The 144,179-nt window shown below is 42.7% G+C and overlaps 1 long non-coding RNA gene across 2 annotated transcripts; it reads right to left on the minus strand.

Moving 5' to 3' along the window:
• Positions 1 to 20,552: 20,552 nt before the first annotated feature.
• LOC137451383 (uncharacterized) lies at positions 20,553 to 82,354 on the minus strand. 2 transcript variants are annotated; one of them, XR_010989807.1, is made up of 4 exons: positions 82,258 to 82,354; positions 81,241 to 81,323; positions 80,456 to 80,672; positions 20,553 to 20,763 (listed from the first exon to the last, which is right to left on the minus strand). It is a non-coding gene; the product is annotated as an uncharacterized lncRNA (long non-coding RNA). The 2 variants fall into 2 exon arrangements; XR_010989806.1 differs by lacking the exon at positions 82,258 to 82,354 and having other exon boundaries at positions 81,241 to 81,631.
• Positions 82,355 to 144,179: the final 61,825 nt, after the last annotated feature.

A 144,179-nucleotide genomic window follows, 5' to 3' on the forward strand; every position in this document is an offset into this window, starting at 1 on the left:
GCCCAGTTAAAAAGTGCTGGCAATTTGGGTTGGAGCTTTAAGACAAGCTACCCTCTGTTTCTGGTTACTAGCTCTTTCAACTGGCAATGACCATGTGAGTGCTCCTAGATTATTTGCCCAGTAAAACAGACCAATTAAATCACCTTTTATAGAACCATGTAATCCAATTCTTACCTCTCTGAACACCTCAGACCAGATTGCAAGAACCCGTCTGACTCCATCCACACTGCCTGGTAGCCAGCACATTGCTTCAACTCTTCCTGCCTCATATTACCTGGTTTTACAATCCATCAGCTGAGACTCATCTGCTTCACTAGGGGATGAGGAAGAATTGTATGATTCTGTATCCTTGATAAAATGTTGTTCTTTAGCTACAGACACTGGCCATAGCATGGAATTTTCACAGCCGCTTCCATCCCCTGTGATTTGAAAACTGCAGGTTGAATATTGCTCTCAGCTATGCCCAGGCAATTCCAACCAATTTCAATTGCAAGCAGAATAAAAACCTGCATATGCAGGGCTCAGTCTAACATAACCACAATTTGTGTATGTATGTACGTGGAGGACATGGGGGTGGTACACAGCAACCACTCTCTGACAGCACTGGTACCTACCCAGTGGGGTGCAGGGGGGAGAAATGAAGAATCATTTTCCCAGCTGAAACTAGAGGGAGAATTTTAAACAGACAGAATGTAATTACCTGAAATGGAATCGTGCATTATACCCATCATACCATTCCACATAAAAATTTAAAGCATGATTTGCAACTGAGGAAGCTGAGGTGAATTTCTGAGTTTCATTAATTTGGCTCCTCCTCTGTAGCAGAGTGTTGACAATGAAAGGCAGATTCTCCTGCAGGGAGATGCAGCACCACATTCTCCATTCCAGTTTGGAGGGAGAATGTGGAAGGCATATTGTGCCTGTTTCTGAGAGGACTCCAGCGAGTGATCTTCCATCATATGCTATTATTTTCACCCAACACAGCAACATCATCCATAAATTCCTTAATGCACATATGCTGCTAAATCACAGCCCCTAGTTCCTCCTGGATGCTAAAAATCCTTAAGGCTCATCATTCCAATTAATCCCACCTGAGACACAGTCAACACTGTTAACCGAGGCTCAGAAAAACAGTAGGATTCATCTCACTTTTTAGAAGTCTGAAATGTAGATGACTGCACTTAACCCAGGAAACTAGGCCTTTCCTTAAGCAAGTCATTAGGCAACAAGAGGTGCTTATAATGTTGAAATGTCTTGTCTGGTTTAGGAGGGAAGTGATCATTCTGAGGAAGTGCCTGTTTTCCCTCTTTGGATATAAAGGAAGATTAAATAATTACCCTGCTATTTAGACCAATGCAGTCTAAACAGAAAGCCATAATAGAACTGGGGATTGAAAGCTCATGACCTAATTCATGCACAGATTTCTTTGATAGAGAGCCATGGCCTATTCCTAAAACAATTATAATTACCAAAACAAACAAACAAACAAAACCCAAAACTATTCAAAAATGTAGTCCTCCTATGAAAATTGTCTTCAGGCCCTCATGTGTCCCATAAGTGAATGGGTAATTCTTTGTCAGTTCCCACCACGTTGTCAAGAAAACGATGGGCCATGCAGTGCATTGCTGAGGCAGAGAAGTGCTGCCTTCAATGCTTCACTAGACAAAGAGTGATTGCCCATTGGAATGGGCTGCCCAAGGAGGTGGAGGAGACACCATCATTGGAGGTGTTCAGGAGGAGACTTGATGGGGTACTTGGTGCCATGGGTTAGTTGTTTGGGTGGGTTGGATTGGTTGATGTGTTGGACGCGATGATCTTGAAGGTCTCTTCCAAACTGGTTTGGTTTATTCTAAATAAAGGTTTATTCTATTAGAAAGATAAGCCTGAATCACAGGCTTAATGAATAGAATAGAATAGAATAGAATAGAATAGAATAGAATAGAATAGAATAGAATAGAATAGAATAGAATAGAGAATGAAAAATGGAAAATGGAAAATGGAAAATGGAAAAGACCTTTGAGATCATTGAGTCCAACCTATCACGCAACACTAATCTAATCAACTTAACCATGGCACAAAGTGCCTCATCCAGTCACTTCTTAAACACCGCCAGTGATGGTGACTCCACCACCTCCCTGGGCAGCCCATTGCAATGGCCAATCTCTCTTTCTGGGAAGAACTTCTTCCTAACATCCAGCCTAAACCTCCCCTGGCGCAGCTTGAGGCTGTGTCCTCTTGTTCTGGTGGTGGCTGCCTGGGAGAAGAGACCAACCCCCACCTGGCTACAACCTCCCTTCAGGTAGTTGTAGAGAGCAATAAGGTCTACCCTGAGCCTCCTCTTCTCCAGGCTGAGCAACCCCAGCTCCCTCAGCCTCTCCTCATAGGGCTTGTGCTCCAAACCCCTCCCCAGCTTTGTTACAGTATCACAGTATCACAGTATCACTTAGGTTGGAAAGGACCTCGAGGATCATCGAGTCCAACCTGACACCGCAGACCCCACGACTAGACCATGGCACCAAGTGCCACGTCCAATCTCCCCTTGAACGCCTCCAGGGTCGATGACTCAACCACCTCCCTGGGCAACCCATTCCAATGCCGAATGACTCGCTCAGTGAAGAACTTCCTCCTCACCTCGAGTCTGAACCTCCCCTGGCGCAGCTTGAGACTGTGTCCCCTTGTTCTGGTGCTGGTTGCCTGGGAGAAGAGGCCAACTCCCTCCTGGCTACAACCACCCTTCAGGTAGTTGTAGAGGGCAATGAGGTCACCCCTGAGCCTCCTCTTCTCCAGGCTAAACAATCCCAGCTCCCTCAGCCTCTCCTCATAGGGCTTGTGTTCAAGGCCTCTCACCAGCCTTGTTGCCCTTCTCTGGACACGCTCAAGTGTCTCAATGTCCTTCTTAAACTGAGGAGCCCAGAACTGGACACAGTACTCAAGGTGTGGCCTAACCAGAGCAGAGTACAGGGGCACTATGACCTCCCTGCTCCTGCTGGCCACACTATTCCTGATGCAGGCCAGAATGCTATTGGCCCTCCTGGCCACCTGAGCACACTGCTGGCTCATATTCAGGTGGCTGTCGATCAGCACACCCAGGTCCCTCTCTGTCTGGGAGCTCTCCAGCCACTCCGACCCCAGCCTATAGCTCTGCATGGGATTGCCGTAGCCAAAGTGCAGCACTCGGCACTTGGACTTGTTGAAAGCCATCCCATTGGACTCTGCCCATCTTTCCAGTCGGTCGAGGTCCCTCTGCAGAGCCTTTCTACCCTCTAATTGACTAACATCTGCCCCTAACTTTGTGTCATCTGCAAACTTGCTGATGACTGACTCTACCCCTTCATCCAGATCATCAACGAATATGTTGAAGAGGACAGGGCCCAGCACTGATCCCTGGGGGACACTACTGGTGACTGGCCTCCAGCTGGATGCGGCACCGTTCACGACCACTCTCTGGGCCCGGCCCTCCAGCCAGTTCCTAACCCAGCACAGAGTGTAGTGGTCCAATCCACAGGCTGACAGCTTAGTCAGCAGTTTGCTGTGGGGGACGGTGTCAAAGGCCTTGCTGAAGTCTAGGTAGACCACATCCACAGGCCTCCCCACATCCACCAGGCGGGTCACCTGATCATAGAAAGAGATCAGGTTGGAGAGGCAGGATCTGCCCTTCCTGAATCCATGTTGGCTGGACCTGAGCCCTTGGCCATCCTTCAGGTGCGCAGTTATTGCTGCCAGGATAATCTGCTCCATCACTTTCCCTGGCACTGAGGTCAGGCTGACTGGCCTGGAGTTTCCAGGTTCCTCCATCCGACCCTTCTTGTGGATGGGGACCACGTTGGCCAGTTTCCAGTCATCTGGGACCTCACCAGTGAGCCAGGACTGGAGGAAAATGATGGAGAGTGGCCTAGCTAGCACATCCGCCAGCTCTCTCAGCACCCTAGGATGTCTCTGGACATGTTCCAGGAACTCAACATCTTTCCTAAACTGAGGGGCCCAGAACTGGACACAGTACTCAAGGCATGGCCTAACCAGTGCTGAGTACAGGGGCATAATGACTTCCCTGTTCCTGCTGGCCACACTATTCCTCATACAGGCCAGGAATGAATGCTTATAGAATTGTGGGCCACTCTACTGGTGCTTATGATCACAAGATAGATGAGAGAGGAATTTACTTTACTTACAACATGTATCTAATTACTAAATAAGCAATCACAACAACAATAATCAAAACTTTTTTATTAGTTGATTGGTGCACCAATGACTAAAGAAGATAAATTGCCCACACACAACTTCAGAATGCAGAATTAAATGCTTAAGGGGGATGAGGCCTTGATCAATCTGGTCTAGGGGAGGGTGTCCCTGCCCATGGCAGTGGAGTTGGAACTAAGGTCCCTTCCATCCCAAACCACTCTGTGAACCTATGAATCTAAACTTCTAATATCTACAATAAATTACTCAAGAAGATAGTGCTGGGCTCTTACTGAGAAGCAGGATGACACAACAAATGGAAAAAAAAAGGTCATAAACTGAATATGAAGATGTTCAGGCTGTATTATAGGAGGAAACATTCTCACAATGAGGACAGTGAAGTGCTGGAATGGTCTTCATCTTTAGAATTTTTCAAGACCTGACTAGATAAAGGTGTGATCAACTTCACAGCAGACCCTGTTTCAAACAGGAGATTGGCCTAGAGACCTCTCAAGTTCCCTTCCAAATGAAATTACTCTGTGATTGTATGATAAAGACATTGATTCTGGACCACCCTCTAAAAAGGTGGACCACCTCTCTAACAGAGAGTAAATAAACCTTGTCCTTATTGTGGCTTCATGTGGAATAAAAGGACATCTACCAGCCATTCTCAGTCTTCTGTGTGATGTGTGCAACAACAGCAGCAGAGAGCAGAAATTCAACATTGTTTTGCAATCTTTAAGCAGCCTACAAGTCTGAGTAGCCAAAGTAATGAAAGTTATCTTTAGAAACCTTTGCAGAACACAGGAGACCAAAGAGGTGGCTAGTGTGGTGACAAAATTAATGCTGGTGACTTCTGCCCATGATGCCTCAAGCTGCAGATAGCACAGTTTGCATCAAAGGGATCTGGTGTTCACTTTCCACAGAGAAAGCTATCAGCCAGAATATCTGTGTTCTCTCAGACAGCTTAAACAACTTTATGAATTGCTTTCAAGAAAAGAACTTTACTTTCTCTGTATGGAACAGTGCCATACCTTGTAGTATAGCCTAAAATAAAAATAAGATAGATAAGTATATAAATAAATCAGTAGTGAATTCCTTGAATATCCAGAATTCTAATCCTTTTGGACCTACCTAGATATTGTATGCTCCAGAAAACACTTAAGTTTTCTTTTGGGTGTTTCTAACCCATAGTCATTCATAATAAGAAGGAATTAATCTATTTTTCTTTTGTGCGTCGCTTCATTTTCATTGGAAATTATGGGAGTCACTTGGCTGAAATAGTGAAACAAGCTTATGCCAGCATTTGATACAGACCTGGATTACACAACCATGGTGTCACTGAACCTGAGTCCTTGGAGTTTTTGACTCTTGCCAGGTCCAATTAAGCAGAGACATACCTCTTTTGTACCTGGAAAACAGCTGCCATATGTATTGAATCCATTGTGCTTTAGAGATGGCTCTGCATTCCTACTCCCTCCTATTTCATGAAGGTGTTTTACATTGAGGCTTAAATTACTTCGCTGCACAGCAGGAATTCTGCAGGAAATGCAGAAGGCATGCTCACACCTAGTGTTGTGGTGTGGTTTTTTTAACCTGGTTTAATTGGAATGAAAGATCTACATTGTACTCTTTCAAGCTGTCCTTCTCAGCTTGAGAGAGGAGGAAAACTTTAGCAGAGGAAGCTGCAAAGCTGAAGGACGAGCCATAAAGTCATTGAAATGGAAAATTAGAAAGCAGTATAAATAGCCTGTTTGGAGCAAAATACTTCTTCCCTGCTATAGTGAGCATGAATAAACAATAAAAATTCGTGTCAATAAGGAAAACACTTGCGAGAGAAGGTCTTTCCTTTTCAGTTGCGCAGCTTTCATTGGGAGGCGGTGGTGAACAGACAGAAAATTAACCTTGCTAGGCACTTTGAATGTGTTTAGTTCCTGTGGGATTTATCTCCCACATTTTTTTTTTCCTCTCTCTAAAGATATGGATATGATATCTTGCCTAATGATGAATGTTTGATCCTGACACATGCAGCAGTAGGGAAGGTGGGTTTTTTTTACTTTTTCAAGACCACACAAAGAGACTTTGAAAAGCTGGAGCTCTGTCGTGTTAACTTCTGCTGAAGATGCAGGGTGTCAACCAAGTTTGAAAACATGTCAGGCTCTTCTAAACTATGTTTCTTAGGAGCATCTTGAAATCTTAAATTATTGTACTTCATATCCGCCCATCTTAGGAAAAAAAATTGAGCGTTCCTAGTTAAGAAATGCACAGCTGAAGCAGATCAGCACAACAAAAGTTCAATCCCAGAAACATTGCTTCAGATTCCCAAATGGCACAAACAAGAATTATTGTGAAGTTATTTTGGTTGCATGTTAAATGACTGGAGTCTTCAGCTTTTGGGGAAGAAAAATGAAACATAGATATTAATTTTTTCCTCCCTTTTTTGTTATCAATGTTTATTTATTTATTTTAGGAAAAAAAATGCATGGAGAAACAGTTGTTGAAAAAAGAGAACTTGACGTGTTTTAAAAGATGTTGAATATTTTCAACACAATTTACAATTGCCAAGTTGGGTTTTTTTATTCAAATTACTATATAATTTTTATTTCAGTCTGGAATAAATGATTGATACCATCCACCACAGCAAACTCCTGGCCAAGCTGTCAGCCTGTGGCTTGGACAGCAGCACTCTGTGCTGGGTTAGGAACTGGCTGGAGAGCTGAGCCCAGAGACTGATGGTGAATGGTGCCACATCCAGCTGGCAGCCAGGCACTAGTGGTGTGCCCCAGGGATCAGGGCTGGGCCCCATCCTGTTCATATCTTTATCGATGATCCGGACAAGGGGATTGTGACCATCATCAGTAAATTTGCAGGTGACACCAAGTTGGAGGCAGGTGTTGATGTGTTAGAGGGTAGGAGAGAATTGCAGAGGGACCTTGACAGGCTGGGCAGATGGGCAGAGTCCAGGGGCATGAGATTTAACACATCTAAGTGCCGGGTTCTACACATTGGTCACAACAACCCCATGCAGTGCTACAGGCTGGGGTCAGAGTGGCTGGAGAGCAGCCAGGAAGAAAGGGACCTGGGGGTACTGGTTGATAGTAGGCTGAACATAGGCCAGCAGTGTGCCCAGGTGGCCAAGAAGGCCAATGGCATCCTGGCCTGCATCAGGAATAGTGTGGCCAGCAGGAGCAGGGAAGTCATTCTGCCCCTGTACTCAGCACTGTTTGGGCCACACCTTGAGTCCTGTGTCCTGTTCTGGGCCCATTAGTTTAGGAAATATGTTGAGTTGCTGGAACATGTCCAGAGAAGGGCAACAAAGCTGTGGAGAGGTTTGGAGCACAAGCCCTATGAGGAGAGGCTGAGGGAACTGGGGTTGCTTAGCCTGGAGAAGAGGAGGCTCAGGGGAGACCTTATTGCTTTGTACAACTACCTGAAGGGAGGTTGTAGCCAGGAAGGGGTTGGTCTCTTCTCCCAGGCAACCAGCACCAGAACAAGGGGACACAGTATCAAGCTGTGCCAGGGGAGGTTTAGGCTGGATGTTAGGAAGAAGTTCTTCACAGAGAGAGTTGTTACCCATTGGAATGTGCTGCCCAGGGAGGTGGTGGAGTCACCATCACTCTAGTTGTTTGGGAAGAGACTGGATGAGGTGCTTGGTGCCATGGTTTAGTTGATTAGATGGTGTTGGATGATAGGTTGGACTTGATGATCTATGAGGCCTTTTCCAACCTGGTTAATTCTATTCTATTCTATTCTATTCTAGAAATATCTTCAAAGTTAAATAAAAAATAGGACTAGCTAACATTTCAGGTAAAACCAGGCTAAGTTGTCAAGAAACCTGTCTCTTTTGAGGCAAGACTAAGAAGAAAAAATGAAGAAAAGATTCAAGAAAGCCTGTGAATAATAATAAGGTGAGGCAGTAATAAAGTTCCATATAAAATCTTAATTTTTAATTGATTTTTTAAAAAATCTCTTTTTAAACAGTCAAATGCACAGCAGTATGCCCACAAATGGAGGCTGTACAGAGGCTGTACAGGCACAGGAAAATGAACAAACCAAAACCCTATCCTGGAAAACAGTGGATTATAAATAAGCCTCCAGGCTATGACTGATAAGCTCCCAAATTATCACGTGGTAGTGAAGCCTAATGGGTAGCATTGTTTATATCTCTGTTATTAAAGTAAAAAGATGGGGAAAAAAAGACTTTTCTAAAAATCAAATGTATTTTTTTATTTTCAGGCTCATTTTGTTGCATATTTCTGGACACTTATCATGCTGGATTTCCTTAGCTGGTGATGGCATTATGTTGTCATTTTAAGATTTTAGCTGTATCAATGAGTTTCATTCTTCTAGTGAAGTCTAACAATGTACTCAGGGCTGATTCTACTTTACTTTCTCAAGGAGACTTAAATACTTTTGCTACTTTTCCCCATCAGCTTCTACTTCCTCAGTAAATAGTAAGAGAATCAGATACAATGCTCTTGCCAAGTTTAGCAAGAAACAATTGTTGCTGGTTAATGATAAAAGATTGACATTTTCTCTATATGCCATCTGTAAACTATGTTGGCATAGACTCCGGCTTGCAATATCTATCCATAAAGCTTATTCCCTTGGGTTTTTTTTCTAAATGAAAGAAATCTGGAGTTCATGTATATGACAGCTTCACTTTAGCAGTTTACTCATTCTGAAATACCATCAGCTGAGGGTGAAAAGTGTTAATTGACTACAAACTCTGTGAGAGAGATGCTTTCAGGTTCTGAGAAGTATTGAGTAGAGGAACAACAGTCACAGGTTAGCTCCCATAAAACAGGGCTCCTCATCAATGATTTGCCTTCATTGTCTGAATTTCTTCAATAGGAGGGGAAAAAAAAGGCATATGGAATATAAGATATTTCAGAAGATAGTAATGAAAAATACAGCTTGTGAGTCAGAGCATGAGGTCAAGCTTAAGGCTGTAATGAAAAGAGCCAATTTTCTCTGCTTATTACATTTCTTTTCATGAAAGGTGCTTTATCCTTCATTCCCATTTTTGTATTTTTTCCCTCTCCACTTAGAATGACTGTTAGTATGGAAGACGAAAATGCAAGACTTAATAATCCACAACATTTTTTGGATCAGTGCAATGGCCTTTGACACTGATTTTTTTGCAGGAAAGAAATAATTTGACTACTCTGCTGGCTATTAACTTTCCTCCCCCACCTGTAAAGTCTTACTGGTATCTCATATCTGCACACACTGTTTTTAGAGTGAAAACTTCACTATGAAAATTTACTCTCTTACTATCCTGCCTCATCTGCCTTCTAACATTTCAAGAGGTCATCTCAGTAATAAGCAAAACTTAAGTGCAATGTCATTGAGTAAAGTTGTAACCACACTACAGCTGGAAGAGATATGGCTGCTCGCATGCAATTATAGAGCTGGGTTTAACTGAGACAGACTGATTTACAGTTACAGAAAGAATAGGAAAAAGATGACAGATTTTCCTTTCCACCCCATGATCACTGTCTGAACTAGCTGGAATACTTGACTGACTGGGAAAAGAAGAACATGGGATTTTATGTAGCTGTAGATCTAACAAAGCTGTTGGAGAGGACACAGTCTCAAGATGTGCCAGGGGAACTTTAGGCTTGAGGTGAAGAGCAAGTTCTTCACAGAGTGAGTTGTTAGCCATTGGAAGGTGCTTCCTAGGGAGGTGGTGGAGTCACCCTCCCTGGAGGTGTTCAAGAGGGGATTGGACATGGCACTTGGTGCCATGGTTTAGTAGTCATGAGGTGTTGGGTGACAGGTTGGACTTGATGATCTTTGAGGTCATTTCCAACCTTATTGATTCTATGATTCTATGACACACACGAATCCTGGAGCAACAGTGACTCAGGTTGATCAGAAAAGTCACCATAAAAAAATGTTCTTTCCTAAACTCTACCAGAAGTCCCATATTTGGATTATTTCAATGATATAGTAGTCTTATCCTGTCACACTTTGAAGAACTGAATTACTAATGAGCTGGATGTTGCCTTCTAACACAAGTCATGGAACTTTTGTTTACATTAGAAGCTGTAGGACACAGGCTCAACTCACTATGTAGGAAGAACATAACTTTGGGGTAAACTTTAGAACTTTGGAATCTTTTCTCCCACTCTGTCTGTGATGAGATATGAGAGCTTGTTCACATTTAAGTGCTACTAAGTTTGGCAACTTGGACAATAAATGACATTGCAAAGACCTTGATAAGAACAGCAAATTAACAGTCCTCCTTCTGCACTAAGTTTGATAGGACAGCACTGATCCTGTAATATACTTAAGCACTAAGGAAAATGATGATAAGGCAGAAATAAATCCTGATACATGTGGTTCCTAACTAATATCAGGTATTACAGAACATTTATACATCAGTGGAGGAAAACATGTACGTTTATTAAGACAACACAGAAGTTTCTCTCTGTTTTAGGTATTGATTCTTAACTATTAGTTTATCACTAAGGAGTTTTCTATGCAGTAAGAAGATGTTTCAGATGCTGCTTCCAGTTGCACTAATGTCACTTGTAATGAGTTAAAGCAAACCAGCAGGTTAACCAGTCTTCATCTCCCAACACAGATGTGAGGGAAAAACAACTCACAAAAAAACCCTTCAGGTTGAGATAAAAGGACTAAGATAAAAGTGTACTGAGCAAATCAGATAATCATAAATGCACATTTACCTTAGCCTTCTTGCAGAAAAAGCACAGCAGAAAGCAGAAGAAAGCAGAAACAAGGGAGCTAAAAACTCAAGCCAGAGAGCTACTCCCCCATCCCTCTCTGTCCTGTTGCCATGTCAGGGGAGAAGAATAGAATAGAATAGAATAGAATAGAATAGAATAGAATAGAATAGAATAGAATAGAATAGAATAGAATAGAGTAGAGTAGAGTAGAGTAGAGTAGAGTAGAATAGAATAGAATAGAATAGAATAGAATAGAATAGAATAGAATAGAATAGAATAGAATAGAATAGAATAGAATAGAATAGAATAGAATTAACCAGGTTGGAAAAGACCTCATAGATCATCAAGTCCAACCTATCATCCAACACCATCTAATCAACTAAACCATGGCACCAAGCACCCCATCCAGTCTCTTCCCAAACAACTAGAGTGATGGTGACTCCACCACCTCCCTGGGCAGCACATTCCAATGGGTAACAACTCTCTCTGTGAAGAACTTCTTCCTAACATCCAGCCTAAAACTTCCCTAGGCACAGCTTGAGACTGTGTCCTCTTGTTCTGCTGCTGGTTGCCTGGGAGAAGAGACCAACCCCTTCCTGGCTACAACCTCCTTTCAGGTAGTTGTAGACAGCAAGAAGGTCTCCCCTGAGCCTCCTCTTCTCCAGGCTAATCAACCCCAGCTCCTTCAGCCTTTCCTCATAGGGCTTGTGCTCCAAACCCCTCAGCAGCTTTGTTGCCCTTCTCTGAACACTTTCCAGTAAGTCAACATCAGCAAACCCAAAAGCCAGAACCCAGAAGCAGCCAAAGGAACATGAAGCCTCCCATGTTATAATCTGAACTTCAAGGCCCATAATACTTTGCTTCCACCAGCACTTTCATTTTGAAACTAGCATGAGGTAGGATGACTTTCAATAAAAGCAGCAGATTAAAACTCAACCTATGAGATCACTTTACAAATGTACATCTCTCTAACACACCTCAGGATGTAGCCCATCATCTGAATTCAAAGAAATACAAAGAGTTGTAGATGTTGAAGTTGGTAAGTAGTCCAGGCATTCCTTGAGGAATTTAATCTAAGTTTTATGCATTGTATAACTGAGATGGGAAGCAGATGCCTAATAATAGATCTGTATTCTAATACCATCTGCTCATACTGAGTCCTCATAAAGAACTTGTCTGCCTGCATGTCATGCATTTCTGCAGTTTCAGCCTTTCTGAGTCTCCATCTCCAGGTTGAAAGAATAAATCCCTGTCATGTTCACCCAAAGCAAAGTATTAGGCCATCAGCCATCTGTTGTTTATTTGTGAGATTATCTTATCTCTGCTGAGCCTGAGTATCCTGGCACACCATGTAACTCAACCACATAACTGCTCCTCTCTCTATTCTCATCACAAGACATTAAAGATGTCCTGTTAAATCAAATCAGCCCCAATATCTAAAAGAAGGTGGTGAATCTCAAATGTGCTTTTACAATAGAGACTCAACAAAACATTTTATTTCACTCAGACTAGAACAATTGATTCCCTTTAAAATATTTTTACTTGGATTTAATGACTGTGAAAGGAATTACCCTCTCAGTTTTCAGACAGGAGACAGGCTCTTTTGTTTCCTGCACAAAAACACAGTACTGCAAACTGTTTATAAGTGCTTTTACTTCCACCTTCAAATGAATCTCTATTTCTGACAGCGGGTTTGATCACAGCACTTAGCCCTTACAGTGTTGGAGAGGGTAAACAGATCAAGGGGTTATCAAGGTCTGCAGGTATTCCTAATGTACATTGGAGAGTAAATGCTATTGACAGCAAGGGTAAGAGAGTCCTAGCACTAGAGTTGGCAGGGCTCATTAGGAGGGCTTTAAACTAGGTCAGAAGGGGGTGGATGAGGAAATCGGTCCCTCTGCAGAGGAAAGACTAGGGCACAAATTAGGGGCAATTGAGAAGTCGGGAGCCCAGCTGAAGTGCATGTACACCAATGCACGCAGCATGGGCAATAAGCAAGAGGAGCTGGAAGTCCTGGTCCGCCAGGGTGACTACGATGTAGTCGCCATCTCAGAAACATGGTGGGATAACACGCACGATTGAAGTTCTGCACTGGGGGGGTTACAAGCTCTTTAGGAGAGACAGGCGAGGGAGAAGAGGAGGAGGGGTGGGTTTAGGAAAGATGTTGAGTTTCTGGAACATGTCCAAAGAAGGGCAACAAAGCTGGGGAGAGGTTTAGAACACAAGCCTTATGAGGAAAGGCTGAAGGAGCTGGGGTTGTTTAGCCTGGAGAAGAGGAGGCTCAGGGGAGACCTTCTCACTGTCTACAACTACCTGAAGGGAGGTTGCAGCCAGGAGGGGCCTGTTCTCTTCTCCCAGGCAATCAGCACCAGAACAAGGGGACACAGTCTTAAGCTGCACCAGGGGAGGTTTAGGCTTGAGGTGAGGAGAAAGTTCTTCACAGAGAGAGTTGCTAGCCATTGGAATGTGTTGCCTAGGGAGGTGGTGGAGTCACCGTGCCTGGAGGTGTTCAAAAAGGGGTTGGATATGGCACTTGAAGCCATGGTTTAGCTAGTCATGTGGTGTTGGTTGGCAGGTTGGACTTGATGATCGTTGAGGTCTTTTCCAATCTTGTTGATTCTATGATTCTATTTTTATATCATCAGCAAATGTATCCAGTCCTGAGAAGTGGTGCTCTGATTCTATGATTCTATGATTCTGTGAAAATCAAAGGTCAATTCTGTAGAAGAATGAGGACTAATATATTCATTTTGCAGGGAAAGTTGATTTCAGGAGTTAAATCAGAGTAGACTGAAAATAATATACCCAAAATAATTCTTATTTTAATTTTATGTTCAACTGACCAAATATTTTTTGTTTGTTTTTTGTTATGTTTTATTCAAGAACGGTTAAGAGCAAAGCTATTAGCAGAAGTGTCTGGAGAGATTTGGTAAGTCAAGCAGCAATAAATAAAAGTATTTGTTATGACCTAATGTTATTGTTTCACATGCAAGGAAGACCAAAGCTGAGAAAATACCAGAAGCCAAAAGAGTGAAACCAGGAAATAAACTCTATACTGAATTCATTTGCACTGTGTGAAACACAAAGGTTTTCTAGTTCACAATTATCACACCATTTTCTTTTGTAACTTCGAGGGGGGGCAGGGTTTGTTGCTGTTTCTTTTGTTTGTTTGGTTGGAGTTTCTCTCTGGTTTTGTTTCTGGGGTGGGGTTTTTTGTTTGTTTTTTTGGTGGGGTGTTTTTGGTTGATTATTTTTTTAAGAAAACGGTCTGGCTTCTTAATGATTATCATAGAATCATAGAATCAATAAGGTTGGAAAAGACCTCAAATATCATCAAGTCCAACCTGTCACCCAACACCTCATGATAACTAAACCATGGCTTCAAGTGCCATGTCCAATCCTTTTTTGAATACCTCCAGGGACGGTGACTCCACCACCTCCCTGGGCAGCACATTCCAATGGCCAACAACTCTCTCTGTGAAGAACTTTCTCCTCACCTTGAGCCTAAACTTCCCCTGGTACAGCTTGAGACTGTGTCCTCTGGTGCTGGTGCTGGTTGCCTGGGAGAAGAGACCAACCCCTACCTGTCTGCAACTTCCTTTCAGGTAGTTGTGTAGAATAATAAGGTTGTCCCTGAGCCTCCTCTTCTCCAGGCTAAGCAACCTTCAGTTTAACACAATCTCTAGTAACTTTTCTGTCACCTCTTAGTGACTAATTATTGGGTCCTCACATAGGGAGAGAGGTTTCCTCTCTCAGTATGATGCTGGATTTGAGTAGCACAACAGAAATGCACCTATGTTCTTTGCAAATTTAGCTGAATATGTCATTGTTGAAGCTATGCCACTTCCCAATTTATGTTTTTAAAAGTAAGCCATGTATATAATACACACAAAGAAGAGAATTGTGCTATATATTGAATACACATCCTAACTAAGTGGTTTTCAGACCTCTCAACCCTACTGCCTCCTTAGTTATCCATATGCAGACCAGATTTTTAGAGCTTTTTTAGCTTTTCAGGAATGTTGGGCTACACACCAATAATTATAGCAGTACTTGCATAAATTAGACTACAAATCTTTGATGTTAAAGTGCTGGTTAACTTATTAGACATTTTCATCATGATTAAATCAAACTGATATGAAACACTAGTTGGTTTTGTAGGCTTCAATTCTCTGAAATTCAGAAACAGGTTAGCAATAATTTATATTAAGGTACCAATCCAGACCAGCCTGGCAGCAGTCAGGAGAGCAATTTGATATTTTCATCACGTTAAATAGGGTTTTAAAATGGGATATCATCTGAATTAAAAATTAAGGCAACTTTTCATCCTTGCTCTGACTCTAGGTGAAAAAGACAAGATATACCATGAGGTAAGAAAATAATTTAGGATATAAGTGGGAATTTGAGGGGAACGGTAAAAAAAAAAAGATAGCAAACTTCATTGTTCTGGTTCGAGCAACCAGTTCAGGACAGAACGTAAAATTTACCCTAATGGAGTAAATAAAAACACTCTCACAGAATTTAAAGTTAAATAAAAATGATATTTGCAAAAATAAAAAAAGTACAAAAGGTATTAAGGGAAAAGGAGATATACAACCAGAATGAGCAATGGCCTATACAAAAGTTATTAAGGGAAAAGGAGATATACAACCAGAATGAGCACCCCCATGCCCCCCAACTTGCCCCCGACGCAGGCATTGCTACACAGCAAAAGGAGCTTCCCTCTGCCAGCAAGGCCTCCCTCCCACACAGCAAGCAGAAGCAAATGCTAAGAGCACAGAGCTGGAAGCCAAGAGAGAGCTGACTGGAAGGTCTGTTCCTTATATAGGGATGATATTCCTATATATCCTGTTCAATATCTCTATTGATGATCTGGATGAGGGCATTGAGTCAGTCATCAGTAAGTTTAAAGATGACAGCAAGCTGGGAGCAAGTGTTGATCTGTTAGAGGGTAGAAGGGCTCTGCAGAGGGACCTTGATAGGCTGCACAGATGGGCAGAATCCAATACGAGGGCATCCAACAAGTCCAAATACCAGGTGCTGCACTTTGGTCACAAGCCCCCATGCAGTGCTACAGGCTGGGGTCAGAGTGGCTGGAGAGCAGCCAGGCAGAAAGGGACTTCAGGGTACTGGTTGACAGCTGGCTGAACATGAGCCAGCAGTGTGCCCACCAATGTGGCCAAGCAGGCCAATGGCATCCTGGCCTGCATCAGAAATAGTGTGGCCAGCAGGAGCAGGGAAATCATTGTGCCCCTGGACTCAGCACTGCTTAGGCCACACCTTGAGTCCTGTGTCCGGTTCTGGTCCCCTCAATTTAAAAAGGACATTGAGACTTTTGAATATGCCCAGAGAAAGACAACGAGGCTTGGGAGAGGCCTCGAGCACAAGCCCTATGAGGAGAGTCTGAGGGAGCTGAGATTGTTTAGCCTGGAGAAGAGGCAGCTCAGAAGAGGCCTTATTGCTTTGTACAACTACCTGAAAGGAGGTTGCAGCCAGGAGGGGGTTGGTCTCTTCTCCCAGGCAACCAGCACTAGAACAAGAGGGCACAGTCTCAAGCTGCACCAGAGGAAGTTTAGGCTTGAGGTGAGAAGAAAGTTCTTCACAGAAAGAGTTGTTGGCCATTGGAATGGGCTGCCCAGGGAGGTGGTGGAGTCACTGTGCCTGGAGGTGTTCAAAAAGGGGTTGGATTTGTTATTTGGAGCCATGGTTTAGTAGTCATGAGGTGCTGGGTGACAGGTTGGACTTGATCATCTCTGGGGTCTTTTCCAACCTTATTGATTCTATGATTCTAATACAGGAAGAGGAATGGCATAACATATTACGATATCCGATGTCTCCCTCTGGGGACTTTCCACCCCTCTGGCGGAGTTCCATCTGTATGGTATAACAGTTAATCCTTAACCTACAACTTTAGTCATGAGGCATGGCCAACTTACATAATAGACTCTCCTTTACATTTAATACTTCAGAGCTGTCAGTCACCACAGATATTTTAGAAACACTTGTGAATGCAGTTGAAACACTCTGCCATTCTTTGAGGAAGACAGACCTCACCATAAACTGTCATTTGCGTTAATAATAATGCTAATAAATCTGAACAGCTTCTTTAATTCTTAAGACCTTTGATCTTATCAAATGCATAAACCTTGTAAACTGCCTAGGCCTCCTGTGGATAAATTAATGAAATCCTATATTCTGCAGCCCAAAGCCAAAGGGCTGCATCTAAGTGAACCATTCTGCCATCATTCAATTTAACACAATCTCTAGTACTTTTTCTATCACCTCTTAGTGACTAATTATTGGGTACTCACATAGGGACAGAGGTTTCCTCTCTCAGTATTGTGTCATTTGAAAATGTTTGTGTCCTGGGCAGTTTTTAGTCTTCCAGCTCAGAGAATTTCAGGGGAAACATCACACCTCTCAAGAGTAATGATAAGATTAAACATGAACCCAAAGTTCTAATTCTTGCTGATGTACTGAAACAGATCAACTCAACACAAAAATGCCTGGTTTGAGCAGTTGTGCTCCAGGCTGAGTTTTGGCATATAGAAGTCTGAGCTTAGGGAAACAATGATGCTACCCACTCTTTGAAAAACAACAAGGATTGGCATTTCCTATTCTAGCTGAGTAGCAAACAACGTTACATTTCGTAAGTTCTGACTGGTTTGTAAGGCTTTTTGTTGTTTATTTGTGGGGGTTTCTTTTAGATTTGATATTTATTAAAAGTGTGAATGCATTTGGTTAAAAAAAATACAGCCATATAAAAAAGCAGTATACCGTATAACTGACTTCTGAGGAAAACTCCCCCTGCCCTCAATTACATTTAGTATCACTGTCTGGAGTCTGGATGAGGCTGTCCAGTCAGGGACAAATCACAGCAGTGAAACCAGGGGAAAAAATTCATTATGTTTGGTTTCAGGGATTAAGTGGGCTTTATGGACTACTTAGACCTTGCACCTGGACTCTCTGCAGAATTCCACTCTACAGAGGAAATAAGGGAAAATAAGACAGAGAGCATAAAATATGCCTATAGGTAAATTAAAACTTTAAAAATCATCAGCAAGAGTAATTTTTGGGGATAAAGGGATGACGTTCAGGGGTTGATGTGAATTCAAATGTAGTTAAGTCTATAATTAACTGAAGAAAAATTATTATAACACTGAGGAATGGGAGATAGGCGTCTCTCATAGAAAAGGATGATGGCAACGATTTTGACTTAACTTACATGATACTGCACTAAATACAGAAATATAGAAGACAATCAGTGGACTAAAGATAAGGAGTAAGAGATTATGACAATGTACCTTTGCAAGAAAAAAAAAAAGGCTGCTGTAAACCTTACCCTGTGTTTCCATGCAAGAAAAACCACATCGACTGCCTTTCCTAGTATCAGAAAGTGGCAACACATCAACCACATTCACTTTGCCAATGTTCTCATTTCTCTAATGAGCTCTGAAAGGGGGAGGAAAAAAAATAGATAAAATCATTCTGAACACTTCAGTTGGAAAAGAAAAGATGCAATTTAACCTCAGAAAATGGCACCACACATGTAACTACTAACCACAAGAGTGCTGATCACTGGCATTAGAATTCATGTTGCTCTTTTTCTAAATAGGCATTTACAAGCACTCTGCTAGCAGCTGAAGGGCAATCATTAGCAGCTCCTGCAACATGAGTCATAGTCTTTAAAGTTTCTCTTTTCTGCATTTTTTTCTTTTTGCAGTCTGCTGCTAACCATGTGAATGTCAGAGCCAGCAGACTGAAAACTACAAATATTTAGGTCTTGGTCCACCTTCCTCACAGCCTGACACAAAGCCCTGCAAGTGATGCCAGGGCCCTGTCATCATTCTTACTGAAATTAGGTGACACAGCCCAAAGTAAAAGAATACTTTCCACTTCAGGTCACCCTGGTTCCACACTGTCATAGGTTAAGTTGAATATTTGCTGCTGTTATTCATACCATGCTGCCATCATGCCAGCTTCAAAATGAAGGTGTTGGCTGGAGCAAAGTATTCGCTTAAAGTTCAAATTGCAACAAGAGAGGCTTCCTGTCTGGGTTGCTGCTTTTATGTTCCAGGTTTTGGGTGTTGGCTCTGGTCCACAAGAATGATGGTTATATAGTGGGACTTGGGTATGTGACAGTTTAGGCTGTACCTTTAAGAAAGGATAGCTGCAGAATTCTCTAGCTGAATGTTTGGGTGTAAAAAGGAAAGCAAAAGGAAGATAATTCTAAACTAATTTCACTGGTAGATGAGTGGGATGTAGTTTTATGATTTTACATTCTGGTCTCAGTATGTCTTCTGTTTCTTGGCCAGACTGAATGCATGTTGACCCTGAACTGAAACTGATAAGATAAGCAGCTGACTTTCTTAACAACTGCTTTGAGCTTAACTGGAATTCTCTTAACATTCTTTTTCTACTGTTCTCTCTTTTTATTTTTTTTTTTCTGTGTTGTGTTCTTTCCTGTAAATTCTTGTATGATATTGTAAATACTGTATATTTTATATATATTCATTGCATTTCATTATTGCTTGTAAAATACAGCTTCATTCACTTCTCTGACTGTGCCTAGCCGAGTTTTTGTTGGTGCGGGTGCATTAAACCATCACACCACTACAGGGTAGCGCACTGGTTTTCTTTTATGCTTTATGTTTTTCTTGCATTTTGCTGTGCTTTTTCTGCAAATAGGCTAAGATAAGATAATTGTGCATTGTATTATTAGCTAAGGTAATTATGCACTTAAAGAATCCCATTTATATTAAACTTTTATCTCACTCTGGAAGTTTTTGTGTGTGATACTTTTCAATCTCTTCTGTTTTGGAGGAAAACAGACAGGTTAACTGGTTCTCAAGGTTTAACCTGTTATAGAATCATAGAATCAACAAGGTTGGAAAAGACCTCAAAGATCATGAAGTCCAACCTGTCACCCAACACCTCATGGCTACTAAACAATGGCACCGAGTGCTAAGTCCAATCCCTTTTTGAACGCCCCTAGGGATGGTGACTCCACCACCTCCCTGGGCAGCAAATTCCAATGGCTAACAACTCTCTCTGTGAAGAATTTCCTCCTCACCTCAAGCCTAAACTTCCTCTGTTACACACACCAACCTATGGCATTTTTCAGCCATCAGCAAATCCTTGAAGACTAACAACTTGAATATCTGGAGTAATAAGATTCAGTCACTCAGTGTAAATGGTGAACAAAATTAACAACTCTAAGTCTTTCTACCTCTTCTCCTTCCTGCCCGCCTTTTGGGAGAAGGTAGTCCAAATTCACATATGCACAGAGGAAGGAAAGAAAAAGCAAAAAATAAAAAAAAAAAAATAATAATAATAATAATAATAATAATAATAATAATAATAATAATAATAATAATAATAACAATAACAATAATAATAACAATAATAATAATAATAAATAAAAAAACCCAGAAGATTCAGCCCTAATAGATTCTTTTGTTCCCATTTCCCCTACCTCTCACTTTCTAGAGCCAAACTCACAGCTCAGCAGTTGTTCATAGTATTATTAAGGTCATTACACTGCTGCCAGTTAAATATATTTAAGCACTTCTGGAAATTAACAAATACTTCCAGGAAATTTGCTTAAGGGTCTTATTTCCCTAGTGGTAAAATAGATGTTCAGCTAGAAGAGATTGTTATTAGATAGTAACTTTATTTCAAAGAAATGTAGATGAACAGGAAGGGCCTTTATTCACGCAGACAGGAATGAGAGTGAAGATAAATCCTTTCAATCCCAGATCCCTTGGGACGTGATTTAGGAGAGGAAGGGTCACGTTGCTAGAAGTGAAGAGCCCAATCCTGTTTCTTCTCTGGCCACTTCCCAGGAGTGTGAAGCTTTCCTCAGTGCTGTTTGTTGCTTCAGAGGTCCTACCTATGGGAACATTAACAGGGTAGTGCTGACAAATGCCTGAGATCAGGAGACAGCTGCTGCTCAGATGGACCTCTCAAGCTCTGCTGGTATTCCTGACTAATACAGCTCAAATATTCAAGTTCATAATTTTCCAGTTGGTTCTGGATTTAACCAAAAGCCCAAGAGACACACTGGAACAGTTTCTTGAAAATAAATCAATAAAGCATTTGGTAGCATTTTAATCTGTTTTCTCTCCTAATACTTTGTCTGCTTCTGCGTATTGCTTGGTGTAAGTAGCTCCAAGTATCAACATCAGGACACTTTTGACAACTGAAATAAACTTGGTTATCATAATGCTATCTGAACTGACTTTCCTCCTTGGACTTAAGGAAGTGGGCAATTCACATATATATAATATTGGAGTATCCTTTTTACATCCCCATTTACCATCATTGTCAAAACCAACTAAAACAAAACCACAAAGAAATAAGCAATACCTCACACACAAATAAAACAAACAACCCAACAATGCTTTTACTGAAACATCTGCATCAGGAATAGTGTGGGCAGCAGGAGCAGGGAAGTCATTCTGCCCCTGTACTCAGCACTAGTTAGGCCACACCTTGAGTCCTGTGTCCTGTTCTGGGCCCCTCAGTTTAAGAAGGACATTGAGACTCTTGAACATGTCCAGAGAAGGGCAGAGAGGCTGGGGAGAGGACTTGAGCGCAATCACTATGAGGAGAGGTTGAGGGAGCTGGGCTTGCTTAGCCTGGAGAAGAGTAAGTTCAGGGGAGACCTTCTTGCTGTCTACAACTACCTGAAGGGAGGATGTAGCCAGGAGGGGGTTGGTCTCTTCTCCCAGGCAACCAGCACCAGAACAAGGGGACACAGTCTCAAGCTGTGCCAGGAGAAGTTTAGGCTTGAGGTGAGGAGAAAGTTTGTCACAGAGAGAGTTGTTAGCCCTTGGAATGTGCTGCCCAGGGAGGTGGTGGAGTCACCATCCCTGGAGGTGTTCAAGAGGGGATTGGACGTAGCACTTGGCGCCATGAGGTGTGGGGTGACAGGTTGGACTTGATGATCCTCGAGGTCTCTTCCAACCTTATTGATTCTATGATTCTATCTAAGCTGTAGATTAATGTCATAGTCTGCTTTCTGTCAACCTCTAGGAAAGTCAAGCCAGAAATAATAAAGACTATGAAATCGCCAGAGAACATCATATCATCACAGTACAGCATCACACATTTTGACAATATATCTAACATTGGGTTTTATTTGGTCAACAAGTCTCCTATTACTAAATTTTTGGAATCTAACAGGACTTTCCCCCAAGTAATTTATTGTTCAGAAACTTTCATGACTTTCAACTTTAATGAGGGTCAGCTGCAATGATGCCACTGTTAAGGTACAATTATATCACATTCAAAGATTATTACTCTGAATTATTTATTACACAGTAACATCCAAAAGAATTGCTTAGTGAGACAAAACAAAGGAATAAGTAAACTGCAGTCATGGCTAGAAAGAAGGATGCTGGGGAGCAGGAGCCTCCTGATGATGGACCAGACAGTGGTGCATCTTCTTTGTGTAAGACTTGTCATTTGAGATACATGGGTATAGGCTAATAAAACATGCAAAATGCAGCATAAAGGGCTGCAAAGGCTCCGTTCCTGCAGAATATACCTCTTGAATAGAAGGTGGGGCTAGATAAGACAAGTTCTGTAGTTTTCCATCAAGTTCATCTTCATGCTATTGGACACAAACAGTGAAGCTCTCTAGAAAACAGCAGGAGGTGGTGGGGTCACGGTCCCTGGAGGTGTTCAAGAAGGGATTGGATGTGGCACTTGGTGCCATGGTTTAGTAGCCATGAGGTCTTGGGTGACAGGTTGGACTGCACTGATTAGAGAAAATTATGAAATTTCTATCAAAGTCTAGGAATATTAAGTGATTAAACACATTAATATATAAGAATAAGGTATTTTTCCACAAACCTTCCCCCCCCCTCGATAAATCAGAAAAAAAAAATGTGTCACAGCTTCAAATATTCAGAGCAGGTCCCTTATTTAGGCACAAGCATGGCACCACTTGGCATTTCTGATGCAGTTTGCAGTGTAGTTCTCTAGGTGGCACACCTGTCAATTTGATTTTTGTGGTTAAGGAATGGGTTGAGATTCTTAGAAACAACTGACCTTTCTCATACTTAATGCTGCTACTTATTGGGTGATAGGTTGGACTTGATAATCTCATAGTTCTTTTTCAACCTGGTTAATTGCATTGCATTGCATTGCATTGCATTGCATTGCATCCATTCCATTCCATTCCATTCCATTCCATTCCATTCCATTCCATTCCATTCCATTCCATTCCATTCTCCATTATCTAAATTGAAAGCTCAAAATGCTCCTAGATTCACTAGCTGCTCACCATAATCAATTAGTCCTCTACCAAGCTGTCAACCACATGAAACAACCTGTGACCCAGGAGAGCATCCACAGACAGGCTACAATTCTCCTATAGTTTTAACGATTTCTTTTCTGTGGTTTGCCCATAAACAGGAGTGGAAACTGGCTGAAGTGGCTTTTTTAGTACAGAGAGCCAAGATTCCTCATTTCCTTCTCTGCACAGAGGAATACATGGCCTACAACAAATCACAGGCATCACTTTTTTTTTTCCCTTGAATTTTTTGCTAGGTCTAGACACTGACCTTGACCGAGGTGTTCAGGAGGAGACTTGACAGGGTGCTTGGTTGCATGGTTTAGTTGGATGGGTGGTGTTGGATGATAGGTTGGAAGCGGTGATCTTGAAGGTCTCTTCCAACCTGGTCTATTCTATTCTATTCTATTCTATTCTATTCTATTCTATTCTATTCTATTCTATTCTATAACTGGAGCATTGAAGTTTTCAAAGACGCTGAAATTTTTCAGCTCTTGCTGAAATCAGTGAGAGCACAGGTTTCTTTTAACTCAAAAGCATATGCCCTTTGTATCTTACTTGATTACCCAAAAACCATTACTGAAATTCTTTGTTTATATATGTATATATACCTGTGCACACACACTTATATACACTTATGCTTTTAGGGCATCACAGCCTTACTTGCCTCCTGAGCAAAAAATCAGTGAAGTCTTCCTTCCTTACCACACAACCTGGTGTGTCTGAGCTGACTTACATGCCAGAATCAGAGCAGAGGAGGGAGACACTAGAGGTCATGCAAGACTTTATCACCAACTTGCTTTCTTTCCCAAGAGCCAAGGGTCCATGCATAGACTTGCTTCTTCTGGCACCATTCTATCCCTGCTGTCTGGATCCAGTGAGAAGCTGCTGAAAGCCTCTCTGAAAAGTGAGAAAGCTGGTTTTATGCTGACACTGGATTAGTGAGCGATGAACCACTGAGTACAACACAGCAGATGATAAAGCTCTTACATGTACAACTGTAGATTAGCCCTGATAGGACAGTACAAACCAGGGAAAGGGAAAGAACATGCAACAGAAAAGGTGCATCTAGAGTTCCCTGCTTCCTGTAGAACTCCTGTAGCCAAATGCCAGGGTAGGTGACACGGCAAATGCTGTCCACATGAGGGAATATGCTGGATGAAAGTATGTTTTGTGTGTATATTGAGCAATAAAACTAACAACAATAAGGTATTTAAAAAAAAAAAATCACAACTTGTTGTTCAGAAAAAAACAAAACCCAACACATTTAGTAGGTGACTCTATCCAAACTTCAGTAACTTTATAGGTGATACATAAAGAAAGATGACAGGATCCTTTCTCCAGCCCTGAACATTAATGCAGCAATGAATTTTCTGTCTGAATATCTGCTTAGAGACTGAATGACATCTGTTGCTGAGTCCCTTTTACCATTCTTTCTGATCTTAGTGATTCCCACAACTCAGTTTATTTACCTGTGATTAATGCAATCATTCCAAGCCCACGCTAGCAAATCCTTACTATCCGATCTGTAGCTTAGAGACGACCTTGATTCACAAGGTCAGCACAGATTTATGGGATTATAGCAACCTAGCCTGATCTTTACGAGTTGAGTTCCTATAGGAAAAAAATATTCTCTACTTAAAGGAAGAGTCTCCGCTGACTTGAAGTCTGAATTGCTCAGGGGTCCTTCATATATCACAGTGTCTGCAAATGCAAGCATCTGTTTCACATGCAGAGTCCTGTTGTAATGCTGTATAGTGCTGGAATGTGAAGGACCCTTGAAAAATAATGGAATCAGAAAAAAAAAATGGAAGTGAAAAGTCAATAATTCTATGTTTTGATGGCACACTGACAGCTATCTTAAGGTGAAACCCCATTATTCTGCTGTTAGGGCTCTGCAACCAAGTAGCATTCTACCTCCTGCTCTCAAAAATTGTATTTATACCAATTGTTACAGAATCAAGTTTCCAAACTGGATATTTAATACAGAATAGAATAGAAGAGAAATAACCAGGTTGGAAAAGACCTTTGAGATCATCGAGTCCAACCTATCATCCAACACTATCTAATCAACTAAACCATGGCACCAAGCACCTCATCAATTCTCTTCCTAAACGCCTCCAGTGATGGTGACTCCTCCTGATGACATTCCTCTTCTCTCACTGGTGTACCATCAGGGTTGGAGTCATAAACCATCACTGATTCTTAATGTCCTGTTTCTTTGACTTATTTCAAATCTTCAACTTGTTCCCCTCCTCCCCTTTTTTTCCTTTAGCTCCTCCAATGTACCTTTAGAGATATAAACTAACAAACAAAATAACAGCAACCTGTTGGCATCATGTGAGTGTTTTCATTGTTGGCTTCCATCTGTTCTGTACAGCTAGAACAGAAGCAGTTGCCATATCTGTTAAAAAATGTGTGGAAAAATGATGCATGCATTCCAGCACGTGTAGAGGTTGGGGTGAACATCATAACAAAAGGTGACTAGTAGCTTAGAAGGCATTTGGGACTAGTATCTAGCCATACAGCACAAGCCCTATGAGGAGAGGTTGAAGGAACTGGGGTTGCTTAGCCTGGAGAAGAGGAGGCTCAGGGGAGACCTTATTGCTGTCTACAACTACCTGAAGGGAGGTTGTAGCCAGGAGGGGGTTGGTCTCTTCTCCCAGGCAACCAGCACCAGAACAAGGGGACACAGTCTCAAGCTGTGCCAGGAGAAGTTTAGGCTTGAGGTGAGGAGAAAGTTTGTCACAGAGAGAGCTGTTAGCCCTTGGAATGTGCTGCCCAGGGAGGTGGTGGAGTCACCATCCCTGGAGGTGTTCAAGAGGGGATTGGACGTGGCACTTGGCACCATGTTTTTTTTATTGAATTTTATTTCCTGTTAGTGTAGCTTCATAATTACTGTAGCTTCATAATTTATGCTAGTTATAATTGTTTAGAAACTCTACATTTATCAATTTTCTGATGAATTTACAGAAAATTTACCATTCATACTGACTGTGAAAGTTGTGTGTTTATTTCCCTGCATTGTCACAAGGAAATAAAACCAGAGCATCTCAGAGAAGAATCATGTCCAGAGCTTATGTACCAGTGTATCCAAAACACAGCTGCATTGTATAAACAGCAATCCATTCACACCCCTGGGAAAAATCAGACCACAAATAAAACTGTCATAACAGACCAAAATCTACATCTGAATGACACACATTGCAGTGAAACAAACATTAACAATCATTATCTCCAGTATTATTAATCGGTATTGCCTGGCAAATTCTTTGCAAACTGAGTCAAACATTTCTCTGTTAGCCCACTCCTTCTGCAAATGGTCCCAGTGAAATCCCCTTGACAATTCTAATCTGCATAAGATGGAAGATAATGAGATATGAGCCCCTGCATGCTGGACCAGCTGTCTGGAAAAAGTATCTTGGGGACACTAACAATTTGAAATGCACTGTGAGATCCTCTATCATAAATTGCCTGCCTGCAGGATCATTCCACATGTCACACAAGGACATAAAAGTGAAGAACAGGGATGGGCAACAGAATGGACAGTAGCTGAACCAAAGAGGGAACAACAAATCCTTGAGTCCGATTGCAGGGATCAGTGGTGATAAAGTGACAGGCCGGTTCTTTGTGGTTCTGATGCTTTTCTGATCAAGGGTAAAGAAGGTGAACAGTTTTACTTTGGTACAGCAGACTTTTTCTTCATGAAGGTGTTGCAAACTTTAAACTTCATTTGAGACCACTGAGGAGGAAAACAGGGCAGCAACATTAAATTTGAGTCAAATACAAACCATGAATATAGTGAAGGCAAAAGGCATAGCAAATCACCATGTTTGGCATAACGCATGGTTAGTGGCCAGGGTTTGGCAGCAGGAGAATCCAAGGAAATTACAGTTTTAAAATTGAAGTGGAAACAAGATCAAAAATCAAGAAGCACTGCATTTCCTGCAAAAGTGAGGGGAACAAATTTGAGGGGCCTGAGCAAGGCCAATGCACGATCACACAGAATCACAGAATGACCAAGGTTGGAAGAGACCTCAAAGACCATCAAGTCCAATCTGTCACCACAGACCTCAGGACTAAACCATGGCACCAAGTGCCACATCCAATCCCCTCTTGAACACCTCTAGGGATGGTGACTCCACCACCTCCCTGGGCAGCACATTCCAATGGCTAACAACTCTCTCAGTGAAAAATACTGCATCAGAATTCAGAGGTGCAAAAAAAGTGATAGAGACTTTAATGAAACAAAACACAAATACCAAAAAAAGGCAAATCAAACCAACCAACCAAACAAACCAAAACAAATCACATCAAATAAAGTCATCAATCATAGAATAGAATCAAAGATCATCAATCCCAACCTGTCACCCAACACCTCATGACTACTAAAACATGCCATCAAGCGCCCCGTCCAATCCCCTCTTGAACACCTCCAGGGAAGGTGACTCCACCACCTCCCTGGGCAGTCCATTCCAATGGCTAATAACTCTCCCCTTTCCTCAAACCTAAACTTCCCCTAGTACAGCTTGAGACTGTGTCTTCTTGTTCTGGTGCTGATTGCCTGGGAGAAGAGACCAACACCCTCCTGGCTACAACCTCCCTTCTGGTAGTTGTACACAGCAAGAAGGTCTCTCCTGAGCCTCCTCTTCTCCAAGCTAAACAATCCCAGCTCCCTCAGCCTCTCCTCCTAGGGCTTGTGCTCGGGGCCTCTCACCAGCCTTGTTACCCTTCTCTGGACATGTTCAAGATTCTCAATATTTTTGTTAAATTTAAGGGCCCAGAACTGGACACAGGACTCAAGGTGCGGCCTAACCAGTGCTAAGTACAGAGGCACAATGACTTCCCTGCTCCTGCTGGCCACACTGTTCCTGATGCAGGCCAGGAATGAACAGCACATCTGAGTCCTGAATCCAGATTCAAAATCTCTGGAAGTCACTGAGTGCTTCATTCTGTGCCCCTAATTTATAGACATCTCTACATTTAAGAGGAATTGCTTGGCACTGATCTTACTCAGGAAACCATTGCATAACTTGTTCTGAATGCTTTGAACATTACCTTTTAGCATTTAAAACACTACTGTAAATGTATTTCAAGGCAGAAGAGACAGGCTCTGCACACAGATTCCTAAACACTGATGACAACAACATTATAAGAGTATAAAAACAGTCTAGTGTGTCATGAACTTCTACCTGTGGCCAGAGAAATGCAGCTTTCATTTCTGTCAGCACCTCCAGTAAAACTGGTTTTGTCACTGAACTATGTAAAACCACAGAACCAAGAGAAGCAGAAATCTCATGGGTTAGACATCTGGATTTATATGTTGCAGCTGTGTGCTAATTTCAAGTAATGCTTAACCTGCTTTGTTTTTAAAACAAATGCTTCAGCCTCTCATAATGACTTGGTCTTTAGCTGTTTATCTCAGCTGTCATGGTGAAAAATGCTGGAAAGAAGGTGCATGGATATTAGGCTACAAGAGGAGAATGACCTTGGTCAATGCTCATGACATGCTACTTAACTCCTAAATGGTGATTTTAATTTTTTTCCATTCCATCCTTGCCAAAAGAAGGAAACCCCCTATAATCTTTTTCATTCAAAGAAGAAAGGGAAATAGAGTCTTCAATGAACAAGTTCCTCCATAAGCTTTCAGGCAGTAAAAGTCTTCCTTGCAACCTGCATTCACCACCTCACTCCTTTTCCCTTTGATATAAGTGATGATCTATAGCATGTCTACAAGAAGGACTGCCAGTTGGAAGATAGAATAGAATAGAATAGAATAGAATAGAATAGAATAGAATAGAATAGAATAGAATAGAATAGAATAGAATAGAATAGACCAGACCAGACCAGATCAGACCAGGTTGGAAAAGACTTTCGAGGTCATTGAGTCCAACCTATCACCCAACACCATCTAATCAATTAAACCATGGCATCAAGTGCCCCATCTAGTCTCCTCCTAAACATCTCCAGTGATGGTGACTCCACCACCTCCCTGGGCAGCACATTCCAATGGCCAATCACTCTTTCTGTGAAGAACTTCTTCCTAACATCCAGCCTAAATATCTCCTGGTGCAGCTTGAGACTGTGTCCTCCTGTTCTGGTGCTGGTTGCCTGGGAGAAAAGACTAACCCCATCCCGGATACAACCTCCCTTCAGGTAGTTGTAGACAGCAAGAAGGTCTCCCCTGAGCCTTCTTCTCTCCAGGCTAAGCACCTCCAGTTCCCTCAGCCTCTCTTCATAGGGTTTGTGTTCCAAACCCCTCCCCAGCTTTGTTGCCCTTCTCTGGACATCTTCCAGCAACTCAACATCTTTCTAAACTGAGACCCCCCAGAACTGGACACAGTACTCAAGGTATGACCTAACCAGTGCTGAGCACAGGGGCAGATGAGTCCTACAGAGCGTGTTAAGAGCTCAGAGCAGTTTTGCAACATGAACAACCTAAGAATCTCCAAAGAGACGCAGAGGAAGAATCCTGAACATTAGTGTTTGCGTTTCTGATTAATGTTTTCAGCTGAAATTGTGCACGTTAACTTTTTGAGGTCAAAGGATTTTATACTTTTCAAAAAGAGAAAACTCAAACTTTTTGTTTTGTTTTGTTCCTGACAAGATCACATAATTACCTTTCACTTGCTCAGGGAAAACTGAAACCCAGGAAACCCAGGCAAGTGTAATGCTGTGCCTATTGGCACGTTCTGATTCACTGCCAGGGTAGAAAGGGAGCTGCTCATTTGCCTGACTGCCAGTGAAGTGAGGTAATAAAAGCCCAAATGCAGATACAGTCTGAATAACATAAAGTGATTTATGGATGTGTAACTTTTTTCTCCTGCTGATCTACAGGAAGCTATACTGATGGAAGCACTTTTGCATTGGCAATAACTGTATTTATGCTATACCAGTTTAATGACACATACAGAGTTAAAAAGCAAATCTTCTTAGTGTTGACAAGACCTAATCCACATGTATGAAGTAACCACATTTTCAACAGAATCTGGGGAATGGGAAAAAAAATAAAATCTATTTTGCTGAAAACCCCCAGGAGTTGATATGAATAGCTCACTCCTCTTTGTTTCATTTCCCTTAATTTTCTTACCTGTATACAATTGTTTCAAAGAAAGTATCACCAATTTTTCACTTAAAATACTGAAATTAAATCTAACATTACAGCATGTATGGTTTTAAGAGAATAATAGTATTTAGGATAGGATAAGACAGGATAGGATAGGATAGGATAGGATAGGATAGGATAGGATAGTTTCATAGTTTCATAGTTTCATTCAGGGTTGGAAGGGACCACAAGGATCATCTAGTTCCAACCCCCTGCCATGGGCAGGGACACCCCACACTAGATCAGGCTGGACAGAGCCTCATCCAGCCTGCTCTTAAACACCCCCAGGGACGGGGCCTCGACCACCTCCCTGGACAACCCATTCCAGGGTTTCACCACTCTCATGGTGAAGAATAGGATAGGATAGGATAGGATAGGATAGGATAGGATAGGATAGGATAGGATAGGATAGGATAGGATAGGATAGGATAGCATAGCATAGCATAGCATAGCATAGCATAGCATAGAATAGAATAGAATAGAATAGAATAGAATAGAAGTAACCAGGTTGAAAAAGACCTCATAGATCATCGAGTCCAACCTATCACCCAAGACCATCTGATCAACTAAACCATGGTACCAAGTGCCTCATCCGGTCTCTTCTTAAACACCTCCAGTGATGGTGATTCCACCACCTCCCTGGGCAGCACATTCCAATAGCCAATCTCTTTCGGGGAAGAACTTCTTCCTAACATCCAGCCTAAACCTCCTCTGATGCAGCTTGAAAGTGTGGCCTTTTGTTCTGGTGCTGGTTGCTTGGGAGAAGAAACCAACCCCCACCTGGCTATAATCTCCCTTCAGGTAGTTGTAGACCACAATAAGGTCTCCCCTGAGCCTCCTCTTCTCCAGGCTAAACAATCCCAGCTCCCTCAAACTCTCCTTGCAGAGTTTGTGCCCGAGGCCTCTCCCCAGCCTCATTGCCCTTCTCTGGACACGTTCAAGTGTCTCAATGTCCTTCTTAAACTGAGGAGTCCAGAACTGGACATAGTACTCAAGGTGAGGTCTAACCAGTGCTGAGTACAGGGACCATGACTCATTCCCCACAATGTGTACGTTCTCAAATTTACCAAGCCTTTTATAAGGCTATGTCTTTCTCTTATTCAGGAGGACATTGCACCCATAAGAATTGGGTGTCATGAAATACAGAGGAGACACTGGTTTACAGTGGAACATCAGAATAACTGTCAAATTCTGAGTGCTGAATGGCAGCTGCTCTATGGAGGTACAGCACCACTGGCAGCATTATGCTTTAGATGCAATGGTAATTCAAAATGCGTAGTGTCTGCTCTTGTGGAATCTAATGGTCCCATGGCAATATTGTATAACTACGGTGCCTTGGCCAATATCCCCCTTACCAGTGAAACACTTTTATACATCCCCAGCTGCGTATGAACCACAGTAGAGTACATCAGAGCAGTTGCTTTTGCCTGCACTATCCCTGCAGGATTCCTCTTTCTTCTGCTCTCCTTCAAAGCAAAGGCAGTTTCAGGGAAGCTGATAGGGATACATTAGAGAAAATCCTATTGTAAGCTGCAAGGAGGTGAGCCTTCATCCTGTTCTGCCCTGGGATGGAACCTGCTGATTTAAAAAGGGCTTTTAGGAATCCTTTCTGCAAGAAGAATGTGGTATAAAAATCTAATAGATTGTTTACTGTAAATTGGCCTATTGAATTATCTTTCTTTCAAATGCCAAGGTCATTCTTCATGAAACATGTACAATTTTTAACCATATTTAAGTTATAAAGGAGTAAGACTTAAAAAATCCCTATCATCTTAGGCTCAAACAGTTCAGGTTCAAAATCTCAGGTGATGCATGAACGATAAAGCCACTTTTGTGGTGCTTATTAGCTCCTGTAGATGAAGAACTAGGGCTACCACTTTCAAGCTTTTCCTTTTACCCACATTTGTTGCCCTCAAGTAAGATTTCTCAACTAGACTTCCAGTACAGGATTCTTTCTATACAGTGCTACATTCAACTGGCACACTTACTGCAGCACTAGAAATAAAATCAGGTTGCTTAAGAGCAGCACAAACCTGGATTTGGACATTTGGCAGGACAAGTGCAAACACAGTAGACAGCAAGAGGGAAAACAAAACATTGGTTTAAAACTAGGAAGCCAGCTGAATGCTGCAGTGAAGCCAAATAATTCATATTTCTAAAGGCTCCCAGAGCCCTTCCCTCCTTTTGGCTGGCTATATTTACTGGCCTCTGTTGTGTAGTTTAGGTTCAAGAAACATCCTACGAAGGTTTGTCCTAGATGACAAATCTCCTTGAGAGAAGCCAAATATCTTTCATCAAGTAATTTAAGATACATTACCAGGCTTATTCACTGCTAATGCAGGACTCTGAGCTTGGTTTAGGGTCATTTTCCTTCATTCTCTGCAGCAATGAGCTTTTTGTATAGCTTGGACACAGAGATTTCCCTCCATATAATTTTCATTAGAGGATATCATGCATCCAGTTCATATCAGAACTCACTTTTCAAGAGAAATTCATCATACTGCAGATGTGAACCACCAGAAGTAGAAAAATACTTGGGTACTGTTTTCAAGAACAAATATTTTCAATCTGTTCGTCATATTATAGAGGTGGAAGCCTTGGATAATGCTTGGAAGACCCTTCCAGATGGAGTTATAAACAAACCAGGCTTCTAAATTTGAGGCTTACTAACAGCCAATCTCTTCCCTCTCTCCTGGAAACATCCACTCATTGTCCTTGCAGACAGTCTACCCGTCAAGTGGTCTGTAATAAACACCTCCACTATCATTCCTGCTTTTACCACAGTAATCAAGGTCCCACTCTACAGTACATTGTGTAAAGGATCACACCAGCAGTGCTCCTATTGTTAGGCAAATGTTGATCTGCTCTCACAGATAAATCCTCCTAGGAGTTACATTGCTAGCTCAGCAGCCAGCCCCTCAAAATTGTGTGTAAAAGTTTGCTGGAGGCAGGGAACCTGGAAAAAGACAGCATCAAGACTGCAATACTAGGCAACCCTAGAGCTGATCTAATTCAGCTCTAACACAATTCAACAAATTATTAAAAAGAATAATAATTCTAGAAACTACATTAATGAGTAGTTATAGGGATAGAAAATTACAAAACAGGCGAGACCACAGTCTCAAGCTGCACCAGGGGAAGTTTAGACTGGAGGTGAGGAGAAAGTTTGTCACAGAGAGAGTTGTTAGCCCTTGGAATGTGCTGCCCAGGGAGGTGGTGGAGTCACCATCCCTGGAGGTGTTCAAGAGGGGATTGGACATGGCACTTGGTGCCATGGTTTAGTAGTCATGAGGTGTTGGGTGGCAGATTGGACTTGATGATCTTTGAGGTCTTTTCCAACTGTATTGATTCTATGATTCTATGATTCTAATTCTAAGGCAGTGGACCCATAGTACACTTAATACCAGCTCTCATGCTCATTCTCTCTTTGCAGTATAGACATATTTAAAGTGCTTGGCACCAGTCCTTGAGCAGAAGAGACTAGATGAGGATTTTGTAGACATGCAGGAAAGTGTTTGTTAAATCCACAGTACTTGCCTTGTTACTGTCAAAGAAATTCTCAAAGGTGATTTAATTTGGACATTTGAAAGAAAGACATGCTGGGTTTTTTTAAAGCTGAGTAGTTTCCCCAGTATTATAAATGTACCTGTGGTGGGACAATTCATGTGATGAAAGGTTTAATCACAGAGGCCAGGCATTCACAGTTGGATTTCAATTAAAGTGTGTGTTATTTATACCTTTTAATTCCTTGCCTTCAGCCATATGCACTGACTACTTGATCATCGATGTAATAAAAGAAAGTGCACATGCAAAGGGATATGGGTGAGAACAAGCTAGTTATTAACCATGGGATTATTCATTGCAGAGTGTGTCGCAGTAGCTTTCCTTGACTCAAGGTCACTCCTCCCTTCTCATCCAGATCCTTACCCTTCATTTCTGCAGGTAATTGACAACTTGTTAACACCTCATCTGTAAACAGTGACAACTATATGGCATTAAGACTCAACTCTGGCCAAGAAACACCTGTCTTGTGGCTGCTGCTGTTTGCAAGAAGTTGGTGCCTGGAGACAAAGCCCTGGTTGATGATGGAGACAATGAGTGGGCTGAACATGAGCCAGGACTGTGCCCAGGTGGCCAAGAAGGCCAATGGCATCCTGGTCTGTATAAGGAAGAGTGTGGCCAGCAGGAGCAGGGACATCATTCTGCCCCTGTACTCAGCACTGGTTAGGCCACAACCTGAGTCCTGTGTCAAGTTCTGGGCCTCTCAGTTTAGGAAAGATATTGAGTTGCTGGAAGGTGTCCAGAGAAGGGCAACAATGCTGGGGAGGGGTTTGGAGCACAAGCCCTATGAGGAGAGGCTGAGGGAGCAAGAAGGAGATGACAAAAATAGCATTCCATCTTCACCTGATTTTAGGTTATCACAGCTTGTATCCTATGCCTTCTCAGCTCCTGATCTTCATTGATATATTAATGTTTTCCAGCTTCAAAGAGGATTTGAGTGGTTGAAGGATAAGGTAACATCTTTAGAGATCAGAAGAGAACTGTACTCTGGATCTATGTTCCCTGGTCCACTACGATCCTGATGCCCTCACTGAGATACAGAACTGTCACCACACTTAGGTTTGGAGAAGCTGATCTCAGTTCAAAGTGGTGATACAATGCTGTGTCCAGTTCTGGGCCCCTCAGTTTAAGAAGGACATCGAGACACTTGAGTGTGTCCAAAGAAGGGCAACAAGGGTGGTGAGAGGCCTTGAGCACAAGCCCTATGAGGAGAGGCTGAGGGAGCTGGGGTTGTTTAGCCTGGAGAAGAGAAGGCTCAGGGGAGACCTTATTGCCCTCTACAACTACCTAAAGGGTGGTAGTAGCCAGGAAGGGGTTGGTCTCTTCTCCCAGGCAACCAACACCAGAACAAGGGGATACAGTATCAAGCTGTGCCAGGTGAGGTTTAGGCTCGAGGTGAGGAGAAAGTTCTTCACCAAGAGAGTCATTAGTCATTAGAATGGGCTGCCTGGGGAGGTGGTGGAGTCACCATCCCTCGAGGTGTTCAAGAGGAGATTGGACATGGCATTTGGTGCCATGGTCTAGTCATGGGTCTGTGGTGACAGGTTGGACCCGATGATCCTCGAGGTCTCTTCCAACCTTGGCGATACTGTAATACTGATACTGTGACTATAATTGTAATGAAGGGACCCCTGAATTTTTACTCATAAAAAAAAACTCACAAGCTACTATGGAATTTTATTTCAGGAAGCCTAAAATAAGATCTTTCCAATTCAGAAGTTTTAATGTAAAAAAAAAAGAAAAAAAAAAATTAAAACTGAGCAAAAAAAACCCAGAAAATTCAAAACTGATATAATGCAAGGTGCTTCATTATTTGCTTTCTGATTGTTGAGCTGTGGGGAAAAGGTTCAAATCCTTAAGCTTCTACTCACAACTCCAAGTGATTGATTGATTTATTTATTTATTTATTTATTTATTTATTTATTTATTTATTTATTTAAATGATAGTAGAGATTCAATCATAGCTTATTGTCTCCTGGGCCTGGGGGAAGAACAGTGGGACATAGCACAGAAAGAGTTCAGTCATTAAGTGGAAGTATGTCAGCAAATAGGTTGACCAGATAACACTAAAACTTAAAAGCTGATGATTATGGTGGGGTTCAATCCATCTGCTTTTCATAGAATCATAGAAGGTTGGAAAAGACCTCAAAGATCATGAAGTCCAACCTGTCACCCAACACCTCATGCCTACTAAACCATGGCACCAGGTGCCACATCCAATCCCCTCTTGAATATCTTCAGGGACAGCGACTCTGCCACCTCCCTGGGAAGCACCTTCCAATGGCTAACAACTCTCTCTGTGAAGAACTTTCTCCTCACCACGAGCATAATCTTCCCCTGGTGCAGCTTGGTCTTTGTCTTCTTTTTCTACTGCTGGTTGCATGGGAGAAGAGATCAACCCCCTCCTGGCTACAACCTCCCTTCAGGTACTTGCAGACAGCAATAAGGTCTCCCCTGAGCCTCCTTTTCTCCAGGCTAAGCATTTATAAGTAATACAATATGTATGTACAAAGCAGTGTGTATTAAAAGGATGAAACAGCAACAAGGTGACAATAATAAGTTGATAATCATAGTTTTGGAAGCAGCAATGAAGACACTGCTCCTCCTTTCACAGAATCACTGAATCACCGATCATCAAGTCCAACCTGTCACCATATACCTTGATGTAACAAACCTTGAGATGTAGTGGGTGTAGCCAGGACAAGACACTGTCCAGAGAAACAGTATCTTAAACAGATTTCCTAGTAACTTCTATGATTTTTCAGCTAAACCCATGTCTACTTAACTGCAAAGCATGTATGAGTATTCTTGAGGAAACATGGATGTAAATCATCTCTCTCTCTTCATTGGCCCCTCACTACATGTTTTACTATGGGTGAAATTGCTTTCCTTCACACATCAGAGAGTGAAATGATCCTTGACCTTGAACTGGGTTTGCGCATCCCTGGAAGTAAGATAGTGATCCACAGTTTAAATACAACTTGGGATTTGCAATTCAAGTCCGCTCCCACGTAGGAGCAGAAGGACACAAATTCCTGTCTGACAGTTTTCTGAACTGACACACACTGAAGTTTCAGGTTCTGATTTTCCTTTGCTTAACACCACCAGCGCAAATTAATGCAAGAAGGCTGTTGCCAAATCAAAATGAGAGCATCTTAAATTCTGTTCTGAAGGTTGCTGAATGATAAAAAGTAATTTTTTTTTAAGGGGAGGCTCAGGGGAGAGGCTCAGGGGAGACTTTATTGCTGTCTACAACTACCTGGCTCTCGTTGCTTTCTGGATGAGAACAAGGCAAGTTGCCTGCCTTCTCCTCTGGTTTAAATACTGTCCCAAGAAAATTAATGCCCTTTGGGAATACAGAAACCTGATAACTTGACCTATAGGATGGGGCATATCCAAATGTGGCCAGGGGCACAGACAGTTCATAGCTATGTCACAAAGTTATTTACACACGGTGCAGGTTTATCTGGACCAGGAAGTGTCCAGGTTTGCACACTCCTGGGTACTTAGCCCACTGTCTGGGCTAGGGCCTGTTTTGGGGTTTGACCCTTCAGGATGCCTGTTTCAAGACTTCTGCTTGAGATAGCACATCATACATATTCTTTCCTAACATGCCTGACTGTGCTCTGGTTGAGCTTGCTCTTGACCACAAACCTTGAAAACCCAAGTCAACAGATGCTTCTCAAAATTAAATCTGCAAGCCTTTGGAGATTCTCCAAACTGAAACTCTAACAACAGCAAATTTTAACAAACCAGCTACCAGCACATAAATCCCATATCTGTTTCCAGAACCAAAGCCAAAACAAATGCTTGAAGAAGCTTCAGGATTCTTAGACTAAGTTTTACAATAGACTTGTCAATAGCCCACAAGTGTCGTTTTGAGAAGAACAGCAAGTAAAGCAGCATTCTTGGCTGGAATATGCCTCAATATACATACTGCAATGATAAAAAGGGAGAAGAGGGCAACAGAAGTTTGGACATAATACTGTTTGTTCCTTGTTTTCCTTTTGCTTGTCTTCAGGAATCTGATTACACAAGGACTGGAGTAAACATTTGCCCACTGAGAAAATGGTAAAGGATAGTACAACCTCAAATAGACTCACAGCTGCCTGTGGAGCCACTGTATTGTTGCAGGTATAGAATATAATGCTATTTTGATTATAGTAATATCTAGAGTAATATCAAGCTGTTTGGAAAGCATTGTGTTGGTTTGGCTTCTCAGTGTCATTTGTTGTGTTGAAGTGCACAAAATTCATGCAGATTTTTAGTGGTGGTGGTGGTTTTGTGGGTTTTTTTAGCAGCAGTATGCCATTTTTGATGGACTTCATCTTTAATATGTGTAAAATAAAACACCCCAGTGAGAGACAGAGGAAAAGGCCATGTCAAGCTGTCATAGGGTCAGATGGTCTACTACATGCTTATTTCAGAGTACATCCTTTATTTATCAGGATACAAATCTGGGAGTAGGGAGTCTAGAAGAGTGTTTTGCATCAGCTTCGCCATACAGGACAACAATTTCCCTTAACTGGTATCACGGATAGAATTGAACCTGCTGCTGTTATTCATGCCATGCCACACTCATGTCAGCTTCAAAAAGTGAAAGTGCTAACTGGAGCAAAGTATTATGGGCCTTGAAGTTCAGGTTGCAACATGGGAGGCTTCCTGTTCCTGTCTCTGGGTTTGGGATTCTTTGGGTGTTGCATTTTCCACGGGGATGGCAGCAGGACAAGGAGGGATGGGGGAATATCTTTCTAGCTTGGGCTTTTGGCTCACTTAATTCTGTTTGCTACTGCTTTGTGCCATGCTTTTTCTGCAAGTAGGCTAAGGTACTTATGTATTATAGAATAGAATAGAATAGAATAGAATAGAATAGAATAGAATAGAATAGACATTAACCAGGTTGGAAAAGATCTCTGAGATCATCGAGTCCAACTTATCACCCAACACCATCTAATCAACTAAACCATGGCACCAAGTGCCCCCTCCGGTCTCTTCCTAAATGCCTCTGGTGATGGTGACTACACCACCTTCCTGGGCAGCACATTCCAATGGCAAATCACTCTTTCTGGGAAGAACTTCTTCCTAACATCCAGCCTAAACTGCCCCTGATGCAGCTTGAGACTGTGTCCTCTTGTTCTGGTGCTGGTTGCCTGGGAGAAGAGACCAATCCCCAGCTGGCTACAACCTCCTTTCAGGTAGTTGTAGACAGCAATAACGTCTCCTCTGAGCATCCTTTTCTCCAGGCTGAGCAACCCCAGTTCCCATGTTTGTCTGATTTTTTGACCAGTAAACTCTATTCTCTCAATTTTTTGTTATGTTTTGTTTTTTGTTCTCAATCCTGAATTTTGTGTGCTACTTTTCCCTCACTTCTGTCTTGGGAAAATAGTCAGGTTAACCCACTGGTTCGGTTCGACCTCTTTTGTTTTGATTCAAGCCTTCACAACTGGTTATTTCTGTCTAGGATAGATCAGGCAAGTATGGTAACATGCTAAGACCTACTTTGCCTAAGAGTAGTGATAGTCTAAACAGATTTCCCTCTCTACCTCTGGCTTTCAGGAGCATGCCCATGGAGGTTTAGGCTCTAAGTGAGGAGAAAGTTCTTCACAGATTGAGTTGTTAGCCATTGGAATGTGCTGCCCAGGGAGGTGGTGGAGTCACCATCCCTGGAGGTGTTCAAGGAGGGATTGGATGTGGCACTTGGTGCCATGGTTTAGTAGTCATGAGGTGTTGGGTGACAGGTTGGACTTGATGATCTTTAAGGTCTTTTCCAACCTTATTGATTCTGTGATTCTATGAAGGTACAGGGAATTTTAAATTGGACTTCTCTGTATCATACTCCTAGGGTTTTACTCTGAGTAGCTTCCAAGAAGAAAAATTCATGCGGAATGTTTCCTAAGGGTATTAGGACTCCTGTTTTTTTCTCATGCAGTAAAAGCCAGCTGATCATTTCTCCTCCCCATTATGGCCATTTCCCACATATTTATGGTTATGCATTTGCCAGAGGGAAGGAGGATCTAAAACTTCTCTTACTTAAATTGTATTTTCCTGTCATGGCATCATGTTGAACATAATCCTGCGCTTAAGGGACTATCTTCTAATGAAATTCCTGATTTTTATATACCTAAAGCTGATGAGAGGACTAGCTGAGGTGAGGAAAAATAACATTTCTGTGCCCTGCTTTTCTCTCACATAGAGACATCTCTCCTCAAAGAAAAAAAAAATCATCCATATTTTTTCCTTATTAAACAAATGAGCTCATTACCAACCAAGCCAGACTGATTATGGGAACACTTGGAGGTAAGGGGATGCCACATGCACCATATGGTGCATGTCTTGTTACAGCAGCTTCCAAACGTACAGTACAGATTGTACAATCATCTTAATAGAGCTGAGCCAGAAGAGTGTATTTCTTTTTATTTAATAGCAAATGCAATTGCTGCTAGAAGAAACTGCTTCCTTGGCTTTGGAAACTAAAAACATTCCTGAAGTCATTATGAGGTGAGATGAAAACAGAATTAAGGGAAAATAAGTGACACATACTTGACAGGAGGAATTTCCAATTAAAATTTATACCAAATGCCCTGGGAGAAAGGAGACATCTGGGGACAGAAATCATGTCCTCCCTTTTTAAAGCTTGCCTTAAGTGTTGATTTAAAGACTTGTCTGAGCAGAAGCTGTGTAAAGCTGGTTGGATCTGTAAAGGTGGAATAGTCAGATAGATCCAAACATCAGAAGGAAAAGTACATGGATTTATGGATCTGTTGAAAAACAGCTACAAGAGAACAGCCCTGTGCAAGTACAGGCTTTGTTGCTCACTGAACAGCATTCAATTAATCACAGAATCATAGAATCACAGAATGATAGGGATTGGAAGGGACCTCAAAAGATCATCTAGTCCACCTCCCACCCCCTGATCCCCCCCACCCCCCACTAGAGCAGGATCACCTATATCAGGTCACACAGGAATGCATCCATGTGGGTTTTGAATATCTTCAGAGAGAGAGACTCCACAGCTGCCCTGAGCAGCCTGTTCCAGTGTTCCATCACATTCACGGTGAAAAAATTTTCCCTCACATTTACACGGAACTTCCCATGCCTCAGCTTCCACACATTGCCCCTTGTCCTGTCATTGGGCATCACTGAGAAGAGCCTGGCTCCACCCTCTTGGTATTCATCCTTTACATATTTACAAACATTAATGTTGCACTCCTTTAGTCATTTTTGCAGCTCTGTGCTGGACTCTTTCAAGCAGTTCCCTGTCCTTCTTAAACTGAGTGGCCCAGAACTGGACACAACATTCAGGATGCATCCTCACTAAGGCAGAGTAGAAGGGGAGGTGAACCTACCTGAACCTACTAACCACAGCCCTTCTAATACAGCCCAGAATGGTATTGGCCTTCTTGGCCATGAGAAGGGAAGAGAATTACAATCATCCCTCACTATTTTATTAGAATATTTATGCATTGCACAACTAATATGTTTGATACCTATCTCTCCTAAATAACTGAAGTCCTTTTTCATCATCAGAGCCCAAAGGTGTATGTGTCTTTATTTGAGCATGATGGAACACTGGAACAGGCTGTGCAGAGAGGCTGTGGAGTCTCCTTCCCTGGAGACTCAAAACCTGCCTGGATGAATTTGTGTACAGCCTGTTCTAGGTGATACTGCTTTGACAAGGGGGTTGGACTCAATCTCTAGAGGTCCCTTCTGACCCCTAACATTCTATGAATCTCTGATGGGGTTACTTGCACTACTATCACATTTCTCTTTCAAAACACTTCAAAGGTTATGTTGAACTGAGATTTCCAAGACTTTTTTCAAGGTACAAAATTCTTCAGGACACCAGCACCTTCTATTTCCACTGACAGCAGCTCTAATTACCCCAAACCTGGTGAAACTACACATTATGCTTCCTCTTCCTATGAGGAGAGGCTGAGTGAGCTGGGATTGTTTAGCCTGGAGGAGAGAAGGCTCAGGGGAGACCTTATTGCTGTCTACAACTACCTGAAGGGAGGTTGTATCTGGGACGGGGTTGGTCTCTTCTCCCAGGCAATCAGCACCAGAACAAGAGGACACAGTCTCAAATTGCACCAGGGGAGGTTTAGGCTGGAGGTGAGGAGAAAGTTCTTCACAGAGAGAGTTGTTAGACATTGGAATGTGCTGCCCAGGGAGGTGGTGGAGTCACCATCCCTGGAGTTGTTCAAGAGGGGATTGGACATGGCACTTGGTGCCATGGTTTAGTAGTCATGAGGTGTTGGGTGACAGGTTGGACTTGATGATCTTTGAGGTCTTTTCCAACCTTATTGATTCTATGATTCCTAAAAGCAGAGTGTGATGGTTACACCACCCTGGGTGGGGGGAGAGTTGTGAGAGCCCTGCTTCCCCCAGGGGACAAAAGAAACCTGATCCAGCTGGACGTGGTTTCTCCCTCTTGGGAGGAGAGGTCCCCCGAGTCTGAGTTGGTCTGTACTGCTCCCCATCAATGCTGCTGGCCCCTGGTTCTGCCATGTGGTCGGGCCTGATCTCCCTGCTGCATCCACACTTCCCTAAAGGACTGAAATCCACATACATCAAGGCATATGCAACGCCATCCAAATTTGGTTTTGTATATTATCCTACCCATCCTTATTCCTTACCCTTGCAAATGCTCCCCTGTTATTGATATATATATATATATATATATATATATATTTAATTTACTTCTCCTACTTCCAAACTGACTCCAGATTGTTTTTTTGTAGATTAAACTCCAGCTAAGGTTTAAACCACCCCACAGAGTTAAAAACTAAAACCAAAACCAAACCAAACAAAACAAATCAACAAAGTTGATCTCACTTGCAGATTGACCAAAGCATCAGGTCTTCATCAAGTGCTCCAACACTCAAGCTAAGAGACTTCTGCTAGTAATATACAACTTCATATCCTCATGAAATATTCAGTGACTCATAGCTGAATTTTCAAGCTGAGATGCAAACAGGTGTCCTCTCCTTCCCTGAATGAGCCCATGTTTCGCTTTTATTCTCCTTCTGCTACTGACTCATATCTCACCACTTCAGAAAAAACAACCATAATCTGTAGTGGAGGGCTGGATCTTAGATAATAGACCAAAACCACACACACAAAAAAAGGAAGACATCATATTTCTGACGAGTGAGAATAAAGTACCTCAATAAGAGATTAGTCAGTTATTAAGCCTCTCTCACTTGATGTCAGTCTAAATATCCTGGGTTAACACTTTGCAAAAAACCCTAAGAATTTCATAGCTGCTAATAAGTCAGCACAAGTGCTGTTTTTACATGAAATTGGGAATGATCAGGATTTTCAGAATTCAAGTTACAGTTGTATTGTTTTTCTCTCTTATTTTTAGTATGTCCTTGTCTCTACATTTAGCCAATATCCAGGGCTAAACTATAGCAGTTGCTCTGTCATGCAATGACCCTCTCCAGCAGAGAAGGGTGATCAGAAAAGGAGGAGAATATTTGCAGGTTGAAATGAAAACAGATTTAATGAAACAGTCAAAATAATACTAATGCTAATATAAACTATACAAACTTGTACTGAGCCCAGCAGCGGTATAGCATCGCACTAAACAGGAAGGCACTTCTCAGGACTGCAAGAAGGAAGAGAAGGAGAAAGGTCATAAGGAACCCAAGAGGATTCCCCTCTGTCCTCAGCAAACTTCCCCTCTTTGTACTTGGTATTCATGGTATGGGATACATCTGTGAGTCCACCTGGATCAGCTGCCTTGTCTGTCTCAAAACTCTTAATAACCTGCAGATCATAGCTGGCCTAGGATTCTGTCCTGGCAAAACCAGGGCATCCTGCTCTGACCTTCCTCTTCCCTCAGACTGACTATTTTTTTGTTTATAAAAGATAATTACATAATGGTTTTAACCAGATCATAGTCATCTCAGAAAACAACAAGAAGGAAGATAATTAAATGATAAAGCTCCAATTTCTGTAACTTTCAATTACTGAAACAAGATTATGTGAATGCCACAGGGAAAATGCAATACAATGTTTGAGAAGTACTGTGCAGAACATCTGAGCATCTCTGCAAAACACATCAATTTTCTCTGCATATTCATCTGCATAATCATAGAATCAGTAAGGTTGGAAAAGACTTCAAAGATTGTCATGTCAAACCTGTTACCCAGCACCTCAGACCAACACCCTCCTGGCTACAGCCTCCCTTCAGGTAGTTGTAGACAGCAAGAAGGTTTTCCCTGAGCCTCCTCTTTTCCAGGCTAAACAATCCCAGCTCCCTCAACCTCTCCTTGTAGAGCTTGTGCTCAAGGCCTCTCCCCAGCCTCGTTGCCCTTCTCTGGACACATTCAAGAGTCTCAATATCCTTCTTAAATTGAGGGGCCCAGAAGTGGATACAGGACTCACAGTGTGGCCTAACCAGTGCTGAGTCCAGGGACACCATGACCTCCCTGCTCCTGCTGGCCACACTATTCCTGATGCAGACCAGGATGCCATTGGCCTTCTTGGCCACCTGGGCTCACTGCTGACTGAATTCTAGAGTCCTGACACTCTTACCTTAACAACTTCAGTGAGCACTCTTATGTTTACTTCAGAGGATGCTTTCCCAGGAAACAGGAAGCAGATTTCATGGGATACTTCGGATTTCAGCAAAGTTTAAAGTTAGAAACACTAAAGTGATAATGAGACATGGAGAATCAGTTAGGAAGGAAGATTTGGTTTCAAGAATTTCTGACCTGATGGGAAGTATAGAAAGTAGTTACCAAACCAGGGAAGTGCTAAGTGTTACCCCAGCGCAGGTGAGATGTGCATTGCAAATGTTAGGAGGATGGAGATAAGATAGCAGTTGGGATTGCGATTCAGGACTGGGGTACATTAGACTTGTATTCAGACATATCCTCAAGAGACCAAGAAAGGGACTAGAAAGGTAACAGCAAAAATGGACAAGAGTTACTCTCTGACCAGTTTGCACGTACAGCCCAGTCACATATTCCTGTTGGGCATCTTAGAGCTTTTTCCATCAGACATTTGTATTCTAGAAAGCCTAGAAAGGAGAAAACAAATCAAGGGGCCTGCTAACATCTTCCACTAACAGCAATGATATTTTATGATGTGAGAACTTCAGCAGACAACTCTGGAGGGGTTTCTTGAAGGTGATCTGAAATGCTGTGTGGAGCATGGTGAAAATTGCTTCTCTTTCTATTGGTGTAAGTCAACTGCTCTGCCTTTCAGAGAGATTGTTCTCATATAACAAGACGAATCAACACTGCTCTTTTGATGATAGTTTCTCTAAAAGCCTTTATACACAATTTAATACTGGAAACTTCCCCAGCTTCTGGTCCTCAGACTGCTGCACCATCATCTCCTGGACTGCTGCAGCTCCCACTCCACAGAACTTTTTAGAGAATTTCAGTGCCTCAGAACCACATGTTGGCCATGAATATCAGCCCACAAACACATGCAGGCACATCTCTAATAGCCCCTTCTTAGCAGTGGCTAAGCTATTCCAGCTCCTAACAGCAGCTGCCCCATGCACACATAAGCAGACTCTCAGGAACTTCTCTTAGCTTGAGTCTTAAGGGCTCCATTGAGGAAACTAATTTGCACCAATCTATTAATTAAGAATAAGTTTTAAAAAACAACAACAACAACCCCCCACAAACAAGCTCACTACCACCAAAAAACAAACAAAAACCCCTAAACCAACCAACCAAACCCAACAACAACCATGCAAAACAAAACCACTCCACTCCACTAAAAATAGAATTAATTCCCTTCACTGCAACAGACACTCTTGATTCTTTGAAAAAAAAGAGTCTCAGGAACCATACCCTGGAAACTAAGGAAGTTACTGATAGTAAGGACAGATAAATAATACAGTAAGTGTCCTGACTGAACTCCAAGTGGCCATGACAATATCACTGTTCTGTATTGTTATTGAATGAAGATTAAAAAAAGATTTTTTAAGGGAGAATGAAACATTAATTCATCTAGCTATCATTAATCCTGCTAAAAAACTTTGTACTCACACTTTGATATAGCCTCCCTTCAAAAGAGTAGTTGTCAGTTGCCACTGGGCAGGATGACCGAACAAAGAGAACACCTCAATTGAAAAAAATAAAAGAAAAGAAAACAAAAAGAAAAAAGAAAGATAAAAAAGAAAGAGAAGAAAAACAAGAAGAAAAAGAAGAAAAAAAGAGAAAAATATAAGAAAAAATAGAAAGAAAAAGAAAAAGAAGAAAAGGAAGATGAAAAAGAAGAGAAAAAGAAAAAGGAAAAGAAAAAGGAAAAGAAAAAGAAAAGAAAAAGAAAAAGAAAAAGAAAAAGAAAAAGAAAAAGAAAAAGAAAAAGAAAAAGAAAAAGAAAAAGAAAAAGAAAAAGAAAAAGAAAAAGAAAAAGAAAAAGAAAAAGAAAAAGAAAAAGAAAAAGAAAAAGAGAAAAAGAAAAAAAAAAGAAGAAAAAGAAAAAGAAAAAGAAAAGGAAAAAGAAAAAGAAAAAGAAAAAGAAAAAAAAAAGAAAAAGAAAAAGAAAAAGAAAAAGAAAAAGAAAAAGAAAAAGAAAAAGAAAAAGAAAAAGAAAAAGAAAAAGAAAAAGAAAAAGAAAAAGAAAAAGAAAAAGAAAAAGAAAAAGAAAAAGAAAAAAGAGGGAAAAGGAAAATAAGAAATGAAAAGGAAAATAATAAATGAAAAAGGAAAAGAGGAAATGAAAAAGAAAAAGCCTCCCTCTATTTGAAGGGGGACAAGAGCTGAGATGACAGAATCACAGAAGAGTTGAAGCTAGAAGCGACCTCCAGAGGTCACCTTGTCCAACTACCCTGTTCAAGCAGTGCTATTTGGAGCCAGTTGCCCAAGACAACGTGCAGATGGCTTTTGAGCACCTTCAAGGATGGAGACACCACAGCCTGTTCCTGTGCTTGGTTACCCCCACAGTTAAAAAAGTGTATCTTGATGGTGAGATGGAATCTCTTCTGTTTCAGTTTGTGCCTGTTACCTCTTGTCCTGTCCTTAGGTACCACTGAAAAGAGCCTGGCATTGCTATTTTGAAGCATGATTGATGGTCAGTAAACAGAGGTATGTGGTCTTGCCCTGTGCGGCTTTCTATTTTCATGCATTTTCAGTCAGGAAGGTTCTAGCCACTGATGCAGTACTTAGCAGGATGGGAGCATGCCATGGTTTAGTTGATTAGATGGTGATGAGCGTTAGGTTTGACTTGATGATCTTGAAGGTCTTTTCCAACCTGGTTAATTCTATTCTATTCTATTCTATTCTATTCTATTCTATTCTATTCTATTCTATTCTATTCTATTCTATTCTATTCTATTCTATTCAGGAGTTTCAATGTTTAATGAAAAGAAAAACTGTACAATTGTAAATAGGATCCTTGTAACTAAAGCTTCATATTGTTTATGGGCTTCTAAGTTGAACTCAGGAGTGAAATATGAGCTAGTAAATGTATTGTTCCTGTTCATTTACATTCCCAGAAGAAAACTAACTCCAGTAATGTTTGTGATGATGAAGGAGCTACATACATCTATGTATGCATGTACACAGCAGCAGCAACTGTGAAACATGTCAGCATGTTATTGGGCCTTGACTATTTGTAATTTACACAGGGTTGTTTTTTTTCCAGCAATGGAAAAATCAAAAAAACATATTGCCAACAAAAATCACGGAAGGAAGTAGAGGATGATAAGACAAATAAACAAAGCTTAGACACTGGAAATCCTTTCAAAGGAACACCCTAAATAGACACAATTAATATTGGATGCCACATAGATGCTTCAGAGTCTAAGAAGAGTCATTTTATCTCTGACACTCATAATGGGCTGTCAGGAAAAATGACAGCCTACCAGGCTTGGTGAAAGACTTCACGATGTAGCCCCCTTCTTGTCTAGAACTTAGCTCAGCCCACTCCTTTATAACAAATGCTAATAATCATGCACTGTAGAGCTCATTTCAGATATGCTAAAGGCACTTGAAAGTGAAAGACTGCTTAGCCAAAGAAATCCACATGAAGGTGTTTTGAAGAGATTCCCCACAAAAAAACACCACAGCAGAGCTATCAGCCAGAGGTATGGCAGGACACGATGTTAACATACACTGTAATGAGGTGGAAAGCTGCCCACTTAAATCCAGCCTCAGCACCAAGAGCTCAGACTGCATGTGTGTGGCACGCAGCCAGGCTGACCCAAGAGCTGGTTTGCTCAGCAGCTGTGGCTGTGCATTGCCTGCATGCTAATGTGATGAAAAGGACTGCTGGGGATCCATGCCACTTTGGCAGCAGACAAGAGAACTGCCACCATCATGTGTGTCTATTATAGCACTCTGCTGAGTTTCACAGCATTAAATACCCAAACCTGGCCAAATTTGTCCCGAGGTTTCCATGAGACTGGCCCTCCCTCTGATCCATCCAGTACTGCTTGGACATTGTGAAACAGCTGCTCTACTCCAGGCTGGAAGGGCTCCCTTGCCACACTAAAATCCATCTGTGCAGCTCTTTGGGTCCTGCCTGGTGTAATTTCTCCTTTCACGCTGCTCAGGTGCGCTGTGCTCATGCATTCATATCACAGAGGCAGCTGTGTCTTATTTTTTCATTCACATTTAACATAGTGTTAAGTCATCCCTTGTTCTCTTTGGATTGAAAAGCTTCAGCATGCACAATGGGTAGAAGTATGTGCAAAATATGTCTTCCCCACATGTTGTGAAGTTTCTCCTGTACTGCAGCTCAGAGAGAGCACAGAAGGACAAAAGGTGAGATAGAGGAAGGTAAAGACTGTGTTAGACCCCAGATGTTACAGATACATAGAAATGTGAGTGCTTTCACAGGGGCTCAGTGCTGCATGAGGGGAAAAAAGAACTCATCTTTCTGCAAGTGGATATGGGAAAGAAAAATATTTTCTCCAGTGACCCACAACACTCAGAAACTGCATAGCTATCTAAGTAGGGTAGGAGAATTCAGATACATAGTAACAGATGAAGCTAACCCAAGGCTTTTGAGGAATTCAGGAAGACTTTCACTTCCTCAGGGATGAAAACTTAAGCCTCTAATAAGGATATATAACTCCAGATATGGAAAGAAACAAGGTAAAGATAAGGGATAGAAGGAGAGGAGAGATCCAGAGGGTCAAATTTGATGTTTGCCAGGGAGATGGAGCATGGCTATTCTTCTGCAGCAGCAATTGCTGCCTCGTTTTCCATAAGCTCTCTCTAAGGCTTCACTTTCTGGGTTCCTAAACACAGGCAACATAGCATGGAGACTCACAAGCTGCTTTGTTATTACCTGGTTGTCTGCTTTGCTGACAAGCATTCAGTTTGCCTATGCTTAAAGCTAGTCCTGAGAATTCTGCTGGCTAACACAGCAAAAGCCATAGCACAAAATATAACCCATGAGCGTAAATAGGTGTCACACTTTGAAGCAAAGGAACCACATCCACAAATCTGGGGCTGGTCCCAGTTCTTGGCAAAAAAAAAACCCAACACCCTAGCTTCTTGCTAAGCAGGTGTGAGTAGGACTCATTCATGACAGCAGGCTGGCACTCAGCCATTGTATAGCCTCACACTCCTTGTCCCTAGGAGGATTCTAGGAGCAAGGAGCTCTTGTCATTCTAGAATGCTAACCATAGAAAGTAGCAAGCTTGCAGGACTCAGAAAGCAAAGCTTTGCTTCAGATGATCCATAAAATATATGCTAACTCCAGCTGTAATGTTAATGTTTGTAAGCCTATTCCTGCTGACAGGTAGTCCACAATTGAACTATGTTGACATATTTGCTAGCTTCCTTGTGCTGAGCCAGAAATTACACAATGCATATAATCAAGGCAAAACAGGACTGTTAAAAACAAGCACATACACATCTGTCAAATAACAAGGTGGAAGTTTGTGTAGAATCTGCTTTACTTAATAGCAAAATGATCTGCCAACAGAAGAGAAGAGCAAGATACAGTTCTTGGGGGTGGGGCATGGGTTTTGGTTGGTTGGTTTAATTGGTGGGTTTTTTTGGGTTTCTTGGGTTTTTTCTTCTTCTTCTTTCCCTCCCTTCCCCTGCAGAGGCTCTAGGCAGCCAAAATTGTTTACCCCAAATATGACACCTTAATTTCTGCAAGCATACATCTTCCATCTAATTAGGGCTGTCCCAGTTTGAAGGCAGCTCCTCCTTTGCTTCCCACCAGGGCAGAAAAATGAGACTCAGACAAACAGATTGCACAAGTGATGGAAAGTTTAAATGGAAAAGCAGTGAGTGTTTTACAGAGAACCACAAGCACAGTGACAAAAGAAGATCCCAAAGCATACCCAGAAGCCTCTCAGCATTTCCCTTCTACCCACCTGAGGGTACAGTCATAACCCCCAGGGCTCTTTCTTCCCCCCCTCCACTGTTAGGCTAACCTCAGCTGGCCAGAGATCTGAGATTTTCCTTCCCCCTTCTCCTCCTGGCATTAGGCCTAGCCAGGCCTAAGAGGCCTTGAGATAACTCCACTTCCATTACCAGATAGGGAGCATGTCCCACGGGAACAGCAAGGGAAGAAAGAGGAAGTGTGAGACCTTGCAGATGAATTTATAGGGAGCAGGACATTATGGGAATGAAATATGCAGCTTCCTGTGTCCACCCACTGGGCTGGACACCTGGGGCACCAAAGGTGTATCTTGTGTGGTAGCAGCAGAAGGCACCCAGTCTAAACTACCACAAGGGTAAAGTTTTGTTTGTAGCTTTTGGGAGAAAACCAAAATCTAACCTATTTCCCCATTTGTTTCCCTCTGCTCATCAAGCAGGAGAGGTGAGCACAGGATTTCAAATTGTCTATTGGTTGGTTAACAAAACCAGAGAAGCCTGGAAAATATTTTTAATATTAAAGAAACAGGACCCAAGAATGTGGCTTCAAAATGAATCAATACCACATATGGTTAAAAAAAAAGAAAAAGGCATACTGCACAAAAAATTCTTGTTTGCTACCAGCAGTATCACACCACAGCAAAAATCCACACTGATGTGGTTATAACTCCCAGCAAAATATTGCTAAATATTTCTCTTAAGTAAGGACATATAATTTCAGCTTTAACCGGTATGTCTCTTCTGCAAAAGAACTTTAGAGTCCAAATTTGTCAAATATGAAAATTCTGATATCATTAATTTCATTTGTAGCTATGGGGAGAAGAAAAGGTTGACTGTTGCTATAGGGGTATGAAAATTACAATCAAACCTCTACAGTGTGATTGCATATTTACAGCCGAGTAGATAACAGGTGTAGTGAATGGTGCTTATGGCCAGGATTGTGCCCCAAATATTTCCAGAACATGCTTTTGTGTGTGTGTCTCAAACCCCCTTTGTTCCCCTCCCTTCTGGAGGCATCAGGGGGGGATCCTGGTGCCACTGAGTCCAAGTAAACAGCCTGCCTGGGCGTGGTCTCACCCCTATGGTAAACAAGGGCCAGGCTATATGTTTGTTTCCCTGTTTATGGCATATGCTTATGCCATGTTTGGTAAACATCAGTTTATTGGTTAATCTTTGTGTTAGCAACAGATGCTCATTGGACCAGTATTCATTGCGGCAAATGGTAAATAGGGGTTGTTTGGTAAACAAGTGCCCCATGCTCCCCTTCTAGCCTATGCCTGTATGCATGTAAGTGCTGCTGTGGTCCACCTTGCCCGGGACTCGAACCAGCGCTCCAGGAGGCCTCGCGGTACTTTGCCACCATCACCCAGCTGTGTGCAGTGCCATAGACAGTACCCCGTAGGATCAACCGCTGCGTGATCCATTGCCACAGGAGAAAACTGTGGTAGCCCATGCGCACCACCGTTCCTGAACTGCTACATTCACCCCACACCCCTCCCCCCCCCCCCCGGAGCGAGCAACCTTTGTACTCTGGGAGAAGCAGCAGCCACACAGCACAGCCAGGCAGTCGGCACCATTTTCTATTTCGTTATTATGGCATATGCACGCCATGTTCTCTGGACTAGAAACATACTATCAAGGAAAGACTTCACGAAGTTCTCAGCTTGTGAGTAAGCCAAGCCTTTCTTTACAGAATTTCAGTTAGGATAGTGCTCAAGTCATTCCGGGTGGAGGGTAGCCAGTCACTGACAAACCCCTCCCCCGCCGCTTTCCGAATCAGTTTCGATTCTAAATTCTATGACTCATTTGGTTTGTTTGAAGTGCCCATGCATAAACCTTCTGTAAAGTTAGTTCCACCAACCGAATATCGATACCTGTGAAGGGTGACTGTAAATACCCCATTGCAGAGTTTGTATATATAAATAAACCACTAACATATATATATTCACTGATATCTTTGCCGATCATTTCTGAGGGTACATTCACAACAACAGGTTCCTGGGTTGGATATTTTAATTTCCCTTCTGTTATTTTGTGTAATTTTTTTTATATATGTTTTTTTATATGTTGTGGAGCTTTTTTCCTCCAAAATATTTCTGGTCGAGAATGATATTTTTGAAGCTGAAAGAGTGTTTGGCATGAAGGGGTTATTAAAACCAAAACAAAAGTAGAGGAGGTAATCCTGAATATTTCATCAAATCCAAAATTATGATTTTTTTGTCCTAATTTCTGGGTTCATTTAAATCTCTTTTCAAATTTGTTTGTTTGTTTGTTTCTTTTCAAAGTGACGGGTACTAAAACTTTCCCATCACATATGGGACAGCTTTCAACTGCTTATGCCACCCAGATGAGCTAAATTCTTTCTCAATAGTTGGACCTGATGAGGGTCTGGGTAGAAAGATTGTTTCTTCTTTAGGAAGAGGTTAGTCATAAAACAGAGCACTTACTCTGCTCAAAACCACTGAGGGAAGAAAGCTAGAGTCTTTTGGTTACCTGCTAGTTCAAACTGTCATTTACCCAAGGGATCAGACCCAATCTCTAATCTTCCTGACTCAAGACAAAGTATTAGAAAATAAGTTCCTGCTAGTGTGTGACAGTTTAGGCTGTGCCTTTAAGAAAGCATAGCTGCAGAATTCTCTAGCTGAATGTTTGGGTGTAAAAAGGAAAACAAAGATTAATTCTAAACGAATTTCATTGGTCAGATGTGAGATGTACCATAGCAAATATCTCTCATATTCTTTTCTCTCACTCACTCTGGCACTATGTCTCTTGCTGCTCGCATGGCGCTGTTCTGGACAGAGAGGGAGACCTCTTATCTGCAAACTGATAAGATAAGCAGCTAACTTCTTAACAACTGCTTTGAACTAACTGGAATTTCCCTAATATTTTTATTCTTTTATCTTTTCTTCTAACTAACTAGAGGGGAAGAGGAGAAGGAGAGGTTGGGGGGAACCCAGGGTGGGATCCTTCTCCTCCTCGGATTTCTTTGTTTGTTTTCTTCTCTGTGAATTCATGTATAATACTGTAGATACTGTATATTTTGCATATAATCATTGCATTTCATTATTGCTTGTAAAATACAACTTTCATTTGCTTCTCCAGCTGTGCCTGGCCAAGTTTTTTTTTGGGTGCGTGTGGTTTAAACCACCACATCACTACACTGGTGGTACTTAATCCCTTGTCTCATTGGCCTGGACATCTATGCATTTTTAATGATGCATGCACAGCAGTATGAACCAAAACCAACCTTTAGAGCAGCCAGGAGATTATAGTGTCTAGCCAGAAAGTGGGAAAGAGAAGTCTATGTTCCTGGGCTACACTGTAAGTAACAGGGTTTTGAATGTGAACTGTGACATCTCAGCTGAACACCCAAGCCTAGTTAATCCCACTTTTCCTTGCAGAAACAACAGGAAGATGTCTGCAACCACACACTTGGTCTGCAGATTAAAACAGTTTCTAGCCCACTAATTGGACGGATGCCTTTTGCCCTGGCCCTGAAAGCCTTTCTGAAAGTTAATTAGATTTCTTCTTTCTGACAGAAGGCAATCTCTGACCTGCAGCAATATCACACTGTAGAATTTTATCTCACAGAAATGTCTTTTTCCCTGGACTCTTACTTGCTTCTGTAATCAGTATATTTTAGTCCAAATTATCTGCTCTGGTGAGATTCAGGAATTACTGTCAGCAAGTAGGACAACTGCTGGGACTCTGGGAAAGGAAATAACTCATTCAACCATTGTTGTGCCATAATTGAAGATTTAGGTTTGGCTTGGAAGAAGTTGAAGAGGAGAGTCAGGACATTTGATCAGACCTCTGAGCCTGTGCTCCTTGTTCCTTGTGAAAACAAAACCAATCTGTTGCATGACTTACTAAGCCAAACAAAGCAAAGCAAAGCAAAACAAAGCAAAATAAAGCAAAACAAAGCAAACCAAACCAAACAATCAAACAAACAAAAACACAAACAAAAAAAACCCCACCACAATATAGCATTAGCAATTAAAGAGAAAATTAATTACCTCCCTCAAAACAGGAACTGGGGGAATCTCCATTATTAAACCTGCCAGAACAGTGGTACATGCATACTAAGGAAAGGTTTTCTGTACTTACAGTAACACTTCTCCAATATTGTTGATAATGAAGAAGCATAATGCACTAAGACTAAGTCTACTCTAAAAGAGTGTTTATTGAATTGCATTAAGTAGTTTCAGAAAAAAAGGTTTGCTGATTAAAAATTTCAGACATAGACCTAATTCCAACCTAAAAATCCTTCACTGCACTCCTTCATTTCTCAAAACCAACCAAACAAACAAAAAAGATTTTAAAATAGATTTTTTAAAAAAGAAAGAAACCAAGTGCACTTTAGTGCAAATCTCTTTGTCATTTAGCATCCATTCCTGCAATCAAATGAAGGTCTTTGTTTAAAGACAAGGATTGTAAAAGGATAATATAGCATTATTGTAATAACACTGGCTTTTTTTCCATGGTCCTCAGCACAAAACATGAATGCAGATGGCAAAAGCAGACACTGAATATATCTATTTGTCACAATCAATTCTGGCTACAAGTAATGCAACTCCAAACACTGTACAAACCTTTGGTAGTGTATCACACAGAATCCCATCTCATTCACAAGAATAGAACAGGCAACACCTCTTCTGTCTGTCTTGTGTTTGTCATGGAGTCAGATTTACTTTGTTTATCTTGGTATTTTCAGAGTAGCATGAGACAATGTGAAAGGGGACTTGTTACAGAAAACAAAAGCATCTGTTGGATTGCAATGTGGCAGGGAAGGTTCAACTAACAATGAATTGAAAATCAGAAAAAGAACAGGACACCACTGTAAGCTAGGTCAGACAAAAGGCAATAGAATATTGCATTAGTGACTGCATCTCCCCAGGCCTCCTCTTCTTTTTGAGTCAGCAGTGATGATGGCTATCTATGTTCATCTTCCCATTGAGAAGCAGAATGAGGGAGAAAGTCTGGCTGTGTGCCTACCTTGCTTCACTTCTCTCCTGTGGTGGTAGAGACAGATCTCCCGCAGTGTGAAAGCTCTTGTTTTGCTGACTTTGTCTTGGGAGAGCTCCCAGTTCCCTGGGTTTGCAGCAGGTAACTTAAATTCTGTATTTGCCTGCAACATGGTCTGAATCTGCATACTTTCCCCAGACTCAGTTGAGACTGTTGAACATATCTGTGTCTCAATTGTGTCTCAATTGAGTTTCAAAGTCTTAGTAACTTTCTGTGCCAAGACTGTAAATAAACTGCAGTTACCTATTCATCAGGCTTTGTAGTATCATAACATAGCCTTGAGAGTTCTAGATTCAGGCCACCTTGTCCATTTTGGGAAGTGAAAAGCAGAGAGAGTCAAGAGTCTGAGAAAGAAAGTTTCATATTTCTAACTTTTCATGCCACATTGAAGCAAAACAGCAACAAAACAACCCCAACAGGTCTGATACCTTTCAGTTTTTAAAACTGCCTTGTATGGCTACAGAAGAACCTCTTGCCACACTATCTCCCTTTTGGGTCCGTCTACAAACATTTAATGGAAGAGGTGAAGAATTACTCTTTCACGTTTCCAGTAGGAACAGAAACAGATTTTTAACTCTCAAAATAGCTTGTTGGTCAAGTATTCAACGTTCCAACTTGACTGAGGAAAACTCCATCTATTACAAGTGGTTGGCTGATAAAGAATCTTTATCCATTTCTCCAAATGGTATAGCCACAGATGGACTTCCTGCTTCCTTGTCTTGCTAATCTTATTGAACTGAATGAGATGTGCTTCTAATCACGGTAAAAATGCTGCTGCTGTTTTTGACCTGAAGGACCCGCACAGTGTCTCTGCGCTCGGCAGGAATCGGCTTTCACCACACATCTGTCCCAGAGGAGGGGTAAGATCAGAGTGTACGAGAATGGCCTATCCCTCAAAGGGAAAAAGATTCAAGGAAGGGAATTGGCAGGTCTCATAGACAGGGCTTTAAACTAGTTTCGAAGGGGGAAGGGGTTGAAACCAGTCCCCCCAGGCTGGGGTCTGGGGGTGATAAGCCAGAGCCAGAGGTGAAACCAGCAGCCCGACTGAAGTGCATGTCCACTAATGCACGAAGCATGGGCAACAAACAAGAGGAGCTGGAAGCCTTGCTGCAGCAGGAAAGTTATGATGTAGTTGCCATCACAGAGACGTGGTGGGACGACTCACATGACTGGAGTGCTGCAATTGATGGCTACAGGCTCTTCAGGAGAGACAGGCAAGGAAGAAGGGGTGGAGGGGTGGCCCTGTATGTCAGGGAGGCACTAGATGCCATTGAGACTGAGATTAGGGATGATCGGGTTGAGTGCCTGTGGGTAAGAATTAGAGGGAAGGCCAACAGGGCTGACATCCTGGTTGGAATCTGTTATAGACCACCCAACCAGGAGAAGGATGTTGATGAGTCATTCTATAGGCAGCTTAAGGCTGTCTCAAGATCGCCTGACCTTGTTCTCATGGGTGACTTCAACTTGCCTGATATCTGCTGGGATCTTAACATAGCAGAGAAGTGGCAATCTAGGAGGTTCTTAGAATGCATGGAGGACAGCTTCTTATCCCAGGTGCTGTGAGAGCCTACCAGGGGCAAGGCTATGCTTGACCTCCTCTTCACCAATAGGGAAGGGTTGGTGGGTGATGTGGTGGTCGGAGGGTGCTTAGGGGCCAGTGACCACGAGATAATTGAATTCTCATTATTTGGTCAAGCTAAGAAGGGTAGCAAGAAAACCTCCACTCTGGATTTCCGGAGGGCGGACTTCAGGCTACTCAAGGAACTAATTCAGAGGGTTCCTTGGGATAAAGCCCTTAAAAACAAAGGGGTCCAGGAGAGCTGGTCCTACTTCAAGGTAGAACTGTTGAAGGCTCAGGGACAGGCTGTGCCAATGTGCCGGAAGATGAGCCGCCGGGGCAGACGGCCAGCCTGGATGGTTAAAGAACTTTTAATGGAACTAAGGGAAAAAAAGAGGGTGTATCACCTTTGGAAGAGAGGGGAGGCAACCCGTGAAAAATTTAAGGATGTTGCTAGGTCTTGCAGGAAGAAAATTAGGGAGGCAAAAGCGCATTTGGAGCTTAGTCTGGCCTCTGCTGTGAAGGACAACAAAAAGTCCTTCTATAAATACATTAATAGTAAGAGGAAGGGCAGAGACAACCTCCACTCCTTGGTGGACACGGAGGGGAACGTTGTGATAAGGGATGAGGAAAAGGCAGAGATACTTAACACCTTCTTTGCCTCAATTTTTACTAGCAGGACAGAATGTCTTCCAGACAGCTGGCCTGCAGAGCTGGCAGAAGGAGCCAGGGAGCAGCACAGTTTTCCTCTGTTCCAAAATGGGGTAGTTGGTGATCTGCTCAGCCGCCTGGATCCCCACAAGTCCATGGGACCAGATGGGATCCATCCTAGGGTGCTGAGGAAGCTGTCAGAGGAGCTGGCCAAGCCGCTCTCCATCATTTTTCAGCAGTCCTGGCTCACTGGAGATGTCCCAGAGGACTGGAAGCTGGCCAACGTGGTGCCCATCCATAAGAAGGGCCGGTTGGATGAGCCAGGGAATTACAGGCCTGTCAGCCTGACCTCAGTGCCAGGCAAGATCATGGAACAGGTCATCCTGAGTGCAATAACACAACACTTACAGGATGGCCAAAGGATCAGGCTCAGCCAGCATGGATTTAGGAAGGGCAGGTCCTGCCTGACCAACCTGATCTCCTTCTATGATCAGGTGACCCTCCTGGTGGATGTGAGGAGGCCTGTGGATGTAGTTTACCTGGACCTCAGCAAGGCCTTTGACACCGTCCCCCATAGCAAACTCCTGGCCAAGCTGTCAGCCCATGGCTTGTACAGCAGCACTCTGAGCTGGGTTAGGAACTGGCTGGATGGCCGAACCCAGAGAGTGGTGGTGAATGGTGTCACATCCAGCTGGCGGCCAGTCAGTAGCGGAGTCCCCCAGCGATCAGTGCTGGGCCCCATGCTCTTTAACATCTTTATTGATGATCTGGATGAGGGCATTGAGTCTATCATCAGTAAATTTGCTGATGACACCAAGCTGGGGACAGGAGTTGATCTGCTAGAGGGTATAGAGGCTTTGCAGAGAGACCTCGACAGGCTGGACAGATGGGCAGAGTCCAACGGCATGAGATTTAACGCATCCAAGTGCCGGGTTCTGCACATTGGCCACAACAACCCCATGCAGTGCTACAGGCTGGGGTCAGAGTGGCTGGAGAGCAGCCCGGCAGAGAGGGACCTGGGGGTGCTGGTTGATGGTAGGATGAACATGAGCCTGCAGTGTGCCCAGGCAGCCAAGAAGGCCAATGGCATCCTGGCCTGCATTAAGAACAGTGTGGCCAGCAGGAGCAGGGAGGTCATTCTGCCCCTGTACACTGCACTGGTTAGGCCACACCTCGAGTACTGTGTCCAGTTCTGGGCCCCTCAGTTTAGGAAGGATGTTGACTTGCTGGAACGAGTCCAGAGAAGGGCAACGAAGTTAGTGAGGGGCTTGGAACACAAGCCCTATGACGAGAGACTGAGGGAGCTGGGGCTGCTTAGCCTGGAGAGGAGGAGACTCAGGGGTGACCTTATTGCTCTCTACAACTACCTGAAGGGGGGTTGTAAACAGGCAGAGGTTGGTCTCTTCTCCCAGGCAGCCAGCACCAGAACAAGAGGACAGAGTCTCAGGCTGCGCCAGGGGAAGTTCAGGCTGGAGGTCAGGAGGAAGTTTTACACGGAGAGAGTGATTGCCCATTGGAATGGGCTGCCTGGGGAGGTGGTGGAGTCGCCGTCACTGGAGGTGTTCAGGAGGAGACTTGACAGGGTGCTTGGTTACATGGGTTAGTTGATTAGGTGGTGTTGGGTGATAGGTTGGACGTGATGATCTTGAAGGTCTCTTCCAACCTGGTTTATTCTATTCTATTCTATATAGAGGTAGAAAATTTGGTACATTGCAATTATTGTCACAACAAAAAAAGTTTACAAAAATACCACTAAAATACTATCAGATTACAGAACTTCTTTCAGAAACAATAAATCAGGACTCATAAGTGAAAGTGATTACATTTGCAGTACAGATTGGAAGATGGTCTAGTACCATAACCTGAGGGTTTTTACTGCTAGTTTGGTTTACTGCTTGGCTATAAATCCTATTTAGACAGTCCTAGAAGGACTGCAGAAAACCTCAGAAGCACAAGGAATTGCAGGACAAACCACCTTCAACTCCAGGAATGCTGCAATCTTCAGTGTCAGCCATCCCTGGAAGCCTAATCCACAAGAAGCCTTTCAGAAGGGTACATTATGTGTTAACCAATTAGTTTCCTGCAGGTTTATTAGGAAGGTGTAAGACCAGCCATTGACTGAATATCAATTAATTAGCAAGGCTGAATTCCAGGAGCTCTATAGGAAGTAAGTCCTGGCATGTATCATTATTGAAATTCATTTGAGGTCTAAGTTGAAATCCCAACCAAAAGAGTTTAATGCATAAAATGAAAAATCAATCCATCTCAGTCAGATAATTTGCAACAGATGCTTTACACTGATCCTCTGCTGTGGGTACCATACTTGGCATATGCTGTAAGAAAACAGGAGGTAGAAGATGTGGCAAAAAAACCCCAATAAACTCCACAGATTTATATTGTCGTATCATAAGTCAGGGAAAAATGTATTCCACTTACAGTAACAGAAGCAGGAAGCACTGATGAGCTAGGATTTGCTCTCTTTTATCCTAGGTTTGTCTACTACAAATAAAAATCTTTTCAGAAGTAGAGAAAAGAAAAAAACCCAAGCAAACTGAGCAAATATCTCCTTCTGCTCATTGTCTCTACAAAAAAAATAGTGATACCACCAACATAAAAATTTACCCAAACAGCTATGCAAAGGACTTTCTAAATTAGCATCTGGAGAGTTCAAGGAACACAATGAACTAAAAATGGTGTCATCATACCACAGAAGGATAAAATATGAAGTACATGACGCATTAGGTAGTGAATCGGTTAGTCACTGCTCCATTTCTGTGTCTGTGGTATTAACAGTCACAGAGACAAATTGTCTCACAATAAGAAAAAGCCAACAATTTGAAAGGGAATAGTAGAGCATAGAGCTAACACAGCATCTGAGCCACAGAGAAAGATTTCACAAACAATTAACACTGTGTTGTGTTGCCCAAGTGAAACAAAGGGGCAAAAATAAAGCATGGATGCAAAATTGTGATATAGATGAAGAGCTTTTGCACACTGTATTTTTCATCCACAATGACAACTATGTCCAGCAGTGGCTTTGATCTCAGCTTTGAGCTTCATGATACAGACTTCCACATATCAGCTAGTTATCTGGTGGATGAATAAAAAGACCTTGCAAGTTCTAGGACATGAATCATCAGGCTCACTGTACATACCCGTCTTAGAAAGTGCTTCCTCTACTCTAGTTGAGCATAACTGTACCATGAAACAGTGTTTCTCCTCACCAATCCTAAAAGGTCACATGTAAGGCACCTCCACACAGATATCTAAGCCCCAAATATCTGTTGTAGGTTTAGGAAAAAGTCAAAATTACTACACTGTTGGCAGGCTAAGATATCACAGAATATTTGGTTGAAAGAGAGCTTCATGATCATCTAGTCCAATTTTTGACCCAGCGCTGAAAAGTCAACATCAAGCCATGTTCCTAAGTGCCAGATACACACACCATTAAAACACCTTCAGGGATGGTGACTCCACTACTGCCCCGGGCAGACCATTCCAATGTTTGAAAACCCATTTAGTGAATAAATATTTCCTAATATCCAGGCTAAACCTCCCCTGGTACACTGGTAACCATTTCTCCCCGAGCCTCCTCTTCTCCAGGCAGACCTGAAGCAGTTAGAATAGAATAGAATGGAATGGAATGGAATGGAATAGAATAGAATAGAATAGAATAGAATAGAATAGAATAGAATAGAATAGAATAGAATAGAATAGAATAGAATAGAATAGAATAGAATAGAATAGAATAGAATAGAATGCTGAATTTTCAAAGTTATTTTGTACCTAGAAGTCCTATTATAGGATTATTTAAAACAAAACCAGAAAACAACCTGAACCAAAACCAAAGCAGCCCTAAAAAAACCTGAAGCACTTAGCAGCCCATCTGCATTCAGCATGCTAAACACATTTGAAAAATCTGGCCTTAAATTATTATCTCTGACAGGCTCAAAATGTGGTTTTTTGAAGGAAATGTGCTTGCTGTCATAATGGTGAGAAAAGGAAGGGGGAAGAAAAGTGTAATCACAGTCATTTGAAACTGGGTATCTAGTTTGCCAAAATAAAATATGCCTGCATATTTGTCCCTGTTATTCACTACTTTATCTCAAGGCTGTTGGCTATGGTTGTTGCAGATACAGGCACCAAAGTGTGATTTTTGTCTTTGTAGAATCTCTGTACTAGAGAGTGAAGAGAGTTCAAAAAAAAAAAAAAATAGGAAAAGAAAATTTAAAAATATTGTTAAAATACATATGACTCATCATCCCTCATTCAGAGCTGTGAAAGACCTTAAAGCTTGATTCAAATCTGGAGCAAAGAAGAAAAAAAAAAATCAGTGTTTTAAACTCTGGAAACATTGCTTCTCTACAGCAGCCAAATTTTTCATGAGGCATCAGCAATTTATGAGAACACTAAGTGATGAGAGTTAAAACAACTAAGAAATTTGATAGATTTCATGAGCTTTTGCAGGTTTTAAACTCTTAAAAAGTCCAGGAGCCGATACTGACACTAATTTTAACAGAGCAGTGATGTATAAGTTAAAAGGAACATGCCTAAATTTCTGTTTATTTGATTTACATCTGACTTCTGTAGTTGAGAAGATCTGTTCAGGTATGTCTTTTATACTAAGAGGACTCCAAACTCCTTCTGTGAAGGACAATAAATGCTTTAATAAATATATTGATGACAAAAGGAGGGGCAAGGACAACCTCCACTCCTTAGTGGACACAGAGTGGAATATTGTAACAAAAGATGAGGAAAAGGCAGAGGTACTTAACACCTTCTGTGCCTCAATGTTCAACATCAGGATAGGTTGTTTTCCAGACAACTAGCCTCCTGAGCTGGCAGATGGAGTCAGGGAGCAATACAGTTCCCCTGTGATCCAGGAGGAAGCAGTTAGAGACCTGCTCAGCCACTTGGATCCCCACAAGTCCATAGGGCTGGATGGGATCCATTCTAGAGTGCTGAGAGAACTGGCAGATGAGCTGCCAAGCTGCTCTCCATCATTTTTCAACAGTCCTGGCTCACTGGAGAGGTCCCAAAAGAATGGAAGCTGGCCAACGTGGTGCCCATCCACAAGAAGGGCCAGTTGGATGAGCCAGGAAATTACAGGCCTGTCAGCCTGACCTCAGTGCCAGGCAAGATCATGGAACAGGTCATCTTGAGTGCAATCACACAGCACTTACAGGATGGCCAAGGGATCAGGCCCAGATAGCATGGATTTACGAAGGGCAGGTCCTGCCTGACAAACCTGATCTCCTTCTATGATCAGGTGAGAGCCTGGTGGATGTGGGGCAGTCTGTGGATGAAGTCTACCTGGACTTCAGCAAGGCCTTTGACACCGTCTCCCACAGCAAACTCCTGGCCAAGCTGTCAGCCCATGGCTTGGACAGAAGCACTCTGTGCTGGGTTAGGAATTGGCTGGAGGGCTGACCCCAGAGAGTGGTGGTGAATGGTGCCACATCCAGCTGGCAGCCAGGCACTAGTGGTGTCCTGCAAGGATCAGTGCTGGACCCCATCCTGTTCAATATTTTTGATGATCTGGAAAAGGGGATTGAGTCCATTAGCAGTAAATTTGAAGATGACACCAAGCTGGGGGCAGGTGTTGATCTGTTAGAGGATAGAAGTGCTCTGCAGTTGTACCTTGACAAGCTGGACAGGTGGGCAGAGTCCAAGGCATGAGATTTAATACATCTAAGTGCCGGGTTCTGCACATTGGCCACAACAACCCCATGCAGTGCTACAGGCTGGGGTCAGAGTAGCTGGAGAGTGGCCAGGCAGAAAGGGACCTGGGGGTCTGGGTTGATAGTAGACTGAACATGAGCCAGCAGTGTGTCCAGGTGGCCAAGAAGGCCAATGGCATCCTGGTCTGCATTAGGAATAGTGTGACCATCAGGAGCAGGGAAGTCATTCTGCCCCTGTCCTCAGCACTGGTTAGGCCACACCTTGAGTCCTGTGTCCTGTTCTGGGCCCCTCAGTTTAGGAAAGATGTTGAGTTGGTGGAAGTTGTCCAGAGATGGGCAAGAAAGCTGGGGAGGGGTTTGGAGCACAAGCCCTATGAGGAGAGGCTGAGGAAGCTGGGGTTGCTTAGCCTGGAGGAGTGTCAGGGGAGAACTTACTGCTCTTTACAGCTACCTCTCTGCTAATTACACACTACAAAGCCAAACTGATGCTCTTCCCCTAGCACCAGACAGCATCTACAGACAGCACAGTCCTGCAAGAAGGCATCCCAGAGCCCACAGTAATTTCATAGAATCATAGAATCAATAAGGTTGGAAAAGACCTCAGAGGTCATCAAGTCCAACCTGTCACCCAGCACCTCATGACTATTAAACCATGGCTCCAAGTTCCACATCCAATCCCCTCTTGAACACCTTCAGGGATGGTGACTCCACCACCTCCCTGGGAGCACATTCCAATGGCAAATGACTCAGTGAAGAACTTTCTCCTCACCTCGAGTCTAAACTTCCCCTGGTGCAGCTGGAGACTGTGTCCTCTTATTCTGGTGCTGGTTGCCTGGGAGAAGAGACCAACCCCCACCTGGCTACAACCTCCCTTCAGGGAGTTGTAGACAGCAATAAGGTCTCCCCTGCAGCTCCTCTTCTCCAGGCTGAGCAACCCCAACTCCCTCAGCCTCTCCTCACAGGGCTTGTGCTCTCCTCATGGAGCTTGTTCTGATAAGGGTCCTAAGACATGTAAGAGTAATTTTTCAACATGTCAGGATCTGTAATCTCTTCTTCCAGAAAAGTTGCAGTCCTTTGGTTTTGGCCTACTAAGTAAGACTCTCTTCCTCATATACCTATTTATGCAGATATTCATATAGCGATTTTGATGGAAAGTGTGAGCACAAAGGTTGATGGCTGTTCTTTACATCTCCTGGTCATGCATAGTGGACAAATACGTCAAATAACAGCCAAAAAAGATAGTAGAATTAAGATGAATTATACTATCTGGATTCAGGTGTTAGAAAAGAAGGCTGCTAACATCACCTCTTTGATGGAAGCTATCATTGGGTGGAGAGGCCCTTCATGACCATTGATAACATTATCTTGACAAATGGGATGGGATGATTTTGGTTAAAGAGAAACTGAGGGCATGTATGTTTAAAATTACAGCAGTAATTCTGAAGCTGAATAACAATTTAAGTCTTCATCTTCCTTTGCAGCACATAATTGAGGCAACATCATTACCTCATTATCAGAAGCTACCACTTTGGAAATGGCCTCTGAAAAGCCACTGGCCTCATTCGAAGAGTTTGGTGAAAACATCATGTTTAGGGACACATGTAATGATTCATCACATATTTTCTGACTACCTTTCTGAAAAGGCTTTTGCATTGTAAAGTACAGGCAACAAACAGTAAGAGAAGCCTGAAAGAGAATGAACAAAGTCAGAGGTATGACAGCACCAATGAAAAGTTTGACAGCCCCCAGAATGTGTCCCAAACAGACCGAAGACACAGTATCACTCTTTACCTAACACTTAGCTTTGAGCTTCACTTAATGATGTGAATGCAGATTCACAGATTCATAGATTCACAAATTCACAGAGATGCACAAATTGCATTGGGTTGCAAAGGACCCTCAAACATCATCTTGTTCAACCACCCTTCAGTGAGCAGGGACACCTCCTCTCTAACATCCTTCATGCTGTTTATCTGCTTTTGAACAGCCCCTAAAACTTCCAAATGCTTTTGTCTGTCTCCTGTGACAGTTAAAAAACTTATACAAAATTGGAGGCAGAAACCTTAGCAGTCTGAGGAAAATTGCTCAGCTCTTATATTGATACTGGAAACACATTTATGAGTTTTATGTGCTTCTACCGGTACCAATACAGAACAATTTTTTTAGCTTTATATCAACGCATTTGCAACATCTTACAATTGCCTATTGAGGAGAAAACCTCCCCACTTCCCCTTCTAGGTGTCTCCCTCTTCCTATGATGTCCATCTGGAATACCTCCTCCTGGCCAGGTGCAGTCATAAAATGATACTTCTCAGCCCACTTAATTGTCCTCAAGTGACAGATGGGATCTGACTATAGCTGGTAAGCCATAAGCACATGAAGCAGATGAGCAGCTAATTAGGAATGCCCAGGCTTCTTTGCAAATATCTATACAAACTAGACAAAAAAGATTGCCTTATCAAGCCAGCTAGTCCACTCTCTCACTATTAACACATTTTTTCCTCATGTGATAACGTTTTAAAGGTTTGGGATTAGGGCTGGTTCCCTGCCCCACCTTCCCCCTTCAAGCTACTTTTGAAATCCCAAGTAACAAAGTTTCTATCAGCTTCCTTAGGAAACTATTCTACAGCCTGCTGTCAGGAAAATTTGTTATTTATATTCAGCCTAAAGATAAGTTATGAAAAATTGATCAGGAAAATAAAAATAAAAAACAAAAGGATAACTATGCAAAACCGAGCCTTCACGTTTCCTATGACACACTAGCACTTCTCTAAATGGTGGTGATAGAAAAAGAATGAGTGCAATTTTCACTTGGGGGCAGTTTTCACTATATCTTAAGACATTACATGAATTTACAGATTCTAGTAATTAAAAAAAAAAAAAATGAAAAATGAAGAGGGAGAAATATGGTAGAAGTAAATTTGGTGATCCCAGGAAGAAATGCACTGCCTTCAGTCTGTCTTCTATTCCAGGTCAAACAACCATGGTCATTGTCTATAAAAGAAGACTGTCTCCCAACTTAAATTCTTTTATTTAACCAGTATTCAAAACACACAGAAGAGGCTGAAGAAGTGTAGCTGAAGCATGCCTTCCTGGAATCCAGCTATTTCACAAAAAAACCTCGGGGTTTCCTGAGGTTTTCAGAATAGCTCAGCAACACCTGGAAAAATGTGCTAAAAACTCAACATCAGGGATAATTGCTCTACAAAATCAGTATAAATAAAGACATGTTTTACCACATTACTTCTACCCCACTTAGTATGTTTCTTTTACATACATATGAGAGTTTTCTGATGTTCTTAGTATCATAGTCATAGTATCAGTCAGGGTTGGAAGGGACCACAAGGATCATCTAGTTCCAACCCCCCTGCCATGGGCAGGGACACCCCACACTAGATCAGGCTGGACAGAGCCTCGTCCAGCCTGGTCTTAAACACCTCCAGGGATGGGGCCTCGACCACCTCCCTGGACACCCATTCCAGGGTTTCACCACTCTCATGGTGAAGAACCTCCTCCTCACATCCAGCTTTATTCCATTCCCCCTAGTCCTATCACTACCTGAGATCCTGAGAAGATCCTAAGATGTTCTTATATGTTAAGTCTTGAGAAGCCTGTTTACATCTCATAAATAAAGAGGTTTAACAAAACAAGACATGCCAGCTTCAAGAAAGAGATGGACTCTAAGTCCTGACAATAGTTTCTCTTTGCCAGGAAGCCTCTCTGCTATGCATTCCAAAGTTATCACTACTTGACTGTCAGATCAACAGTCTCTCTCAAGAAAGCAAAATGCTCTTTCTCTTCTTTTCAGCTTAAAAAGACCTCGAATACAACTTGATCTTTTCTTCCCAACAGCCAGAGCTCAGCAGCAAACCTCCTGGTGCTCCAGCCACAGCAGTCAAGCAGTCACCACAGTCAAGCAGCCAACCACCACAGCAGTCAAGAAGCACAAGGTGTAGACAGAATAATTTTCACCTAACAAGGTAAAAATCACTATAAAAGCTATCTGACCTACTCCAGCCAGAGACTGTGATTATATCAACATTTCAGAACTAGGGGGGCTCATAACTTAGTAAATTTATTAGTGATGGTCTCTCTCAATATCCTGTTAGAAAATCCCCTTCTTTTTTTTACCCATACTTGTAAGCACTGAGTAATTAGCACCACTCTTCTGAAATAAAGCTGTGGGCTTAGTTAAACACTGGGCCAGGCTGTGCTATGAGGATTGTAGGAAACAGAGTATCCCAAATTAGTCTGAACAATCTGAATTGTGTCATGCCTACGATACCCCCAGTCCAGTATCTTGATAACAAAAAAACTTTAAAGCAATGCAAGCCTGCAGTGTTAATTCCTCAGAGTACTCTCTCTGTTGGCCTCTTAGCAGCTTGTAGTCTAGCTAACATTGTTAACTGAAGATACTATCATCACAAGTACAAAAGCCTGTGTCTTTTGGTGCGTTCTGTACTGTCACTGAATAAATATCTACTGTATCTACAAAATGGTTCTGCTTCATACCACTAGAAAAGCTCATCCAGCTTTAGACCCCTAAAAAGAAGAGGAGGCGCAGGGGAGACCTGAGGGGTGGTTGTAGCCAGGTGGGGGTTGGTCTCTTCTCCCAGGCAACCAGCACCAGAATAAGAGGACACAGTCTCCAGCTGCACCAGGGGACGTTTAGACTCGAGGTGAGGAGAAAGTTCTTCACTGAGTCATTTGCCATTGGAATGTGCTGCCCAGGGAGGTGGTGGAGTCACCATCCCAGGAGGTGTTCAAGAGGGGATTGAACAGGGCACTTGGAGCTATGGTTTATTAGTCCTGAGGTATTGGGTGACAGGTTGGACTTGATGATCTTTGAGGTATTTTCCAACCTTATTGATTCTATGATTCTATGATTCTAAACTTTGTTTTCCTGAGCTAGAGAGTACAGGAAGACATCTCAGCAAGAAATGTTTGTGGCATTAGCCAAAATCTCTTCCTTTTATAACATTATACAGAAAAGTAAATGAAATCATGAATGAATCACTGCCTGAAAAATTTCAGGAATCCACAAGTCACAAGTTTATTGATGGCACAGTGAGTAAACCATCTATATTTAATAACTACTACTGTGCTTATATCTCTTATAGATTATGTTTGCTAATCACTGTGATTGAAGATTTATTGTTGCTCTTCACATCTCCTTTAGTCTTGCACCAAGAAAAACAAGTTAACATGATGCTGCTTACTGTACGATGAGGGGAGTTGGGATAGGACTTTAAAAGTAAGTTTTCCACGGGGAGTGTATCTTCATTTAACTGAATGTCATAGGAGATAAAATGTGTCTGAGTAATTAGGAGCATTATCAGTGCAAGTGACAGACATAGAGGATCATTACTCTGTTGTAGGTAACAGATATTTGGACAGCTGAGACTGGATTGTGGTCTGTGGAATGAGAGAACAGTTGTAATTCAGCCAAATGACACCAAATGGCACCAAATATGAAATGGGTGATTGACAGCTGCAGTGTAGAACCTTCTTGGATCTGAAGGCATTTTTTGTTTGTTTGCCAGTGCAAAATTAAAGGCAGTCCTGTGAAAGTGATAAGGAAAAACTGTAATCAAAGGACTTAATAATTTTTGTTTTCTGAATATGCACAACTAATTATGAATGGGGATGATTTGGGGATGAATTCTACTTGTTTTTCCCATATGAACCATTTATGAACAGACTACATTTTTCTCAGTTAACAACTAAGCCAGTGAACTGTGAACATGAGGAGAAAGTTCTTCACAGAAAGAGTTATTTGCCACTGTAATGTGCTGCCCAGGGAGGTGGTGGAGTCATCATGGCTCGAGGTGTTCAAAAGAGGATTGGACATGGCACTTGAAGCCATGGTTTGGCTAGCAATGAGATGTTGGGTGGTAGGTTGGACTTGATGATCTCTGATATCTTTTCCAACTTTATTGATTCTATGATTCTTTGATTTTGCATCAGCTAAGCTTTCTGATTTTTCTACATGGACCATTTTCACCACCAGAGGCTAAGGTTACTTTTACTTGCACAATGACAGAGAGGTAAGTCCTCTAGGTTCTTTGTTTAAAAACTAAGGGAATAAGTCATCTGTGACCTCGTATAAAGTACATCCTAAAGAACTTCAGCTGAAATAAGGAGCCCCAAAAATTAAGATGCAAAATAAATCTTAGATGTAGCATAAGAAATGCACAAATGTTGCATATGTTACATGAATAAAAGATTTTAGTCTATCATTGGAGTAAAATAACACTTTCAGTAGAATTTCTCATGGTCTGCATTTTGTCAGTAATTCAGTATGACAATTCATAAGTAGAAAATGTGTGGAAAAGATTTGGTTTGTCTGAACATATACTTGGAAGACTTTTACCTATTTCAGTGGGCAACCTGAGCAACAGCTCTCCTGTAGACTCTGCATGTGACCACAGACTAGTTTAAGCCAAAATCTATGCTTTGTTTTTCTCACTCATAGAATAGTAACTGTAACCCAATTTACACTGAAAGCTCCAAAGATCAATTTATTCATATTTGCTCAGAGTGCTAAGTGGAAGATACACTAAAGGAATATGGACTTGTTACTGTAGTGTCAGCATACTAATACACAGTCCCTAAAATCTCTGCATTCTAGGAAAACTTTTACTCGATTTTTTTTTTTTCAGCTGCTGATTTTACTTTTCATATCTCACAGAAGCATTGGTAGTGAAGTCCTTTTTAGTCCCTTGATGATCAGCCATGCGTGTGTCCTCTCTCACCCTCCATTGCTTCTGTTCAGCTAGAATTCAGAGGTTAATTCTCTGCAGTGATTAGGAACTATGATGGCCTGCTTTGCCACAACCCCCATCCCACATTCCAATACCACATATTTATTGCCATTTTACCTTCATATTACATGTCCTGTGAACCTTGAAGCAAATTCAGCATTTTTACAGTCTTATCTTATTTGAAGAAGTCATTAAAGTATCTGTTCTCTTTATACATAACCACCCATAAATATTAGACCTACTAGTGCAAGGAAGCAGGAAAAAAACCAAAATAGGAAAGAAAAGTTCTAGAAAGAGAAATGCTACCATCTCTGTATGGCTAGCAACAATCCCAAAAATGTTAGGAAAGCCTGATGTTATCATAGACTGAGAGATGAGTTTGGCTTATTCAGACTGACTAATTATAATTTGGAATGTGTCTATGTTTTTGGAAAACGCAAAAAACTTTCTCTTTTTGCAAAAATAGGGCAAATGCCACATCAGAGCTTTTAACATGATATAAAGTTCAGTATTGCCTTAAAAGGAACCCCACAAATATTCCAGCTGATAATATTAAAATTAAAAAATAATTAAAAAAAGATGAAAAATACACTGCTGAATAACTTTTCCCCACTTCCCCTCCCCCAACATACTCAGTATACTAATTTGGACAAAATCTAATGAGAAAAGGTGATTGGAAATTCATCGCCAGCTCCTGTTGTATTGTGTCTCTTTTTTTGCCAACATAGAGTCACTCCCCTGAGTGTTTCCTTCATCTTCACTCATTTAAAACCACTTCAGAAGTATCAGTACAGGTCTCTGACATATGTTAACATTATCTCCTATTACAGAAGCAGAATTGAAAAGCAAAGTCTATGCTTTTTGCCAAGAATAGATGTAACCATATGCATACACATAAGCAGCACATTACACAAACACACATGTGTAATGACTTTGAGAGAAAGGAATTAAAAGGGATAGAGAGGAATTAAAATTGTTTTCTGAGCTGAGTCGCAATGTTTTCTTCGAACAGGAGTAAGATCCTCTAAGTTGGACTCATTTAACCTTTCCAGAAAATGGATTCTGAAGTGGAAACATAATTGTGAATTATCAGAGCATTAAATTTCAAATCACCATTTCCATTTCACAAGACACCTCACTTATGAAATGAGGAAATATTTCCAAAGTTAACCAAGTTGTAATCATAAAAGTTGCCTTCCCTTTTTCTTTGCAATCAAGCATGTCTTTCTGGCAAGTTTTCCTGAAATCCTTCATAGGCTGTTTCTTGTAAGCCTCCTTTGAATTTAAGACCAAAGCCTCAAGTACAAACTTGTGCTTCCTTCCTATGTGCTTTGTTTTGTTTGGGGTTTGTTTGATTGTTTGTTTGTTTTGTTCTTGTCTTCTGTGGGGTTTGGGGCTTTGTTTTCTTGTTTTTATTGTTGTTTTTGTTTTGTTTGTCTGGTTTGTCCTACAATAAAAGAATATCTATATCTATACACAATGTCACAGGGGCTCTTGATGCCATTCCTTTCTTTTGTGAAATGCCAGGATGCCAATATTAAAATGCACTTACAGCAATACAGGCTACATTTTAGTTTTATTAGTTTTCAATGTTGGTTAGAAGAATTGATTAAAAAAAAAAAAATTCTTACTTTATTTCTTATTTTATCTCAATTGCTTCGTATATATTTGACAAACGAGCACCTCATGTTCTAGCCATGCGTGATTTGCCTGCTACTGATATTCATGATCTGCTTAATCACTGTTCCTGTTATGTTCAGATTGTTGGTCACCCAAATTACGTGTGGCGCAAAATTTGCTGCTTCTCTGAATGACTTAACTCTTGAAAGCATGACGCTTGAAAGACATTTGAAGATCACACAGGTTAAATGTCAGTAATAGGAATCTGAGTGACCGATATTGCTTCATATCACTCATTGGATATGAGGATCTCGAAGGTCTCTTCCAACCTGGTCTGGTCTGGTATGGTCTATAGATGCTATTCCATGCTATGCTATGCTAGGCTAGGCTAGGCTAGGCTATGCTATGCTATGTTATCCTATGCTATTCCATTCCATTCCATTCCATTCCATTCCATTCCATTCCATTCCATTCCATTCCATTCATCGACTGAATTGTAAGGAATTGTCTTTCTCCTCTCTTTTAGGCTTGAGGTGAGGAGAAAGTTCTTCAGAGAGAGAACTGTTAGCCTTTGGAATGTGCTGCCCAGGGATGTGGTGGAGTCACCATCCCTGGAGGTATTCAAGAGGGGATTGGACGTAGCACTTGGTGCCATGGTTTAGTAGTCATGAGGTGTTGGTTGACAGGTTGGACTTGATGATCTTTGAGGTCTTTTCCAACCTTAATTATTGTATGATTCTATGATTCCTATAAATTCCAAATATCTATTCATAAGCTTACTTGTCCTTATCTGTGATCAATATGATTTTACTACCTGATGCCTTATAAACGTTCACCAGTATCCATTATTCTGTGGCAAGGTATCAAAAAAAAAAAAGAAGTGTTTTGGAAAGATACATGTTTGGTTGTTTATTTTGTTTTTCCTGGTAACATAAGAGAAACAAATAACAACAACAAAATTAAAAATAATCTAATAATAAAAGGACCCCAATATATGTTATAAAATAAATGTATAGGTGAGGGAGAGATGTTTTGAAGCAAATGTAAATTATTCTGAGAATCACAACCTGAGACCACATAATGCTTTGTTCAAATGTCAGAAAGGCTCTGAAAATTCAATATGGAATGGAAGGAAGGGGAACAAAAATCCAAACCTGTGTTCTTTTGTTCCTAAATGTTTTTCTCACCTATGACTAAAGGCTCTACAAACATGGCATAATCAACTTGGGGCATGAACACTGCCCAGCTTCACATCTTGAAATACTGACTGAAGATACTGGTTTCTGAAAACAGACCTGATTTGCTGAGTACTAAGATTTGATGCACAAATCAAGTCTCTAGCTGTAATTTGCTTTTTACCTAAGCCAGCAAGACAAGACACAGTTAGGATGAAGAGCTGGTTGTAGAGTTCATTGCTCTTTATATACTTGTCAATATAAAGAAAAAAGAGGGAATGATTGTGAAAGCTTATGAGTGCAACTACATCACACAATGTGTTTGGTAGGCTTTTTATTTAGATTTTCCTAAAGGATGCGTGATTTTCATAGTAGAAGGACTTTTGTGGTAAACTGCACATTTAATATGCACACTAAGTTCATCATAGTTCCACAATAAAACAATACATGCTATCAAAAACCAAATTGAAAGCAATTCCTTAAAACTAGCTTTAAATGAGCAGAAGGACTGTTACTGATAGAAAGAGACAGAGCAGCTTAACAAAGACTTCATTCTCTGGTTTTCCTTCATTGTCTAGTGATTTGGTGGTGTAAAAGCCCATATATATGATGGCCTCAGTGTGTAAAATCTCCTCCAACTAAGTTCTAGTTCCTGCTAGGTAACTACATGAACTACCTATGACTTAACATTGACTATTGCAACATGGGACTAGAAGAATGTGTTGAATGAGAAGACAAAATCAATGAGCCATGGTGGAAAGAACTGTAGCAGCTGTTCCTTGGCCTGAAGGCATTGTTTTTATTTTTAAATATAAATCCTGGAGTTGAGATAGTGTATAGCATAACTTTGATTTTTCCATTCTGTGGTAGGACATTGACGTAGGCTAGAATGCACAAATGCATAGGAATTCATGTCCTATCTCAGCCTTCTCGCACAAGGAAGTATTTATTCCTTTGCTTGGCACAATCCCAAATATAGGGAAGTTTCCTGAGCCACAAACCCACAGGGTCATTACAGATTTCTGTTATGTTGCTCACAGAATTAGCAGGTGAAAAACTTGTCAAAGAGGAAAACAAAACACTAAGATGGGCATGAAATGCAGCCATTTGTCATCCGGCATGAAAGAGCCTGATCAATTGCACTCCTTCTGGAAAGATACTGTATGAAGGTGATTCTATCATATTTTAGAGTCTCTCTCAAATTAATTTGAAAGCTTATTGCCAGGTTCTAGTAAAAGTTGGTGGGATGGGTTATAATTATTAATTAGTGATTCAGCTACTCAGTGATAACAGAAAGCTCTGTGTTCAGTTTAAGGAAAATTAAATGGCATCCTCATTCCACTCATGGATTCAAGAAAGTGGAAGATGGAGAAAACGAGAAACAAATGCACAAAGGGCTCAAATTTTCTTGTGCTCACCAAAAGGCTCAAAAAATTTAGATGTGATAAATCAAGCACCCCACACTGGCTCAAGGAGAGATCAGCTATGTACAATGTGACTAAAGACACGTATCATAAGTCCTTCTTTAGCTTAGCCTGACACTCCAGCTCAGCATCAAGAAGGGTCATACAAACATCTAAAGAGACACCACTAAATTACCACTGCTGATTCTTCATTCTCCTACCAAAACTCCTGCAGTCTTTCTCCAAATGTGACCCTCTTTTCCCTCACTACATTTGCTCTCATGAATACCCATCAGGCTGCTCTTCAACTCTTCTGCTCTTACCAACTGCTAACAAGGCCAGTTCTCTGCAGCTCACATGAAACTGCTGTCACTCATCCTTGGATGAGAATAAAAATTACATTTATTGAGGCATCTGAAACTTCTCCTACTAGCTGGAAGACCATCAGGTCCAGCTATGGTAGGGAGACCATGGGCAGGGGAAAGCTCACCTTGTATGAGATTCCTGGACACACTGTGAGATTATAAAGCTTTTGAACAACCTTCCCTCATCTTAAGAAGATATCATTGTCAAAATGCATCTGGGGAGCTGTGAACATCAGCTGTGGTGATAAAGAAAGGTCACAGAGTCCTTGTAAAGTGGATGACATCTGAAGTATTCATGTCTTGGCCCGCTACCTCAGTTATGTGAAATAGGGTTGGAAAAAACATACCTCACAGTGATAGTTGTCAATTAAATTGAGATTTTTCAGGTATAACTAGAAGACATTTTGATTACAGTTATCCTTAAAAAACAAACACACAAACCCAAAACCAAGACAAACAAAAAATCCCCCACACAAACCCAACCAACCAACCAAAATACAACTTTGAGAGTTTCTGTGACCTAACACATTTGTCTACTGAACATTTCTATAGAAGATATCTGACCTGACTACAGGGAGAAAACGCAGTCAATAATTTGGAGAGCAGGGAATCAATGTTGTTCCCTTATTTAAAATCCAATGCACAGTAAATACCTGCCAACAGTAGTGATAACATTCACTTACACTGGAGATAACTCATACAAAATGCCAACTAGCCATCAGTTTAGGAAACCAACAAAATGCTCTTGGTCCAGATAATTTATGTTCAAACAATAGAGTTTTCTTTTTTACTTTAGCACGCTTGTCTCATACACAAGCCATGGAGAGCTTTCTGAGTATTACATGTATTTACCTAGTCACAGGAATGTTCACAAAGGGAAGAAGATCAAATGACTACTGAAATGATATGGAAGGTTTTGATTTTTATCTCTGAGGAGACATACATTTGTTGTTGTCTGCTTTCAAACCAGACAGGGACTGCTGCAGAAGTGATGACAGGCATTTTTTCCTCTTCTCAACTTTTCCTTTTGCCATTTGACTGCTCTTTGTTTTCACTCTGTACTGAAAGGGCAGATTTTTCTTTTCTTTTCTTTTTTTAAGGCTATTAACAGAGGGATCTGATATAAATTCTGGTACACAGTTTTTCCTTTCTAGCACACATACAGGTGAGGTGCTGCTTTTTCACAGATATCACAACCCACCCATCTTGCCACTGCAACAGAGAATGCAGCATGTTTAAGACAGCCTCTTTTCTTTTCCTGTTATTATTTATCTTTAGGCTCTAACAAAAGAAGGATTACTCATTCTGACTGACACATATACTGAAGCTTTTTGGAGGAGCTTGGACACGGGAAGAGAACAGCTAAGGACTCTTTGCATCTGGTGCCATTTTGAACTCCCTTGCTCCTCAGCCTGCCAGAAGCAAACTGCAGTTCTTAAAAAGAAGAGGAAAATGTCCTGATCTCCTCACTAGTGTGTGCATTTCCCCTATATCAGACAAGTCTGATCCCCACAGTTCATGTGGCTTGATCATATTGAGGTCCTTCAAACTCTTTACTTTCCCCGGCTAAGTCAACTCAAACTCTATTGTCTTAACTATACAGCTTCAGCAGTTTATCTCAGTCCTGAACAGAAAGACTTGTGCTCAGCTCTGTCCCACCTCCTTTGGCTTCAGGGAAAGAGTCACCCTGATGATTTTCTGCTCCACTGTCACATGTGTTTTCCCGGGATTTTTCAGTGCAACATTAACTCCATTAAAACAGATAAGCTTTCAGCTGTCACGTACTTCGTTGATTTTATCCTTAATCCAGCTTTGTGTTCTGCGCAGAATCAACGTTGGTGTGCACTGGGATGCACCAGTGCTACCTGTCACCTGCTGACCAACCAGGGTCTGGGACCCTGGATTTACTGCTATTCCAGGGCCCTCTCCTTATCTCACCTCTTTCCATAACACCACAGTGATAGCAGATCTGCCAGAGGATTAGAGACCAGTTCCTTCCTGAGGAGTGATTATCAGAAGCCTCCTAACTTCTTCATTGTACTGTTCATACTATGGGTGCAGCCATTCTGTCATGTCTGCTCCTCTTTAGCTGGCATATCTTCTCAGTTTTTCATAGCTGGAAAAATAATTTCAAGAGCAGACAAAGGCCTTTACATATCACAGCACTCGTTGGCAAGATGTTTCTGGAATAATCCCCCTTGGCCAAATAAAATTGATTTCCATGTAGGGGTTGGCACACAAAATTTTTCCAATACCAGGAATTGAAATGGAGGTGCCTATAATTTCCTTAGCCCAAGCTGAGATAGAAAGCATGCAAGCCTTCTAATGAGCTAGAAGTGTTAAGTTACAGTTTGACTGACAGATGTGCTTGTCATGGGATTCGAGCATGGCCCCTTTTCTAACCAAGTTTACATGAACTGTTTTCAGTTTTCATATAAAATGCACAAACTGGAAAGAAAAAGTAAAAGTTATCTTCTAGAAATAAGCAAGATGGGGTGTTTTGCATTTTCCTCCCTACAGGATTTTCAGTGAGGAAATTCATCAAAGTGACCATATCCCAGTCATATTTTGTTCAGATCAATCTATATTTTCCTGAAAAAAATACAAGCACATTTATCACTGGAAAAAAAAATTATATTCAGATCTGTCTTCTATATAGGTCAGTAGAGATTCTGCATAGGACCAGACCCTGACAGCACATCTCTTCCTTTGCTCTCATATTTTTAAAACAACATTTCATTTAATTTTTTTTACTAATAGATCTTTTCCGACTTTTTATGCTGCTCTCATTTTCCATGTCAAAGCTGACAGCTTGTATTTGTCACAAATGTTTTCTTGGGAAGACGAGGATGTCATCAGAGACCTGGATCATAAGCAGGACAAAGCAAATGACAGGAAGATAGAAAAACTGGAAATACTGTCATGAAAATATTCTGAAGTATGAAGACTACCGCTGCTCCAAGGGAAGTAGAAATATTTCTAAGGTATATGTGTTTTCCCCAGTTTCCATGTAACTTCACACTGGGCCTTTTAACAACATGTTTATATCTCTTAATTTGATGCCAAGGTTTGGCAGCCACCCACACAGACAGTAAATTCAGTTCCTAGAAGCAGAAGTATGGCTTAGAAACTTCCTGTGCATCTTGGGTGGAGCTGGGCTGGGCAGTGGGTGACAGATAGCCCTTCACTGGAGTGCTGCATCACACTGGGCAAGTTGTGGTGTTTGTTATCATTCCGGCATACTCATAGAAAACCTTGCCTCTTGTTACAAGTTTCAGTTGATGACTAGAAGCTTGTTCAGTGCCCTGTGAGAACATGCAGCCTCTGAATGCTGATAGAGTAAATCTCACACCTTGACAAGACCCTCAGTCAAGATAATCAAAGTCTACGTGGATAAGGCAAAGAGGAAATGTGAGGGATAGAGCAATGGCCCGTTTGGTGTCTGGCAGTGGATTCCACAGTCATCAGAACTGCCTTCTACCTGTCATAAATAGTGTTGTTTCTTTTCAGTCCAGCACGTAGAGAGCAGTTGCTCTCTCCATGAAAGCAAACACACGACAGCACACTACAACAAACCAAAAGAAGTAAGGCTGAACACTCAGGCCAGAAAGAAGACTGAGTTACATACTTGGAATGAAATACCTTTTCTTTCCCTCCCCCCCTAAGTCAAGGCTGAAATGAAGTACCAATGCAGAAAAGGGGGTTGGGAGTGAAGGGTCACTGTAATAACCCCCTTCCCTCCCTTTTGTGCAGGTGGAAAGCAAATGTAGCTTTGAGGGTTATCAGTGTGCAGCCTCCCTCTCACCAGCGAGTTAGAGTCATTCTAAGTCACATGAAGTATATTCCTGTCTACTGTGAGTTAAACTTGATAATTTTGAACCAGCTTCCTTTTTCCTTCCTTTTAAAAAAAAAAAAAAAAAAAAAAAAAAAAAAGGGTTCATCTGACTCTAACAACACTGCATTACAAGGTTCAGTCAGTAGCTAAGGTCCTCTGCAAAGAGAGGGAGCACTTGGACAGGGTTGCCAGGAAGCTGTCAGCAGTGGGGCAAGGCTACACGTGAAATTTTTACTTGGCATTGGGAAGAATTAACAGTTATGTTACAAACACACATTTAAACAAGAAGTGCTAGTGCTGTGAAGAGTGGCACTGAGTACAGAGGGCAGCAGCAACTGTGGATCTGAGGACGGATTGCATTTCTCACACTGTGTGGTGCACCTGGGGCTGCCTGATTGCCTGCCTGCCAGCACCTAACATGGCCAGATACTGGGGGACACTGGGCCCAGTGTTATCCTAAAGAAAGCAGAATTGTGCTGGGGAGAGCAGGACAGACATTATCTCCAATCCAAGAGATAATACAGATTCATAGGTTAAAAAGGCTTGATCGAGTATAGTGACTTTTTTCTTCCTGTCTCCTATAATTTTGTTCATCTTTTATTACATCCTTTCTCTCTCTGAGAATTAGGAGGAGTTTCAGTGAAGGTCTGACGCTCTGCTTTGTGCTGCTGCAGTAAGGCATCTCTGAGCCGAACACACACAAAAAGCACTCTGTTGTGCTCAAGTGGTGATCTGTAGGCAATGCAAACTAACCACCAGCCCAGGGCAAGCTGTAAACAATGAAACTGTAACCATCCTGAAATACGGCACAAGTAATTGTCTAACTTCTCACCACAAGTTCAGGTTTGCTTCAGTGAAGTTCAATAGAAAATTGATACCCGTAATGGCAACGTTGCTTCTTTCACAAGGAAGAGAAAATACCAGTGACGATTGTGTGGTGTGTGCTGGACTTATATCTCATAAGCATTGTATAATAAAGAGGTGTCAATTTAATTAACTATGACTTTACAAATCAAGTGATGCTTACTGTTTGCCTGTCAAAGCCTGTCTTTTCTTGTCAGAAGAATGCTCTGTCCTATTAATCCCAAAGATGGAGTAGGTAAAATAAATTCTAGTCTTATTAACATAACATTGCCATGGCCCTCACACACACACACACAGAACCCATAGATTAGCTCTGAGGAGGAAAAAAAATATTTAAATCAAAGTTATTTTTCTCCTTTAGGTAAGAAGGAGTTACCTTCCTCCTTGGATACATTTCCACAACTGACCACTTTGCATTTTCAGTTGACTAATCCATCATACTGGGACTTGTTGACTTTTATCCGTAACTTCTACTCTCCTGTTTAGTTTCTCACTTGTTTTATTCAGTCATACACTTGTTTTGTGATGCAAAAGTGTGCATATGTCCATGCAAATCAGGGAGAGTCCCACTTTCCATTTTGCTACATCTCATCCTGTGCTGCCATTTAGATGCTTCCCCCCCCCCCCCGGCAAATTCTCAGTACACTTAGTCTTGAAAACAGCATATATGTCTGATGACATCAGACAGACGTGACATAGGATATACCTGCTTGTGTTCCACATCCTTTGCCATCATTACTGGCATCACTTTACCAAGAACACCCACCTCTGTGACAGCAGACAACAAAGTGGATGCCCTTTCCCACCCCACACCCCTCACTCCCTTCCCTTCTCTAGTTGTTCCTATGCCTTCCATTGCTTCACATGACATTTGCCAAGGTCCCCACTCTTTTACTGTGTGATTTTATATACAACAGAGTTGGTGTGTCCAGCAAAGTTCTTCCATAGCTTTTCAGGATTTACTAATTCCTCCAAAAAGCTGAAATCACTTTCACAAATTGTTATCCTTTTTTTTCCAAATCTCTTTCAATCATAGTTTCAAAAATGCCATAAAAAAAAATGAATCCTACTAACACCTAAAAAAATAAATAAATTATTCTTCTTGAACACCCTTTTCATGCCAGGAAGCACAAATCAAGCTAAGATCCATTTCTCCACATGAACAATCATATCTAGGCTAGCATGACAAGGAAGATAAAGTTATACATTTCTAATGTTTTTAAAATACATGACAACAGGATCTTTTTGCATCAGAGGTAACTATGCATGAAGGTTTTATATAGATATCTCCAGATACTTTAATTTATAGCTGTATACTTATCTATATATACATACACATACAAAAAATCCCCACATTTGTACTTACCTTTGGAAAGTAACATTTATCCCAGATTTGGTGAAACACTTTCAGACAGGCATTTGGACCTTCTTTCTATGCCATGCATCCTTTTTTTTCTTCAAAGGAAGATATAATCAGGAAAAAAAAAAAAAAATCCTGGTTGATCTGTAGCAAACCAAAATGCAGACTAGAATGTTTGCCAGCCTGATTCAGTGAAGTCCAAGTGTGGGAATCCCTGAGACTCCTTTTTCAGTAATATCCAAAGGAAAAAAAAATAAGAAAAAAAAAAGAGAGAGAGAGGGGAAAAATTAAAAAAAAAAAAAGAGAGAGAGAGAGGGAAGAAAGCAAGGAAGGAAAAAAAGTGAGTAACTCTTTCTGGTCTTTCTCGGTTTAAAAACGCCAGTCTTGGAGGACTAAGCAGCCTGCAGGCTTTCCGAGCTTTCAGATCCTAATGCATCCCAAGGTAACACATGTATTTTGATATTGCAAGTCTTCAAGTTCATACTAGCAAGCCCAGCTTCTGTGTATGTGCGTGTGTGCTGGGAAGGAGGGTCGAGTTGTAGCGGGGGGGGAGAGCGAAGAGAGCCAGGGAGATACACACACACACACTCACGCAGAGATGGAAAAAGGGAAAAACAGCAAACCGGAGTGATCTCGCAAAGTGCTCTAGATGGCAGAGCCTGCACGGCTTGTAAGACAAGCAGTGTGCACACACCAAAAAGGAAAGGGAAAAAAAAAAAAAAACCACCAACAAAAAAACAGAAAGAAAAACCCAAGAGAACTAGAAGGCAGCTTCAGGAATTTCTTCTTACCTCTTCTGACGACGCAACATACGGCAAGTGCTTTCTGCTGCGTGGAAATCTGTGCAGGCACGACTCAGTCAGACCCCTCACTTCTGGGGGAAAAAGGAAAAAAAAGTAGCATAGGAAAGGGAAAAAATAAATCAGAAACCAGAAGAAAGGAGGGTATGACAGGGATGAGGCTTCTGTGGGTGAGAGGCTAATACTTGGTACAGAAAGATGCACCCAAACTCAGGGTCCTAGTATAGATTGGCTCTGTAATTAAGTGGCAAAGCACTGCCTTCTAAGCCATTGCATAATAATAGAAACCTAAGCTGTGTAGACACAGCCTGACATGCTAAATCCTCAGGAGCTACACTCAACATTTGTCAGTGGAAAGCATGTCACTTCTCTGGGGGCGGGGGAAGCTGAGGGAAAAAGGAAGGGGGGAGAAATTTTACTGCAAAGTGCAGAAGCTGCAGCTGCAAAGAGCTCTCAGTTGCTGCCAGTGCCTGAAATGTTGTAGTGGTAGTCATATGCATCTGTATCTGTATAGGGAGAGATATAGATAATAACACTTTCATTTGCATTCATGCTATTCAATGCTAGAAGAAATTTTCCTTTATATATTTTAGCATCTTAAATGCCAAGAGAAGAGTATTTACAAAGGATTTTTGTGTTAAATATTGTTTGTTCTAATGCTGGTGACAAGTATTTCTCCCTTTGTACTGAACAGTATTGGAAGGTCAAAATAAACCTTAAATTAAGATGAAAGGATTCAGGAGGATTGATCAGCCTTTCTCATATACTGGCAGATTCCTCTCTCCAGCCTCCAAACACAGAGACATATATTTTCTTCTGTATCCCTTGGTTGAAGAGGCTGCTCCTAGATGGAGCATGGGATGCACTGACTAAATAAGAGTAGGCAAGAACACAACTCATTCAAACTACTGCACACCAGTACCAACACACCAACGGACAGAACAATTTATAATGCATATGGAAGGAATCAAAACCAAAAAGAAGAACAATTTTTTGGTGGGAATTTACCTGAAAACTGTGGTCCTAGCTCATATCTATGGTCCATCCATCCCAATATCTTGCCTCTGGATAGTGATCAGTGCTGCACACCTCCAAGGAATCTGAATGAACTTGTGCAGCTTGGGTGAGACAGCCAGGACTAACCTGTTCATGAGCAAAGCTTCTCCTTAATCCCTGTTCTTTTAAGATTAGCTCATGCATTGAAGCATGAGCAGAGGAACATTCTGCCTCTGAATACACAGGTTAAACATGTAAAATCCAATTCTGAGATCTTTTGTACTTGGTGTAAAGTACACCGCTCTTTAGACACCTTAGATTTAAAGTGTAAAATCATCTGGTGGGTTGTAAACATCCCAGTGTGAAAAAAAGAGCATGAGTTCAGAAAGAGCCATAGTATTTCAGTCTGGGGAATAAGTGCTATGTTTTTATACAGCCTAATCTACACACCTTTTAAACATATCATGGCATGGTGACTCACCCACCTCTTTATGTAGCCTGTTCCAACGCCTGACAACCCCTTCAATGAAAAAATGCTTCCTAATGTCCAGCCTAAACTTCTACTGGTGCAACTTCAGGACATTCCCTCTTGTTCTATCACTAGTTTCTTGGGAAAAGAGACCAACATCCACTTCATGACAATCTTCCTTCAGGTAGCTGTAGCAAGTGGTATGGTCTCCCCTCAGCTTCCTTTTCTTTAGACTGAACAGCCTCACTTCCCTCAGCTGCTCCTCATAAGCCCATATTCTGTAAGCCCTTCACTAACTTAGTTGCTCTCCTCTGGAACCACTCCAGCGCCTCAATTTACCCCTTAGTCCTAGTGGAAACAACACCTGCATTCCAAAAAGCCATCCAGTGAAGATGGGAGAAATAGGTCACTCAGTTAATAGATAGGTATCAAATTTGACCTCTGGAAAGTGAAACGAGAATGAACTGAAAACTTTGATGATATTTTTGAGAATGACTTCATAGAACAATACATACATTTTTTGGGGAGGGGGATCACGAACAAGATTTTCCTTTGATCTATCAACCAGCACCAGAACAAGAGGACACAGTCTCAAACTGCACCAGGGGAAGTTTAGGCTGGAGGTGAGGAGAAAAAGTTCTTCACAGAGAGAGTTGTTGTCCATTGGAATGTGCTGCCCAGGGAGGTGGTAGAGTTGTCATCACTGGAAGTATTCAAAAAGGGATTGGACGTGGCACTTGGTGCCATGGTTTACTAGTCATGAGGTGTTGGGTGACAGGTTGGACTTGATGATCTTTGAGGTCTCTTCCAACCTTAATGATTCTATGATTCTATGTGTGCTGCATTCCCAGAAAACTGTCTATATCCCCAAGGTGAAAACTGCAGATGTCACACGTAAGGCCATTCCACTGAAGTAAAACACAGCAGGAAGGACTGCAGACAGAGTAACTGCCTCTTTTTCAGCATATCCAGTTTTCCCCAGTTTTATGTAGAGCAATGCTGAAGGGCTCTTGTTAGAAAGCCAAGTGTTACAACAGTTACAACCTTACTGGGCACTGAAATTAATCATAGAATTATAGAATCACTTGGTTGGAAAAGACTTTAAGATCATAGAGTCCAACAATAATCTAACACCTCCCTCTGCACAACTGCTATATTATGTCCCTAAGCACCTTATCCATACAACTTTTAAAACACTTGCATGGATGGTGACTCCTTGGGCAGCCTGGACCAATACGTGATGAACCTTTTGGTGGAGAAATTTTTCCTGACATCTAATGCAAACCTCCTCTTGTGCAACTTGAGTCCATTTCCTCTCATCCTTTCAGGTAGTTGTAAAGGACAACGAGGTCTCCCTTCAGCTCCTCTTCTCCAGGGTGAACAACCTCATATCCCTCAGCTACTCCTCACAGGACTTGTGTTCAAGACCCCTCATCAGTCTCATTGCCTTTCTGTGGGCACACTCCAGCAACGCAATGACCTTCTTGTAGCAAGGTGACCAATACTGAACACAGTATTCAAGGTGCAGCCTCACCAGTGCTGAGTACAGGTGCAAGATCACTTCCCCAGTCCCGCTGGCTACACTATTTCTCACACAAGCCAGGATGCTCTTGGCCTTTTTGGCCACCTGAGCACATTGCTGGCTCATGTTCAATCAGCTGTCAACCAGCACCCATAGATCGCTTTCTGCCTAACAAATTTCAAGCCACTCTTTCCCAAGTCTGTAGCACTGCATGGGGACTTTGTGACCCAAGTGCAGGACCTGTCGCTTGTTGCTCATGCACTTGGTCTCAGTCCATTCATTCTGTCCAGATCCATCTGCAGAGCCTTCATCACCTCCAGCAGATGGACACTCCTGGCCAGTTTGTTGTTGCTTACAAACTTACTGAGGGTGTGTTTGATCCCTTCATGTAGATCATCGATAAAGACGTTAAATAGAACTGGCCCTGATACCAAGTCTTGGGGAACACCACTTGTGACAGGCTGCCAACTGGATTAAGCTCCATCACCACCACTCTCTGGACCTGGCCATCTGGCCAGTTTAACAGTGTGCCTCTCCAGACCATGGGCAGACAAGGTGTCCAGAAGGATGCTGTGGGAGACAGTATCAAATGCTTTACTAAAGTCCAGGTAAACAACATCCACAACCTTTCTCTTATCTGTTAAGTGGGTCACCTTCTCATAGAATCACATAATTAACCAGGTTGGAAAAGACCTTTGAGATCATCAAGTCCAACCTATCTTCCAACAATATCTAACCAACTAAACATTGGCACCAAATGTCTCATCCAGGCTGGTTTTAAACACTTCTAGGGATAGTGACTCCACCACCTCCCTGGGCAGCACATTCCAATGGCCAATCTCTTTATTAGAATAAACCTTTATTAGAATAAACCAAACCAGGTTGGAAGAGACCTTCAAGATCATCGTGTCCAACCCATCAACCAATCCAACCCACCCAAACAGCTAACCCATGGCACCAAGCACCCCGTCAAGTCTCCTTCTGAACACCTTCAATGACGGCGACTCCACCACCTCCCCGGGCAACCCATTCCATAGCGCAATCACTCTTTCTGTATAGAACTTCTTCCTAACATCCAACCTGAACCTCCCCTGGCGCAGCTTGAGACTGTGTCCTCTTGTTCTGGTACTGGGTGCCTGGGAGAAGAGACCATCATCAGCCTGTCTACAACCTCCCTTCAGGTAGTTGTAGAGAGTGATAAGGTCACCCCTAAGTCTCCTCTTCTCCAGGCTAAGCAGCCCCAGCTCCCTCAGCCTCTCCTCATAGGGCTTGTGTTCCAAACCCCTCACCAACTTTGTTGCTCTTCTCTGGACTCGTTCCAGCAAGTCAACATCCTTCCTAAACTGAGGGGCCCAGAACTGGACACAGTACTCGAGGTGTGGCCTAACCAGTGCAGTGTACAGGGGCAGAATGACCTCCCTGCTCCTGCTGGCCACAGTGTTCTTGATGCAGGCCAGGATGCCATTGGCCCTCTTGGCTGCCTGGGCACACTGCAGGCTCATGTTAAGCCTACCATCAACCAGCACCCCCAGGTCCCTCTCTGCCTGGCTGCTCTCTAGCCACTCTGACCCCAGCCTGTAGCACTGCATGGGGTTGTTGTGGCCAATGTGCAGAACCCGGCATTTGGATGTGTTAAATCTCATGCCGTTGGATTCTGCCCATCTGTCCAGCCTGTCGAGGTCTCTCTGCAGAGCCTCTCTACCCTCCAGCAGATCAACTCTTGCCCCCAGCTTGGTGTCGTCAGCAAATTTACTGATGATGGACTCAATGCCCTCATCCAGATCATCAATAAAGATGTTAAAGAGCACAGGGCCCAGCACTGATCCTTGGGGCACACCACTAGTGACTGGCTGCCAGCTGGATGTGGCACCATTCACCACCACTCTCTGGGCTCGGCCCTCCAGCCAGTTCCTAACCCATCGCAGTGTGCTCCCGTCCAAGCCATGGGCTGACAGCTTGGCCAGCAGTTTGCTATGGGGGACGGTGTCAAAGGCCTTGCTGAGGTCCAGGTAGACTACATCAACAGGCCTCCCCACATCCACCAGGCGGGTCACCTGATCATAGAAGGAGATCAGGTTGGTCAGGCAGGACCTGCCCTTCCTAAATCCATGCTGGCTAGGCCTGATCCCTTGGCCATCCTGTAAGTGTTGTGTTATTGAACTCAGGATGACCTGTTCCATGATCTTGCCTGGCACTGAGGTCAGGCTGACAGGCCTGTAATTCCCTGGCTCATCCAACCGGCCCTTCTTATGGATGGGCACCACGTTGGCCAGCTTCCAGTCCTCTGGGACCTCGCCAGTGAGCCAGGACTGCTGGAAAATTATGGAGAGTGGCTTGGCCAGCTCATCTGCCAGCTCTCTCAGCACCCTAGGATGAATCCCATCTGGTCCCATGGACTTGTGGGGATCCAAGCTGCTAAGGAGAGTTCCAACTACCACCTCATGGAACATAGGGAAACTGTGCAGCTCCCTGGCTCCTTCTGCTAGCTCTGCAGGCCAGCTGTCAGGAAGATGTTCTGCCCTTCTAGTAAAAATTGAGGCAAAGAAGGTGTTAAGTATCTCTGCCTTTTCCTTATCCTTGGTTTTCTCTCTTGGTATTCTCTCTTTCTTGGTATTCTCTCTTTCTGAAAGAATTTCTTCCTAACATCCAACCTAAACTGCAAAATTATTTTAGAATCATAGAATTGTTGGGGTTGGAGGGGACCTCAACGACCACCCAGTTCCAACCCCCCTGCCATGGGCAGGGACACTCCACACCAGATCAGGTTGCCCAGAGCCACATCCAGCCCAGCCCCAAAAACCTCCAGGAATGAGGCCTCTACTGTCTCCCTGGGCAACCTGGGCCAGTGTCTCACCACCCCCATGGGAAAGAACCAATCTCCAAGATCCAACCAAGATCCAATATGAATCCACTCACCTCCATTTTTTTTTCCACTCCCTCCAGTCCCATCACTCCCTGACACTCTGAAATTCCCTCACCTGCCCCATTTTACCCCTTTTTCCCCTCAAACCCAGGGTACCTGGGCTCTGTTGGAGTCTCCTCCTACCCCAGGTGTGGCTACTTGGTCCTTCTCCACCCACTCCCCTTTTTAATCCCACCCCCAACCCCCCCCCCCCCCCCCCCCCCCAGGAGAGGCAGAAGCCCCAAACTGAGCCCGTCTGGGCTGGGGGAATCTTCCTCTCATCACTGGTGAGTGCCTATGGTATACACTGGGTGATGGTGACAACAAAGGCTGGGGGGGCCTGGTGGCCCCTGGGTTAGGTAGGGCAATGATTGATGACTCCTCCAATATCCTCCATGGGTGCTGGCTGGGCCTCCTTACTGGGGCTGAGCTCCTCTGTGTGGTATCTTGGCTGGTGAGGGTCTTGCCCCTAGATCTGGGATGGGTGCAGTAATGGTGGTGGTAGAGCAGGAGCTGTTTAGCCAGATGATATTATGCTAATTACATTATTTTTACCTGGAGGCCCCTTGAGTCTGCTCACATCAGAGAGTTTAACTGAATAAAAACTGATGTGAAATGATTCAAGATGATCAAGTTTGTCAAGTAGGACCTGCCCTTCATGAGCCCATGATCTTCTAGTTGTCCTGGGTGTGCCATGTGATGACCCTCAAGATGATTTGCTCCATGGCCTTTCCTGGCACTGAGGTCAGGCTGACAGGTCTGTAGTTTCCCAGATACTTCCTGCAGCCTTTGTTTTAAATGGGCATCATGTTTGCCAACTTGGAGAGCCCTTCTACCCTCTAACAGATTAACACCTGCTCTCAACTTGGTGTCGTCTGCAAATTTACTGCTGACGGACTCAATCAAAACTCTCCCTAATATATGGCCAACACATCTGAAGAGCCTGTAGCCATCCATGGTAGTACTCCAGTTATGTAAATTGTCCCACCACGTTTCTATGATGACAACTGTATCATAGCTTTCCTGCTGCACAATGTCTTTCATCTCCTCCTGTTTGTTTCCCATGTTGCCCACATTGGTGTGCATGCACTTCAGTCGACTGTTCCCTGTCACCTTTTTGCAGGACCTTTTGCCTGGTCAGATAAAGTGTTGAGAAGCTAGTAACTGCCGAACTAGGGATTAAGAATTTTTTGAAGATAACTTCATCTACTAGATGACTAAAAGATGAGTTTAGGAAACTAATTTCCAAGATAGCTCCTGGGAATCCTAGGCCAAACATGTTGACTAGAAAATCAGATTGAAGCTGTAATCATATCACTGCCTTATAAAATAAACGTTAGTGCATCACAGACAAGATATCTCTTAATGACATCAGTAATCAAGAATAGTCTCTGGGACTAGCATTCCAGAGTCTGTTCTGAATGTGAAGTATCGCTTGCGGAAATAAATACACTCCAAACATCTTCCAAATAACTTCCACCAACTACACCTGTGACAGTGCCAATTCCCAAGGAAAACGCAAAGATGATGCAGCTCTGGCAAAAAGTCAGCCAAAAAGGAATTACATGAGACTGTGCTGTGGAGGGCTCCCACTGTTCTGGGCCAGTGTGTTTTTTAGCTTTCCTTGATGTACTCCATTCTTAAATCAGGGTTCTCCGACATTCATCCCATATTTTATTCTCTCTGTTCACCATCTCTGGTAAGTATTGCTTCTCTCCCAAATAAGGAATTTCTCAGTGAATCAACCTCTTTCTTTCTTGGTCATTCTAGTAGGAAGAGAGCTAGCACTTCCAATCCTTTCTTTGTCTCAGGCTTCTCCTTTCTCCAATCTTACCTTAGTCCAAAAAGGAATTACATGAGACTGTGCTGTGGAGGACTCCCACTGTTCTGGGCCAGTGTGCTTTTTAGCTTTCCTTGATGTACTTCATTCTTAAATCAGGGTTCTCTGACATTCATCCCATATTTTATTCTCTCTGTTCACCATCTCTGGTACATATTGCTTCTCTCCCAAATAAGGAGTTTCTCAGTGAATCAACCTCTCTTTCTTGGTCATTCTAGTAGGAAGAGAGCTAGCACTTCCATTCCTTTCTTTGTCTCAGGCCTTCCCTTTCTCCAATCTCACCTTAGTTCAGACCTAGCCAACATGATTGCTTTGGCTACATCCATTCTCATTTCCACCTCCTGGGAAATCTTGTCATCACCCAAAGAGCCACAGGAGAAATCTTGCTCTGCCTAGGTAGTGATCATCTCGCAGCCCACAGCATGTTCTCTGGAAAGAACTGTCTAGGTTCAGTGCCTTGTTCCTGACTTAGACCTAGAAAATACATGAGAGATGATGACTACAGATAATTAACTCCATTCTCACTGAACCTCTGAAACTGCTGCATTGCTGAGAAGCTGAATGTTTCAGTGATGCAGTGATTTCAGTGCCCCAAAAGAGTGCATAATTTATGTGTGAAGAAATCTCATAAAGCCTTACAACTGCATATATACCTTTTTCCCTTATATCGTACCCACCACCAGAAAAGTCCAAGTTTAAAGTAGAAGAGCAAGAAGAAATAAAAATACCCAAACAAACAGAGACCTCACAAAAACCCAATTAAGATGCATTGCAAGCTCTAGGACAACTTTACCAACCTCAAACATCATTCTCCTTTCCAAGTCCAGCAGACAACCTACTCAAGCCTTTGGCCATCTGATGGAAAATACAATTTAGCATGTAAATACAGACATTCCCATTTCCTGTCCACTTCCTTACAACCTGTCTTCACTGTAGTCAACACTGGTCCACATGACTGTTTAATCAATTACACTGATTGAAGGACAGTTTAAAAACCTTTCCATCTGGGGCCTTACTGATGAGAACAGTTATAGGGAGCTGAACCAACCAGGTATCAAACATTGGGGGAAACTTGTGTATTTCATGGGTGCTGTTCAGCTCAGCTCTTTACACATCACTGAATGGCTGTTTACACATGCATATGTCAGTACAGAATATCCTTCTCACATCCTCCACCCACACATCTCTCAGCTTTAAAAACAGTTCCAGCCAACAGAAAACCTGAATATGTATTCCTTCTGTTTCTTTCACCTTCTCATGGGGAAATCTGATTCTCAAATTACTAGATCCAGACATCCAATAGAAAGCAGACATTTCACAGTGCAGTGGAAGTAAAGGGATTCTTTAGGCTATTGGTGAAACCAAGGCAAAACTGTATCTCCATTTTGCAGTTCCCTGTTATAAGAAACATAGACCAATATTACATAGGAAATATGAACTGTAAGGTACCTCAAGAACTCCATAATAATCTTTCATTGTCCATCTTGCATTGGAATGCTTTCAAACACCAAGAAACAGTTGTTTCACATCATAGAATTGGTTGTGCATTCGGACTCTACTCAGTTCTAAGCATTCATCTCAGCTGAAATAACAGGAATGCTTATGCTGAACTTAAGAAGATCCACTGTAACTTTATAGATGCTCTGAAAGAAAGTCAGCATAATAGTTTTATCCAACGTTATAATGCCTTCCAGGTTCTTCCTTTACAAGCAGGGAAGTCCTTCTACTTCTATGTTGTATAATCATATGTCAATCTCAGTGAGAGAAATTTAATGCTCTTTGTTAGTTCAAGGCCAGAGTGGATCATCACGGCCATCTCATTTGACCTTCTGCATAACCTCAGTTATTGGTTCCTCATGTCTCCTCTGGTGTACTGCAGGGGGAACAATAGCCTTTGCCTATTGCTGTCATCACACCTCACATGGTGATGGTTTTGTGTTTTCCACTTTATTTTTGTTCTGGCTACCTTGGTGCTAATTGTGCTGTTGCATACAGTTCTGAATATATTTCATATATTTCCATAGGGTTTTTTTTTATGCTTCCTGTTCTTTAGGACTCATCTCATTCTGTTAAGGGAGCCAGTTGGAAAACCCTTCAAGGTGATCCTGAATTGTCAATGATTTACAGAAAATAGAATAGAATAAACCAGGTTAGAAAATACTTCTGAGATCACTGAGACCAACCTATCACCTAACACCATCTAATCAACTAAACCATGGCACCAAGCACCCCAGCCAGTCTCCTCCTAAACACCTCCAGTGATGGTGACTCCACCACCTCCCTGGGCAGCCCATTTCAATGGCCAATCACTCTTTCTAAGAAGAATTTCTTCCTAACATCCAGCCTAAACCTCCCCTGGTGCAGCTTGAGACTGTGTCCTCTTGTTCTGGTGCTGGTTGTCTGGGAGAAGAGACCAACCTCCACCTGTCTACAACCTCCCTTCAAGTAGTTATCAACAGCAATAAGGACTCCCCTGAGCCTCCTCTTCTCCAGGCTAAGAAACCCCAGCTCCCTCAGCCTCTCCTCATAGGGCTTGTGCTCCAAAAATAATTTATACTTCACATTCATTGATATTTTTCAGAAGGGATTCTTACAGGAGCACATTTGACTTTGTCATTTGGTCCTATCCAGACCAAATGGGCTAGACAAGACGTGCCACCCCATAGACATTTGTATTTTGCACAGGAAACTAAAGCACATGTGTTTTGATAATAAAACTGTTACTGAATTTCCTACATAATTTAGGACATCATTTCTCTTTTTCTAGCAATGCTCCAAAATGTTTTTGATTACTGTCCCGTCACATTGCTAACCCAATAATTATAGTTGTAGCAAAAGAGCAGGTGTTGCTTGTGGGAAGGGCAGTGGGCAAGGCCTGGGATATATCATCCACAGAGTCTAATCAGACAGCTGCTTTTGCTTCTGGTTTATTTGGGGTTAGAGCTCTCCAGTTCTTTCAGCTGCTGGCAGCTTTTGAGCTGCCTGAACTGTCTGGGCAGAGGTATTTTGAGAAGTAAAGGTGTCTGATGTAAGAGTTTCAGGGCTACTGTAGGCTCGGCTGCATGTGTAGTAGAAAGTACTCTGGATTTTTGTTTCTGGCTAGTAATTTCCTATTGAGCTGACAGAAGTAGCAAGATAACTTTTATTTTTACTGTGGTAGAGGCCAAATTATTGATTATGAAGTTTGTTGCAATAGTTACTAATAACTGTCATTGTGAGTTAAGCTTTGTGCTTTACTATCTTGTAAGAATATGAGTGATCTATAAAAGTCTATGCTAAGAATATGAATTATTAATGAATATTGATCCATCAGGTGCATATAGTATCCAACTGGACAGAATTGGAAATGCATCTGAGTAGGAGAAGTACAATATAAGGCATACTCCCCAAACCGATACTTATATGGGCATTGTTTGACATTCTTTGTTCAGTGACTGTGGGTGAGTGATATGGGATAACTGCTTAGCATTACTGTGGGACAGGAAGGAAAGTTGATTCAGTATGCCCTGGGATGAAGGTAATTTTATTGCTGTCTACAGCTACCTGAAGGGAGGTTGTAGCCAGGTGGGGTTTGGTCTCTTCTCCCAGGCAACCAGCACCAGAACAAGAGGACACAGTCTCAAGCTGTGCCAGGGGAGGTTTAAGCTGGATGTTAGGTAGAAGTTCTTCCCAGAAAGAGTGATTGCCCATTGGAATGTGCTGCCCAGGGAGGTGGTGGAGCCATCATCACTGGAGGTGCTTAGGAAGAGACTGGATGGGGTGCTTGGTGCCATGGTTTAGTTGATTAGATAGTGTTGGATAATAGGTTGGACTCGATGATCTCAAAGGTTCCTTCCAGCCTGGTTTATTCTATTCTACAAGCAGCAGGTATTTGTGTTAAGGAAAGATGTACAAACCTGTCCCACCAACAATGGAAGGATGGAATATTGTGAAGGTAAGATGTCCCTGATTTGGCTGAAAGTGATGAAGTAAGGCTAAAATAACAAAAAGGGCCAACATCAAAACAGATTATGAAGGCCAGAGAGCCTGAACAGAGACCTTTTCCTAATTGATGAGCCAAACTGGATACAAGTTAAACATGATTTGCTATTCAACTCACCCCGCAAATCATGCTTTAACCTTGCCTAGAAGGTAGTAATATCCAGGATTTAGGGTATAAAACATATGAAAGGAACATCCCCAAATGTGCAGGGGCACCAAGCACCTGTGGGGCTTCATAGTGATTCAGAAGCAGAGGTGTAGCAGCATCAGCAGCTAAGAGGTTAAGCAAGAAGGGAGAATAATCAACAGTCTGGGGTCCTTTTCCTCCACCCAAGACAGGGTCACCTTTTTTGGCAAGGATTGTACCTTCAATCTACAGCTTAACTTTTGTTGCATTTGTATTTTATACTGAAGCTGTTGAAAAGGTTTGCATCTCCAGCTTTGTCAGATGTTATCCGAGATCTATTAATTCTGAGAGATCATCTTGTAGCTAGTGCATTTATCACTGGCAATCCCCAAACTGACGTATCTGTTGCTTTAATAAATTAAGCTATTCAATTACTTAAACTTTCTGAAAATGTTTCAATGTAAGTTGTTATTGGGGTATGGGAAAAAGAGACAGATACGGATTTTGCTCAGTAGCTTCAGTAAAAGTCCTGGGCTCTGAGACAGGCAGATATTGGGGTCTACCTGTAGTAGGAAGGGTGATTGAAGTGCCATGGCTAAGATGAACTGCAAAATAATTATGACTTTTTGTAGTAATTAAGCTGCTTTATTCCAACAAAGAAAGAAATTCTGTCTGACCCATACTGGAATTCAAACCTGTTTAACTGATGCAATTTCAGCTTTATCTGTGAGGTACTTCTGCCATGCCTACACATTCCTATTACAAGGAGCACATTCATCTGACATCAGGAGGGTGGAGTATGACCTTGCTCACAGTGTTCTGTGACTCCCTTTAAATTTTTCAATGTATCTATTTAAAACATGTTAAAGTGGTGGGGTTTTCAATAATGGGGTTTTCAAAGGGATTATATTAAAAATACATTTTACAAAGACAGACTCTTGATTTAAAGATTTTAAGTGAAGAAGTGCTCATTCCTCATTCTTTATAGTTGCAGGCATTGTGAAAAATCATAGAATCAATAAGGTTGGAAAAGACCTCAGCGATCATCAAGTGCAACCTGTCACCTAACACCTCATGACTAACTACACCATGGTACCAAGTGCCACGTCCAATCCCCTCTTGAACACCTCCAGGGATGGTGACTCCACCACCTCCCTGGGCAGCACATTCCAATGGCTAACAACTCTCTCTGTGAAGAACTTCCTCCTCACCTCAAGCCTAAACTTCCCCTGGTGCAGCTTGAGACTGTGTCCTCTTGTTCTGGTGCTGGTTGCCTGGGAGAAGAGACTAACCCCCTCCTGGCTACAACCACACTTCATGTAGTTGTAGACAGCAATAAGGTCTCCTCCCAGAAAAGTATTCACCTCATTTTGCTAAGATTTGGTATGTTTTCAAAAGCCAAAAATGATGATTATGAATTACAGATGGGTATTTCTTAAGCAAAAAATCAAGATGAAGTTTAGCAGAAGTTTTTCCCAGATAAGTGGATTTGTTCCTCTGGGGGCTAAAGAGTGCTATTTGAGTTGAGTGCAATCTATTTACTCAACAAACAAACTTCTTGTTTAATGGCCATCTGTTTCAGCACAGCTTTCATTAGAATAAAGAGACTGCCTTGGCATTGCTTTCCCAGTTCTTTGATGGAAAATATAGGGTTAGCTTTCACAGTATGCCTACTTACTTGCCCATCAGGGAGTAGCACCTCATCTGAGAGGATCTACACCTCAGGTTTCTAGCCACCACCTAAATCTAAGGGGGGCTGCAGATGCTCCAAATGCAATCAGAGTAATAAAGGCATGGAAAAAGTGTGTGGATAAGAGCCTTCATTTTGTATTTTGAATCTTGTTGCATAGAATAAGGGATACACTACTTTTTTATTTTCTCTCCTGAAGATGATTGCTCCTACAGTTCCACAGGCAGGAGCAATGCAAGATAGATGAGGACCTATATTGCCTTGGCTGGGGATTGCTTCAGTGTCTCCCCTACCAACCCTACATCCACATAAATGGAACCATCTTTCTGGTTGCTCTGAGAAATGAAACAGATCTTGGTTTGCTTTCTAATTGTCACTGTTTCAGAGAGAGAAGGTTGTTAGAGTGTTTTTAACCTCCAATGAGAAAAGAATAATAAGAGATTGGGGACAGGTAACCCTTAGACAGGATTTGTAAGCCAGGGATAATGTTGTGAAACTGGTATTACACTAATCATGTGAGAAGACAAGTAAACTCTATCATACAACGGATGAGAGCCCATATCTAGGACAAGGTCAGCTGCTTAAGCTGTTTATGATCATCCTGATACTTTAAAGTTTGTTTATCTCACGCATGGAAAGGAGTGGTTACAATTTTGTATGTAAATGAATACAAGTATACCGGGGAGGTGAGGACATTTTGGAAGGAACCCTCATTTTTGTATCACAGCTACATGTATTACCACAACTAAAGTTAGTGTTTGCTGACAAGTCCCACACTGTAGCGTGAAGGTGGCAACCAGTTGAATCCATCAATAATCTGTGTTGTGTAATGAAGGAAAGAAAGACTATTCTGCCTAGTCACACAGCTCTTAGCTTCTGTGTTCACAATTATCTGCAAGCTATTAGGCTTGACAAGGATAGGGGCATCCACTTAATAGGAAGATTCTCAGACCTCTGAAAGGAGTTAAGATTTTTATCACAAGGTTTGCAGTACACAGAGCAAAAGGAAAACCACAAGGTGATGCTTTATTTAGTGAAGCTTAAGCATGATACAGACAGTGGGTTTTGTCTTACTAAAACAAGATTTCCATGACTTGAACAAACTATTTTGAGTGGAAAAGAAGAAAAGCAGCAATAATCAGTGTAGGAAACTCTCCAAGTAGGCAACATGAACTTGGGATCTGACTTGGACACTGGAGTATATAGGAAATTTTGATGCAGAGAAGAATGGGGAAACAGACAAGGTATGAAAGGCTCAGAGACAATGCCACTGCCTAGAAGGCAGTGTATGACCACTGCTTGTTATATTTGGCGCTGGCTTGGGGTGAAGATAGTTTCCTTCCTGTTCCCTGTTCTTGAGTCTCATGAAGGAGGACTCAACAGTTCCTTCTTGGCTCTTATCTGAAACCTTGGAAGATTTTGCAGGGTATACAAATGAGAAGTTTCTGCTACCATGCAAAACTCAGGTGGGCACACACAAAGAAAGGAGGAACGTTTGAAGTGCTGCACAGAGCAGTAGTGTCAGGATAACAACCAATAAGAATTCTTCTCTCATCCTCTGTTCCTGTTTGATAACAGCAGAAGGGAAAAAAGGAAGGAGGAAGTTAGTACATATGTTCTTACTTGATGCCAATTTGCTTACGCCATATAGAATAGAATAGAATAGAATAGAATAGAATAGAATAGAATAGAATAGAATAGAATAGAATAGAATAGAATAGAATTAACCAGGTTAGAAAATACCTCTGAGATCACCGAGACCAACCTATCACCCAACACCATCTAATCAACTAAACCATGGCACCAAGTGCCCCATCCACTCTCTTCCTAAATACCTCCAGTGATGGTGACTCCACCACCTCCCAGGGCAGCACATTCCAATGGCAAATCACTCTTTCTGTGAAGAACTTCTTCCTAACACCCAGCCTAAACCTCCCTTGGCACAGCTTGAGACTGTGTCCTCTTGTTCTGGTGCTGGTTGCCTGGGAGAAGAGACCAACCCCCACCTGACTACAACTTCCCTTCAGGTACTTGGAGATGGCATATAAGGTCTCCCCTGAGAGGGAGCAGAGGCAGAATTACTTCCCTGCTCCTGCTGGCCACACTATTCCTGATGCAGGCCAGGATGCATTGGCCTTCTTCTTATGCCACCTGGACACAAGGTATTTGTGGTCATCTTTTCCCTTCTTTTCTGGGAAGCAGCTTAAATATGTATTAATGGGTTTGCATCATCAGGCAAGGAAAAGAATATTGTGAGACATCAGTGAAGGCTGCAAATATTTCAGTTATTAAATGCTATCCTGTGACTGTGTATTAGTGCCTTGAACCTGAGGTAGGTGCTTCTAAACAAATAAACATTACAAGAACTCCCTGCTTCAGAGCAGCAATTAGGAAAGCTGCGAAACGGAAATGTTAATTTCTTTCATGCCAAAGGTTTCAAAACAAACAGTCTCTTAGGCTACATCATATTTAATAGAATCTGGAGCACCTTCCCCTACAAAAATAACGACAGTGGGCCTTTCCCTTGGTAATAAAACTGTGTTGCCTGAATGCCTGATGAGAATGTATTTGGGAAGCCTGATGTGCAATCAAACACCGAATCATTTCTGTTTCCATGTGTAAGTACTTTTGTCTTATGTGTGCAGGCAGAAGTGAGTGGCATAGATATGTGTATGTTTCAATTTTGGCAGTGCATTCCTTTTGACCAAACATGCCATTGCTCAGAGAGAGCACAGAAGAGGCAGACACTAAAGAATGGAGAGGTAGCACTCAGCACTAAGATCCAGCTCTGGACCAGCTCCCATCACTGGCTGTTGTATAGCATGCAGGTAGATACTAAAAAGCATCTGTGTCACTTTCAAGTAATCTCAGACTAGGAGCAAGGTCTACTCCTTTACACAAGGACCATGGTTCAGCCAGAGATGGCATCCAGAAACATGTTGATCAGAAAGCAGAGCTATACCATGACTTCATACAAAATACAGTCACAGAACAGGAATCTCAGTCTCTGTTTCACATGATTAAGACTCCCAATAATTTCTTGACTGTCAGGTTGCTGATAATTGGAAATTCAGTTGTTTACCCTGGTGCATAGTCATTGCATTTGGATTCTTGCCAAGGCAGGCCAAGAGCAAAACTATTTGACAAAAAATTTAACATCCTTTTTCATCATAAAGGGAACACCAATGATAAGATGATGAATTAGGTAGCTAACTGCCACTGCTGCCAGGAACAGGCCAGACCTGCTAAGGCTATGCAAATGAGCCCAATAAGCACTCATTTGCACTGTCAGGCATGCAAATGTCCATGGAAATTTGATCTGAGTTGTCAAACCATTGACATTTCATGGGCCAGAGCCCTTCAAATCATACAGAGATGCACTGCATATTCTGCAGGGGATTTTGGATCAGACCATACTGAACACATAAAGTTGGCCATCTGCTTTGGTCTCTGACAAATTTCCTTCTCTTTGAGGTGTGCGTTTTAATAATTTAGCCAAATAGGCACACTAATAAGTACATTATTTTTATGCAACAGGACAGCACTCCTAGTGCAGGAAGCTAACCAGTTCAGAAAACCAGCCTGTTTGCTGTGAGTGTCATTTATCTACCTTCAGGCAGACTACAGCTTTCCTCGGGTGCAGTACAAAGGCTGAAACTATGCAGCTAGACCAGCTAGAGCTGCAAGAAGCTTTCCAGGAAAAAAAACCCCACACCTGTGCTTTTTACCTCTCAGTTATTTATTTAAAAGGAGTTGGTAAGTTTTTCCTTCTGTTTTCCAGCCTGAAAAAGTCCTAATCTAAAATTCAAGTGTAAGGCAGAATTCAGAATCACCAAGGTTGGAAGAGACTTCAAAGATCATCACTCACCTCTTTCTAACCATGATCTGTAGTTTCACCAGATTAAGTTTTTAAAATTATGCAAGTAAGACCAAGCTCTGAGGAAAGCCAGCAGTGTGCCCAGGTGGCCAAGAAGGCAAGGGCATCCTGGCCTGGATCAGGAATAGTGTGGCCAGCAGGAGTAGGGAAGTCAGAGGTCTTTTCCAACCTGGTAAATTCTACTCTACACTACGCTACGCTACACTACGCTACTCTATTACAAAGGGGGAACATGGGCTGAACAATGTCACCTTTCCTGCCTTGGATACAGACCATGTGTTTGGTTCTACAGGAATTTTTGATGTGCAGCAGTCTCTAGAATCTGACAATTTGACTCTGCAATCTGCATATCCAATGTTCAGCTGAATACATCATCTTTTGGGGACTGTCTTCTCCTATAAATGGTAAATTCAGATTCAACCTTATATTTCTCCAAATTGCCTATTTTTCTTAAGAGTGTATGAAACAGTGGCATTAGTGCAGCAGGTATAGAGCTGGTCAAGAGCAACATGGAGGAGGACTCACTGAAGGTTTTTAAAGGTTGCATGTGTACTGTATCATTTTCTCTACAAAAAATAAAGCTTCTCAAATCTGCTCCTGTCACACATCTTCACTGAAAACCACAGTCAGGCTCTAGAGTGCACACATTCACAGCCTTCAATTGGTGATGTTACTCTCGATCAGGACCTCAGGCTGTAGCTGGAGTTAATAGCAGAAGGGATAAGCTTGAATCTTAATCAATATGTTGTTACCAGCCTTTCTGATTTTTTTTTTTCATCCAATTTGTTTGACAATGACTAACAAAATGTGGTGTTTACAGGCTGAATTCCACCTCCATTTCTACCCAACAATCAACTTCCATCATTCATGCTCTGAAATTGGTTAACAGGCACATGCACTTCTTGTTCTCTTAAATAATTTGCACAATGAAATTTCTCTGCCACCATCAGAGAGAGCAGTTTTGTGTTGGCAAGGGGAAGTAGTCCACAGGAAACGAGAGAGCTGCCACACGTTTGAGATGAACTACAGTACACCTGGGTGGGATATTGTTTCAGTGTTACTTTGAGGCTTGATTAGCCTTTTAGATGTAGTACTAAACTAGAATTGACAATTGCACAGTTCAATGAAATTTCATTTGGTCAATTTCTTTTTCACAGTTTGTACACCTGGTGACATAATCCATCTTGAAAAAAGCACACAGTATTGTGGTTGGAAACCCATACCAGACTGATAACACTCATCTGAAACCCAGTAGAAGTAGTATTTTTAAAGGAGGTCTATTTTTCATGCGAATCTCTCTCAAGGCTTTTCAGAATTTTCAGTGACATTTCAGGTCCAGACAGCCTAAGTATACTTGAGAAGAGTCGAGGCCTTTGAAGCATTTTTAGCTCCAACCTGGGTGAACATAAAGAAAAGTGTTCTCTGAGGGACTTTACATGCTAAGATCATTCCTACTTTAGAATAGAATAGAATTGAATTAACCAAGTTGGAAAAGACCTTTGAGATCAACTAGTCCAACCTATCATCCAACACCATCTAATCAATTAAATCATGGCAACAAGCACCCCAGCCAGTTTCCTCCTAAACACCTCCAGTGATGGTGACTCCACCACCTCCCTGGGCAGCACATTCCAATGGCCAATCACTCTTTCTATGAAGAATTTCTTCCTAACCTCCAGCCTAAACCTCCCCTGGTGCAATTTGAGACTGTGTCCTCTTGTTCTGGTGCTGGTTGCCTGGGAGAAGAGACCTACCCCCTCCCATCTACAGCCTCCCTTCAGCTAGTTGTAGAGAGCAATAAGGTCTCCCCTGAGCCTCCTCTTCTCCAGGCTGAACAATCCCAGCTCCCTTAGTCTCAAATAGTCATCAAAAAGATGCAAAACAAAAGGTAGTAAAGTTTTTGTGGCCTCCACTGTATGGTTTCTTGCCTCTGTCAAGAAGTGAGCTACAGACTCCAGTAAAGCCACCATGGGAGTGAAGTTTCTGTGAAACAGCTTCTCTGGCTCACCATGTGGTGAGTGACTGTCTTGATCAAGAGAGGGAGACTCATTTCTTCTGAATATTCTCATGTTATGAAACTAGAGGCACAAACAAGGCCAAAATATCAACAGCGAGGCTATTTATTAACAGAATAAAGTGGATGGATCCGAAGGAGACAGAGAGAGAAAACAGAGAGGAGAGCAAAGAGGGAGGGAGAAGAGGAAAGGAATTATATTACCACACCCCTCATCCTCCAAGACAGTTTGGGTCTGTGGAGGAAGGTTGCTGCAGCTTTGACATAGAGGAGAAGTCATCCTTGTTGGCTGTGCTGTCCTCCAGTGGAGGAGGGGAGGGAGAGATCCCAAAGTCCAAGTCCAAGCCCTTCTCTGAGCAGACTCTTCAGCTTCATGAGTTGCAGCAGTTGGAATTTAGGACATGGGGAGAGGGTTCCTCCTGGTCTGTTTCTTCCAGGCTACATGGTGATGTATTTTCTTTGTTTTCCTTCAGAGCAGCATGTTCCAGGTCTTTTCCTTCTCCTGAGCCAGTAGTTGCTCAGATCTTTTATACAGTTTTCAGTCATGTATATTCCAGAGAGCATAGATAGCAGTGGCTGCTGCCCATTATTTCCATGGCAGCTGCAGTCTGGTGAGCAATCTTTATCTATGCACCTTCCAGAGAGTCGTTATCCAGTGGTATCTGCCCAATACACATCAGCTATTGTCTGGGCAAGCAGCAAAGGTGATTTTATCTTTGTTCAGTCACATCAAGAGAGACAAGATTTAGTCTCTCACAGTGCCTTCTCACTTCTGTTCATTTTGTGAGAAACTACACATACACTTGGGTGGGTAACAATAGGAGAGGCCATGTCAAATGTACATCCTCTGCCTGTGGAGATGATTATAAGGAGGTTAATAAATCTGTATTTTGTTCACAGGTCTGCCAGCCTGTATCTGTAGACGGTTGCAGCTATATCTCAGGTCAGGGTTACAAAAAGAATAGTCATTCATTCCCTAAAAATCCAATTCACCTCTGTGTAGAGAACAAGCACAACGACTCTGTATGCCTATTATTGATAGCTTAGCAAATCAGTGACCCCATGCTACCTCTTTTCAAAGGCATGCATATCATGCTTGAAAAAGCCACATCTCAGGGAATTTACCAACATGCAATTGTCTCTTGCGCAGCTCTGGCCAATTTTGTGAATTGAATTACAAATATTTTCACATGTTCTTATGTGGAGGAACTAGAATTTATTTGAAAATTAGTTTCCCTCATTAAAACAAACAAACAAACCAGCAAGCAAAACATTTCACACATCCTCTTCTCCTATTGTTTAAGAAGCAAAGAATGCCATAGTTAAAGCTTGTTTTCATGTTTGGGAGCTTGTAGAGTTTAGTGGGACCTAGGGAATACAATTTGTTAGATCATCGATTCAATTTTTGCTGTCATTTCCAATATACCTCCATTGCATTGATGTGGTGGTTTAGGCTGGGTGCCAGCCCCCTGATGCCACTGCACAGGCCACACTGGGGATGTCCCAAGGGGTGGGCCTAGCCCATGGGGTGGTCACAGGAAACCAAGTATTGCATTCCCATAATGCCCTGCTCCCCTATAATACATCAGCATGGGGTCTTCGCTTCCTATTTCATCCTCTGCTGCTGCCTAGGTAAAATGGCATGAGCCGCCTCCCTTGGGCCTGTCCCCTGTCCCCTGGGTTAGGGGGGAAGAAAGAGCCCTGGGGAGGCGGGGCTTGGGTGTACCCCCAGGTGGGGATGGGAAATTCTTGGGTATGTTTTGGGATATCTCTCTCTCTTTGCCACGGTGCTTGTGGTTTTCTGTAAAACTTTCATTGTTTTCCCATTTAAACTTTCTACCATTTTTTTGCAATCCATTTGTCTGAGCCTTTTCTTTTGCCTGTGGTGGGAGAACTGGTCTCCCAAACCACGACAACTGATAGAAACATATGTCCTTGTTGAGCTTCTCGTCCACCAGCACCCCCAAGTCTCTATCCTCAGGGCTTATGTCAGTGTGTGCTCTGGGATGATTGCTGTAGCTTTTCTCTCTTCATTTGCTTTGCTTTCATGGATGGAAATGTGGGATCCCTGTGGTGGGCAGTGACACACACCCAGAATCTCAGCATCCAGGATGGGCTATAGAGGGGTCAGGACTGTCCACTCCACATTGATAAGGCTCTTTCTTTTTACCCTTTCTGCAAATTTAATTGAAAAGAATACATCCACACCTTTCTCCAAGGGTCTCTCAGTGACCCTTGCCACACCATATCTGCTGGCATTGGCATCATGGGAGGTCATATCTTCAAGAAAAAACTGGATGAGGCCCTTAGTGCCATAGTCTAGCTGATTGGGTAGGGCTGGGTGATAGGCTGTACTGGATGATCTTGGAGGCCTCTTCCAACCTGATTGATTCTATGATTCTATCTTCAGCCTGGACAGAGCTGAGAGAGCCCTCTACCAAAAAAGATGTCTGTGCCAGGGCACAAGACACCAGCACACCTCCAAGAGCATACTTCCATGAGTAGACTTGTCTAAGCTGCACCATGGCAAAGATGAGAAATGAGGGCATCCACACCTTCCCCTTCCTTCCTTGAGCTCAGTTAACCTGGAGCTGACAATATTCATTGTGGATTAAACCCCACTCTGTGAGACAATTCAGGAGTTGTCTTTCCATGGGACAGGAAGAGGGGAGACAGTGTTGTTCTCCAAAATATGCTGGTACCATACAAGTAATGTAGTACATTACAGTCCATCTAAATATCAGCACAGCTGCCTGACCATTTAATTCATTTTAACAGTGACAATGCTGCCCAGGATGAGAGATCAAAAGCTTTTCTAAAACTAGGTTGTTCAAGTGATTGGTTCAAGGCATGCAGACAGCTATAAGCAGATGTTTAGGACTGTGACCACCCCTGAAATAATCCTAAAATGAATTAAGATCAGGTTCAGGCTTATTTCCAAGAGCAGCCAAACCCTTGTCTGCAGAAATTATCTTCCCACTATAAAGTGACAAGCAGTGCCAGAGGTGCTCTGCCCTGCGTTATATTCCTTCTAGCTTGAAAAGGCTGCAGTTTGCAGCGTGCAGCTTAATGTTTAAGAAAGCAGGGGGGAAAAATTAAAACAGTAACCCAATCCCTTACAGACAAAACTGGCAGTGCAACACAGTGACCTCATGTTTCCTCAGATTATATAAACCCCATATTGGTAGAGTAGAAAATCAAAAGAGGAAAGAAACATGTAATCTGAATCATAAAAAGAAAGGAACAAAAATGATCTTAAGAATAAGGGAAAATATCTTGAGGATAAGGGGAAAGAAATATCTTAAGAAAGGGAGTTTTAAAAATAATGCTCTCTAATATTTCTACCCTACCTTTTCCTTCTCTCTGTTCTCCTCCAGATAGCTTAGCTGATTGGTCAATTAAATTCAGCAGACAGATGAAGACATTAGAATTACAAAGAAACTACAAATGACACAAAAAATGAACAGCTGGGTTGAAGAGCCATCATTTTTGTCCTCAATGAGAGAAAGTTATGCAGTGCTACCTCACCAAGAGTAAACTTTACAAATGCCCCATCATAAGAAAGGCATGAACTGGAAGTTGTTCCTCTCCAGGAACTTAAGTCAAGCAATCTCTACGCACCTCCACTCTACACAAGGCTCTGGTGTGCACACTAGTCAAGAAGAAAGCTTTATGTTTCTGCCTTCTGTAATGTATTTTTGTATTACAAGACTTCTAAGTAGGAAAAATGAATCTATGCATTGCAAAGATGAAAGGATAAGCAGATGAAAGGCATCTGTTCAAGATCTTAGAATCATAGAATCAATAAGGTTGGAAAATACCTCAAAGATCATCAAGTCTACTAAACCATGGCACCAAGTGCCACATCCAGTCCCCCCGTGAACACCTCCAGGGATGGTGACCCCACCATCTCCAGGACCCTACATGGAATTAGATATTTGACCTGAATCACAAAAACACAGTTTGTGTCATGGCAGATCAGATGTGCTGAAACTTCTTGTACATGAGCCATGGGACTGCTGAGAGACTAAAGCAAATGGTGTATAAAATGTGATTTGATAATCCTAGCAAGGAAATGCTGCAGAAATTAAACAATCATCAATTAGTAATGAATTTTTAACCAGCAAATCCCTGTTTCCTTTAAATATTTAACTACAACAAGTGCTAGGTGAAAGTTCTGAGAAAAACAATGCACGCCTTGAGAACTGATAGTCTGAGAACGAGTATTTCTGTTTCCTCTCAAAGCCCCCACAATGTTTGTCTAAATACCGTCCTTTGGTTTTGTCATCTGAACAGCTATTTTCAACCTCGAAAGTATTTCAGTACGCTGACAGATAGATGAAGCAGGGTGTCTGTACCACATCTGCAGGAGGGATGGGATTTTCCTTTGAGGGGCAGTGAAGTCACTGCAGACACCACTGTGATACTTCTTGCTTTCCTGTTATTTATGAATCATAGAATCACAGAATCAATAAGGTTGGAAGAGACCTCAAAGATCATCAAGTCCAACCTGTCACCCAATACCTCATGACTACTAAACCATGGCTTCAAGTGCCACATCCAATCCCCTCTCGAACACCTCCAGGGAGGGTGACTCCACCACCTCCCTGGGCAGCACATTCCAATGGCAAACAACTCTCTCTGTGAAGAACTTGCTCCTCACTTCCAGCCTAAACATCCCCTGGCACAGTTTGAGACTGTGTCCTCTTGTTCTGGTGCTGGTTGCCTGGGAGAAGAGAACAACCCCCTCCTGGCTACAACCACCCTGAGAACTGTTGGCCTCTTTGGATTTCAGCATCAAGAGCAGACTTCAAGTGCAAGTCTTTATGAAGAAATCATAGCCTTAGAAACTGATCACAATAATGTGTTTTAATATTACAAAGGTCATCATGGAAATTGAGCTCTGCCATCGCCCATACCTCTCTTATGCAGGACACTTAATGATTGCCCTTTAAAGCATTCTGCGCATCCTATGCAATACAGAAGAAACCAATCCATCAGCAAAGGAACCAATAAAACAATTTCCTTCATCAGAGAAAATTATAATTATGGCACAAGAAGGGAATTAATACACACTGTAATAAATATTCTTTGTGAATTGGTACAAAACTGATAGACAGCCAGCTGAATGTGAGCCAGCAGTGTGTCCATGTGGTCAAGAAGGCCAATGGTGTCCTGGCCTGCATCAGGAATAGTGTGGCCATCAGGACCAGGGAAGTCATTGTGCCCCTGTACGCAGCACTGGTTAGGCCACACCTTGAGTGCTGTGTCCAGTTCTGGGCCCTTCAGTTTAGGAAAGATGTTGAGTTGCTGGAACATGTCCAGAAAAGGGTAACAAAGCTGGGGAGAGGTTTGGAGCACAAGCCCTATGAGGAGAGGCTGAGGGAGCTGGGGTTGCTTAGCCTGGAGAAGAGTAGGTTCAGGGGAGACCTTATTGCTGTCTACAACTACCAGGCAACCAGTATCAGAACAAGAGGACACAGTCTCAAGCTGCACCAGGGGAAGTTTAGCCTCAAGGTGAGGAGAAAGTTCTTCACATAGAGAGTTGTTAGCCATTGGAATGTGCTGCCCAGGGAGGTGGTGGAGTCGCTGTCCCTGGAGGTGCTCAAGACGGTATTGGACATGGCACTAGGTACCATGGTTTAGTAGTCATGAGGTGTTGGGTGACAGGCTGGACTTGATGATCTTTCAGGTCTTTTCCAACCTTGTTGATTCTATGATTCTATAATTCTGATATTGTAGCCTGTTTGCTATTCTTGGATGTTGCAGTAGTGTTCTTCCCACAATCCCAGGGTTCACTAAAGCTCTTCAGGCGCAAGAAGATCTGATGATGCTTCACAGAATGACAATCTAATGAGGAATAAGGTCCCAGAGACACAGAGTGAGACAGTGCAGTGTCTGGTACTACCATGTCCACAGGGCATTTCAGCAGCACAGCATTGCTCAGTTTAGTTGCAAACTGTCACAAGTGCTAAATTATACAAATCATGAGGCTTAACAAGATAGTTAAGAAAAATGATTGAAACAGACAAGAAAAGAAAATAAAAACATATTACTTATCTCTACACATATATGTATCAGAGGATCTATATGATTTGGGTTGGGGAGCTATTTGCAGAGGCTTGGTAGGGACCATATTCCCAGCCCCTTCCCACTGCCATTTTCAAAGGAACTTTACTTTGTTGATTTCATTTTGTGTTGCAGAGCCTGTTTATACATTTCCTTCCTGTTTTTGGCAAGTAACCTGCACTCTGTTAATAAATTTGATTGCTTAGCCTACGACTGATAAGATTTCTGTATAAAAACTGTTTTCTCTTTAGCTTTTATGCAATGGCTTTAGTCACAATTTATGTTTTTCTGTCAACAAAGTCATTAATTTCTTGCAGTTAGTGTCAATAGCTGATGTCATTCTACACCCTTTATGCTAGTGTTTGACTTTCCCCTATTCTATTCATAAGAAAGCTGTCTTTTATGCTGCCTGTGCAGCAGTCAATTTAGAGGAACATTAAATCAAGCAAAATATAAAAACATACAATAACCTTAAAACACAAACATGAAAATGGAATTGAGATAGAATTCTTTAATAAACTCCAAAGAAGGAGGAAAAAATAGCCTTGCATCTGCTCAGCTGTCACTAGTAGCTCTGATGGTAACGAATAGAATGGAATGGAATGGAATGGAATGGAATGGAATGGAATGGAATGGAATGGAATGGAATGGAATAGAATAGTATTAACCAGGTTGGAAAAGACCTTTGAGATCATCAAGTCCAATCTATCACCCAACACCACCTAATCAACTAAACCATGGTACCAAGCACCCCATCCAGTCTTTTCCTAAACACCTCCAGGGATGGTGACTCCACCACCTCCCTGGGCAGCACATTCCAATGGCCAATCACTCTTTCTGGGAAGAACTTCTTCCTAACATTCAGCCTAAACCTCCCCTGGCACAGCTTGAGACTGTGTCCTCTTGTTCTGGTGCTGGTTGCCTGGGAGAAGAGACCAAACCCCACCTGGATACAACTTCCCTTCAGGTAGCTGTAGACAGCAATAAGGTCAGGTCCAATCATTCTAGATTACTTCTCCAGAAACAAAATATCATAATGGATATTCCAAACTTTTAGGATCACTTTTAGTGAGAAAGGTGAACTTTAAAAAAGTTTTAAAATAATATTCCTTGCAAAGAAGGTGGTGCTGAGCTGGGTCAAGGTTTGGTGCAATTAACCGGTGTGAGATGAACAGCGCTATTTTGGCAGAGCTCAGATGAAAGTAAGTACAGGAAAAAGAACTAAAAAAGCTTGGAATAGGAAAATAGGACACAAAAGTCCACTAAGAATAAAAACAATATATCAAGAGAGAAAACTGGAAAGAAAACCAATTTGCTGGCAGAGCATTTTGGATTTCAAAATGCACCCACAGTGGTGGAATTTATAAATGAAAAGAAGGTTTTTTTCACACTCAGTAAATTTGCAGATGGCACCAAGTTGGGAGCAGGTGTTGATCTGTTACAGGGCAGGAAGGCTCTCCAGAGGGACCTTGACAGGCTGGAGAGATGGGGAGAGTCCAACATGATGACATTCAACAAGTGCCGGGTGCTGCACTTTAGTCACAGCAACCCCATGCAGCACTACAGGCTGGGGTTGGAGTGGCTGGAGAGAAGCCAAACAGAAAGGGACCTGGGGGTACTGGTTGACTGTAGGCTGAACATGAGCCAGCAGTGTGCCCAGGTGGCCAAGAAGGCCAATGGCATCCTGGCCTGTATCAGAAATGGTGTGGCCAGCAGGAGCAGGGAAGTTATTGTGCCCCTGCACTGGTTAGGCCACACCTTGATTCCTGTGTCCAGTTCTGGGACCCTCAGTTTAAGAAGGACATTGAGACTCTTGAACATGTCCTGAGAAGGGCAACGAGGCTGGGGAGAGGCCTCGAGCACAAAGCCTATGAAGAGAGGCTGCAGGAGCTGTAGTTGATTAGCCTGAAGAAGAAGAGGCTCAGGGGAGACCTCATTGCTCTCTACAACTGCCTGAAGGCAGGTTGTAGCCAGGAGGGGGTTGGTCTCTTCTCCCAGGCAACCAGCACCAGAACAAGAGGACATAGTCTCAAGCTGCACCAGGGGAGGTTTAGGTTGGAGATGAGGAGAAAGTTCTTCCCAGAGAGAGTTGTTAGCCATTGGAATGTGCTGCCCAGGGAGGTGGTGGAGTCACCATCCCTGGAGGTGTTCGAGAGGGGATTGGATGTGGCACTTGAAGCCATGGTTTAGTATTCATAAGGTATTGGGTGACAGGTTGGACTTGATGATATTTGAGGTCTCTTCCAACTTTATTGATTCTATGATTCTATGATATCATTAAATAGGCATATATTGTGCAAAGCTCAACACTTTCAGTCTGCAACATTTGCATGTTAATCTTCATTAGAAAGCTGTACAATCTTGACTTACATTTCATGAGATAAGTCATTAAATAAATATGCAGTTGTCATATGTTATAGGCTAGTGTTGTCTGCATTCCCACTTCTAACAAGCACATTTATTTTTTAAACATGAATTCAATACAGAATAGCCCATAAACTTTCCCAAACAACAATTTGTTTGTTTGTTTGTTTCTAGGTAAAACATTTGTAAATAGAGTTATAGAATCATAGAATTGTTAGGGTTGGAAGGGACCTCAAGGATCACCTAGTTCCAACCCCCCTGCCATGGGCAGGCACCCCTCACACTAGATCAGGTTGCTCAGAGCCACATCCAGCCTGGCCTTAAAAACTTCCAGGGATGAGGCTTCCATCACCTCCCTGGGCAACCTTTCCAGTGTCTCACCACCCTCATGGTGAAGAACTTCTTCCTAACATCCAATCTGAATCTACCCATTCCTATTTTTATTCCATTCCCCCTAGTCCTATCACTACCTGAGATTCTAAGAAGTCCCTCCCCAGAATTCCTGTAGGCCCCCTTCAGATACTGGAAGGCCACAATTAGGTCACCTTGGAGCCTTCTCTTCTCCAGACCGAACAGCCCCAACTCCCTCAGTCTGTCCTCATAGGAGAGGTGCTCCAGCCTTCTAATCATCTTTGTGGCCCTTCTCTGGACATGTTCCAGCACCTCCAGATCCTTCTTATAAGAGGGGCTCCAGAACTCGATGCAGTACTCCAGGTGAGGTCTCACCAGAGCGGAGTAGAGGGGGAGGATCACCTCCCTCAACCTGCTGGCTGTGCTTCTCTTGATGCAGCCCAGGATGTGATTGGCTTTCTGGGCTGCAATTGCACACTGCCGGCTTATGTTGAGCTTCTGATCCACCAGCACCCCCAAGCCCTTTTCTTCAGGGCTGCTTTCCAGCCAGTCACTGCCCAGCCTGGATTTGTGCCTGGGATTGCCCTGACCCAGATTCAGGACCCAGCACTTGGTCTTGTTGAACCTCATGTGGTTAGCTTGTGCCCACCTCTCCAGCCTGTCAAGGTCCCTCTGGATGGATCCCTCCCTTCCAGTGTGTCTGCTGCACCACACAGCTTGGTGCCATCAGCAAACCTGCTGAGGGTGCACTCAATGCCACTGTCCATGTTGCTGATGAAGATGTTAACCAAGACTGGTCCCAGGACTGATCCCTGAGGGACTTCACTTGTGACTGGCCTCCAATTGGACATGGACCCATTGACAGCCACCCTTTGGGTGCAGCTATCAAGCCAGTTCTTTATCCACTCATTGGTCCATCCATCAAACCCATACTGCACCAGCTTGGAGACCAGGACGTGGTGTAGGATAGTGTCAAAGGCTTTGCTCAGGCCCAGGTAAATGATGTCAGTTGCTCAGCCTTCATCTATTAATGTTGTGACATTTTCACAGAAGGCCACTAGGTTTTGTCAGGCAGGATTTTCCTGATGTCAGAGGGAGGGAGGAGAACACAACTTGAGATCCTGATCCCTTTAGCAGTTGCCCCAAGGTCCTGAGGTCTCTTTTTATTGATTGTGAGCCTCTCACTGCTACATCATGACTATCTACCTGAAAAACCAGAAGTGGGTAATAGTCTGAAGGACTCACAAGTGTGGGAAATTTTCCTATCACATTCTTTACCTGGGCACCAGAGAGACAGCAGAACTCTCTATGAAGTGAGTCTGGTCTGCATATTAGGCCCTCTGCTCCCCTCAGCAGGGAGTCACCTACAACAATGACCCTTTGGTTTTGCTTTTCAGGGTTAGGTTTTATGGAATGAATGAATAACTGTTTTCAATTCCTTTGATATTGGAGAGGTTCAGTTCTCTGGAAGTTCCTTCTAGAATATAACTCACAACAAAATTGCTTGGAAGGCTAAATGAAGTAATAAAAACTGGTACTGTCATCCAGAATGTTCTCTACAAAATTGCTCCTCTTCCTCCACAACATATTTTACATTTCACCACCACTATCAAATGCCAACATCTGCACTGAGGAGCAAAAGTGTTCAACAAAGGTTTGCTTCAGTACACAAAATGTAAAAGGATACACATGGATCTAGTTGTAAAAGCAGTAAGTACCTTCTACCAGCTCAAGCCAGAATAAAAACAATTGAAAAAGCAGTTTACCCCTCCTGGTTCTTTGCTGCACTCTGCCTATATTCCAGTTAATCAACCTTTATAAAAAAGCTCACTAAAAATAAGATCTGGAGCACCAGTAAAACTTGTGCATCTCTGCTCTGCCTCATATGAGACTATGCCCAAAAGAAAGAAACGATCACCGAAAAAGCAGAAATTCCACATTTATATAAGTGCAGGTTTTAATGCAAACTTCTTCAATATGGAGATTATTTGAAATATTTTCATTTCTTCATTGTTTAATTCCTTCCTTTTCTAGTTTCTTTCAACAATGTCTGTCCATTCCAACACCAGAACAAGAGGACACAGTCTCAAGCTGCACCAGGGGAGGTTTAGACTGGATGTTAGGAAGAAGTTCTTCCCAGAAAGAGTGATTGGCCATTGGAATGTGCTGCCCAGGGAGGTGGTGGAGTCACCATCACTGGAAGTGTTTCAGAGGAGACTTGATGGGGTGCTTGTTGCCATGGTTTAGTTGATTAGATGGTGTTGGATGAGAGGTTGGACTTGATGACCTCAAAGGTCTTTTCCAACCTGGTCTGGTCTATTCTATTCTATTCTATTCCTATTCCTATTCCTATTCCTATTCCTATTCCTATTCCTATTCCTATTCCTATTCCTATTCCTATTCCTATTCCTATTCCTATTTCTATTCCTATTTCTATTTATATTCTATCCAGGATTGTGCTGGATCACGCTGAAAAGCACAGGTAACTTATGGGAGGAAGAAGAGATGATCAAATACTGTAGGACCTTTAGGATGTGGTGGGAAGAGAACAAAAAATGCTTCTTTCTGCTCATGGGGACACCACATGATAGTTAAAATGTGTGACATCAGCTGTCCACTAGCATTTCATGACACTTGCAGTATTTTCCAATCAACAATTTACAGTACTGGAAAATACTGAAATAATTTCCTAATGAGATGGATTTTTAAACCTTTTGCCCTACTCCACCTATCCCCCTGCTCCTCCAACCTCCCTCATTATTCAATAATAATAATAATAATAATAATAATAATAATAATAATAATAATAATAATAACAGAGAACAGGTAGGGTAGAGTGATTGTACCATCTTGCTATAGGTCTTGCTATAATGGGTTTAGAAAGTCTTGTGCTGATGATCTCCAATACAGGAGATGAACCACACCTGGTCCTTCAGGCTGGATGAAGGTATGAATAGCTTAGTCTCAGACTTTAAGTAATTTGACAGCTTACAGAGAAGATATGTTCTTGGTTTTTGGATTATGTGCATCATGTAGGAGCAAGATGAAAAGTAAAGGTCTCATTTATGTTTATAGCTGAACTGGGAGCTGGGGTTGCTTATCTTGCAGAAGAGGAGGATCAGGGGAGACCTTATGGTGCTCTACAACTACCTGAAGGGAGGTTGTAGCCAGGTGGGGGTTGGTCTCTTCTCCCAGGCAAGCAGCACCAGAACAAGAGGACATAGTCTCAAGCTGCACCAAGGGAGGTTTAGACTGGATGTTAGGAAGAAATTCTTCCCAGAAAGAGTGATTGCCCATTGGAATGGGCTACCCAGGGAGGTGGTGGAGTGACTATCATTGGAGGTGTTTAGGAGGAGACTGAATGGGGTGCTTGGTTGCATGATTTAATTGATTAGATGGTGTTGGATGACAGGTTGGACTTCATGATCTCCAAGGTCTCTTCCAACCTGGTCTATACTATTCCATTCCATTCCATTCCATTCCATTCCATTCCATTCCATTCCATTCTTCACAGAATTAAAAAAGCAAATAAACAAAAAAAAAATCCTTTGATATTTGATTATTTTTTTGTGTGTGTCCAATCAAGGTTAAAAAAAAGAAAGCAAATGTTGCTGGTAGAATTTCTCCACAGATGAGAAGTGAAATATTCCCAACAATTCTGTTCCACAGATCTCTCTCTGTGCAATTTGTTTCCAGCAAATATGGCCATGGTAGTTTCTTCCATGACAGAAGATGTCCCTAGCTGCACCATGCGAGAAATACTTGCAAGTGACATTCAGGAAAATGGGAAGGCAAGTTGGTAAAGTCGTTAGAGAAAGCACACAGGGAAAGAGCAGTGCTTGTCTCCAGTATAGCACTCATCTTCATGATGGATTGAGCAGGAAAATGCAGATGGGTAAATGACAATGAAAGATTCACAAAGGATGAAAGGTAAGGAGATTAATAAGCAATGCAATTTTAAAGGAGTCACAGGGTCAGCTGGTGAGACTGCATGTGCAAAATAATTAGCAGGAGGAAGTATAAATATTTCTTAGTCTTATTTTCTCTTTCCCCCTCCTTCTTTAATGTCTTGATCCTGTTACTATTTTGAGTTTCAGCCCGTGTTCACAGTATCAGTCCAAATGGGCAAAAAGAAGCCATAAAGCAGGAATTAAATATACATGTAATGAAACAAATCTATTTCTCTTACTATGCCTACAAAGCTTCTAAAACTAGGAATAGCAAACACAGCTACAACCTTGTGTTCACTTTGTGTGAACCACTTGCAGCTATGCAGCAGAAGGCACATCCGCAGGGACAGTTAGGTGTCCTAACAGTGACCAATTTCTACCTATGTATCTTTTGTTCTTTCCATTCACCTGTGAAATTATAGTCTCAAACCCTAAATAATGCTCCACAGAAGGGGACATACAAGAACAAGTTCACGAATAGAATAGAATAGAATAGAATAGAATAGAATAGAATAGAATAGAATAGAATAGACCAGGTTGGAAAAGACCTTTGAGATCATTGAGTCCAACCTATCATCCAACACCATCTAATCAACTAAACCCTGGCACCAAGCACCCCATCCAGTCTCTTCTTAAACACCTCCAGTGATGGTGACTCCACCACCTCCCTGGGCAGCACATTCCAATGGCCAATCACTCTTTCTGTGAAGAATTTCTTCCTAACATCCAGCCTAAAAGCTTACCTAGGTAAGCTAAGTTTTCACGTAATCTTTTCCAGAAACAAGTCATGGGTCCCAACAATATTATAAAGCACTACATTATTTTAGAGCATCTTCTCAAGAGAAATGAGCAATAATCCCCTTTATTGAATACTTTGTTATACTGTGTTGCTTGTTTTGGAAATTCCTCCAGAGCAAGAGGGAGATGGTAATGTCCTTATCACTCACCTATGGGTTCATCTGGTAGAGACATTAAGATCCTCCTATGAAATGATTCTACTTTGCATTAGAAAATTTGGTGCACTGAAATAGTGGCAGAATGAAGCTACCAGCTAACCCAGTTCCCAGGAAGGTCTGCAGGGCTCCTTTCTGCACTGTAGAGACTGCATGTGTTTGTTATCTAATGAATGTCTGGAAAAAAAACCACAAAAGATGACCTCAGAGTCAGAGGCAGTATTGAAGTAATCTTTCTTAGCTCACCATTGCAGACAGAAAGAAGGGAACACTTCTTCGCTTAAGGCCTGATTCTGAAGATGTGCAGAAGGCCAGTTTGGCAAACTGAAAATATGTGGGGCCACTAGGTTTTGCTGTGTGACATTTATTAAGTTATTCAGGGCCAGAAAAAATAGAGACCTAAGCTGATACAAGAACATTAGCAGAAAGTGGGAAAGATTCATCCTTTTACAAATACTAGATACCTATGAATTATGTGTGGCAAACATTCAACTTAAAATCACTGACATTTAAGTTTGAATTCTCAGAAATATTACACATGCGGTGTTGTAGCTGTGAATATGTTGATGCAAGCCACCACTGCTTTGCCAGCACAAGGTGAGCAGGGGTCAAGCAGATGTTTTGCAATGTGAAAGATGCAGAACAGATCCCAGTTCTCCACTGGTGGGCAGCTCACCGATAACTGTGTCTCAAAGGCACCATTTGGAGTAACCTAATAGTTGATTCATGGCTAAACCCTGAAGGGAGGTTGTAGCCAGGTGGAGGTTGTTCTCTTCTCCCAGGCACCCAGCACCAGAACAAGAGGACACAGTCTCAAGCTGTGCCAGGGGAAGTTTAGGCTGGAGGTGAGAAAAAAGTTCTTCCCAGAGAGAGTTGTTAGCCATTGGAATATGCTGCCCAGGGAGGTGGTGGAGTCACCACCCCTGGAGGTGTTCAAGAGGGGATTGGATGTGACACTTGATGCCATGGTTTAGTAGTCATGAGGTGTTGGGTGACAGGTTGCACTTGATGATCTTTGAGGTCTTTTCCAACCTTATTTATTCTGTTATATGATTCTGTGAAAGAGGAAATGAGATGAAAAAACGTTCATAAGGTAGATGGGTAAAGACATGACTCATCATTTCCCTTATCTTGATTTCCACATAAAAACTGCCCAGTATTTATTTTGCCTCTTGTATCGTATAACAAAGGTAGAGTTGTAAGAAGATGAGAAAGTATGGGATAGTTTTAGAATGAAAATAGTAAAGTAGGAATCTATAAAACTTTAAGATGAAGCCCAGCAGAATTCTGAGAGGGCTGGAATGTGAATGCTGCAGCAGAATCATTATGATTGCCCAGGAAATCAGGCATTTCCCCTCCAAAGGTTTTAGCTCCAAACCTGAATCCAGCATTAAAGAAGAATTAAAGAAGAGCTGAAGGAGGAAGACAGGTGAACATGTGCCACATGAGGAGACACATCACTCCTGCATTTCACTGTCCCTAGAGGTGTTCAAGAGGGGATTGGACATGACACTTGGTGCCATGGCTTAGTAGTCATGAGGTGTTCCGTGACAGGTTGGACTTCATCATCTTTGAGGTCTTTTCCAACCTTATTGATTCCATTATTCTATTCCAAACATCTGGTGCCCTTGACACCCTAAACCATCCTCATAGCAATTGTTTAAGGAGAGCACTGGTACAGAGTTATTCAGTGCACTGAACTGTGCAGGAAGGGAGCAGGCACATCAAGTCTCTCCTTCAAGCTCATCTCATTCATAGTTTGAGGAAAGAAGGGAAAAAAAATACAACAAACCAGCTTCCTTCCATTTTGTGGTTTCTTTTTTCTGTTTTCCCTGTCTGACTTTAAAGCAGCATAAGAAAGAAGGTTTATTTTCCCAGGGAAGGATTTGATATCTAATTATGTTTTTCATGTCTAAAATAAGGAAACAGAGAGGTTTGTATTTTGGGAATTACAGAAAGCAGAAAGGCTGGCACTTACGAGCCAGCCTTTTGCACTCTTATAGCTCAGTGGTAATTGTAAAGAAGCCACGCATACAGTGACAAACTGAAATCATCTCTAGGGTGTTCATCTGTCAAAGAAGTTGATTCACACCTCATCTGCTTTCTGAATGAGATGGCAATGAGTCTGCTAAATTACTTTTGCTGTCAAAGAACAGGATGGATTCCACCTCCTTTAAAGTGACAGTGAACTTTTTTACTGTCTGAACAGTGAGTACATAGGGTTTGACTTTATCTGCGGGGAATTAACCTTATCTCATGTGCAGAGAACAAGGAGATATGTCCAAAAGACTTTCAGATTTGGTCCTTTGGGCCTAGAGCACAAATACATTTAACTTTTGGCTCATGTCTGCCTTCTTGACATTTTCTGATTCGATTGCTTGTGAAAGGTGTCTGAACTGCAGCGCTGTTTGGTCCCAGCACTCCTTGAGCACTTGTTTAAACAGGAAATTAGAATTTAGCAGTTTACCCGGGGAGGGAGGGCAGAGAAAAAAGTAGGAACCGATGGCAAGAAAGACCTGCCCATTTGACTGGCAGAAGTGATTACAAAGCTATCACTATCCAACCAGACATTGGGCTGAGGAGCAGAAGATGAGACCAACCCCTTTCCTCACTCTCTGCTAATTCTTCATTCAGACTTTATTTATCCTCTTTAACAGTTTAGCTATCAAAGTTCCTGTGAATTGATCATTATCTCCTCAAAAAAATTTCTAATGCCATCTGGAAGCAATGAAGAATCCACATCAGTTTAACAAAAACCTACTAGTCTCACATTTCCATTGACCTCTTCTCCCTCAAGAGATCCTTTCTCTTCACAGTCCTCATCCACATTCCCATTTTTGCTATGAACCCTAGATTCTTCATAAAGTCAGACCTTCGTGTTCTTGCTTATTTAGTGAAAGCAGTTGTGACTACTGTGATTTGTAGAATGTTCACTGTGATGAATATGATTCATCATAGAATCATAGAATCAAGAATCACAGAATCATAGAATCAATAAGGTTGGAAAAGACCTCAAAGATCATCAAGTCCAACCTGTCACCACAGACCTCATGACTGCAGGTAGGGCATATCAGGCCCTTCAGGGACATGACCAGAGGAACATCTTGTTTCTTGATCTCAAATGGCTTCAGCAGAAGATACAAACTGAGTGATTCAGATCCATCAAAACAGATGCATGTGAAAGGACTTGGTATTTTAGAGGCCTTAGTCCTACAGGCAGATAGATGTTAAACAGGAGTTTTCTGAATCAATATGCTGATTTTAGATACCTAAGTCTTTTTTTTCATCTGAGTCAATGTTATTTTCAGATGTATGAAGCACATTAGCATGGCTGTTATGAAATAATGAAAACTGTTTTGAAAAAAATATTGTTTTGAAAAATACACTACAAATAGAACTGTTAATGTGACCTCCCCTCCTCCTCCCCATTCCCCAGCTTTCAAATGCCTAGGCAAACATACTGCCTTTGCAATGTACCTGAAGGACATCTTTTCAAGTATGCTATAGCAATCCAATATAAATGTGGCAAAGACTGCAAGAACAAAGCTGGGATCCATGACAATGTTCAGAGGAGGAAATAAAGAAGGGGGTGTGGGAGTGTGTGGAAAAAAGGAGAGAGAGAAGATAAAAAAGAAAAGAGGAAAGACTTCCCTAGACTTGCTGTTGCATGATTTGCTGATGAATAATAATGGACCACATCATCTCAGTAGGAGGACAGACAACCTCAGTTAGGATGGTTAAGATTCTCAGTATCTGATTCTTCAAAAAGGAAGCCAGCAGTAGCAGTATCATGGGGTCAAGATCAAACCTGTTGCCATCACAATGATTCTTATATTATTCCCTAATTTTCATTTTTGCTCCAGATGTAAAGCAGGATGGCTCAGGTCTTACAAATCAGTTCCACATTTCCAGAATTTCTGTGTTTGCCAGGACATCTGATCTGCAAATTGGTCCCTCTGTTTAAACACCTGCTGCGATCTGTGGCCTGGATCAATCTGTCAGACGCCACAGTACCATCCTCGAAGGTAAGCTTCAGCCAAGCAAAATTGTTCATGTGTAGCTTCCAGTATCATAGGAATCTGCCTCTCCTCATACCATGAATTGATATAAACCTGTAAGATTTCCTGAAGTCTGTGAAATTGAAGTAGCACTCAACAGGGTGCAGGAAATCAGAAACTGAAGTAAATTTTCATCACCCCTTAATGCTGTTTTCTACTTAACTGTTTACGTGTTAACAGATTTAATTCATAGTAAAACTTGTCCTTAGAACCTGTCCTTTGACAAACCAAAAAATGGAAATAAAACTTACATCTGTATCATCAGATTCTCACTACAGTCACAGTGACAGCTTTGACATAGAATAGAATAGAATAGAATAGAATAGAATAGAATAGAATAGAATAGAATAGAATAGAATAGAATAGGTTGGAAAAGACCTTTGAGATCATCGAGTCCAACCTATCATCCAACACCATCTAATCAACTAAACCAGGGCACCAAGCACCCCATTAAGTCTCTTCCTAAAGTTCTGGTTTGTCTTGCATACGCTTGCAAGGATGTCATGGTAGGGCCAAGCAAGCCCCAGCAGAAACCCAGACAGAGCCTCATATGTCTAGACATGGTCCCACTCTCTCCCCTCCTTCCTGCAGAAAGTCAGGGTAATGCTGGAAAGGGAACAAAGGGGACAGGACCATGCATGTCTGGTAAACCACTCTCCTTCTGGGGTAAGAGCCATGTGTACTGGCCACTGCTCCTGCCTGACCAGGCCTCTGCTTCTGCTTTTTATGGCCACAGCCTGGCAGAAAACCTCTTCATCGGGTAACTATGTGCTGGCTTCAGTTGCCCTATTGGCACAGTTGGATGCTGGGCAGGATATACATACAGGCTTCTCTCTAGTCACTTTGCCTTGCTTAAGCCTTGCCTTGCTTGAACCTGCTTGGGCCTATCTGGTTTGAAGTTGCATTGAGTTGCATTGCCTCAAGTGCCCAGTCCAGAGCCTGGGCTGAAGCCACGAGCCTACACACTGCAAGCTATGAGAGAATCCATGAGCTTAGGACTCAGAACCAAGCCTGAGGCTCTGCAGTGCCTCAGTTTACCCAGGACAAAGCAAGTGCCTGTCACAAAGAACGCATCAAAAACTGTCTGCTGTCCACTGAAGCCAAATCAGCCCAGACACCGTGTGGCCTGATTGCCAGCAACCAACAAGTTGGGGCATGAGGGCACCCCAAAGCCTCAACAGCTAGTAGCAGCCAAACTCCCTACTTGGGTGGAACCATCTGTGAGTAATTAATTCATCGCCTCTTTGGCATAACAGTTCTTGTCGAGTCTCCCCCCACATGGTTGACACCATTTTGCTCCTGGGGATTCTCTCTTTCTGATATTCCTACCAGTTTGCATAAAACTGTTTAAGTTGTAAATATATATTCTAACTGTACATCAAGCCTTTTTAATACATTTTGGCAATTTTTCATATTAATATGTTATCAAAAAAGGTTATCAATATTTTTTGCCATGTTGTGGCTGTCATAGGCTCAGCTGGATGGTCTCACAAGGTGGGGCTGGGTCTGACATCACTGAGCAGACTGTGTGACTGTTGGTACTTGGCCAATGTCTAAGTATTAGAATAGAATAGAAAGAATAGAATAGAATAGAATAGAATAGAATAGAATAGAATAGAATAGAATAGACCAGACCAGACCAGACCAGACCAGGTTGGAAAAGACCTTTGAGATCATCAAGTCCAACCTATCATCCAACACATCTAATCAGCTAAACCATGGCAACAAGCACCCCATCCAGTCTCTTCCTGGCAAAAATGATGGAGAGTGGTGGAGTGACAGCATCAGCCAGCTCTCTCAAGACTCTTGGGTGAATCTCATCAACCCCATGGACCTGTGAATATTCAGTGTATGTAACTGATCCCTAACCCAGTCTTCAATGACTAGTGGAAAGTCCTACCTCCTCCAGTCGTCTTCTCTTTCACCAAGGGTCTGGAATTCATAGGGGAGTTCAGTCTTAGGAGTAAAGACGTACGCAAAGAAGGCAGATCAATTTTCCTATAAAAACCAGTAACCCACAAAAACTGATGTCTGCCATAACAAGATGATAAAAAGATTCAGGCACAGAATTAAAATGTGATGCAATGTGGAAAACAGAGACAAATGGATCTGGTGTGCAGGTTGCCATAGGGGCTTTTCTGTGCTTTAGAAAGCTCAGCATCAAGAGACCATAGGAAGATCAAGACTGGTTTCCTCATCCAGAGGATGAACAGAGCCTACAGCTGCGCTTTGGCCAAATCCCAGACTCACCCAGAGTGGTTTCCATTAAAGCACTTCTGCTATGCTCATACTGTGCCCCTAAATTGCCAGGTCCTGACCCTGGGGATGATGGAATGTGTGTACAGGAGAGGTGATAACAGAAGAGCTTTCCTTGCATTTAGTCTCCAGCTGAGAGCACTGCACTTCAAGAACAGCACAGAAACTTTTCTGAGGTAGCAAGTTGCTGTGCAGGTCAACACCAAGCTGGGCAAAACTAAAGAGCTGAGACATTTCTCTATTTAATGTAAAGCACAAGTGATTTGTTGACTGTTTTTTATTTAATGACATGTTAAGCACTGCAAAGTATAGTTCTGGATGAGTGCGTCTGTAATTCAGATCATTGACAGCAGAAGATTTTAAAAGGTTCTACTAAAATAACATTTGGCAAGGCATGCCAGATGATTTAGAAAGCAAATATTGTCACCAGGGTTATGATTTAACTTTATCATGTACAATACATACTAATGAGGGACAATGGGCTGGAGCTTCTGTTAAATGAAGAGCTCAAAAACCAGAAAATGTTTGTTTCAAAGTAATAACAGGTTCATGTACTTACAGATCAACATGGAGAAGGCTTCTGTCTTACAATTAAGGTCAAACACACCTGCAGCTTTACTTCTGCTACCTGATCTCTGAGGATACATGCAGTCATTCAGAAGGGAATTTTAATCACTAAGACACTATCTACATAATGATTGGAACCAGAACTTGTAAAACATGGCTCCTATGCTATGTATTTTTTAATTTCCACATAACAAAATATATAGCAGTGCTTTAAATACATTGTATATACCAAATACAACAATCTTTAATCTCATGAATAATTAAAGATCTAGTTTTGCTGATCATGCTGCTCCAGGCAACAAAAATCTTATAGTGACAGCTTTGTTGTTTCAAGAGTGTGCAATCTAAATAGGCTACACCAAAACTTAGAAGTAGAATATGCAAACACATGATTAAGAATGAAGGCAGAGAGAGATTTCAGCGATCACTGAAGCTTGCAATACAAAGTAGGAGTAAAACTGTTGGTTTTTTGAACTCTTATTTGCAAGGGCTGAGGAGAGCAAAATGGTAGTCTATGTGCCAGAGAAAAAAAACAGATAAACATTGTATAGGAATGTCCTGGTTTAGAGGCAGACAGATCCTTCATCGCCCTGAGAGGGACAAAAAAAATGACACTCGCACAAATGGATTGGATAGTGATGGGAAGTTTAAATGGAAAAGCAATTAGTGGTATACAGAAACTACAAAACATAGTGGCAAAGAATCCCAAGGTGTAGAGAGTCACTCACACCACACCCAAAGGCCCCCCCAGCACTTCCATTCTCCCCACCTGAAGGTCTACCCAAAAACCCCCAGGGCTCTTTCTTCCCCCAACACTGCTAGGCTAGGCTCAGGCTGGTCAGGTCTGAGAGTAGCCCACTCTTCTCATCCTGGCATTAGGCCAAGCCAGGCCTAAGAGTTTTTGAGATACTCCCCCAGTGTTACCTGACAGGGAGCATCTCCCACAGGAACAGAGAGGGAAGAAAGAGGAAGAGAAGGACTTTGCAGATGGATTTAAAAGACACAGGATTTATGGGTAGAAATTTTCTGTTTCCTGTGACCACCTTACTAGGTTGGACACTCAGGAGACCCGAGGTGCAACTTATGTGGCAGGGACAGGAGGCACCCAGCCTAAACTGCCACAAGGAATATAGAGTCATGGTCATGTAACAGATTTTAATCAATGGTCATAAAAAATGCAGATGGGATATTCTATTTTTTTTTTTTTTTTTTCCATTAAGGGTGAAGTCATTTTCATACTGATGTGCCTCTTTTTTTTTTGATAGTTAAGATTTTTGGGTATAAACCACAAAATCCATCTTTATGTGCAGGCTTTAGATAGAACTTCTGAAGGAATTTATTTGTGGAGAGAAAAACCAGGTTCTGAGAAAACTACCATTTGTTGTAATATAGATGTTTTATAGATGTTGGATTTGCCTCGTGCAATGCTTTCAGGATCAGATGTAAGCAGGCGAAGACGTTTATTACATTATGCAGTCTGATAGACTATAAGTTCTACAGTCCATTAGAAGGCACGTGTGCAACATCTCAATTGCTCATGTTCTACTGGCATACATGTAATTAAGGCATAAAATAAGTCAAAATAACAAAACGATATTTTAACACATCCAACCAAATTCTGCCTAGTTTCTCTCCTTCAGTTACAAGGTGTTTACATTCCACTCAGAGTCAAAGACAAAACATAGCCCTCTCTAATTCGATCAGGGGCAAATCTTCATAGCCTTCCAAAGCTATCTGAAAACAGCCCTTTTCCCACAACTAACATCATTTGGAACCTTTGAGCAGATAACCCACTCATCTCAATCACTATCTTGCAAACATAACTGAAAAATCCCATCATGTGACTACTAGTACACTAGAACATACTTCAAACTTTATCTGCCACAGGGCAGGAGCACAGTTTCCAAACATCCCACAGTGTATGATTGTTGCTTTGTTTCCATCATATCACTGCTTGCAAACGTGAAACTCAGTAATGATGTTGTTCAATATTTTGAATATCACAGAATCACAGAATGTTAGATGTTGGCAGGGACCTCCAGAGATCATTGAGTCCAACCCCCTGCCAAAAGCAGGCTCACCTAGGGTAGTCTGCACATGAATGCATCCAGGTGGGTTTGGAAAGTCTCCAGAGAAGGAGACTCCACAACCTCTCTGGGCAGCTCATTCCAGCTACCTCAATTATAAGGTAAATCTGATTTTGTTTGCTATGTACAACACTACTGCTTCTGATTTTCTCTTTCATGAGTGGGACATATAATAAGTTTCAGAAGGGTTTAATCCAGCCTGCAGTACCTAAAAGTATTTTTACTTGGCTGTGCAAGTATCATTTCAGAAACTGTTCTTCACTGTGATTCAGCTCTTCTTTCTTCCCCCTCAATCCTCAAAAGTAGAAAAGGTTAATGATGGCAACTTTGATAAGATGGCCATTTTCCTTTTCTTAAAGTAGTCTCTGTGAAAATGATTCAGCTGCAATTACTGCCTCTTTTCTGAGCCCTGTGTGCAGAATAGTTTCTAGGTTTTATCTCACAAAATGTCAGCATAACTTAGCAATTATGGGAGCAGGGACCAGAGCAGAGCTTGAACTTCCTCTACAGACCACTAGCAGTTGCCAGACTTCATGCACTATGAGAACATTATGTGATTCTGTGATAATCAATGAAGCATAATGAGCAAGAAGAATTGGAGTGAGTCTCTGAAAACTAAGCATAGTGGTTAGCACACACAAAGGAGCTTAGAATGATCTCAAGATAAAATAAATATTGTGCCAGACTCCCCTGCTTCCTTGGCAAAAAGCCTCACCAGTTAGTGATAAGAAAGGTAAACACCAGACCCTCATCTTGTCTCTGTGTTTTTAAGAAGGATAGGGACAATTTAATGCTGTGAAATAACTTTCCAGACTTTTCACACCGTGGATATTCAAATAGGCAGAAGTGCTTTACCTCCAAAACAACAAGGAAAAGAAACAAAGCCACCTCTTTAGAAGATCTGACTATGCCCTGTCCAGGACCTTCTTCCATGCAAGGGCCTTCCCAAATCTCACTCAATACTGCTCCATCCATAGCACCTGACGCTCACTTTTACTCATTTCAGAGTTCAGCTGTTAGATACTGAAGCCACCCACTATATTCATTTCCCATAACTACCTTAAAAAAGCAAACTCACAGGCTGCAGGACTTCATTGACAATGAGAATTCAGTTGTCCTCATGGTACAAGGACACTTAAAGAAAACCTGTTCATGCTCACCTGGGAAATTGTGGACACTATTCTAGTATTGCTGCTGAGTGGATGTTACAGTGGTACAATAATAGTCCCATAAAAGGTGAAGGATATTGTAAACATCGAGGTCTACATAGCAAGAAGAGTTGAGCTAAATCATCTTTTGGCCTGTGATAGTCTATAATGCTTTATGATGTCAAAGATTTTTCTATTTATACAAGTTTATACTGTGGCCTTACAGTGCATTTCATGCTCAGACTGATCAGGGTGGGTTTTTGCTTTGGTCCTTCTGTGCACTTGCAGCAAAGCAGTAAGAAATAGGATAGAGTACAATGAAAGAAATAAATCCATGTATTTTCAGTTATTTGGTCAATAAATGTATTTTGACACAGGTACCAAACAAGACTACATGTGAGCTACCATAAATCTATCTATTCTGTCGTACTAGTTAAAATCTTCAGGTAAACCCAGCATACTTGAAAGGCACCAAGTTAAAGTAGTCGGGACTTTCAATTATCTGTAGGAGCTATGGTAAGAATAGCCACAGTATACATCTATTCTCTTGCTGACTATTATTATCTGCCAACAAGTTCAGCATGCAAATAATGAAATATCTGGGGAGAGACAAGACAACCACAGCTCCCTTAGCCTCTCCTCACAGAGCTGTGCTCGAGGCCTCTCCCCAGCCCTGTTGCCCTTCTCAGGACACATTCAAGAGTCTCAATGTCCTTCTTAAGTTGAGGGGCCCAGAACTCGACACAGGACTCAAGGTGTGGCCTAACCAATGCTGAGTACGGGGCCACAATGACCTCTCTGCTCCTGCTGGCCACACTATTTCTGATACAGGCCAGGATGTCATTGGCCACCTTGGCTGCCTTGACACACTGATAGCTCATGTTCAGCCAGCTGTCAATCAGTACCCCCAGGTCCCTTTCTGCCGGGCTGCTCTCCAGCCACTCTTACCCCAGGATGCAGCTCTGCATGGGGTTGTTGTGACCAAAGTCCAGCACCTGGCACTTGGACTTGTTGAATGCCATCATGATGGACTCTGCCCATCTCTCCAGCCTGTCAAGATCTCTCTGCAGAGATCTCCTACCCTCTGACAGATCAACACCTGCTCCCAACTTGGTGTCATCTGCAAATTTACTGATGATGGACTCAATCCCCTCATCCAGATCATCAAGAAAGATATTGAACAGGATGGGTCCCAAAACTGGTTCCTGGGGGACACTAATAGTTTATCATTACTAAAATGCAAGCCCAGAGCAGAACAGAATTTTAGGCATATTTATAGCTCTTTCCCCTCTCCCCCCATCATTTGTGATAGCCTATCAGTGATCCTATCTCCTGTTTACTTCTATTAAATTATTCATGGAATAAAGCACTCTTTATCCTGAAGAAGAAAATCAACCATGTCTTTAAGAGAGTTTATTTCTGTCCAACACTACGCACATTTATGCTCTTGCCTATTAGCAGGAACTCCACTTTACTGCAATTTTTCTGAGTTCTTCCTTTGACCCTATTTATTACCTGGCATTTCTTTTTAGGAAAAGGTAGCAAACTAGACTTTTATTGCTCAAAGTCAACAGTACTTGCTTGAGCATACTAACAAGGAAGAGAATCTAAGTAGCTGTCAACCTGTACCTCTCCTTTCAAACTAAAGAGAATTTTACACTCATTTTAATGAGAAGTACTAATGAAATACAAAATTATTTTGAACTTTTCGGGTTTTGGAATGTGTCCTTAAAAACTCAGCCATTGTTCTGCAGATGGCTGTTCTGCCTGAAAGGATTTTCCGTATAGCTTCAAACAGAGATAAGGAAGAAAGAGACAAAGTTGCCTTTCCATCTAACAGGTGTTGAAACAAACTACGTAAATATGGAAATGAGCTGCAGCTTTACTCTGCCTCTATTAGGCAAAAGATTTGGATGCATGCAGGCCTGACAAGGAATATGAGACTATTGCACCTCAGATAAAGAGCCTGGTCCCTTTGTCTCACATCTGAAGACTCTCAAGATGAGGTCAGCTCTCTGACAATATAGAAGTACTTACCACACTAGAAAGAAAAATAACAAAAGAGACAAAGAAGAATACATGGAGGACTGTTCCATGAGGTACCTTCCTCAGAGTATTGCTCCACAGGCATACCATAACTAGAAAGGGGTGAAGGGGGCAGAGAGAAGGATTGGGGGGGGGGGAGGGGGGAGGGGGAAGAAATAAAAGGTAAAAAAAAATGTGAATAGTTTAAATTCCATGAGACTTCATTCAGGGATATCACAAGTAGAATAGAATAGAATAGAATAGAATAGAATAGAATAGAATAGAATAGAATAGAATAGAATAGAATAGAATAGACCAAGTTGGAAGAGACCTTCAAGATCATCGCGTCCAACCTGTCATCCAACACCAGCTAATCAACTAAACCATGCAACCAAGCACCCTAACAAGTTTCCTCCTAAACACTTCCAATGATGGTGACTCCACCACCTCCCCGGGCAGCCCATTCAAATGGACAATCACTCTCTCTATGTAGAATTTCTTCCTAACCTCCAGCCTAATCCTCCCCTGGTGCAGCTTGAGACCGTGTCCTCCTGTTCTGGTGCTAGTTGCCTGAGAGAAGAGACCAGCTCCCGCCTGTGTACAACCTCACTTCAGGTAGTTGTAGAGAGCAAGAAGGTCTCCCCTGAGCCTCCTGTTCTCCAGGCTAAGCAATCCCAGCTCCCTCAGCCTCTCCTCATAGGGCTTGTGTTCCAAACCCCTCACCAACTTTGTTGCCCTTCTCTGGACATGTTCCAGCAAGTCAACATCCTTCCTAAACTGAGTGCCCTATAACTGGACACAGCACTCAAGGTTGCAGGCTCATAAGGAAGAAAGAGACAAAGTTGCCTTTCCATCTAACAGGTGTTGAAACAAACTACATAAATAAGGAAATGAGGTGGAGCTTTACTCTGCCTCTATTAGGCACAAGATTTGGATGCATGCAGGCCTGACAAGGAATATGAGACTATTGCACCTCAGATAAAGAGCCTGGTCCCTTTGTCTCACATCTGAAGACTCTCAAGATGAGGTCAGCTCTCTGACAATATAGAAGTACTTACCACACTAGAAAGAAAAATAACAAAAGAGACAAAGAAGAATACATGGAGGACTGTTCCATGAGATACCTTCCTCAGAGTATTGCTCCACAGGCATATCATAACCAGAAAGGGGGGATAGTGGGGGGAAGGAAGGATGGGGAGGAGGGGTGGGAAGAAAAAAAGGTTAAAAAAAATGTGAATAGTTTAAATTCCATGAGACTTAGTTCAGGGATATGACAAGCTGTTAAACTAGCATGCAAGTGTCTGAGTATCAATTCCCTGAGCATATCACCAGCAGTCATGTAGTAATCTCCTGCTATTTCTTTGTCTTTTGGTATTCTCCAAAGGTTCACAAGAGAAAAGAAAAAAATACTCTTGTTATGGAAGGCCTACTTCAAACGAAGAGTCTGCCCTAAATAGTGTCCAAATTCTGTACAAAATGAATGGCTAACAGTCTTAAGTACAACTGCTGGACTGAATTATTTCTTAAAATTTAATAACCTTCCAGGTCAGTGCTCGCAGAACACCATAGCAAACTCTTTCTGTCAGGTTTTCCCTGCTTCTTCTGCTGTCAGTTTGGAATTTTAACTCATTATTTACTCATATTTTCCCTGTCATTTATGATTATGTAGGCCTAAATCCTAATAATTTGAGAACTAAAGCATTTGTTTCCAACCTGAATAAGGCTATGCAGTATTCAAATGATAGGAGGGAGCTATAGAATAATGGAATAATGGACCTGGAATGTATTTTGGAATGTATTCTAGTTTGTTCTCTAATCCCACCCTGATCACTCCCATCTGTCTACTTGCATTTTCAACTGGCTTAGAGTTTTAAGTCTCAGGCTGCACCAGGGGAAGTTTAGGTTGGAGGTGAGGAGAAAGTTCTCCACAGAGAGAGTTGTTAGCCATTGGAATGTTTCATAGTTTCATAGTTTCATTCAGGGTTGGAAGGGACCACAAGGATCATCTAGTTCCAACCCCCCTGCCATGGGCAGGAACACCCCACACTAGATCAGGCTGGACAGAGCCTCGTCCAGCCTGGTCTTAAACACCCCCAGGGATGGGGCCTCGACCACCTCCCTGGACAACCCATTCCAGGGTTTCACCACTCTCATGGTGAAGAACCTCCTCCTCACATCCAGCCTGAATCTCCCCACCTCCAGCTTCATTCCATTCCCCCTAGTCCTATCACTACCTGATAGCCTGAGAAGTCCTTCCCCAGCCTTCCTGTAGGCCCCTTTCAGATACTGGAAGGCCACAATTAGGTCACCTCGGAGCCTTCTCTTCTGCAGACTGAACAGCCCCAACTCCTTCAGTCTGTCCTCATAGGAGAGGTGCTCCAGCCCTCTGATCATCCTTGTGGCCCTTCTCTGGACACGTTCCAGCACCTCCACATCCCTCCTGTAATAGGGGCTCCAGAACTGGACACAGTACTCCAGGTGGGGTCTCACCAGGGCTGAGTAGAGGGGGAGGATCACCTCCCTCGACCTGCTGGCCACACTTCTCCTGATGCAGCCCAGGATCTGATTGGCTTTGCGGGCTGCAAGCGCACACTGAGAGCTCATGTTGAGCTTTTTGTCCACCAGCACCCCCAAGTCTCTCTCCTCAGGGCTACTTTCCAGCCAGTCACTGCCCAGCCTGTATTTGTGCCTGGGATTGCCTCGACCCAGATGCAGGACCCTGCACTTGCTCTTATTGAACTTCATGAGGTTGGCTTGTGCCCACCTCTCCAGCCTGTCAAGGTCCCTCTGGATGGCCTCCCTTCCCTCCAGCGTGTCTGCTGCACCACACAGCTTGGTGTCATCAGCAAACTTGCTGAGGGTGCACTCAATGCCACTGTCCATGTCACCCACAAAGATGTTGAATAAGACAGGTCCCAGGACTGATCCCTGAGGGACTCCGCTTGTCACTGCGGCCCAGGGAGGTGGTGGAGTCACCATCCCTGGAGGTGTTCAAGAGGGGATTGGATGTGGTACTTAGTGCCATGGTTTAGTAGTCATGAAGTGTTGGGTGACAGGCTGGACTTGATGATCTTTGAGATCTCTTCCAGTCTTATAGATTCTATGATTCATACCCAACTTCTTGCAAAAGCTCCTGTCTTTCCTAATGTTGTAGTTGGGATTTCCTCCATGCTGTCTTCCCACTCACATTTTTGTTTGCAAATACCAGCACTGAATTTAGGCTGCTGATTTCTCTTCCACCTGCTTAATATCAGATGACTCTTTTGTAATCAACCTTTATTGCTTTAATTATAAAAAAAAAAAAAACAAAACACCACCAAATCTGAAAAGTCCTGTATCATTAGCAAATGTTATCATATACTTGCTCATTTCTTTGTGGAGACAGCTTACAAATTTGTTAGGCAGCACTGGTCCAAGCACAGACCCTGGTGGAAAGACCTTGGAAGCTTCTCTCAACTGCAAAGCTTGACTGTTATTCAGCCCACGTGAAGTCACGGCTGACCAGATCATCCACATCTTTGACTTGTTCTGACAACTCAAATATGTGATTAAGCAATTCCCTCTCTACATAAAATCCATGGCAATTCTTTCCCATACGTCCTGCTAGAATAGCAGTCCTGACTTTTACATAGGGAAAATAACCATCTGTTAGGTCAGATACACACTTAAAAAACATCATATTATTTTGTTACATGTCCACTCCTCAGATAATAGAGCATGTTTAAATCATAGAATCATAGAATCAATAAGGTTGGAAAAGAGCACAAAGATCATCAAGTCCAACCTCTCACCCAACACCTCAAGACTACTAAACCATGGCACCAAGTGCCATGTCCAAACACAGTTTGAACACCTCCAAGGACGGTGACTCCACCACCTCCCTGGGCAGCACATTCCAATGGCCAGCAACTCTCTCTGTGGAGAACTTTCTTCTCACCTCCAGCCTAAACTTCCCCTGGTGCAGCTTGAGACTGTGTCCTCTTGTTCTGGTGCTGGATGCCTGGGAGAAGAAACCAACCCTTTCGTGGCTACAACATCCCTTCAGGTAGTTGTACACAGCATGAAGGTCTCCCCTTAGCCTCCTCTTCTTCAGGCTAAACAACCCCAGCTTCTGCAGCCTCTCCTCATAGGCCTTGTGCTCAATGCCTCTCCCCAGCCTCATTGCCCTTCTCTGGACACATTCAAGTGTCTCAATGTCCTTCTTAAACTGAGGAGCTCAGAACTGGACACAAGACTCAAGGTGTGGCCTAACCAGTGCTGAGTACAGGGCCACAATGAATTCCCTGCTCCTGCTGGCCACACTATTTCAAATGCAGGCCAGGATGCCATTGGCCACCTTGGCTGCCTTGGCATACTGCTGGCTCATGTTTAGGCAGCTGTCAACCAGTACCCCCAGGTCCCTTTCTGCCGGGCTGCTCTCCAGCCACTCTTACCCCAGGATGCAGCTCTGCATGGGGTTGTTGTGACCAAAGTCCAGCACCTGGCACTTGGACTTGTTGAATGCCATCATGATGGACTCTGCCCATCTCTCCAGCCTGTCAAGATCCCTCTGCAGAGATCTCCTACCCTCTGACAGATCAACACCTGCTCCCAACTTGGTGTCATCTGCAAATTTACTGATGATGGACTCAATCCCCTCATCCAGATCATCAAGAAAGATATTGAACAGGATGGGTCCCAAAACTGGTTCCTGGGGGACACTAATAGTTTATCATTACTAAAATGCAAGCCCAGAGCAGAACAGAATTTTAGGCATATTTATAGCTCTTTCCCCTCTCCACCCATCATTTGTGATAGCCTATCAGTGATCCTATCTCCTGTATACTTCTATTAAATTATTCATGGAATGAAGCACTCTTTATCCTGAAGAAGAAAATCACAACCATGTCTTTAAGAGAGTTTATTCCTGTCCAACACTACGCACACTTATGCTCTTGCCTATTAGCTGGAACTCCACTTTACTGCAATTTTTCTGAGTTCTTCCTTTGACCCTATTTATTACCTGGATTTTCTTTTTAGGAAAAGGTAGCAAACTGGAGTTTTATTGCTCAAAGTCAACAGTACTTGCTTGAGCATTCTAACAAGGAGAAAGTTTCAAAGCCTCTGAAAAGACCTAAAATGAAAATTGGAAATTTAATGGGGGGTTAGAACTGTCAAGTTGTTTTTATCAGACTTCAGCCTTATTGCAGGTCTAATCAGCCACAGAAGATTGATTAGGGCGTGATGCTACATCTTTGTTACATGAGACAGGTTTAGCATTTCCCTATTTAACCTTTTGTGCCTTGAAAGTGCTCCCTGCAGCTGCTGGAGAGTGAGAACAGTGAAAAGAAGTTTGGCAGCTGTTAGACCAAAAGCAAGTATGAGGATCTGATTGCATGAAGCAAACCAGGAGGTGTGTGAGCAAAAGAGATATTGCAAACCAGCTACCTTGATTCCCCATTCTAGTAGATATGTTTTGTGAAGGGTGGTGAACAGCAGCATGACTGAGGACACTGGTATCTACAACCATCTATGTGAATTGGCTGTGCCTGTTAGCAATCAGAGATGCTAAGAAGAGCATCTTTAACTGAAGCTTGTTCAGGGTTCAGTGCATTTACATATGGAAAGAAAATTATTTGATAGTACTGTTTGACACTTAAACTATTCCCAACTAGAGAACAATACCATGGAGAAAAGTTCACAGTACCCAACAACTAACAGAAGGATCATCATAGAATGTTTTGAGTTGGAAGGCACTAGAATAGAATAAAATAGAATAGAAAAGAATAGAATAGAATAGACCAGACCAAGTTGGAAAAGAACTTTGAGATCATTGAGTCCAACCTATCATCCAACACCATCTAATCAACTAAACCATGGCACCAAACACCCCATCCAGTCTCTTCCTAAACACCTCCAGTGATGGTGACTCCACCACCTCCCTGGGCAGCCCATCCCAATGGCCAATCACTCTTTCTGTGAAGAACTTCTTAACATCCAGCCTAAATCTCCCATGGTGCAGCTTGAGACTGTGTCCTCTTGATCTGGTGCTACCAGAGACCAACCCTCACCTGGCTGCAACCTCCCTTCAGGTAGTTGTAGACCACAATAAGGTCTCCCCTGAGCCTCCTCTTTTCCAGGCTAAACTACCCTAGCTCATCTAGTTCCAAAGCCCCTACTGTGGGAAAGAGCATTTAAGAAGGTCTCTTGTCCTTGCCTCTACAAGCGCTTGCTTTGCTTTGGAAAAGTCAGCAAAAGTTTTCAACACTCAAATGTATATGTCAAAGGTACAAATGATGATTAGGCAATCGTTTCGCATAGAAACTGAACGAGTTGGTAAGTTTCCCTGTGCACATTTAAAATATCACACTACATTTCTGTCTATGAAAAGAGACAAATCAACCAAGACCTTGATTTACCTTTTTTCATAGGGCTGAAATACAATGAAAGAAAATGTCTTTGTGCAACAAAATCACATAAAAACTCAGAACTCCCATCAGCTTTATCAAAATCAATACTTTGCAAGCATATATTTTATTTACTGTATTGTATACTTGCTTGTGTTATGATTTAGCCACAGTTCTTGCCAACTATACTGGCAAGAGAAAAGAATTACCTTTCCTTGAATTATCTGTGTCACTGATTCAAGAGAAAGGGTAGTTTTGTTGCATTGGATTCAGAAAATAAGAAGCCTTTACATGCAAAGAACCCTTGCTAGGTTTGCCCCAAGTGTTTTTCCCTGAGCTGACCAGCTTCCTCATCTTTGTGTCTCTGTATTCACTGACCATTTTAGTTGTTTTAGCCATCTAACCATCATATTCTTGAACTATAAGAACTAGACTCCCAAGCATTGCTTTCAAAGAGCAGATTTCTTAGAAGTAAACCCCCCTTTGACACAAGGCAGTATTTCCCATTTTTTACTGAAACACACAAGCAGCTTGCAGAACAAAATAAACACCATTTCCAATATCTAGTTTGCAAAGCAGGTAACAAATCCTGAAACAATGCTTAGTTCTTTACTGCAGCATTAACTTATATAGAACCTGCCCTTGAAACGAAGCCAAACACTCTTTTCTCTATAGCTTTTCAGTAACTATGGAGTCATATGGAATAAAAAAACCCAAACAACTCAAACACAGCACCAACAAGAACAGCTGTGTTATTTTGTGGTCTCTTGTATGACAAGAATTACTTTCCTGACTTCACTAAAGCATCTTAATGACATCTTTACATGCTAGACAACAGTTCTCTTATTTGCCATTGTATGTCCATTCCCTTTTCCACTGTTGCAATTTTCTCAGCCTGCAAAGGTTTGCCTTTCCAAAGTCAAGTAATTTATACTAGTTGCTTGTCAATTAGAACCTCCAGGTCCCTTTCTGCCAGACAGCTTTCCACCCACACTTCCCCAGGCCTGTAGCATTTCTTGGGGTTGTTGTAACCTAAAGTGCAGGACCTGGCATTTGGCCTTGTTGAAACTCATTCTGTTAACGTTGGCCAACTGATCCAAACTATCCAAGTCCCTCTGTAGAACCTCCCAGGATCATCAAGGTTGGAAGAGACCTCAAAGATCATCAACTCCAACCTGTCACCCCAGACCTCATGACTAAACTATGGCACCAAGTGCCACGTCCAGTCTCCTCTTGAACACCTCCAGGGATGGTGACTCCACCACCTCCCTGGGCAGCACATTCCAATGGCCAACAACTCTCTCTGTGAAGAACTTTCTCCTCACCTCCAACCTAAACTTCCCCTGGTGCAGCTTGAGACTGTGTCCTCTTGTTCTGGTGCTGGTTGCCTGGGAGAAGAGACCAACACCCTCCTGGTTACAACTTCCCTTCCGGTAGTTGTAGACAGCAATAAGGTCTCCCCTGAGCCTTCTCTTCTCTAGGCTAAACAATCCCAGTTCCCTCACACATAAGAGGTTTTCATTACCTGCTTGACAAGGACAGTGTGGAGAATAATTAGCTTTTAAAGCACATATTACAGGTGTAATTGACTGTATCAATCAATAGTCTACCATTAATAAGTATAGGTCATATGATAAAAATCACTGGGTGATTCTGTGGTGTAATAGCCTGTGTTCTGTGATTTGCAGTAACTCAACTATTTTTGAGGAATAAAGAAGGGAACAAAGCAGCAAAACAAAACATTTTCCCCTGTTACGATTCTGTCCATCCAGCCATGTTAACATCTTGTTTGCTGACTCTAAAGTTTTAAAGGACATTCAGAACCCTTTCAATGCTATTTCCTAAACCATTTCAATCATAGATTTATAGAAGCATAGAATCAATAAGGTTGGAAGAGACCCCAAAGATCATCAAGTCCAACCTGTCACCCAACACCTCATAACTAAACCATGGCACCAGGTGTCACGTCCAATCCCCTCTTGAATACCTCGAGGGACGGTGACTCTACCACCTCCCTGGGCAGCACATTCCAGCCATCATTGGAGTGAAATTTGACCCCATCAAAACTGATCAAAATTTCCATGTGTTGTAAAGCTAGCAATTCACTTGGTGCAGAAGGGTTTACAAAAGGAAAATGGCTTGGATGTCAGCCAAATCAAGCATCATTGTTTAGTTGCTACTGACCCTCCAGGGATAGTAACAGTTATAATTACTGCTGATCTCTTTGGGGATTTCTACCTCTGTGTAGAACATATAAATCAAGGTAAACAAGAGATGTCTAGAGGCAGATATGCAGTGAAGGGTAGATAAAAGTATAGGAAATTAGTGAATGTAATCGATAGATGACATCTCAAGAGTAATGTTCTTCTACAGTCCCCTTCCAAAGTTTTTGTTTCTGAAATTCAGACTTGGCTGACCTGTCTGGTTATTTTGGTAGCCTTAAAAAAAAAAAATAAAAAAAAAAAATCAACAATTTCATAGAATCATAGAATCAATAAGGTTGGAAAAGACCTCAGAGATCATCAAGTCCAACCTGTCACCCAACACCTCATGACTAAATCATGGCTCCAAGTGCCACATCCAATCCCCTCTTGAGCACCTCCAGGGATGGTGACTCCACCACCTCCCTGGGCAGCACATTCCAATGGCCAATTACTCTTTCTGGGAAAAACTTTTTCCTTGCATCAAGCCTAAACTTCCTCTGGCACAGCTTGAGACCGTGTCCTCTTCTTCTGGTGCTGGTTGCCTAGAAGAGACCAACCCCACCTGGCCACAACCACCCTTCAGATAGCTGTAGACAGCAATAAGATCTCCCCTAAGCCTTCTCTTCTCCAGGCTAAACAATCCCAGCTCTGTCAGCCTCTCCTTCAAGGACTTATGCTCCAAACCCCTCCTCAGCTTTGTTGCCCTTCTCTGGACATGTTCCAGCAACTCAACATCTTTCCTAAACTGAGGGGCCCAGAACTGGACGTAGGACTCAAAGTGTCGCCTAACTAGTGCTGAGTACAGGGACACAATGACTTCCCTGCTCCTGCTGGCCACACTATTCCTGATGCAGGCCAGGATGCCATTTGCCTTCTTGGCCACCTGGGAACACTGCTGGGTGATGGTGAATCAACAAAAAACTTTGTTGATGCTGTGCACATGACACCTGGCTCCAATTCTGCTGTTAACCACTCAGAGGCAGAAGCAAAATATTTCTTGAACAGAAGCCAGCAACTCATTATCACATACTGACTTCTGCCTTTAGCAATTGTCTTGAGGTTGCAACTGTCTACAAGCAAAGCTTATCCTAATACAGTGGACCCATTTTGTCTTGAGAGAAATATCACTGATGTAGAAGCAATTTACACTGGCCTCAGTGCAAGAGTCTCAGTTCAATCCTAGTTCTTTGTCACCTAGGCAAACATAAGCTGTGAGTAGTTTTCTGTAATGAAGCAGATACTAGAAGATAAGGGTAAAACATGGAAGGAAAAAATAGTGTGTTGTTAAGTGTTAAAAATTATTTGTGTGTATCTGGCCAGCTTAGAAGAAGCACTTCAAGCCTGCACTGGTGATGCTTATTAGTAAGCGCAATGATGCTTTGTAACGACATGCAGTATTAGAAATCACCTTATGTTTATGCTTACTATCTCAGGTCCTCCCTGTATTTTTATCTGCTTTGTACTTATCTAAAAAAAGGGTCCAGCTTTTAAGCTGCAGCAGATGATCCACCTGATAGATGGCTACTGAGAGGTCAATTCTATATTAGCCATAGTATCCCCCTAAAATAGAACTGGAGCATCATTAAGATTGGAAAAGACCTCTGAGCTCACCCATCAGCCCAACACTACCATGACCACTAAACCATGTCCCAAAATGCCACTTCTGCACTTTTTGAACACCTCTAGACATAGAGACTCCACCACCTACCTGGGCAGCTTGTTCCAATGCCTGATCACTTTTTCAGTGAAGAAAGTTACCCTATCTAAATCTATCCTGGTGCAAATAGAGGAAGTTTTCTCTTGTCCTATTACTAGTTACTTGAAAGAAGAGACCAACACCCACCTTGCTACAACCTCCTGTGGTGGTTTAAGCCTTAACTGGGACTTAAGAGCTCAGATGGGGGCAAGGCTGAGAATCTCTCCCCCATTCCCCCCTCCTCCTTCCCAACAGTAAGGAAAAAGAAAGGGAAGGAGCAAATCCACTAAGAAATAATTTGGAGTCGGCTTGGAAATAGAGAGGTAAAGAATTTTCTTTAAACAATATATGTATATATATGTAACAATAAGGGTAAGGTTCACAAGAGCAAGGAGGAAGGATGGATGGGAGGGAAAAAAAACCAACCAAGAATACAAAACCAGTCTCTCTGAAGGGCCATGGAGGGAGCAGGGAGAAGGATCAGGCGTGACCACATGGCAGAGAAGCAGGGAGCCACCAGCATTTCTCCTCCAAGCAAAGGCAAGGCCCAAAAGCAATAATTGCTACAATATCCTCCTTCTTATAGCCTTGCTGAGCAGGGAGGGGAGAGTGTAACAGATTAACTGTTTCCCAGGGGGAAAATGCCCTGCAGGGAGGGCAATGCTCTTACAAGCCCTCCCCCCCTGCTTCCAGGATTGGTGTTAACCCATTACAGCTCCTTTCAGTTAGAAAGCAGTAAGGCCTCCCCTCAGCCTCCTTTTCTCCAGACTAAACAATCCTAGATCCCTCAGCTGTTTCTCATAAGTCTTGTTCTCCAGGCCCCTCACCAGCTTGGTTATCCTTCTCTGGACCCGCTCCAGCACCTCAATGTCTCTGTTATGCTGCTGTGCCCCAAACTGAACACAGTACTCAAGCTGCAGCCTCACCAGTGCCAAGAACATCAGCACAATCGCTTCCCTACTCCTGCTGGCCACACTATTTCTGATAAAGGCTAAGATGCTGTTGGCCTTCCTGGCGACATTGCTGGCTCATGGTCAGCTGGCTGTCCACCAGCATCCCCAGATCATTTTCTGGCAGGCAGCTTCCCAGCCACTCTTCCCCAGAGAACAGATAAGAGAAAGAAAAAAGACTCAGACACGGAATGACCACATCATAACTGAAACCAATCAGCTCAGTCTTCATCACTCATTATTGTGGCAATCAAGCTTGTAAGTGGTAACACATACACAGCAAGGCAAAGTATATACAAATAAAATCAGTTGATGAGATATATGTAACCAAAATGCAGCTTGTAGAAACCACCTCCAACTTGGGCATTACTTAAATTTAAAGCCATTTGGAGATGCTAAAGCTATAAAGTAGGAGACAAATTTGCTTGACTAGCCAGACTTAGAATACAGGATTTCTTGACTAGCTCCAAATTCAAGATCCCTAGAATAAAATAGAATAAACCAGGTTGGAAGAGACCTTCAAGATCATCGCATCCAACCTATCATCCAACACCATCTAATCAATTAAACCGTGCAACCAAGCACCCCATTCGGTCTCCTCCTAAACACCTCCAATGATAGTCACTCCCCCACCTCCCTGGGCAGCCCATTCCAATGGGCAATCACTCTCTCTATGAAGAATTTCTTCCTAACATCCAGTCTAAACCTCCCTTGGTGCAGCTTGAGACTATGTCCTCTTGTTCTGGTGCTGGTTGCCTGGGAGAAGAGACCAACCCCCACCTGGCTACAACCTCCCTTCAGGTAGTTGTAGATAGCAATAAGGTCTCCCCTGATCATCCTCTTCTCCAGGCTAAGCAACCCCAGCTCCCTCAGCCTCTCCTCATAGGGCTTGTGTTCCAAACCCCTCACCAACTTTGTTGCCCTTCTCTGGATGAATTCCAGCAAGTCACCATCTTTCCTAAACTGAGAGGCACAGAACTGGACACAGGACTCAAGGTGTGGCCTAACCACACCAAAAAATACAGCCTCTAAATTCCAAGAGCAGTTGAGGATACCTAGTGGTTTCTGGATCTAGGTAGAGCTCAGAGAAAAATGAACAAAACAGGCAGTCCCCAAGGTCTCAACATCAGCTTGCCTTTTTTTTTTTTATTTCCTGTATTAAAAAAAGCTACTAAGGTTATTTCAAACATTCTTGTGAGAGGCAAGAGTAAGCATCCATGTCCATATTTCCTCAGTTACTGCACATGCTTCTAGTGAGGGTTGCATTGAGATTAGCAGGCAGGGAACTGCCAGGTAGACATAGTCTTGCACCCAAACATAGGAGCTCTTTATTGTATTTTCCTGTTTCACTTAGTTCCTTTGTGTACTCTAGTCATCTCCAGAATCGGAATTATCAAGCTACTACAAGAAAAGGCAATTTGACTATTGCTTCCAGCCTGACAAGACCATAATCTGCCAATGCCTCAGATGATCCACAGGAACCCTCTACAATTTATTACCACAGTGCTACATGAAGAAGGATTACAGAATGCTAACTGTCATGACTCATTATGCAGCATCTGAGCACATAAAAGCTTCCTACAATGTTCCTGAAAGCTACATGAGATAACAGTAACTTAATAAAACACAGTTCTGTGAGATGTTTTCTTAATACACAGTTCAGTCACATACACACAACTCCAGCCATCCACATCCAACTAAAACTTCAGTAGCCTTTCAGAAAGCATTGTTAGCAGGATCTCGCTTTCTCTGTGGGTTCAAGACCCAAATGGCAGTCAAGATACCTAGGGTCTATGATCAGTACAAGATTTTCCAGAAGGACTTAACAATCCAATGTTTAGGATTTCTAAAATGTAATAAGCAACCCCAGCTCCTTCAGCCTCTCCGCATAAGGCTTGTGTTCCAAACCCCTCCCCAGCTTTGTTGCCCTTCTCTGGACATGATCCAGCAAGTCAAGATCCTTCCTAAACTGACGGGCCCAGAACTAGACACAGGACTCAAGGTGTGGCCTAACCAGTGCAGTGTACAGGGGCAGAATGACCTCCCTGCTCCTGTTGGCCACACTGTTCCTGATGAAGGCCAGGATGCCATTGGCCCTCTTGGCTGCCTGGGCACAGTGCTGGCTCATGTTCAGCCTATGATCAACCAGTACCCCCAGGTCCCTCTCTGCCTGGCCACTCTCCAGCCACCCTGACCCCAGCCTGTAGCACTGCAAGGGGTTGCTGTGGCCAATATGCAGAACCCTGTGCTTGGATGTGTTCAATCTCATGCCGTTGGATTCTGCCCATCTGTCCAGCCTGTCGAGGTCTCTGTGCAGAGCCTCTCTACCCTCTAGCAGATCAACTCCTGTCCCCAGCTTGGTGTCATCAGCAAATTTACTGATGATAGACTCAATGCCCTCATCCAGATCATCAATAAAGATGTTAAAGAGGATGGGGCCCAGCACAGATCCCTGGGGGATTCCACTACTGACTGGCCACCAGCTGGATGTGACACCATTCACCACCACTCTCTGGGTTCGGCCCTCCAGCCAGTTCCTAACCCAGCTCAGAGTGCTGCTGTCCAAGCCATGTGCTGACAGCTTGGCCAGGAGTTTGCTATGGGGGATGGTGTCAAAGGCCTTGCTGAAGTCCAGGTAAACTACATCCACAGGCCTCCCCACATCCACCAGGCGGGTCACCTGCTCCTAGAAGGAGATCATTTTGGTCAGGCAGGACCTGCCCTTCCTAAATCCATGTTGGCTGAGCCTGATCCCTTGGCCATCCTCTAAGTGCTGTGTTAATGCACTCAGGATGACCTGTTCCATGATCTTGCCTGGCACTGAGGTCAGGCTGACAGGCCTATAATTCCCTGGCTCATCCAACCGGCCCTTCTTGTGGATGGGCACCACGTTGGCCAGCTTCCAGTCCTCTGGGACATCTCCAGTGAGCCAGGACTGCTGAAAAATGATGGAGAGCGGCTTGGCCAGTTCCTCTGACAGCTCTCTCAGCACCCTAGGATGGATCCCATCTGGTCCCATGGACTTTGGGGATCCAGGCAGCTGAGCAGATCACCAACTACCCCATTTTGGAACAGTGGAAAACTATGCTGCCCCCTGGCTCCTTCTGCCAGCTCTGGAGGCCAGCTGTCTGGAAGACATTCTGTCCTGCTAGTAAAAATTGAGGCAAAGAAGGTGTTAAGTATCTCTGCCTTTTCCTCATCCCTTATCACAACGATCCCCTCCGTGTCCACCAAGGAGTGGAGGTTGTCTCTGCCCTTCCTCTTGCTATTAATGTATTTATAGAAAGACTTTTTGTTGTCCTTCACAGCAGAGGCCAGACTAAGCTCCAAATGCACTTTTGCCTCCCTAATTTTCTTCCTGCAAGACCTAGCAACATCCTTAAATTTTTCACGGGTTGCCTCCCCTCTCTTCCAAAGGTGATACACCCTCTTTTTTTCCCTTAGTTCCATTAAAAGTTCATGAACCATCCAGGCTGGCCGTCTGCCCCGGCGGCTCATCTTCCGGCACATTGGCACAGCCTGTCCCTGAGCCTTCAATAATTCTTCCTTGAAGTAGGACCAGCTCTCCTGGACCCCTTTGTTTTTAAGGGCTTTATCCCAAGGAACCCTCTGAATTAGTTCCTTGAGTAGCCTGAAGTCCGCCCTCCGGAAATCCAGAGTGGAGGTCTTCTTGCCACCCCTCTTAGCTTGACCAAAAACCGAGAATTCAATTATCTCGTGGTCACTGGACCCCAAACACCCTCCGACCACCACATCACCCACCAACCCTTCCCTATTGGTGAAGAGGAGGTCAAGCATAGCCTTGCCCCTGGTAGGCTCTCGCAGCACCTGGGATAAGAAGCTGTCCTCCATGCATTCTAAGAACCTCCTAGATTGCCTCTTCTCTGCTATGTTAAGATCCCAGCAGATATCAGGCAAGTTGAAGTCTCCCATGAGAACAAGGTCAGGCGATCCTGAGACAGCCTTAAGCTGCTTATAGAATGACTCATCAACATCCTCTTCCTGGTTGGGTGGTCTATAACAGATTCCAACCAGGATGTCAGCCCTGTTGGCCTTCCCTCTAATTCTTACCCACAGGCACTCAACCCGACCATCCCTAATCTCCGTCTCAATGGCATCTAGTGCCTCCCTGATGTACAGGGCCACCCCTCCACCCCTTCTTCCTTGCCTGTCTCTCCTGAAGAACCTGTAGCCATCAATTGCAGCGCTCCAGTCATGTGAGTCGTCCCACCACGTCTCTGTGATGGCAACAGGGACGGGGAGGAAGAACTGCCCATTGTAAGTGCAGATCAGGTTCGTGATCATCTGAAGAACCTGAAAGTGTTCAAGTCCATGGGACCCGATGGGATACACCCACGGGTACTGAGAGAACTGGCAGATGAGGTTACTAAACCCCTCTCTATTTTATTTCAAAAGTCATGGCAATCTGGTGAAGTCCCCACAGACTGGAAAAGGGGAAACATTGCCCCCATCTTCAAAAAGGGTAAGAAGGAGGAACCAGGGAACTACAGGCCAGTCAGTCTCACCTCTGTGCCTGGAAAGATCATGGAGCAGATCCTCCTGGAGTCACTACTCGCTCAAAAGAATAGTGAAGAGGTGATTGGGAACAGTCAGCATGGCTTTGCCAAGGGCAAATCCTGCCTGACCAACCTGGTGGCCTTCTATGAGCAGGTGACAAAATTAATAGATGAGGGGCAAGCAACTGATGTCATTTACCTGGACCTGAGCAAAGCCTTCGACACTGTCCTGCACCACATCCTGGTCTCCAAACTGGTGACACATGGGTTTGATGGGTGGACCACTAGATGGATAAGGAACTGGCTTGATGGCCGCACCCAAAGAGTGGCTGTCAATGGCTCCATGTCCCAGTGGAGGCCAGTGACAAGCGGAGTCCCTCAGGGATCTGTCCTGGGACCTGTCTTATTCAACATCTTTGTGGGTGACATGGACAGTGGCATTGAGTGCACCCTCAGCAAGTTTGCTGATGGCACCAAGCTGTGTGGTGCAGCAGACACGCTGGAGGGAAGGGAGGCCATCCAGAGGGACCTTGACAGGCTGGAGAGGTGGGCACAAGCCAACCTCATGAAGTTCAATAAGAGCAAGTGCAGGGTCCTGCATCTGGGTCGAGGCAATCCCAGGCACAAATACAGGCTGGGCAGTGACTGGCTGGAAAGTAGCCCTGAGGAGAGAGACTTGGGGGTGCTGGTGGACAAAAAGCTCAACATGAGCTCTCAGTGTGCACTTGGCAGCCCGCAAAGCCAATCAGATCCTGGGCTGCATCAGGAGAAGTGTGGCTAGCAGGTCGAGGGAGGTGATCCTCCCCCTCTACTCAGCCCTGGTGAGACCCCACCTGGAGTACTGTGTCCAGCCCCTATTACAAGAGGGATGTGGAGGTGCTGGAACGTGTCCAGAGAAGGGCCACAAGGATGATCAGAGGGCTGGAGCACCTCTCCTATGAGGACAGACTGAAGGAGTTGGGGCTGTTCAGTCTGCAGAAGAGAAGGCTCCGAGGTGACCTAATTGTGGCCTTCCAGTATCTGAAAGGGGCCTACAGGAAGGCTGGGGAAGGACTTCTCAGGATCTCAGGTAGTGACAGGACTAGGGGGAATGGAATGAAGCTGGAGGTGGGGAGATTCAGGCTAGATGAGAGGAGGAGGTTCTTCACCATGAGAGTAGTGAAACCCTGGAATGGGTTGTCCAGGGAGGTGGTCGAGGCCCCGTCCCTGGGGGTGTTTAAGAGCAGGCTGGATGAGGCTCTGTCCAGCCTGATCTAGTGTGGGGTGTCCCTGCCCATGGCAGGGGGGTTGGAACCAGATGATCCGTGTGGTCCCTTCCAACCCTGAATGAAACTATGAAACTACGAAACTATGAAACTACATCATAACTTTCCTGCTGCAGCAAGGCTTCCAGCTCCTATTTTTTGTTGCCCATGCTTTGTGCATTAGTGGACATGCACTTCATCCGGGCTGCTGGTTTCACCTCTGGCTCTGGCTTATCACCCCCAGACCCCAGCCTGGGGGGACTGGTTTCAACCCCTTCCCCCTTCGAAACTAGTTTAAAGCCCTATCTATGAGACCTGCCAATTCCCTCGCCAGAATCTTTTTCCCTTTGAGGGATAGGCCATTCTCGTACACTCTGATCTTACCCCTCCTCTGGGACAGATGTGCTCCATCTGTTGCCAGCTGGCCTGGTGCAGCAGAAAGTTTTTCAAGATTGAAAAACCCAAAATTCTTTTGCCTGCACCAGCCTCTAAGCCACTTGTTGACTGCAGCTGCTGACCTGTTCCTTATGGTATTCCCACCTGCAACTAAGGGTATAGACGAAAAAATCATGTGTGCACCTGACCCCTTAACCAGATCTCCCAGGGCCCTGAAGTCATCTTTGATAGCCCTGGGAGTTCTGGTTGCAACATCATCATTCCCTAACTGCATAACTATCAAGGGATAAT

The sequence above is a fragment of the Melanerpes formicivorus genome, unplaced genomic scaffold, assembly GCF_026170545.1.
Source record: "Melanerpes formicivorus ecotype bairdi unplaced genomic scaffold, bMelFor1.0.p_v2 SCAF_43, whole genome shotgun sequence".
Classification (NCBI taxonomy): Eukaryota; Metazoa; Chordata; class Aves; order Piciformes; family Picidae; genus Melanerpes; species Melanerpes formicivorus.